Genomic DNA, 131,658 nt, shown 5'->3' on the forward strand with positions numbered 1-131,658 from the left:
AAATCAAGTCAGCAATAGTAGGAGTCTAACCAATTTCCAAACAGTTGTTGTCATACCTAGTTGTCTCTGTAATACGTCTCTGATCCAGGTGCCTGACTTTTGCATCATGTTGCCATCAGTGAGTTGGGAAGGAGTTGTTTGGATCAACAGGATGAGAGACAGGCCGTAGGCAAGCTGAGGTGTGCCCATCCCTTCCCCAATGAGCATGGCCAAATTCTATAGGGAAGATAAATCTTTCCCTTCCTTTATATCTTCTTTGAAAGAGTGGGCGGGAGGGGGAATTGTCCATAGAGTAGTTGGAAGAAAAGTATTAACCCTTGCACCTTTAAACTGTTGCAGATCATGCAAGACAGGGCTCCTCCACAGCAGGCTTAGACGCTCAATACATAAATCATAATGGCTTTGATGAGATCTGTATGCAGGACAGGCTTTCCAAGAGCCTGTTAACCTTTCCTCTAGATCACTGTGAGAGCCTTTCAACCAAGAAACAATTGATAGCAATGCTTGAACATGGCAAACATCCACTGCAATGTCCTTGCCAAGAAAAAGATTGAGCCAGCCTGACAATGTGCAAAACCCAAGCGGTCACCTGGAGCGCCAGCAAATTTAATGGTATCCCATCGGAGAGATGCTGTCTAGGGTATGGTCAGATAAGAGGGAGCATGAAGAGCAAGAGGCTCAGGAGGGACGCTCCCTAAATGATCAGGCTGTAAAGGTATTAGCTTCCTTGGCCATGTTTTCTGTGTGATCCACCTCAGTGATTGCTAGCCTATGACACACATGACAAAAGTAACATGCTACAATATTTTGGATGACATGCCAGTGTTCACCAACACATGGCAGCCACATTCTCACATGATTTTTGGGGTTGCAAGAATGGGGTTTGTTTCTTACAGGCTCTCCCGAGGTTGCGCAAGAGGACCATGCTATTGTACTTCCTCCAAAAATGAGTTTCTTTTACATTTGCCTCACATGTATTTCATTTTTGTAATTATGTGATATTTCTTTATATAAAACATAGCACCACATATGGTTATGTATTTTTTTTAAAAAATGAATATGTAAAGCATTGTTTCTCTTTTGTTCACGGGGTGGAGTATGTGACATGCCAGCAGCATCAGGTTAAATATTTTCTGAATATTTGACATGCTGAGGCCAAAAGGCTCGCCATCACTGGTTTATCTGGTAATGCTGACATCAGCAATATCCTGAAGGCACACTAAAAGAAGTAATGTCTTTTGTAATGTTACACCAATTTGAAGTTATACACAGTCCTCCATGTCTTCACCAGATATTCCAGTTGCCGTTCAGGTGTTGTGTTTTGCTTGTGGCAATGAAACATCTTTGCCCAATCCTGCCCACAAACTGTGGGTTTTTCACATGTTGGAACTCTTGAGTTTTTGTCAAACATATTCCATTCTGAAACAGTTAAATTAGTTAAAAAAAAAACCCTGAATCCTTGAATGGAAATTCCTGGAGCTAATTATGCCCAGACCTGCTGTGGTGAAATGCCTTTGACAGGAGTTAAGGTATTTGTGGAAGAAAGAAAGGCTACTCCATAAATTATGCATATATGGAACATGCTGAACTAACTGTCTTGGCCCTGGCTTCAGAGGTACAGCTTTTGTGAGATGTCCTGAAAGAGAGACTCCCTTTCCTGATAAACAGATGGATCTAGACCTTCCTCTTCAGCAAACTTGACAATATACCAATGATTTTTGCTTCTGTTTGGAAAGCATTGTTACACTTCCTGGCGTGCACATGATGGGGAATTCAACTGAAGGACCAATGATGGGCAGCACGTGGTTTGGGAGGAAAATGTATCCAGCTGTTAAATAAGTTGCAGAGCAGTTGTTATGTTCCTTGACTCTTTGTACAGTTATAATACCATTGAAAAATATAACTTTCAGATGCCTTCGATTCCAACTCCTATCAACCCAATTTAGCATGGCATTGCTGATCACCGAGAGATGCCATGTGGCAATACTTTGCACTATAGGTCCCTGGCAGTAGTAATCTCTATAGATGCCACAAATCTTTATGCACAGACAAAAAGCAAAAATAGCTTCCATCCATTTTGAATATATATTACAGTCCATGTTTCATTCCACAGATATTTAGACCATTTTGGACAAAATATAGCACATCCCCTATCCTTTCATTAGGTTATAGGAATTAGCTGAATTAGGTGTGTGATAGCTTTTTGGAAACCTTATTTAAAAGGAGGGTTCTAGATTTCAGTGTTATATATCCTGAATCTCTCTTCTACTCCTGGACTTCAATTCTTTTCTATTAACTGATCCTCATAATTGAAAGAATAACAGTATACGATATATCTATATCGTTTGTAAAAAACGTGAATGTATTATTTGAAAGAGGGTTTGTATAAATGTCATTGTTTTCCATTTCAATGTGACTTTGTCATTTGGTTTAGGCAGAATTAACACTATAATAAACACTTTCTCTGTAAAGTGGCAGGTCTCTTCCAAATACTATTCAAAATGCATTCCTAGACAATATTTTCCTTTTTAGCTTCCTCCCAATATCTTCTCCCAAAGATTTTTCCCCCTTTAACTTCCAGTCACTTCCCATTTTTTGTTCCATGGTTGAAGCTGGTTGGCTTTTAGTGTTGTCTGGTTGTATAAAGTCTGTGTTCTCTCACCATTAACATAAAAAAACAGGATCTGGGAAGAAAAATTCAAGATAGAATAGAGACTGTCTAGAGCCTCTCTAGATTTAGGTGTTGAATAAATTTTATAAGTAGAATAAAATGTATTCAGAGCTATAAGGTTTTGTTTAATGAGAAGTACATTGTATATAGAATGTTTCAAATAAATAAGCAAATGCTATCCTCTTCACCTCTGATATACACCCTTTTAGAATCTGATATACCATTTAGGCAGCTGAATAGGAGTATACCAGTGAGTCCCACTGTGATCCATTTCATTCATTCATGACATTTCTCAAAACCTGTGCCTTAGAGTTTATGTTTTGGGCAGATATATGCATGCTGAATATTTTTGCTCTTTTTGAGGCTAGAGCAATTGGAACTGTGTACTCTTATCTCAAGCCCTGAGTGCAGCTTAATAGAAACAACCTGTTGTGGGCACTGCCTAACATCATATACAAATTTACATATTAATTCTTTCATCTTTAGATCATTAAGGGCAATATACATATTCTTTCAGCTCTCTGATAAGTGATTTGGAGCAATGTATCAGATACAGTGTCTCTGAGTTTGCAGACTCCACACTGCATAGTGAATAGGATGAAACAGACAAATGGTTCTTCTTTCTTCAAGTGATGGCTGCAAAAATAAAATACTTTGTTGCTCTTTTTATATATTCTGAATGTCCTTAATAGTCCACATTGGAAAAATCACTAACAGACTCCATATCCACAACAAAATAATCAAGACATGGAGTTCACATTGGAAAAAATCACTAATGGTTTCCATATCCACATCGTAATAATCAGCCATGGAATTCAGATCAGAAAAATCATTAATGGACTCCACCTCAGAAAAAGCACTAATGATTGGCTGATTAATATGTTGTGGATATAGAGTCCATCAGTGATTTTTATGATTTGGCTCCATGGCTGATTCAACAGAAGTGGCGTCCATTTTTGATATCTCAGATCATATCCAGAAGAGCAAGGAATAGCTTGCAGGGGCACTGGAGGCCAACATGGTATGCAGAAAGCTTTGCACCTATGCCTTGATATGAACAACTGTCTCTTGTAGGATTCTAGGGAAGTTAAAGGGGCTTCCAGGATCAGCAGCCTGGAAGATGTGGATTTCACTAATTATGATGTTTCGATTGTAGAGTCCATTAGTGTTGTTTCTGATGTGGACTCCATGCCTGATTCAACAGATCTGTCAGACCAGACTAAGAAGAGCGAGGAACAATCTGCAGAGGCATTGCAAGCTGACATCTCTTCCAGTCTATGGGTAAAGAAAGACAAGCTGTTTTTTTATTGGGGAGGGATGGAGGCCCTAAATTCAATTCTTCTAACCTGAAAGTACTGAGCTACAATACTCAGGGATGCTGGAGTGAGATGATGCTTGTCACTTGGTGAAGTAACACAAGCTTAATATATGTAATACACTTAATATATGGAGTCTCCTCTGCTCAGATGCCTGTCTTGGATTGGGGCCTCCTACAGCATGGGGATGCTCCCTTCTTGCCCTCAGTCCTTCTCCCTAAAAAGATGGTGGGCAGTAGTGGATGGTCAACTTGATTGTGAAGAATTCTTGCAGCATTTGGAAGATAAAACCATCTAGATCTAAATGAAGTAATCTGTGATAGTAAGTTAAGTGATCTGATCTGAACTGAATTGAATACTTTATTTGGTCAAGTGTGATTAGACACACAACGAATTTGTCTCTGGTGCAGAAGCGCTCAGTGACAGAGAGAATAATAATATAAAGAGAGGAAGTAAAGAAAATAAAAAGGATAAATAGTAATACTATAGCCATACTATATGGGTTAATATATATACATCTCATACAGAACAGTGAGAATTAAGTATTCAGCAGAATGACAGCATGAGGGGAAAAACTGTCCCAGTGGCATACAATGCCCTATAGTGCCATCCCGAGGGAAGGAGTTGAAACAGTTTATCTCCAGGATGTGAGGGTGTCTGCGGATATCTTCTCAGCTCTCCTTCTGATCCACACAATATATACAGTTCTTCTGTGGAAGGCATGGTGATTGTAGTTATTCTTTCTGCAGGGTTGATTATCCATTGGAGTCTGTACTTGTCCTATTTGGCCGTTGTACCAAACCAGACAGTTTATAGTAGTACAAATAACAGACCTAGTAATTTCTCTGTAGAACAGTATCAGCAGCTCTTGGGGCAGCCTAAACTTTCTGAGCTGATGCAGGAGGAAGATTTCTTCTTGTACCTTTTTAATGATGGTTCTAATCTCTCTGTTTCAAGTCCTGGGAGATTATACAACCCCAAAACTCTATTGTTGAAGGATTTTAAGGAGGTCAATAGAACTCTCTGTGGTGTCGGCTCACCACTTCCCAGATCCCTGTCCCTCATGGCTAGTTAAGGCTTTTCATGAGGTGACAGGAGATTGGATATGAGCAGCAATTAAGGTGGGGGGTCTGTTTCTCTCTTCTGTGCCTCTTGCTCAAGAAGCCTTTAGTCTGATTTCTATTATTTATTTTTAGAGAAGGTTGTAGGAAGAGTTCTGATGCCAAAATGCTAGTAGTTAAGGCCCTACATGGCTCTAGATCTAGTAAATCACAGGACCACATTTTCCTGTATTTTTATAACTGTCAATCAGATTAATAGGACCAACATCCTCCAGATCCTATTTAACTGAGAAAATCACCTGAGAGATATTAAGAGCATTCTCAACTGCTACCCTGATGATTTGGAACCACCTCCCTATGGAGATTGGGTCTAATCTCCTGAATTTCAGGAAAGCAATGAAAACCCGACTATTTCACTTAGCTCAGGACAAAAGCACGTTGTGACTATTGGGGTGAACTAGCAGGTACATGACTGTATAATTTGTTCTTGTTATATTCTTGTTTTGGTGAGCTGTTGGGATTTTTGATATTTTTAGAGTTGGTATTACTTTTTGAAGATTTTCTCTTTTTATGATTTATCTTATTGTTTTCTGCTCAGAACATTCAATTTCTGCCATGCAACAAAGAGTAGATGAATAGTGATGGTATCTTTCAGTGTTCTTGGAGATATCCTACCGTATAGCATGCCCAGAGGGGGAAAGAGAGACATGATCACAATTAAAAGGCAGATACTGAAGCTAGAGGTGTTCTATGGCATTTGTGCTCAATTCTGCTATGAGCTGAAATTCTCCACTTGCTAAAGAGCTGACCCACCATTGTCTGTGACTTAGCAGTGGTTGTTATTGGCCAATGGCTGCTGTACCTTCAAGAGCTTCTCCTTGGCGCCTTTGATGTTGTTTGGGCTTCTTTTACATTCTGAATCTGCTGCCCCCATAGCTGCTAGCGTTCCTGAGATGCCGAGGTAAAGGTCAGCAAAGGAATAAGAGGAATTTGGGTTAGGCGAGCCATCGTCTGGTTGTCTGCTTAGCCCTGTGGTGTATGGAACATCTCTCCTTGAGCCTTAGTGAGGCTGGGAGGGCTTGTATGTGGCATGATAGAGCCAATAAATCATCATCAGGCTGACACAATAAGGATCTCTGCTGTCTGCATTTGGTCTCTCCAAACAGTACATTCCTTTCACTTGGCATTGCACATACCACAATAGGACCCAATGGAGGCTTAGCAGGAATGGAAACAGTCTGGAGGATCATAAGAACGGAAGTAAGGTGGATTTTTATGGCTAGGCCAAGGGACCCCAATCTTTTGGGCCAATGGGTTCATTCGGAATTTTGAAAATATGTTATGGATGTTCCATAAAATGTCTGCTATTGTGCGTGTTGCCAATTGTATCAACATATTTATCATGAGATCCTACCCTTTTATCCTTTCAAAATGCTTCCTACCAGTACAGTTCACATTTGTTTTTCTTTAGAGAAAATGACAGATGGGTACACTTTATAACAAAGCATTCAGGTTGAAACCATTATCATTCACACACCCCCGGCCCCCGCAAAGATTCCTCTTGGGTCTGTATGAGATCCAGATGTAATTTTGGATATATAGGTTGTGCTTGAGGATGGTACTTTACTGTACTTGCTTTACAGCATGTTAGCTTCCCTTCATAATTTTTTTAATTAATATAAAATAGGAAGGGCTGAAAACCTGTTAGCTGTCAGGAAATGTGGCCTTTTGGGATCCAGAGGTTTAGTCTGGTGTGAATGGAAAGACAGATTCCACCATCTCTTGTGGAAAACAAAGGATAACCTCAACTTGATTGGAAAATCAGGATCAAGAAGACAGTTTTCAAAACTATCTAAAAATCCTGGCTTTTCTCAGACTTTTGCTAAAGACACATTGAGAGTCATTCTCAATAGTAGTTTGAATGACAGCCCCTCACCTTATTGAGCATCCTATTCAATGTGCAGGCTATGTTCTAGATTATATGTTTTTGTACAGGCTGTATGTGAGGTCTAGCAAACCTTCATGCTATCTTATAAGGACTGAATATGATTTAGAGACTCCCCACCTATCCCATGCCACAATCTTCAGAGATTTCACATCACATGTACACAGTGCTTTTTTTGTAAAAGAAAAAGGTGCCGGAACTCACACATGTCATACAAACCGCCTTGCCTACCCTACAAGGTTCCATCCAAAAAAGGTGCCGGAACTCCGTTCTGAGCGTTCTATGAGAAAAAAAGTCCTGCATGTACACAAAAAATGACAGTCAAGCTATCAAACAGATTTTTATGTTCTTGGAAGCAGGTAGGTCCTTGAAGATCCTTGAAATGTAGCATAGCAGTTTGTGCTGGACCTAGATTTTTCTTATATTCCCATTTAATGTCCATATTCAGAGGATGAACACAGAGGGATTATATTGTTTAGTTCTTGCCACTCTGTTGTTTTGGGAGGTGGGTTGATTAAATGGGAACGAGGGAGACTATTTCCCCAGGTTTAGAGCCAGACATTTGAATTAAATATTGCCTTTATATTTTGGGTTATAAATTCCATTACCTTGGGCAGTAGTTGACTGTGCTGGTTGAAGTTTAGAGTGGACAGTCTACAGCTTCCAGAGTGGACCTGACTGTTTTAAAGCACTCTGTGTTAAAAAAGGAGTTGTGATAAACAGCTACTTGCCCAAGCAACATCTCACTGATTTGCAATTGTGTGTGTGTGTGTGTGTGTGTGTGTGTGTGTGTTTATGCATAAAAAAATCAAACCTATTTCCAGCAGAGGCCTTCTTGGAAACCTATAAATAGAGTATGAAGGAATGCTTAAAAGAAGGAAAGCCTTTTGTTTTTAAAAATGAAAAATTCTTTTCCATTGTATGTGCTTGGCCTCTTCTAGTTTCTGTGTACAACGTATCCTGGTTTTATTTCCATTCATCCAATCCTCATTTTCAAACTTAAAAGTAAGAAGCTTGCTACTTTCAGAAGAATGAGTTGCATTAAATAGATTTGCAAGAAAAGTTCCTCTTTCTTGCTTCTTCCTGGCACTTGGCTACAAGGAGGCAGCTGTTTCTAAGTATTGGTGTGAACCCAGAAATATTGTATATGCTTCTTAAAGACAGTGGCTTGCTTTTTACTGTCCTTTTCTTGCCTTAAGGTCAAGGGAACTTTGCAGACAAGGATGTCTGAAGATGCTTTCACCATATGATATCCTGCTGTGCTGATAGTCCATACGACCACAATTGAGCTCAAAATTTCACTTGCTAAGTTTTGTCCCATTTTACAACCTTTCTTGCCATAGTTATTAAGTGAATGAATAGTTGTAAGTTGAGGACTAAATGAATGATTGTAAGCCAAGGACTACCTGTAAATTGTAAGGCTGTTTTCCCACAGGTATCAGCTAAAAGCAAGGCATTCTTTAAGTGCTCCCATCTTCTGAAGTTCAGTGAATGGTTGTTGTAGAAACAAAGGTGCTGATCAAAGCATTCAAATTCAGCAGAAGATTTTAACTGATATTTTCCTTTATAGTTATAGTATGTTATAACATAAAACATATTATAACATAGTATTTCCCTTTATATTTATCCAGTGCCAAATGCAAATCATGTTGTTTTCTGCATCCTCTTAAAATATTGATTTGGGGAGTTATTCTGAATTCCAGAAAGAGTGGCTGAGGGGCAGGTAGATGGTTTTTTCAGCATTCATGAGTAGGGCCTGGCACAAAAGATTTATTGCTCAGCCTCACAATTAGGGTCAATATGCTTGGGAATCAGAAGGTATGACTGAGCCTCTACAGTGATTTTGTTGAATTGGTATTGGTGAGTTTGCTTTTACCTTGATTATGATTTACATGTGTTGAATTGATATGAATGAATGAATGAATGAATGAATTGCTCTTAAGGAGCATGCAATATTTTATAAATTGCTTTTATGAATTTGAGAAGCTCTTAGTTTCATCACTGAAAACTGTGTGGCATAGTATATGTCATCTGCCTATAAATCCAGGTAGTTATAGTGTGTAGTGGGAAACTAGAACAAGCAACGTTACTTAATAACTCGCCATCATTATTGTCCAGTTAAGAGTTCACTATGCATAGAGCCTCACATTCCTTTTCACTGCTGTTGCAGGTCTTATTTATTTGACATTTAGATTTTTCTAACAATATAAACTGCACTTTATACAAAAAAAAGCTTGATTCATGTGCTCTGAGTACTAAGACCCACAAAAAAAGAGACCCACTTTAAAAAGTCATAGTGACGTTCAGCTTAAATTTGGAAAGAATCTTTGCAGGGTTGGTCTATTCCAGTTGTTTCTTTTGTCCTAGAAAATGCTAAGATGACTGCATGCAAGTTAATTCTATTGACTTCAGTACAGAAGGAAAGTTAGTACAAATTCTGTCTCTGAAAGACCATGAAAACTGCTCTATTTGCAGGCACGGTGACCCACTGGCTGGCACTCATCCCTAAGCCTGAAGCAACTAGAAACTTTTGTCTTTGTGCAGGTATTATCCCAAGCCAGTTATTTTTAGCCTGGACATCTATAAAGTTGTTCTACTGCCAGCGGAGACCGCAGTAGGTACCGGCACGTAAGGAACAATGTCAGGAATGCTACTGTTGTTCCAGGCTGGGAGATAGTGATTTCCTAACATAAATTAAACTTGGGACACTTGATGCTCCTGAAGTGATGATGGATGAAGACATGATATTAAAATGGCAGGAAACCATTTTAGAGAAATCACCACTGCTGTTTATATGAAAGGAAGAAAAAACACAGCTGAAAAATGGCATCAGGTTAATTTGGGAAGCTGTTAACTTCTGTGATTCTCCTTAGGCCCATTGTGCATAGACACAGAGCAGCAATCGGCAGGAATCAAAATAATTGCTCTTAAGCAGTAAGCTGTACCAACTGCCAAATAATGCTGTAGAAGTGTAATTTTAGAGGTACAGAATTTCTTAAGTAGCAGCATTTTAAAGGGTATTTTTGGGAAAGCCAAAATGCCCTACATCTTTTGTGCCCTATGCTTCTGCAAACCAAGTTACTGCTATTAACAGTTTAAGGGGTCATGAAAAGGATGAAAAAAACAAATGCTTGCTGGCTTGATGTGGCAATTTATTCTATAATTATTGGTTAAATTAAATAATACTTCTTACTCTTATAATATGCTATTTAGTACAGCACATACTATTCTAGTATTTCTCCAACTTCGTGTCCTCTGGCTATGCTGGGTACATATAAATGGAATGCTAGGATGAATTGCTCTAAGAATGGGACTTAGGTCTACAACCTTCCTACTGATCGTTTTTCATTGCTAAAGCATTCGAGAGGCCAGGGACTGATATTTGTGACTGGACTAAAGGGCAGAATAGCAATATGGTAGCAGCACCAGGAAGTGCACAGTTGTCTCTAATTGCTTTTGGTAAAGGTTTCCACAAAACTGGGAGAAGCAGGTGGTCCCTTATAACCTGTGAGAGCCCTCTTTGTGGGCCTGAATCTCCCCAGAGTGGATAGGCTCAGAATTTTCAGCCCTTTTTTGGATTTGCTAGGCAAAATGGGTCAATAACATTCTTCAGGGGTTTGAGATGTGGATTGCCATCTTTTTGAACTCCCCAAAATGATTCTATCCCCATCTACTTTGGGGATGTGACCATGACTATGGCACAAGACCATTGCACATCAGTGGAAGTTGGGGGGGGGGGGTTCCCATTCAGCAGAACTGTCATTCTTTCCTCCTTCAAGAGCATACACATAAGCTGAAATGTTTAGCACAAAACCTTTTAAACACATATATCACAATAGGCCAATCATCCTAGAAACCATTATCTTAGATTGCAGCCAATAATCATGCAAGACAGAGCCATCGAAATGGTGGCAAAAGTGTGACTTTCTGACATAAATAGATGTCCAGGCAGTTGCTTTGCTGAGGCAATTCCCTACAAAAGAAGTGCCTCCAGTTAAGTATTTGCCTAGAGAACTGGTCTTTACAGAAAGGAAAAAGACATCTTTGAATCCAAATATATGCAGAGAGGGTTCAGTTTAGCCTTTCATCTTCACTCCTCCCAGCTCTGATTAAATAAGCACTTATGTGCAGATGAGCCTCACATCTTCAGATCTGGATAGGCTGCAGGATATAGAGGGCTGCATGTACACGGGATATGCACAGACTACATTTCATTTCATTTCATTTATTATATTTGTATACCGCCCTTCTCCCGAAGGACTCAGGGCGGTGAACAGGGCACATAAAAAATACAGAATACAAAAATTAAAAAAGAATTAAATAAGAGCCCGAGCTAAAAACAGTAGAATAATAAAAATCCCCAATAAAAACCCCAGCACATTCCCCATCAGGCCAGGCCGGCTTGCTCAAATAGGTAGGTCTTCAGACCGCGTCGGAAGGAGCGAAGGTCAGGTGCCATCCAGAGCTCAACCGGCAGCTGATTCCATAAAGCCGGGGCGCCCACAGAGAAGGCCCTCCCCCTGGGGGCCACCAGCCGACATTCTCTGACCGGTGGCACCCTGAGGAGGCCCTCTCTGTGGGAACGCACAGGGAGGAGGGAAGTTGACGCCGGCAGCAGGTGATCCCCGAGGTACTCCGGACCCATGCCATGTAGGGCCTTGAAAACCATTACCAAAACCTTGAACCTCACCCGGAAGACAACTGGTAGCCAATGCAGCTCGCGGATTGCAACTGCTCCATGGGACGTGGGAGAGCCAGCAAATACCGATACCGATACCGCCTCCCAGCCTAGCAATCCATACATTTATGCCCATGTCCATTTGACCTTCAACACATAGTCATGCAGAATGATTCCATCTTAACTGCATTCATATTCATTACACTTGAAAAGTGCAGTCTAGAAGGGCGCAGAGAAATAATTCTACTAGGCCGAGTGAAGTGGAAAAAGCATTTTGAGATGCCTCTACAAATTATTTTCCCTCATCTCAAATCTACTAATTAAGATTTTTTTTATTTTTATGCTTACTTTCTTCCAAAAGGAATAAAATTATTATGATCTAAGGAATTATAAATTCATTTAAACTATAAAACTAGAATATATGTGTGCAATCTGCAGCACTTATTCTCATCTGCTCTAGTCTTTGAAATTTAAGCTGTTTTTTCTGCTGCAGACTGAAAACAATCATGCAGGAGGAAACCGATCACAGCAGGGTGTGTTATGTGCAAAGTCCTGTCTCCAGTTGCTTGAGTATATAATTTTAGACCCTGCCAAAAATATCAAATGGAAAAGTATGTTTTTAACCTACTGACTTTCTCTCCAATCACTTGCTTTTAGAAGAGGCAAGGAGATCAGCAGAGGAGATTCTTAAGGCTCATCCATGCCAATATCATACAGCGCCCCCCACAAGCTAACCTTTAACTACAACTTGGCATTCAATGGCTCAGTGCTGCTTTCTGCACACAGTTCAATGTGTGGTAATTTCAAGGCAAAGAATAGTGGGTTCTCATTTCTCCTCCATCTTGCATCCCCATGAATTGCACTCTCGAAACCCAGAGAGGGCTGGCTCAACAAGAGCTGAGGCTAATACTTAAAAGAATATTTTTGAAAGGTTCTAGCTGTAATAATGTTAAGTAGTTATTGTTCCTATGGCTAGAAGACTATTTCTTGATAATCGTAGAGTATGAATGAGGACACAGACTCTCTGTCCTGCACCTTCACTCTTCTGAGCAGCTTTTAAGGTTGACTCAGCCTTCCATCCTTCCCAGGTAGGTAAAATGAGGACCCAGATTGTTGGGGGCAATTAAGCTGACTTTGTAATAATGCCGCTTGGGGGTGTGTGTGTGAAAGCCCTAATAAGCAGGCATATACATAGAATGAAGGCTACTGCTAAGATTGTAAGCCGCCCCGAGTCTTCGGAGAAGGGCGGGATATAAATGGAATTAAAAAAAAATAATAAAAAATTAATTTCCACGATTGCACCCTGCATGCTGCTAACCCGAAACCAGTCCTTCCTCTCTCCCTTTTCACTACAAGAGAATAACTTTAGGCACCTTAGAATAAATTATTGGACCTAGAGCTGAGGACAGAAAGACGAATTCTCCTTCTGTTCCATGGTGGCCTACACTAGATGCAATCTAATACATCATTCCTGTTTCCACCAAAAGTTCAATGGAAACGCACAAAACTGCAATGGCAACAGAAAACAGCCCAGGAAAATTGCCTGAGATTATTTAGCAGCTTCTATCTTGAATAACTGCAAGTTAGTCAAGCCCCTTCATGTGTCTGCCTTCTTCCGAACTGCCTGTTCCCATTTTTCAGATTGGAAGTTGTCTTCTGTTTTCCAGGAAAATCACTACAGGTAGTCCTACGTTCACAACTGAGACCAAAATTTAAGTTGCTAAGTGAAACATTTGTTAAGTGAGTTTGCCCCATTTTACAACTTTTATTGTCCCAGTTGTTAAGTGAATCATTGCATTTTTTTAAAGTTAGTAACATGGTTGTTAAGTGACTCTAGCTTCCACATTTACTTTGCTTGCCAGAAGGTCACAAATGACCCCAGGACACTTCAACCGTCATAAATATGAGCCAGTTGCCAAGCTTCTGAATTTTGATCATGTGACCATGGGGATGCTGCAACAGTCATAAGTGTGAAAAACAGTCATAAGTCTCCTTTTCCAGTGCCGTTGTAATTTTGAACCGTCACTAAATGAACTGTTGTAAGTTGAGGACTACCTGTACTGTAATGCTGAGACATCTTGGACTGGCTTCAGCCTTCCTTAGCAATGGGGTTCCTACCAGCTGGAAGCTTCTTTGTGAGGAAATATCCTCAGCAAGCTTTAAGTGATTGATTTCATCCCATACCAACCAAGTTCTGTGGTGAACAATGAGTAGGGTGTGCAGGACACAGATTGTAATTGCTAGGTTTTCCAGAAAAAGAATAAATACGGGGAACAGAGTATAAAAGATATCCAGGTTTATTTCCAAAAATGGCAGTGTCTGGTTAACTCTCTCCCTACATCTCATACAGAAAAATCCCACCTTCCATATCCTGTAACAGGTTATGCCATACTCTTCCCCCACATCTACCACTCCCAATTTCAAGACGACTTCCAGGTGAAATCAGAGCAGTGGCTTTTCCCTTTCCCCAGAAGGTCAGATGCCAATCCCATGGTTTCAGCTTCCAGCTTTCAGCCACCAGAGCCAATGGGTAACCACGAGAAGCTCAAAGCCAGCTGGCAAGTACCCAAAGGCCGCCTGAGCCTGGCCCTGTTCATTCCTTAAGGAAGAAGTGCATCTTGTCATTGATGTTCTTGCGCTCAGGGTTGAGGCGCTTAAGAATTTGTGCCAGTACATTGACTGTCTGTTCACTGCTTAGTCCAGTCTTCTTGGTTTGGAATTTCTTTAGGAGGTCCTTAGTGGTCATGGGCTTGCGAGTGAGATATCGGCGCACAGCGTCTTCCGTCAGCTGTACATCACTGCAAAAAGGAAGCAGGTTAAATGGACCAATCCAGACACCAGCTATAGTTCTAATTTTGAAAAGAAATTCACAGAAGGTTTATCACTTACTTTGGGGAGTCAACACCTTATTGAGCAAAGAGCTATATATGGCAATTTGTGCATAGTTCCAAGTCAACCAAATATGAGTTGCAGATACAGGTAGGCACCAGGTTAGGAAAACCTATTCTAAACCTTATCAAATACTTTCATGTGGCTTTATGCTAAATGTTGCACAAAGAAACCAAACAAATTACCATTTAAATATTATTGGTGTTTCATATACCTGATATCAGTAATCTAGGTTTAAGTAGTCTTTTGATGGTGGTGGCAAAGTACCAATAGGCCACATTGTGAAACACTGGAAAAACTAATGTACATCTTTGTTTAGAATGACAGTATTTAAAAAGGTGAGAAATTGCACTGGCTTTACACAAATTATAAAAATATTTCAGATAATGGTTATTTTCACTGTCCATTTTGAATACATAGTGGAAAGAGGAAACTTGAGAGTTTACAAGATTGATGCTATATGGAACAAAACTGTGACTGAATCTAGATGTTCTGCTTCAGATATCCATGAAGCCTCCTCCCAGAAGGTAACAAGGAAAACAGGTCGTGAAGAGGATATGTAGCATCCCAGACAATCCTGCAGACCCTGCTCAAGCAACGCTTATGTGCTAAGTCGTGGATGGAAGGAACTGCCAATAATCTTTTCAGCCATCCTCACCACTCTCTGCACAGCCTTCCTCTCTGAAACAGTGATGCTTCCAAACCACTGTAATGCAATATGACAGGATGCTCTCAATTGTCCCTCTGTAGAAAGTGATAAGGACAGAGGAAGGAAGAGGTACTTTTCTCATGTGACACAGAAAATGCAGGCCCTGCTATGCCTACTTCACCAGTGTCTCAGTATTGAGCAACCAATCCAGCCTATTCATTTCTCACCAAACTGAACATAATTAGGTCTGGTTACACTTGGATGGAAGACTATGGAATGCCAGAGCTCTAGACAAGACTGAGAAATTGGAAAAAGATCCTGAATGGAGGCAGTAGCACATCATTCAGTACCACTGCTAGTATTTTATTTCATTTTTTCCCCTTAAAAATGTTATTGGATTTTTTTTTAAAAGAAAGTTTATTTCTGAATTTGACATGTCTGCTCACGCTTTTAATATTTAAAATATGAATATTTTCACCACTGATATTATTTCATTTAGGAAACATTAATAGGTAATTGATGATCAGATGCCACACGTTTTGATATAAAGCAGGTAGTTCAGTATCAAAGAAATGGACAAAACTGGGATTTTGTTTTATTTCCTGCAATGAATATTGGAGGATTTGTTGTACCAAGAATTTTTGGGAAAGTTTACACATCAGTTTATCTTTCCTGTTTCAATATGGCAGGAAATCATACTGTTAATTTTCAGCAATCATGTAAAAACGAATCTTTAGAAGTTATAGTGAAAAGAACTCCAGGGAAACAGGACTTCCAATTTGCCGAGACGGCCGCGGTAGCCCTTCCGTTTGATCCGGCGCAGCCCTCCAAACCGGTGAACAGAAGACCGGTCATAGAAATATGGCTCGTCACTAGGCTGCAGACAGCTGAAGTCACACTTACCATCAGGCAACTTTAAAGCAGTGCGGAAGAGACTGGGTGAGATCTACCTCTCTTAAATCCTAACTACCTTTTTTACCTGCATAAGCTGCTTAAGTACTTTCCCCCCTGTGGAGAGGGGAGGGAGATTTTACCCTTCCCTCTAAAAAACAGCGGCAACTGACTATCCAGGGGAATTTAAAAATGTTGCAAGAATAACTTGATCCTAATTGGAATTTTACTTCTTAAAGTTTGTGGACTAAAAGACTTTAAATATAGGGGCGACATCTTGTGGCTAAAGCTGATATTACAACCTGTTATGGTGTAAAAGAGACTTGGCTGACAGCCTAGATAAACAGATAAGACTTACAATCTTGAGATATCAGCTGTGAAACCCAGCTGTATTCCATACTTACAGATTTTTTTTTACATTCTTTGATTGCAAAGCTTTTAACCCAATACATTACTAAGAGAATATGGAGGAAGATCAGGAACAGATTATTTTTATGTTGAAAGCAATTTACCAAACTATTCTTAAAGCTACTGATGAAATAAGAGGTTGCAGAAAGAAATGGGATGTCAGCCCAGATACATGAACTTAAATTTTGATTACAACTGAAAAATCAACTATACAGAATATAAAGGAAAAAGTGGACCAATTAAATACTATGGCAGAGGATTCAACTGATCAACAAATACAATCAATGGAAAACCCAGAAAAGGGACTGACAATATGGAAAAGGGAAAAGATTTTTTACATAAATCAGAAGAAACCTGAGGATAAAGAAGAACAACAAATTGAAGAGAAGATAAACAGTTTAAGACAACTATATCAAGATGGAAAAATAGAGACAATTTGTTAGTCCTCTCAAAATAATGGCGATTGGATGGTTTTTTCCTATGTCAAACAACATACATAACAACACAGGGAGATCTGTTTGACTCAAAAACATAGTCGTGGAAGACGATTTGGCAGAGAAAGAAAGCTAGAATAAGACTGAAAAAAAACCTGGAGGTTTGACTTACTAGTGAGAATTAAAATAGAATATTCTCAAACAGATGTGTACTTTGAATATTAGAAATTGTTATGAGCTGAGTTAAAGGATACTCTGGTCATTTAAGACTGGGAAATATAAACAATAGTTAAATTTGAATATTGAATATAAAGGCAATTAAAATATATATAAACTAAAAATTTATTGATGAATGTAACAAATATGTTTTTATTTAGTGGTAACAACAAAAATTACTAGTTTAAATATGAGATAGTAGAGATTGAGAGAAAAAAGAGGAAGTATTAAATGTTGAAATAAGATTTGGTTATTAAATTTAAGATATTTGGAAATTACTAGAAAATAAGAATATTATATTGTAGTATTAACCAGCTGATGTAAGATCTTGGGATGAATTGTGATAAAGGAAATTTGGGGTTATTTAAAACTTGGAAACTATAAATATTAAACATTAAGTTTAAATATTAGTGGGAAACTAAAAATTGGGAAAAATTTATCAGGACATTGTCTGAAAAGATTGAATATTAAAATGATTAAGATATGTACAAACTAAAAATTGTTGATAAATATAAGACAGTTATTTGTATTAAATTGATATAAGAATTGTACTAATTTAAACATGAGACAATAAATACTAAGGGGAAAAGAGAGGAAATATTTAATGTAATCGTTTGTGATCAATACTAAAGAAATTTGTATGTTATTGAATTGTGAACTAACCCAGCTGCTACGTTGCTTTTCAAATTTTTAAACGTAAAACTGGAAAATCAATAACAAAAATTTAAAAAAGGATTCCAGGGAAACAGACTAGTCATGGTGCTGGAAAGTAGATGGGGGTCCAACCAAATTTGTGCCTTGTCTATGTCAGCCACTAAGCTAGGATTCAAACAGGATTTCTCTTTGCTTTTCTTAGACTTCATCCTAGTGTGAATTATTTGGCTTGAGCAAAGCACTATGTATAACCCCTACCATTTATGAATCATGTTTTAAAACAATGCATACTTTTAAATCATCAAATAGTATTATAAGCTAGATTTAAATACTTACTATAAATGCCTAACTTACATTTAATGATGCTTAGGTGTTCAAAGCCCTTTTTAACATTTCATACACATGGGTGCATATATTTATTTTTTTTCTTTTGTTGTTGTTATTCTAACCCAATCCACCAGATAGTAGCCTTGCTTCCTATTTCTGCTCCCTAGTAGCTATTCATATACTTACCCACTACTGGGTGTTGATTTCCCTGACTGTGGCTGTGGGGTAGATTTCCCAGATGTGGTGGCAGCCTGGGCTCCAGCATCCATTTTTAACCTCTTAGCTGCTGGGAGTTCACTGGACCCTGCCTGTCGCTTCCCTGTCCAAGGCAAACAAAGTCAGTAAAGTTCAGAGCTACAACTCAGAAGCACCTTCTGGTCCTCTCTCTCCTGGCAAACCATCCCAAGGTACCTGGCCCATGCAAGGGCACGTGGGAGAGAGTTGCTGTAGAAGGAACAAACCACCTGGATTCTTCTGCTAGCTTTAATTCAGTCGCAAGATATGACTCAGTTCAATGCCAGAGCTCTTGAAAACTCATTCCCGTAGAAGTAATTTTGCAGCCAGAGACAAATTTGTTTTCCTGCTCCAGTATCTGAACCTTTGCAGAATTAAGATTTTAGTTCAATTAGCCATGCTCTGAAAGTCATTCTGTAGAAATGCTTCAAACCTCACACAAGTGAAGCACCTTGTGATATTCAATAAAGTAAAAAAGCTTCCGCACAAATAAAAAATGGCTGGCAATGTTGTCAGAGTTATGTTAATTTAAATCTCTTTAATAAGAGGTTTAATTTTTTAAAAAACCACTCTTTTCAGGCTTACATCAAACCGCAAACAAATCCAGACTATTTTCATGTGTAGCACAAAGGTGTTATATTGACAAGAATTCCAAAGCACATCTTCCAAATCATTTTCAGGAAATGCACTATTTCCATCACTGGTGGAAGAGTGGCTAGATGAAATACAAAGAATGACAAAACTAAAAGCCACAGAAAAAAGAGGCAGATAGCTAAGCAGTCTTAGAGACTTTACTGAACACTAGCGCTTGGTTGAAGTAGATGGCCTGCACATTTTCAAATTGTATCTCTGCAGGCAAGCATTTGAAATACTTGCTTTGAAAAGGAATCCTTCACCATGGCTTCCCCGAAATATGCTGAGTTTAGAAGGTATAGACACCAGCAAAGAGACAGGTAAGGTGAAATTCCTACATCAGCCTTACCTTGTTCCAGCTTGTTGGCTGCAGCCCGCAGCATGGATGAGGTGCTGCCGGCATCTACCAAGGGGGTCCCTGGGCGGCTGTTCCCTTGTGAGCTGCTGGCTGAGCCCTTACGCTCCTTCTTGGGAGGGGTCTTCTTTTTCTGTGAAGGTGTCAGGAGCATGGGCTCAGTTATCCTCCATTGTTCTACCCAGATGTTCCTGAGCCTGAGCCTCATGCTGTGCTAAAAAGCCTCCTGAGTAGACAGAACGTCAGCAAGGACTGCTCTGTGAGGAGCAAAATGAAGTTGATGCTGGAAGAAGCACTTCACCTCAGACAAGGAAGGAAGCAGCAGCAAAATAGCCAAACTTGTGCTATGGAATCCAGAGGGCCAATTCATGTTTGTGAAATAGCTACTACTAGGACACTTTTTTAAAAAAAACTTCAAAGTCAAAAATATAAGCCAGACATTTTTTTTTATAGGGGAGTTGTTTCTATCCATTAATTTGCAAAGCTATCAAGCAAACCAGGCAAATGAATGGAAGTCTAGAGCTGGGGCAATAATTTGTAGAGTTACCATCTATTCAGTGAAGATAGGGTATGTGCTAGTTCACAATATGCAAATATAGTTGCCCATCCAGCTGAGCTGCAGTGGTAGAAACAGAGAGAGGACTTTCACTTTGGCCTTGACAAAAGCACTGTCCTAACTGCAAGCATCCTGGAAGTATTTTGGGGTTCACAAACCAAGTAAGAGAATCAGAGATGGGATGGGATGGGTTCCTGGAGATGCCAGGAACAGCAGGTAGCCTTCCTGCAGGAGGCACGTTCAATGCTAGCTACCCCCTGTTCTCTGGGCAAAAGAAACGGCCTCTGGAATTACCGTCATGAAGAGAGCTGAAGACGCTTCACTGTCAATGTCACTATCCTCCGATGTCTCCGATTCGTCACTGCTATCTGCAAAGCACAGTCAAGAAATCAGTGGGAGCTTTCTCTCCTATCCTCAAGGCCACCAGCCACATTGACTTGAGAGTGCTGAGCTGCTATTGGCTCATCACGCCTGTCTCAAGAAACGTTCACAGCTGCTGCAAAACTGCACTGCTCCAAAATATTCCAACTTTTCCCCAAGCTCACTGTTCTGAACCAGCCAACTACCGGCCTTGTAATAAGGCAAACCCCTGTTCAAACAGTAGAGACTGAAGAGGGTCTGAGGCTGCAAAGCGTCTGCCAAGATTTATTACTCAATTAACAGAACAAGAAACAAAAACACTGGAACTTGAATCCTCAAGCGGAAGGGTTGCTTTCAGCAACCAGCCCTTCCCCAAACACTCCTTTTATTTAGAGTTCAGGGCGTGGCCTCCCTCTGCCTCCTCCCGAGGAGACCCGCAGCCTTTCTCTGCTTGGTCCTGCTCGACTGCCTCCTGCGTCGGGCGTCCTTGAACAGGGCCAGCTGTGGGTCATCATCCTCCGCACTATCGGGCTCACGCAGCTGAGAAGAGGGCCCCGGCTGGGAGCTCTGCCAAGCCTCCAAGCCATCATCAGCCAGTTCGTCTCCCTCCTCCCCCTCATCTGAGTCATCCGATACATCTGCGCTGGCTGCCGGACCCACAGGCTGGCCCTGAGTCACAACACTCACAAGACCAGAGAAACCACGCGGCTGCTCCCATCCCAATGCAAATGCTGCTAAGGTTTATTTCAGTGGCCCTGTGCAGTAAAATAGCTGAAATTCCGCAAGAGGAAAAACAGAATTTGGCAGCCGACATAAAATCAGGCCATTTTAAAAACTCATTGCTATAATTTGCTCTACTTTGCAAGCCAGCTTCTTTTTCTTGTCAAAGCATAAGGCTTTTGGGAAGCTGAACTATATGCTCCATAAAGTGGGCTTTGATTTCTATCAAGCCACACCACAAACAACTGCATTTTCACTTTCCCAAGATTGATTTATACCTCCCTTTCCTGAGCTTCTATCCCATCCAGCTTCAGGCTGCATCACCTTTCTTTTTCTTTTTGTCCTGTGGAGTGGGGACCTTCTTCTCCTCCTCCTCCTCTTCTTTCTCCTCTGCAGGCTTTTCCTCCTCACTCTCTTCGCTGCTCTCGCTTGCTTCATCTATGCCTGAAAAACAATGTGGCTTAGATCGTGGAGGAATCAGACTTTCCTTGACTTCAGCTTTTCACTGAACTTGAGCACATGTCCCCATTGGTTTCATTAGTACGTGTGGCCTCTTTTGGCAAGAGTAGCTCTCAACCGCATCTCTGGCCAACATTCCCTCTTGTTTAAGCCTAATGGGGATGCTGCTACTGCCCTGAGATTTTCTAGGTTTGTGTAATTTAATGCATAGAAGTGGAGATCTAAGGATCTTTAAATAAAGGACCGTGGGCAGCTTTTATTCAATCCTCAAGCTCTTTTCTGGGAAAAAATGTGAATCATCGGCTAATCTAATATGTATAACAGGCACATATGCAAACTGCACAGTAACTATAAAGAGCTAACAAGTCAAGATATAAGAATGCGCCCACAGAATGATTACCAAGACAAAATGCCTTGGAAATAGTGACCATGTCATTAATTTTGCTCATTTCTATAACTGCTGCTGGTCTGATTCAGCCACGTACCTTTCGGGATGTCTTCTTTGGTGATTTTGGGCTTGCCGACCGCCTCCTCTGCTGAGCTGCTGTAAAATGACAGAAAAAACCCCCCAATTCTGAGCAAAGTAATACACTCTATAAATTTGCAGTGGGGAACACAATCTATTCCCTGAAAAAGACTATGAATTAGCAGCGTACCCAATAAGGTATCCTTCAGACAGATGGGACTACCAACACAGCAACAGCAGATGTTGAAGGAGCAGCAGCTAAGCCAGGTGAAGAATAACCATGCAATTGGGCAGTAATTGTTGTCCCTCTTAGTGGCATGTACCTTGATCCATCAGACATGTAGTCCACTTCCTGGCCCTCAAAATCTCCATCATCACTATCTTCAAAGGCTTCGTCATCTGATCCTTTCTTCTTTTTCTTTTTTTTGGTGGGTGGCGCTTTCTTCTTGGGTTTGGCAGGCTTTTCACCTATGGAAGGATGCCCACGTGATCTATTTATTTTCTTATGAAGAATATCTCAAAGCCAAAATCTATAGATCATTTTGCCCAAGAGGAAAACAGCAGCAAACACAAACTGCAAGCTATTGTGGAGAGATGCGTCAAAAATGGGTTTTAAAATGAAAAGAACTGCAGAACTTCACGTGACAAAAGATAAGCCTATCTTTAAGCAAACTAGGACTCTCTCCTCCTCCTGGATCTCAGCAGCAATTGGGTCTGGGCCTCTTCTCAGTCCTTTTTGGCTGTCTTGACTATGAATTCTGGGAAAGGATCCACTCATCTGGAGGGCTGTTTTCAATCCCAACCTCCCCCCCCCCCACATGCCGTACCATCAGTGTCACTGAACTCGCTGTCATCTGAACTCATCTCCAGTTCATCCTCCAGGTCATGGATTTTTAGATCGCTGCCTTTCTTTTTGCCTTTCTTCTCTTTCTCCTCCTCTTCTTCCTCACCCTGGTCCTTTAGCCGCCGTTGCTGCATGATGCTGAAGTGGTTTAGGACTTTGTTTCTCCTGCAGATGAGGAGGGTCAACCAGACGGCCTGTTAAAATCTACTCGGGAGAGAAGAACTACTTGCAAAAAGCTCTTGCAAAAAAACCTGTTTGAAGCTTTTTAAACACTCAGGCTAGTTAGAGGGCAGACTGAGTGTGAGGGAACTGGTTTTGTTTTGGCTTTTAAAGAATTAATAAAATTGTGGTACAGGATGAAAAAATGAAACTGACAGCCTCAAATACCTTGATATTACTCTGTGCCATAGAAGAAGGATCTCTAGTAGCAGTTATTCTTTTTAAAATTTATTAATCAAGTGTGTACACTTCCCATCTCACTAGTTAAGTGACTCTGATTTACAAATATAAACCATAAACTCTATACAAAAGTATCCTGTGTAGCCTTGGTTTTGGAGTATAACAATTTGTTTTAAAGTAGCCCTTCTCTACATGCTACTCTCCAGATATTCTGAAAATGCAACTCCCAGCATCCCAGCATTCTAGGGGTGATTGTCTAAAGGCCAGGCAACAGAGAACTGCATTGGAAAGAGCCGGTGTTGCCTAACAGCTAAAAGCAAAAGCTCTGATTTAAATTTACCTGCCATAATCACTTAAGCACTTAACTTTAAGTACGGTTTCTCACTTCACAGAATTCCTTGCTAGAACAAGAAGGCCTATTTTACAGGTGGGAATCAGGTTGAGGAAGGCTGTACTAGCCTTGCAGGCCTTTCTGGGATTAGTTCCTGATGGAGCAAGGGCAGGAATATCATCTTTCAACTCTCACCTTTCCCATTCCTCCTCAGCTTCTTCTGCAGTCAAGGTGCGATGCTTGGCCATAGGGGTAAAATTATACCAATTGTTGACTGGGAAGGCTTCAAAAGCGCCATCTGGACACTGAGTAAAGATGTAATAGGATGTGTTTTCAGTCACACCACCCTTTTTCACTCCTTTGAACCTGAGTGAAAAAAAATCCACACAAGGTAACTTCAGGATTTAAAGCTGAAACAATATGAGAAGGCCGGCAAGAGGGGCAGACAATTGTTTTGTACAGACAACTTCCATCCTCCCCGAGTAATCTTTTTTGTTCCCTACTTACAATCTGGAGTGGTCCTAACCATTTTCCCAGGAAGAAGAAGTAGGGAAAAAATTAGCCCACATTCTAAAGCCAAGGCCAAGACTAGTAACATTAACCACTCACTTGCGCCCAGCCTTGCCATTGACTTTCAAAATCCAAGGCTGATCCTCAAGTTTGAATTCCTTCAGGACAATGCCATATTTCTTGCGCCTGGCTTCCTCACGCAGCTTGCGGTTGAACTCACTGCCAGCTCCAGTTTCTGGCATCTCTTCTTCCTGGTAGATCTTCTTATTGCTGAGATCTCGCTCCATCTTTGCCTGAAGAAGATCAGGAAGTAAAGGGACAAGGAAAGTACCATTCCTTCAAAGAAAATGGAAAGATGAAGCTGTTCCTCAGCACACAGCTTTTTCCCATGATGTGTGGATTTTCAAAAACTAGTTCCCGAACAACTGGGGGGAGAGAAGATGTCAAGATCTAAACGGAAGCTGGCTTGTACGGCTGAGCCGGAACTAGTGCGGCTGAATGTGGGAGAGCTGGGGGCGGGTGGGCCGATTACATGTTCTATGACCTGAAGTTAAACTGTCACACAGGTATATATGTAGGTTCTTCCCACCTTTAGCCCTTACTCTGATGATGTCAACAGGAGGTTGACGAAAGCTCAATGATTAAAAGGCTCTTTTGTATCCCAGGATTCAGTAGCTTTATTGGTTTTCTAAATGTTTACACCTGGGATTCAATTATTTAAAATGATTAATGATTATATATATATATATATATATATATATATATATATATATATATATATATATATATATATATATGGATCCTTGGTTTTTCGGGTTTTTCCCTGCATAGAAATAAAGGTGTAGGCGCAACGTTTCGACGGAATCCCATCCGTCATCATCAGGCTGGTGGCTTTAGCTTCCTTCTTCTGGGAGAAGCATGTGGCTCCCAGAAGAAGGAAGCTAAAGCCACCAGCCTGATGATGACGGATGGGATTCCGTCGAAACATTGTGCCTACACCTTTAGTTCTACGCGGGGAAAAACCCGAAAAACCAAGGATCCACATACAGGCACCTGCGAAAACCTCAGAAAAAATATGGGACGTGGTGGCTCAGTGGGTTAGGACGCTGAGCTTGTTGATCAGAAGGTCAGCAGTTTGGCGGGTCGAATCCCGAGTGCCGCGTAGCAGAGTGAGCACCTGTTACTCGTCCCAGCTTCTGCCAACCTAGCAGTTCGAAAGCACGTAAAAATGCAAGTAGAAAAATAGGGACTACTACAGTGGGAAGGTAACAGCGTTCTGTGCGCCTTTGGCGTCTAGTCATGACGGCCACATGACCACGGAGATGTCCTCGGACAAGCGCTGGCTCTTCGGCTTTGAAACGGAGATGAGCACCGGCCCCTAGAGTCGGAAACGACTAGCACGCATGTGCGGGGGAACCTTTACCTTTACATAGATAGATAGATAGATAGATAGATAGATAGATAGATAGATAGATAGATAGATATACATGTGTGTGTGTGTGTGTGTGTGTGTGTGTGTGTGATGTATGTGCAACAGGAATCTCCATAGCTATGAAGGCCAAAGACTTATCCTGATGAGATGTTTGCTAACGAATCTAACACGTTTTTGCCTGCTGCTCCAATTTAAGACTTATATGGCTTTCAAAGATCTTCTTTCACCCCCATCACAATCTGTAATCTTGATTACAGCAAAGATTCCTAAACGCACACGTAACAACTGCATAATGTAGCAGCACCAGACAGGCCTCTGTAATTCTTCCACAGTAGACGTGCCAAACTCAGAAAATAATATTTGCAAATAAAACTTTTTTTGTTTTGTTTCGGTTTAGTCAGTGCGGTTTTCTTGGCAAGATTTTCAGAAGTGGTTTTCCTGTGCCTTCTTCCTAGGGTTAAAAGATCACCCAGCTTGCTTTGTGCCCTAGGCAGGATCAGAACTCTCTCTCTCTCTCTTCTGGTTTTTAGCAAGATGTCTTAACCCAGTGCTTCCCAAACTCTTTATTCCATTACCCGAAACTGGGTATTGCAAAGTTCTTTTGCCTCTTACCAGAGTCCTTATTTAAATGTCTCTGATGTGACTGCATGTCATTACCCAAAGAAAAACCATTTTTTACCTAATTTTGGGTCATTTGCCCAGGTTTGGGAAGCACTGCCTTAACCACTACACCAAACTGGCTCTCAAGATCAAATAACAGATTGTCAAGCAATCTATTACTTGCAAGAATTAAATATATAAAGCCCTCAACTTGTCATTTAAAATTATTAAAATAATCACAAGAGGGGAGAGCCACTACTGAAAGAGCGTCTTCTCTGGTATAGAGTCTGATCTTTTCAACCAGCAAAGTTTCTGAGGCTGCAAGCCATGCAGAAGCATTTTTTTTAATTTAATCCCATTTATATCCCGCCCTTCTCCAAAGACTCAGGGCGGCTTACAATTTAAGCACAAATCAATGTGCTTAGCAATAGCCTTCATTCTATGTATATGCCTGCTTATTAGGGCTTTCCCCCCCCCCAAAGTGGCATTATTACAAAGTCAGCTTATTGCCCCCAACAATCTGGGTCCTCATTTTACCTACCTCGGAAGGATGGAAGGCTGAGTCAACCTTGAGCCTGGTGGGACTCGAACCTGCACTAATTGCAGGCAGCTGGTATTACTTAGGGAGGCATTAGCCCACTGCTCCACCAAGGCTCCTTGCATGACGTAACACCGGCAAAGACAGGTAATCAGGTAATCATGACCAAAATCTTAATGCTGGATTTGTAGCATGCAAGATACAGTTTCTTACTGTAAAAACTTCAGGCAGGATCCTACCTGGTGCCAGGTGGCAAAGTTGACCTTGTCGGCAGCATTGAATGCCATAATATTGTATTTCTTGGAGGTGCTTCTGTGGAAGCAGAAGAGGAAAATGAATGTTAGATTAAGATTGGCAGCATCCAAATGCAAGTCCCTCATTCAGCCACATGAGCTCACTTGGTGACTTTGGGCCAATAATGATCTCTTAGCCCAGCCCATCTAACAAAACTGTTATGGGGACAGAACCGTAGAAGGAAATGCTACATAATTTTCTCTGACCTCTTGAAGGAAAGAAACTAAAAAAAACCCTAATAGCAGATCTTTCAGTTTAGACACAGAGTACAGAACTGATGTGTTTCCTCCAACAGGCTATAGCGGTAAATAATGGGCTAAGACTTAAATCAATAGACAATAAGACTATCAAGAGCTATGGTTAGTTTTGATAGTCATATATTATCTCTGATAATCTATGGGAGATCTCTCGCTGTTGCATTTATGTCTTCCCAAAGGCATCCGGCTTATCATACAGGGCAAATATGGATTAATTAAACTTTGGTCTTACCCAACCCAACATTTCTTAGCAGCCCAACTGTAACATATAAAAGCCACTGGATCTGGCCTTTGCAGGGGGTTCACCACATATAAGATACTTATCTATGTTCTACTCTAAAAAGCTGCTTTGGGCAGAGATTCGTCTGGTGGTCTTTGTACTGAGCAGGTGATGGTCGATCTCCCAGAAGCTAAGCAGAGCTGGCCCTGATTAGTACTTGAGAATTATATACCTCTTGGCTAGAGGGGGGAGTCAAAACACAATCCAGAAGTCAGCAGCAAACTATGTCTAACACTGCCAAGTAAACTGCGTGATCTCAGTTGCTCCTGTCTCAGCTATGGCCTTGGTCCCCCTGGCAGGAGCTGGCTGACCGGCCCCTTCCTGTGTTATTTGCAGTAGAGACATACTACACCCTATTTCCACTGTACAGAATCCTCTGGCCAGCCAGAGGTGCAGCTGAGCTGATAGCTGGGACAGAGCGACTCTGGTTTGCATCTGCTCTACATCAGAAGGGGAAGATATGTGAAGTAAATAACTTTCCTACCAGCCATGGTTCCAGACTATGGTTAAGACTTAGCACTTGTACTTGAGTCTGGAGGGGTTTTAGTATGTCAAATAAATGTGTCACAGGACATCCTATAGTGAGGGAGAGCCTTGTCCAGTCATAATGATCAACGGACTGCTGAGGACATATTGTTACTGCATGCCACGTATTGAAGCTACAGACTTTTTAGTACAGGTGCACCTTACACAATTGAGCACAAAATTTCTGTTGCTAAGCGAGACAGTTAAGTAAGTTTTGCCCCATTTTACTTCTCTTGACACAACTCTTAAGTGAATCATTGCAGTTGTTAACAGTTGCTGAGTGAATCTGGCTTTCCCATTGACTGCTTGCCACAAAAGATGATCACACGACCCTGGGATACTGCATTCATCATGAGTCAGTTGGCAAGCACCTGTATTTTGCTCACATAAGCAGGAGGTTGCTGCAACAATTGTAAGTGTGAAAAAAACGGTCATAAGTTACTTTGTTCAGTAGCACTGTAACTTTGAAAGGTTACTAAATGAACTGTTGTAAGTTGAGGACTACCTATACCTATACCTAAAGCACCAAAGGGCAAGACAAGAAACAATGGTTGGAAACTGATCAAAGAGAGAAGCAACCTGGAATTAAGGAGAAACTTCCTAACAGTGGGGACAATTAACCGGTGGAACAGCTCGCCTCCAGAAATCGTGGGCGCTCCATCACTGGAGATTTTTAAGAAGAGACTAGACATTCACCTGTCTGAGATGGTACAGGTTCTCCTGCTTGAGCAGGGGGCTGGACTACAAGACTTCCAAGGCTCTATTCCTATTCCTATTTCCACTCCCATTCCATTCCTAATTCTAATACTATTATTCTATTCTATTGCAAGACAAAATATAAAAGACCATCAAAGACTCCGAGTCACAAATGTGTTACAAAATAATGTTGCAGACTGGCTAAAAAGCCGTAACAGAGAAAGCCTCTCAGAACTAATAATATGGCTTGTCAATGTTGTGTTTCTGTGACCGCAGCATACAAGTCACAGCTGCTAGCTAAAATGTCAGAGGAAACCTCTTAGTACACCTGTATGCCCCTCACTGCCACACATGAGTTTCAGAGCCATCCCTTTATCAGAAGCTGTTCTATGATGCAGGCCTTCCGGTTCATTTAACTGCTCCACATTGCAGAACCCTCTTCTGTCCTGACATTTCATCACCCCAATCCCTCACCATTTCAGAGCTGCAAGTAGTGCTGTTCGTTCAGATTTGCTTAATTAATTGGCTGGTGAGACCAATACGTTTATATCTGGAATGGCAAAAGTAGCAAGCAATTCTTCCATTACTTATTTAATATTAAGTTGTATCTGATTGGATTACAAGAAAGTATTAAAATTATTTTTTTAAAAAAGTTAAAAGAATGGAAATGGGATGAGATGCTGAGAGAGAGAAAAAAAGCGTACTCACTTGGGAACCCGGACGACATATTCAGTTACTCCCTGGTTGCTGGTCCCCTAGAAAAGAGAAAGGAAAGAAACTACATAAATACAAGAGGAAGCAGATAAAGTGGCTGGCTAAGTTACCTCAGTGCATGTCAGTAGGGCTGATACATGGGTATTAAAGGCAGAGTGTTTAGCATTCTGAGTATAAGATTGATTATTTAACCAATATATTCTGTCCTATAGAAAGTAAACAGCATCTTCAGTGCATGGAAGATCCTGATTCAAAAATAATATAAAGTCCAAGGATTAAGACAAAGTATATTCCCATCCCAAAAACAAGCCCATCAATGACTAAGACTGACCTGATGGTGGGTTTTGACAATCTCAGAAATGCATGGAAAGAAAAACAAGAGTTCTGCCAAGGAAGGTCTGGGGCCCACCCCATAGACAATAGATTTGGATTCATCATGAAATACTTATTTATTTGTATCCATTTATTATTATTTACAAATAACTCAAAGTGGAGAATATATCTAACACATCTTCCTCCTCCTATTTTCTCCACATTAACAATGTAAGAAAATGAAGGCTGGCATCAAATCAAGAAATCAAAACAACCCCTTTTACACACACAGGAAGAAAGAAAAAGAAAAAAAAGATTTTTCTTTTCTTTCAGCACCCAGCCTATGTTTATCTATAATAAAACAATAAATAAAAAAATAAAAAAACAAATAACAGGAATGACACAGACAGCTGCTTCTTACCTTGAGTTACCTGCCAAAATATATCAGATAGGTGGGTAAAAGATTTGCTCAGTTTCCCTGTCCTAATGTCCTCCAGATGCTTTGAGCAATGATCCCCATAATTTCTCAATAAAATGGTCAAATGCTGAGGATCATGGGCACTGCAGTAAAACACCTGAGGACAACTGGCTGTGGAAGGCTAAAGCCAGATGAAGTGCCAAGTGGGATTTTGGACAGTGGCATTCTAATTATGAGTGGCCTATGTGGCTTCTCAAATAGCCTCAAATGTAGTTTAGCCATATCTGACTCTTGAAAATAACTCACCAAGGAAGTCATTTCTGATGTTTGAACTGGTAAATCAACCACGTTTCTGCAATGGCAGATTCTATAGAAGAAAAGGGAGGCACAGTCAATTTCATAAAAGCCTGGGAGAACAAGTTAGCTGCAGTATGAGGGAATGCCCAAAATGCCAAGTGAGCAAGAAAAGCAAAGGGATGCATTAGCTGAGAGCCCCTTTAAATAGAGGCCGACTGCGTTCACGCACAAAAAAGCTCTGAAAGAGAAGCAAAGCAGCACAGAGCTTCTAATTTTTTTCTTTTTTTCTCTCAAAGGCTACATATCGCAGATGGCCGGTGATCATGTGTAGGAAGTTTCTTGCACTGGAAGATAACATCTCTATTTTTCTTTTCAAGGAACATTTTGTTAGGAAGCAGATAACTTAAAATAAGTTATAGTATACGAACCAAACCCAGCTCTGGGACACCCCTTCCTCTCCTTTCTGGCTAAGATCTTTCCTCCTGAGAGGAGCTGGGAACTAGGATGCCAAAACCCAGCTGGCAATTGGAGGAAGGTGAGCAAGAGAAGCCGTGGAGACCTCCGAGCCGGGACGCCTAAGCCCCAGCTATGCCGGCTCGATGCCGGAGCGGCTAGAGACAGAAAGCGGGCATTGGAAGGATGATGGGATCCATCCCGGAGGGGAAAAAAGACATCCGGGATTCAGAATATCTCGCTCGATCGGCAAGGTGATGGCAGCCGAGGACAGGATCGGCCGGGTTGCTTTTCCCGGCGGCTCCCTTCCCTTCTCCGCGGCTCCCTCGTTCTCACCTAAAGTGTCAGCCAGATCCTCGAATTCGCATGCGCAAATCCTGGCGGCGGCTGAAAAGGAAGTAGACGTTGTGGTTGTTAATAAACTTCCGGCATCGCATCGAGGTTACGGTACTACCCTGCCTGTGAGCAGCTCATCAGGCTCGCTGAGAGTTAATTTTCGCTTTGATGTTGGTCTGCGGAGACCCACTGTTAGAGCGACAGTCAACGAAGCTAGCCAAGGGAGGGCCTACCGAGGTCTGACACGCCAGGGAGCAAGCAGACCCGTGGCGGGCAGGGAGAACGCAAGGATTAGTAAAGGCGTCTCTTTCCCGTCCTTTGCGAAAGAAACGTGCCGGGTAGGCGCGTCAGTCCCTTTAAGGGCGGTCAGAAAGGCGAGGACGCGGAAACACAAGGGGCGGGGCTACAAGGCTCAGGTTTCTCCAGGTGAAGCCCGAGCCTATTGCAGGTAGTACCTGGACCGGAAGCTGGAGTCGGCGCTGCGCTGCCCAGCCTGATTTACGGAAGGACTAGACTGCATTGTTGTTATGCAGGGGTCTTCAAACTTGGCCCTTTTATGACTTGTGGACTTCAATTCCCAGAATTCCTCAGCCAGCAAAGCTGGCTGAGGAATTCTGGGAGTTGAAGTCCACAAGTCATAAAAGGGCCAAGTTTGAAGACCCCTGTTGTTATGTGTCCGGCAAGTTGAGCCAGAAATGCAGAAAATGTATTCCTTTGGATTTCCTGGACCCCTCCAGTCATATTCAGCTTTCTGAATACTTGGCCAGAACAATGCGAGAAAATGGTTCTGGCCCGGTTGGGAAGAAAGTTTGGCTTGCAAAGCGACTCCTTAGAACTGGCGGCTCAGGAAAGATCAGATCCGATTAAAGAAAAAGTGGGAAATGGCAGAGCCTTCTCTCTGGAAGGGAGGTTGATTGGGAATCCCTATACTTCCCGGGCAGAAAGAAGTCAGAGATACTGCGCAAAAGGAACCTTGGCAGTCTTAAATCGCTATAGTTATAAAGATGAGCTTGTTGCAAGATGGTATTTGGTGGGAGAATGTAAACATAAGGGTTAGAGTCACAAGAAATGCCGTTTGAGTCTTCGCAGCTTTCTAAGAAAACTTTCATGTCAGATTGATATTAAACAGCCTCCCCAGGAATGCAATCTGGGTTTAAGGGGCTTCAAGTCAATGTTGATTTCAGTCTTCGCAGTTAGCAGTGGTTTGATCTTGCCGTCTTCCTAGGCTGAGAGTGATTGTCCCAAGGTCGCCCAGCTTGGCTTTATGCCCAAGGCATAACTCACGGTCTCCTTTCCAAGCCTGGTGTAAGAGGAAGGGCCTCTTAAATAAATACCACTTGGGGTGGCATTCAGTCCTTGCTTCTAACACTATTTCTTTTAACGTGGTCTTTTTTTTGTACCGTGTTTTGGCTAATAAAGCCTAGTTGAGATTTTATATAATCGTTTTCAGATCAGCCACGTAGCTCATGTACGGTTCGCTTTAGCCCATTCTACGTAAACGCTCCTTCGGATTTATTTCTGCTTCCACTCTGCTCTTGTTCCCTGGGGGTTTGCAGCTTAACCTGAAGTTGCAGCTTTCCGCTTTCAAAGGAATATCTCTTTGGTTTCCAGCTATTGCCGGAGTATGAGCGGAAGCGCCTGCTCTTTTCAGCGGAAGTTGCGGGGTGGGTCTTATGAACTCTGAGTTAGCGTGCGGTGGGGAGATGGGAAAGGAGAGAAAAACTTACTGTATTTAAAATGGCGTTGTAATTTCATGCTTTGCAATAGGAATTCATGAATAACGGCTCCTTTTCAAAGGAGCATAGGAGGTGAACAGACATGTTTAGACTCCACTGAATGTAATCTATTCAGTGCCAGTAGAGAATTGAACTCTGGGCTTACATTTTAACTATTACACCATACAGGTTTCTAGATATGTCTCCTAATCAGTTACAGACATATACAAAATAGTTCATATATAAGAACTGGTGGGACCAGAAAATAGACAAAAGTAATAGAAAGTGAAGCTAAAGTGCTCTGTGATTTCAAACAGTCAAGCACACACATAACATCTCGGATTTAACTGTTGAAGGCAAAAAAAAAGTAGTTGGGTCGAATCCTGAGTGCCATGTAACTGAGCGCCTGTTACTCGTCCCAGCTTCTGCCAACCTAGTAGTTCAAAATCACATAAAAATGCAAGTAGAAAAATAGGGACCACTACGGTGGGAAGGTAACAGCGTTCCGTGTGCCTTTGGCATCTAGTCATGTCAGCCACATGACCACGGAGACGTCCTCGGACAAGTGCTGGCTCTTCGGCTTTGAAACGGAGATGAGCACCGGCCCCTAGAGTCGGAAATGACTAGCACGCATGTGCGGGGGAACCTTTACCTTTACCTTACTACCTGGGGACAGCAGGTAGTGCAGGAACTGGAGAAAAGCACAAAATAACAAAGACCTGCAAATAGAAATTGAATGACTCTCTACTTGACATCATTTATTTGTTGAGAGAGTTGAGCAGAGTAGAGAGAAGCACTTCTTTCTGTACACAGTTTAGACTAGTTGCAACAGATTACCAACCATGAAAGCAACATGCCCCTCCCAGTTTTGCTTGATCCAGGTTTGGTGAGTCTTGACATCAGATGTCTGTGACATCAGAAAGAGATCCCAGGGGAGTCACATGTCAGCTAAGCTGAAATGGCCAAATTAGTTTTGTACCTCAGTTTGCAGTCTGCTGGACCAGTGCCTGAAGATCTTGGGATGAGTCTTCAGAATGGGGATTTGCCAGGGCAGCCTTCCAAAATCAACTAAACCCTTGAAGCATGAACTAAAAGGTACTCAGTTTCTTCCCTTCTACATAGGCTGTAATATTTATAGTAGTATACCAGCAAGCTTCTAGTCATCAGGCTTCTTTTGATTCTGTTTCCTAAGCTCTAGGATGGGGAGGGTTATTAGCTTGAAACTTTCCCCAACACCCAATACACAAGGAATTTCTATAAACTTAAGCAGAATAAATATGCAAATTCTAGTTCATTCAGTAGGGCTTGATAAAGAACATTTTCCAGGGAATCATGCACTACAAAGGGGAAGTTGGCCTGTTTCCCATTTGGCTCTTCTTCTGCCTACCACTTGCTGCTGCCTCTCCAGCATGGGTTCTTTGGCAAACTTCTCATTTACATGCTCTAGTTTACAAACCAAAGTAACTGCCCATATGTCATTTCTGATTCAAAATAAAATGGCATGGTGGAGTGCAACGGTATATTTAAGGAGAGGGCTGGATCCGAATTTCTCTGACTGGATTCAATCCAGATTTGTTAGAGAAGGACTCGGATCATTCCCGGCCATTATCACAAAGGCTGTTTTGGAACAGGACAGGTGAACAAAGAAAATATAAAAGCCTGCAAACTAACAGCAGCAATTCTCCCCTTCCTTGGAGCTTTTAGATCAACTTTATGGTCAACTTCTTGAAATGACACCAGAGTATGCATATATTCAGACTCTTCAGAATTCTTCATTGTCAGAAAGCTTCTGAAATGTAGAACAGAGGAGGAAGCAACAGAGTCCTAAAATTAAGACGTAGATACTCCACTCTTGAGATTTGGAGTTGAAATTTAAGTCCTAATATAAGACCGGTAGACTGAACACACTTGTCAGTGGTTAGTTAAGATTTCTCTTAGCATTCAGGTAAAGGAAAACTGCTATATCTTGCTCAGGACCATCAGTGGTAGAACACATGGCTTGCACAACCAGTATCAGCGCTTAACTCTCAAAACCTTGAAGAACTGCTATTGTGGGAATATAAATTACTGGATGAGAGTGACTGACAGATTACCTTACTCTAAGGTAGCTTTATGTGCAAAAAGACATTCTGCTGGACTAGCAGTATCTTAATTGTATTCAAAATCTGTAAGACCTTTCTTTCTGGGTAAGCTGCTAGGGGTCTCACTTTGCAAAGTGCAATTGTTGTTCAGTAGAAACTGCCTGAGCAGTGCATCCTTCCATGACTGTCTTTTCTTTTGCTGCAGAAAAGTTGAAAGACTCTATCATCATCTTTATGATAGGAGGTCCTGGCTCCGGTAAAGACGTGCAGAGCATTCGGCTAGCTAGCAAATACGACTTCTCCCATGTGGCTATTGGAGAACTGCTGCGGGAAGAGGCCAGCAGGAGTACTAGCAAGGGCAAAGCCATTAGGGAGATCCTGCTGAAAGGGGCTCTGGTGCCCTCGGTAAGGCCCTACGACAGTACGTCTATTCCGGGCAGAATCCATTTTTTATTAAGAACATTTTAAAAACCTGGACTAGATGTAGGTTGTGCTTTCTTTCTACTGAAGTGAATACAAATTACTCATTACTAAATTAAGGGCTATTGATTTTCATGAGACTAATACAGCATGGATTCAGTCCACTGTGTATGTTGCATTTTAAAAACCAGTATTTTCAAGGAAGAAAAGGATTTCTGTAATAACAACTGACAGCATGATTATAATTACATAAGCAATTTTTCTGAACTAATATTCAGTTCATCCCTTTCATTCTCATCCTGAAGATGGAAATGTGTTTGATGTCTCCAGTGAATCTACCCATGTCTGGTAATTTCACTGTCAGTTAATATGCCATTGAGATTTTATGGAGATTCTCATTTCATGGTTATCCCAAAGGTACTTTTTTTCTTTTCTTTTCAGAAGGGCAATTGGATTTTGTTTTTCCTTGAAGACATTTCGCTTCTCACCCAAACTTCTTCAGTTCTATTATTGCCATTGAGTTTACTTCTATTTGGATGTTAACTGAGATTATTTAGAACCATTTACCATCCAACATGTCAGATTTTGAGTTAGATATAACCTCTAAAATTCAGAAGTCTGCATATTCTGTGGTAGAATTTTGGTTAGTGAAGGATGGCTGATTATCCTTTTATTTTTTTGAGATCTGTTCAGCAATAGTTGTCAATAAATTTCTTTGCAGCCACCTGCTATCTTTTCTTAGTTAAGATACTAGGTGGGTCTCCTTCAGTTTTGTTAGTAAATGGAAGCATTTAACATTCCAGTCTTATGTAAAGACCATGACTGAGACAATGCTGTCACAAATCAGCAAATGGGTTATAATGGCAGAGGGTTTTTTAAGGCTTCTTTTTAACTGTGGAAAACCACACTGTATGTGCAGTTTGAAGAATGGCAGAGCATTGTGCTGTGATTGGGTAACTTTTCACTAGATTTAAGAGGTGCAAACTTTGGAGAAATACTACAAAAAGAGACATGAGCCCAGCATTGCTCATTCTTGCTGTAATAATCACTGAACTGTAAGATGCAAGACACGACACAATCATGATGTATTTGAGATCTCATTGACTTCAGTCAAAAATCAAAACGGATTTTAAGACGTAGACAGTTCCATCCCCTGCAGCTGTTTAGAAAGACCATATGCAAGTGGAACTTCTAGAATCAGAAATACATGGTTGGATAGAAAGCCATTGTGGAACAATACTGGAAATAGCTTATGGATTTCTTGGAAAGATTTGGCTGCTTACAATGGGAGTATTGCTGAAAATAAATTTCAAACAAACTTTGTTTTTTCCTTGTTATAATTTTACAAAAAGGCTAACTAGAGATTTATAAGCCAGTTCTATGGGGGTTTTTTGGGATGTGTGTGTCATGTATGTAGGCACCCTGTAAGATGACGTGTTTCTGTGATTCTTTATAACCACTTTGATTCTGCTTTCCTAGGTCTACACTGGAAGGAAATTAATATGAACATTGCCATTTTTCAGGCAATAGCCTTTAGAGGCAACGACAGACCTTTCTCGGAATTTATTTTTAATCTTCCCCTTTGCTGATTCTCAAAGTCTAAGAAAGGTGAACTCTGTTTACCATTTTGAATAAAAGGGCTGAACTTTTTTTCCTGACTTGCTACCATAAGATTTTGGATGTCAAGATAGTGGGTTAAACAGCCATCCCTATCCTGAAAGGAAGACGGAGCAATACAATTTGCAAAATCTTTTTGAGATTCATTGCACTTTTTTCTTTAGGGCTACATCTTAGAACTGCTGACAGACAGGATGTTAAAAGCTGAAAATTTCAAAGGATTCTTTATTGAAGGCTTCCCCCGAGAAATCAATCAAGCCAGGCTGTTTGAGGAAGTTGTAAGTATCATCTCTGTGTGTGTGTGTGTGTGCATGAAAGGATGGCTGTTTACAGCAGATGCAGGCAACCTGTAGCCTTTCCAGTGTTCAGACTTCAGTCTGCATCATTCCTCACTGTCGGTCATGTTTGTAGACTGAGAAACTGTCACTATCTTGCCTATACGCGGCCTCATGAGATGGGTACTCTCCGTAGGATGTCATGAATTGGAACAGGAGTCACTGAATGAGAATATGGAAGTAAATACTGGTAATATATTGGTTGGCTCAGCCTAGGACTGTTCTGTTCTAACTCTAGGAAAGAACTTGAAATGGCTAGTTTAGACCAAGTCTATATTAGATATTAATGAAAAAGCTAAGGGTGAACCGACCAACTTGTGCCATTCCCATTGCAGGTGGGACGTTTGCCCAACATTGTTATAGTGTTCGACTGTTCTACAGAGACTATGATCCAGCGGCTGATGATCAGAAGCCAGTTGGGCCAAAGAGTGAATGACCATGAGAGAATTATCCGGCAGCGGCTTGAGACTCACTACACACTGTGTGACCCTGTCCTCACTTACTACCTGCAGAAAAGCATACTCCGGAATGTAGGTCTCTTATACTTTGTCCTCTCTCCCCCCCCCCCCCCCCGGGCAAAGAAAGCCTAGCTGCTTGGGATAAGACTATGCTCAGTTTGATTCTGTTTGGGACTAAAGCAACACTTTCTAACAAAGATGCTCTCTCTTTCCCATTAAGCCAGTGATAAATATAAATGATATATAATGATAGTGGTAAAAGGGGGGGAGGAGTATGTGACATAATTAAAATACAAATAGTAGAAAGTATATTAGGAAAATGTTTTAACATGTTGCTATCATATAGATTTACTCTTACACTCACACTAAGGCACACAAATCTGTATTTGGTTTGGGTAAAGCTCACAAAATATTCCCTCCCACACACATACACATCAGAAATTAGAGAGAACATTACTTAGGGGAAACTTAAATATGCTGCAGTGGGGATATTGTATTAGAAGCATTACCTAATTTACTCTTCCTAATATTGTGTATATAGAATATTAAGAAACTTGTAGTATTGCAGATATTTATCTTGTATTTTGGCTCCGTCTATTCACCAGGAGGCATTTCACAAGAATCCTAAATGTTCGAAGCACATACTATTTGTTTAACATGTTGCTTTTGAGCCAGTAAAAGAAAAGCTCTATATAGAATTCTTAAAAGTATGAAAAGAGTATTTATTTTTTCCCTTGGAATAGCTAAAATAATCTATCCAGTCTCATATTGCTCTGTCTTGAGAGCATAGCATTCCACATGAATATATCCCAATATCAGTTAATTTCATTATTTCTTAAACAAAAATTATCATACTATACCCTAAAAGGATATTTTAGCATAAAATGAAATATGGAAAAATGAATTGATATTGCAGGTTAACTAGCTTTTACAATTTTCATTTTATGTTTTTATTCCTCTCAAAGTCACCCAACAGCATTGACAGAAAATAGCTTCACAATAAAGTGCATAAAACATTTCTTCACTGAAACCAACATTTTGCATAGTAAATTAACTGTCATAAGATGAAAAAAAAACCCATTTAGGTGTTGTTGTTGTTGTTGTTTTAATTTGGCTATAACATCTCTGGGTGATCTCAGTGTTCGGAGGAACATATTCGTCAGTATCCCATAATGGTGAGAAGGTGTTTAATGGATTATTTCCATACTTCCCAGCAGCATCTGAATAGATAGTAGTAGTTTATTCAAGAAGAAAATTTTACTGTATTTAGGCTTCTTTAGACATCCCCACAACTGTAACTCCATGAGTTAAGGCAACCTTGTTTCTAAAGAGCTTAAAGAGGCTAGATAGTTCTAAAAGAGGTATCTAAGAGTCCATCACTATTTTTGTATTTGCAGATCCTTGGGGAGGAACCCCCAGAAGTAGTCTTTGCCAAGTGCTGCAGTGTTGTTGATGATGTGATAAAAACAGCTACCTCTGTGGTATAGCTATTTAGTGCTACAGAAAAATAAAAGATTTTAAGCTCTGGTCTATTAGCATGCCTTCCTCAGGAACCGCCCCCCCCCTTTTTTTAAAAAAGATCTATCTTGATTCAGAACTGCATCAAAATTCCATAAGACATTCTGGGAATTACTAAGCCATAAGGATTTTCAGCTGGTGATGATACATATCAGGAACATGGATATAACTATAATTGGGCACTTTTCCAACTCAGCACTTCTGAACTCTTGATATATACTTTTCACAGATCTGAATCACAAATGAGTATCAGCAGGAGGTATAGTGACATTTTAAAAACAACTGCATATTTACCCATCACTTTCCATTAAGTTATGACTATAGATAAGTCTTTGATTAATAACTATTCAGTTAACAATGGTTCAAAATTATGAGTCTCAGAAGTGATTTATAACCTGTCCTAAAAGTTATGACTGCCACACCACCCCAAAGTCACCTGATCGCAAATCAGGCACTTAGCAACTGGCTCATTTTTACCTGTTGCAACATCGTGCGGCCATGCGATTGCAAGTTGTGACCTTCCCAGAGAGTTTCTGATAGGTTTCCAGCAAACAACCTCAACTGGGGAAATCAGATTTGCTTAAAGATAGCAGTAAAAATAATTGGTAAAATCAAGTCTAGTCACATGATTCACTTAATGACTGCACCTCTTATTGACTGAAATTCTGGGCCCAATTCTGCTTGTAAGCTGGGGACTACCTGTATTGCCCATGTCAATAGATTTGTGAATGCCTTGCATTAGAGGACGCTTCATATTTCCTTCCCTTTTAATTCAAAATAAAAAGTATCTTGTAGGCCTCAGTCCTTAGTTGTATATACAGTCCTTGGTCTGTTTTTAAAATCTCTCTGTAATACCAGCTCAGACTCAAAGTAATTTATCCCAGCCTGTCACAACAGGGGTGGAGATGGGAGGCAGTGAAGGGAGACCAAATGCTGAAGAAAATTATTCTTTAGTGGAAAAGAGTACCCTCATGTATATTTCCAAATATCTTCTCAGATCCTGCAAAGCATTTTAGACCAAATTATCCAAATAGATTTAATGATCAATAATCTGCTAGGGGGTTCCAGCCATTGGGGCAAGAAGCTGGAAAATTCACTTTTATGATGCACCATTCCCATATGCTGATACCTAAGAATGAAGCTGTTTCAGAACTGTACATACATTGAATTTCAAGATAATCACAAGCCAAATCACAATTCAACCTATGGAACCTCATTAAGAAATCAGCCTGCCCCTGCTCACATCAAATATCTGTTCCCACTGCCCTGGCGACATTCAAACCTTCTGGGACCTGTTTTTGGAAACATACACATTTGCATCAGAGACTTTAAAACAAAAAAGCATTTTATTCAACAAAAATGCACAAATGCCTGCTCAAACTATAAAAACACAGGAAGCTCTTAATTCATGACCATTACCAGGCTTTTACAACAGCTATATCGTGAACAAACATCAGCTTCAAAAAACCCTATAGACAGAGAGAGAAAGACACCACCCAGCAGACACAGGGGGATGTTTTGTTATCATTTATTTGTGAAGTTAAAAACGAGCGGTAAAAAGTAAAAATTTGAGCATATAATTGTTTGTTCCAATTTCCTCTTGAACAGACAAAAACACGATCAGTCCCAGCAGTGGAGAAAATGGAAGGGCAGGGATGGGGTTGTCTGAAACACCAACACCTTTGTCCGAGGAATGTTCCAACTCTAACTAAAAAGCAGAGTGACTTTTCCTTGTAAAGTTTATTTTTAAAACAAAACAGAAAAGAAAAAGAAGTGTTACCCTGAAAAAACTGAGGTGCGTGTCAGGCAGGATGGGGTCTGGTGGAGGCGGTTTTAGTCGGCTATCTTCTACGGCTGCTGGCTCAACGTTAGGTCTGGAGATCTGGATTTATTTTAAGAGAGATGTGAAGGCGGCACGGCCAAGATTCCCAGAAGAAACCCAGCAATCAGAGCAACAGGCCAGTTCCCTTCCCACCCTGCCACTTCCTGCAGTGGCAGTAGCAGCCACCACCTCTCTCTCCAAAACAAAAGGTTCTCGGAGATGGGGAGGGTCACATTCAGCTCACTGAGCCTGTGGAAAGGAGAAAACACGAAGGAGTCTGTCACTGACAAAGGAAATAAAGCAAGGCATTTGTCCCATAGTTTCAGGTAGGGAACCTCATTTACTAAAGCTCAGAGCACCCTTGAACATTATTTTAATACAACATAATACAGTAATGCAAGAGTACAATAAATACAAACAGTAGACAATAAAACAGGCGATATATGCTTAATATTCGTCCAATTCTGTCTTTTTTCTAGCTCATCATTTGGTCTCATCCCAAATGTCACCACCATTCCATTTAGCAACCAGCTCAATAGCATGGGAACAAAATGAGACTGGTGTCCGATAGAATTTCCTGTTTATCAACCATCCAGTTTATTTTAGGGCAGGGGTCTTCAAACTTGGCCCTTTTATGACTTGTGGACTTCAATTCCCAGAATTCCTCACCCAGCGTGCATGGCTGAGGAATTCTGGGAGTTGAAGTCCACAAGTCATAAAAGGGCCAAGTTTGAAGGCCCCTGTTTTAGGGAGTCTGTGGAATGCTTCAGTTCTCTTGTATTTTATAGAGCCTTTTTTCCCTGGCCAATCAATGAGACAACAGCATCTCTCGTCCTGAAGAAATGCTGTGCAGAAAATGAGTAAGAAAAGGCTTTACAGTTTTGCTCATCTGCCAATGACTTTCATAGAACATGAAATAACAGTCGGAAGGGACCTTGGAGGTCTTCAAATCCAACCCCGTTTGAGTAGGAGACCCTATATCATTCCAGACAAATGGTTGTCCAATCTCTTCTTGAAAACCTTCAGTAATGGAGAACCCATAGCTTCTGGTGGCAAGCCGTTCCACTGATTAATTTTTCTCACTGTCAGGAAATTGCTCTTTAATTCTAGATTGGATCCTCCATCTGTTATTTCTTGTTCTGCCCTCTGGTGCTTTGGAGAATAGGTCAGACTCCTCTGTGACAGTCCTTCAAGTACTGGGAGATGGCTATCATGTCAGCCTTAGTCCTTCTCTTTGTAGACTAGGTATACCTAGTTCCTACAACTCTTCCTCATAGCTTCCAGACTGATCTTTGTTGCACTTCTCTGCACTCTATTTCTAGTGTCTCGATATCTTTTTTGTACCATGGTGGCCAGAACTGGATGCAGTATCCAAGTGTGGTCTCAGAGCAGTACAAAGCGGCGTTATCACTTCACTTGATCTTAATACTATCCCTCTGCTAAGCTTGTAAGCCGCCCTGAGTCTTCGGAGAAGGGCGGGATATAAATGGAATTTAAAAAAAGAAGAATTGGCTTTTTTGGCAGCCAGTTGCAGCACACTGGTGGCTCGTACTTAAGCAGTTGTCCACTATGACACCTAGATTCCACTCACTGCTGTGAAACCAGAGACCACCTATTTTACGCCTGTGATTTTGGTTTTTTTTTGCCTAAGTGTAAGACTTTTTCTCATCATGGAATTGCATTTTGTTAGATAGGACCAATAAACGTAGTTTGAACTAACTTGAACAAAGTTCAAGTCTGTCAAGATTTTTCAGTAAGCCTCCTGGCTTGGTGTTTGCAAATTTGATGAGTTACCTTTCAAGCATTTTGTCTAACTCTAAATCATTTATGAAGATGTTGAAAGGTACTGGGCCTAAGACAGAACCACGGGGTACCCCACTGCAGGTTTCCCTCCATATCGATCTAGTTCCATTGAGGACTACATGTTGAGTGTGGTTGGTCAACCAGTTACAAGGCCATCTGGTGATGATGATGCCTATCCCACACTTTTCTATTTTACCAAGAAGTAAGACTATGGTCCACTTTTTTCAAATGCCTTACTGAATTCTAAGTAAACTACGACCTTAGTATTTCCATGATCCACTAATTTAGTCAAAGAATGCAATTAGATTTATCTGGCATGATCTGTTTGACAAACCCATGTTGGCTTTTAGTAATAGTTTTACTCGTTTCTAGGTCATCGCAGAACCATTGCTTGAAGAAAGGACCTTCAACTTGACTTTTTTGCTCATCTGCCAGTGACTTTCCTTACAGAATATGCTATTGCCACTAGACTAGCAATGGTCTGGTGCACCAGAAGCATATTCACAGAATTTAGTACTGGAGAAAAAAATAAGCATACCCGAAAGCTCCTGTTTTCTATTATGAAAATAGCGATCAAGTTTTCATGGTTGCAAAAATACATTTGTAAAACACTGATACTTTGAACAAGAGGAAGGCCAGGCTTCTTGGAAACTTTGTATCAATAGCCAGCAAGGACATACCAGTTTGATGTGCAATCTGTACAGACTACACTGGGGGGGGGAGGAGACAACTTACGGCTCTGATTTAACCAACATTATTGTATTTATTCATTAGATTTTTATCTCACTTTTATTACTCTATAAGTAACTCAAGGTGGTGAACATATATAATACACCTTCCTCCTCCTATTTTCCCTGTAAGAATAACCCTATGAAGTGGGTTGGGCTGAATGACTGACCCAAAGTCACACAGCCAGCTTTCATGCCTAACATGTGATTAGAAATCGCAATCTACTGGTTTCTAGCCTGGAGCCTTTGCCACTAGACCAGGGGTAGGCAACCTCGGCTCTTTTATGACTCATGGACTGACTCAGGAATTCTGGGAGTTGAAGTCCATGAGTCATAAAAGAGCCGAGGTTGCCTACCCCTGCGGACTAGACCAAACAGGCTCCTTCTCATTAATATCATCCAGGAGCAAATGTTAGAAATGATGCATAGGGTCACTCTTTTCCTGATGCACTGGCAACTGAGTCTTGATGGCAACAATGTTACATCCTACTATCTTGCTGGTGCTAATAGAAAACTGGGTGCCCTGTATCACAGATGAAGCAAGAGTGCCAACATACTAAGCTAAACCTAAAGGTATATGCATAGCAAACACCCAGATGGAGGAGACTACATCACAGGAATCAGCTGCTAGGCCAAGCTCTTTCTTCACTCACCTGCTGTCCCTGCTGTGTGGGGGGTGGCACTGGTCCGCCAGCACCAGGTGTCTGTCCATAATAGGCAGCTTGTTGTCTGTAGTATTCTGCCCACGCTGCACTGTAGTCTGGCTGAGGTCCTGGTGGTGCTGCTGGCCCTGCCCCGGTCGCTACTTGAGCTGCTTCCAAAAAGAAAAGAGTGTCTCTAGTCTATCCCGTCCATGCCTATTTGGACACTTGCGCGCCTGCCCGCCCGCACACCCCCCCCACCTTGATTCAGTGCAATTTACTCCTGTGTAAGAACGCACCGAGCAACAAAAAATGTTTGGCATTCCAAAGCCAATCCAACTTGCCTTAGAAAGCCTGTGGTATATTAACTCACCTTGCTTCTTATAATACTCCTCCCAGGCTTTTGTGTAGTCCTGCTGGGGAGGAGCTCCAGGCTGCTGGGGCTGCTGGCCTGTAGGACAACGAAGGACAAACTCAAAAAGACTTCCGACACACACCCCCAGAGGCAAATTCCCTCCAGGACTTTAAAAGGAGGGGTCTCAATTAGTGATGGCATTAGTTCCCAGCAGTCAGCCAAAACTTATAGGCGCAAGAATCAAACAGCAAAGGCTGAAGCCTTGAATGGTTTTGTTTTGTGATCAGCATGGCTTAGGTCCGGGATACTTGCAGGACCATCTGCTGCCGGGAACAAATTCCCATCGTCCAGTACGCTCACACAGAGAAGGCCTCCTCAGGGTACCGTCAGCTAGGCAATGTCGGCTGGCGACCCCCAGGGGGAGGGCCTTCTCTGTGGGAGCACCAACCCTATGGAATCAGCTCCCCCCTGAGCTTTGGATGGCCCAAAACCTCCAATTCTTTCGCCGCAGCCTCAAAACACACCTGTTCCACCAGGCTGACCTAGACTGACAGGCATTTTAATTAATTTATATTTAGTATTTTTAATTCATTTTAAAATTCTCTAATTTTTTATTGCACTGATGTTCTCAATTTTCATTTTATCTTGATTTATGTACTTATTATATGTTTTATTGTGAGCCGCCCTGAGTCCTTCAGGAGATAGGGCGGGATATAAATCCCATCAATAAATAAATAAATAAATAAAAATTTTTTAAAAATAATCCAAGAGAGCTATATTTTATCATACTTTTGGATCTATGGGAGTGATGCTCATAATTTATAAACTCATAAGCAGGAGTTTTGACATGCCGTCATCCACTGCCCAGCCAAAGACAAAAATATTGAGGAATCATCAGGCAAGACAGAATTATCATGAAAGATATTCCAACAGATATGGAATAAATAAAAAAGGAATATCTGGGAATAAAATCAATTATGATCAAGACGCCCAGTTATTAAGACCAAATTATTTCGCTTTGTTTCCTAATGTGTACCTTACCAAAACTTTGCCTGTTTGAAAACTGGGCAAAGTAAATTCAGTTCTTGCAGCTGAAACCCAAAGTACCCAATATCCAGAATATTGATAAAGAAAATGAAAAGGTTAACAGGTAGAGAAAAGACCTGAAGTGTTCTGGATCAAGTCATTACCTATAACCCTAGCAATCATTCCATTAATGCTCTTTTCCAGTAAAAGAGAAGAAGCACCTGTAGAGTTACCTAGTTTTTTGTAGTACTCCTCCCATGCTTTCGTGTAGTCTGACTGTCCGGTGGGGGGCGGCTGGGGGGGCTCTCCTTGCACCGGTGGTGCAGTGGGGGCTGGTGGTGCTCCTGGAACTGGGCCAGGAGGCTGCTGGTAGTAGTGCGAGTAATATGCTGCCCAGGCAGCATTGGGGTCTGCTGCTGCTGCTGCTGCTGCTTTATCTGGAATCAGATGACAGTCTGAATACAAGCCTGGCCATTTCTGAACTGTAGTTTGTAATCCACTCTGAGTAGAGTTCGTTTTAAAAAAAAAAGCCAGCAACAAATTTTAACAAAAACTTACTTGGATCATGAGGAGCTGGAGGTTGCCACTGTGGGTATGCATTTCCCCAGCCTTGAGGTGGATATTGAGGTGGTGGTGGTCCCCCAGGGCTGGAAGAAGGTAAGGGGGAAAAATTGGCATAATTGATCAAATATAAGGATGTACAATAGGGATTTCTAAGTAGCAAATGGCCCAAGAAGTTACTCTAGAGAAACAGCACTCCTGCTTGCAGAAACCAGAGAGCTCTCCCTCCTGCCCTATGTAATACAGGATTTCAAGCCAACTTCCCTTGCTGAACAGGGTGCTGGATCGTCATTCATCCAATTTGTTACTACTGATTAAAATAAATTGCCAGTGGCCAAGAGAGAGGCAGCCTGGCGTAGTGGTGAAGTGGCTAGGTAGAGAATGAGAGTTCTAGTCCTCCCTTGGGCATGAAAGCACCTTGAATTACACAAAATAAAGTTAAGATAGAAATCTAGCAATACATAAACATTAAAGATAATTAAGTTTCCAGAAGGAAACTGGGAAATTACTTTTTGAGAACTTTTAACTACAATAGCTATAATCAAGCTACCGACAATAGTCCATGACAACAAAGCCATCTGAAATGGCAGTTTGTTTTTATGTCTCCGTATCAATGGTTCTTTCTATTTCTCTCTAGAATAGTCATGGCCAGAACGGTTTGCTGGCACACTTAGCCAAAAGCCAAATCACTTTGTGAAAATTTTTGTACAGATACCAAGCACCAAAATTAGGATGCACAGTATAAACCATATGCTTCTTTCCCTTAACATCATTATCACATAACTCTTTGGATGCAATTTTTGTTTCTCCATTCACATAATCCTTGAAAAATCCTTCAAACAGGCTTTTCATGGAAGAAAATTTTGTCAAAAGGGGCTTCCTGTTCCAGTTCAGCACAGATACGTTTTTCCTAGGTTCTGATGTCAGCATCTTGACTGCAGCCAAGACTCCCCAAACAGAAGGAAGTTGTACTTACTGAGGGGGTGCACTGGGTGGTCCTTGACTGAACGGCCCAGGGTTGAAGGGTCCCATGGGTGCTGGTCCAGGAGGTCCACCGGGTCCAGGCCCTGGCCCAACTGGGCAGAGGGGACCCTAAGAAAGAAACATGTGATCTGTTAAGCCAGAACTACCGTATCAAACCAGGAGATTTCTTGTGTAACTAAAGGTGGGCAGTTACCTCAATCTTCTCCTCAATCAGTTGTTTGGCATGATCAATCTGTTGAGGTGAGCCACGAATAATGAACAATTTGAAATTGGGGTCTCCGTTGGGTGGTAGCTGCCGAGATATTTCTACAAAGGCTCCGGTCTGCTGATTTATGGCCTTTACATTTTCCCCACCTAAAAAACAAAGAAAAGGTAGCAACAAGATGCTTGATGCACACCTGCTTGGAGCGACTGAAGAAAACAGGAGATGCTCACCTCTGCCAATGACCAGACCACATTTGTGCGTAGGTATAGAAAAGGTCATCTCTCCTCCTGGAGGCCCCCAGTTGCCCTGTCCTCTGCCCCTACCTCTGCCTCCGGGAGGCATTCCTGAACCTGGAGGGCCTGGTGGGCCACTCTACAAGACAAGAATACAATTAACTTGGATGACATGGGAAAAACAGAATAAAATATTCCACCCGAGTTTCCAGAAGGGAGAGCTCTTACTATGCTGTCAAATGGTGCATTTAAGAATTACAGTAAAGGTGTTTTCCTGAATGAGATCACCGGAGTGCTCAAACTGCCTTGAAAGGCAGCTTGATATTTCTCCTGCAGTGTGTTCTGCAAAAAACTGGAAACGCTGTGAGTATTTCAGACATTTGAAAATATAGGAATTTGGAGTAAGTCCCTGCTCTCTCCCCTGGTCCCTACTGCTGTACTACTTAAATCTGAAAACTTTCTAGAAAACAAAACAATTGCAATTGGCAACACAATAATCACAACACTCAAAATGGCCAAACACCTGTCTTATTCTGAAAGCAGAGCAAAACCAACATGCTTTCTCTCAAAATCACCACCAAATCTATGGATGAATTTTGAGCTCAAAACAGTGGTTTTAAATCAGAATGCTTTGCATTATTTTGGCAATAATAAATTTCATCTTCTGATGCAATTTCAGTAATGATAACACTAAGTCCATTTGGGCTTCCATTTGAAAGAATGTAATTCTATTTATATTTGTACCAACAAAACTCCACCCACTTTTCAAGTAAGCCTCACTGACAGCAAGGTCCCGAAATTGATCCAAAATGTCAAATATTAATTTCCACTAAAGAAGTGCTGTTCCATCTTATTCTATGATGCACTGTTAGTTTGTGAGACAACAAAAGCTGCTTGGTATCAAATGAAAATGCAATGGGGCAGAAATTCCAAACCATAGAAAAATGAAAATCCTTGAAGGAATTATGTTTGAAAATCTGATGAGATATACCTTTCTCGGTGATATATGACAGAATTAAAATATAATGGAAAAACGGTTAATAACCAAGTTCAAATTAAATTCCAGAGGTTATCAAATGTACTACTGAATTTTGATTGTTTCTTCAGATGTTTTAGTATTTTTAGTCAAATGGGAGTGAAAAATGTCTTAAAATTGTTTTTTACTTAAACTTATAAAGACATCAATTTCATTGAGGTGACTTGTAGGTGGCATACAAAACTTAAAACCAAATCCCCTCAATACAAGTTATATACAAGTAATCCTCAACTTATGACAATTAAGTCCAAAATTTCTGTTGCTAAGTGAGACAGTTGATAATTGAGTTTTGCTCCATTTTATGAACTTTCTTGTCACGGTTGCTAAGTGAATCATTGCACTTGATAAGTTGGTAATAAAATTGTAAAATGAATCTGGCTTTCCCATTAACTTTGCTTGTCAAAAGATCACAAAAGATATGTCCCCTGGACGCTGCAACCATTATAAATATGATCCAGTTGTCCAAGTGTCCAAATTTTGATCACATAACGAAGATGCTGCAATGGTTGTTAAGTGTGGAAAATAGTCTTAAGTCACTTTTTTTCATTGCCATTATAAATTTGAATGGACACTAAACAAAAGGCTGTTAAGTCGAGGACTATCTGTATTTAACATATATTTTAAACAATATATGTTTTATATATATAAATGTAACAGTTTTATCTACAAAATCTACAAAAACCATAGTACAGTTGCTTAATTAATTCTTTGCGATTCTTCTTTCCAAGATTAGATCAGCACAACTACATGGCAATTCCAGCACTCTGATGGATGAGGTAAACTCCCAAGGAATGTTATACCCGAAGACTCTGGAGAAGGTCATTGATAATCCTGGCAGCATGTTCACATCTGTCAGGTGGGCCCATGATATGGGCAATTTTTTCAGGACCTGTCCCATCATCTGAAATGACAACCAAAACAAGTTGTACATTCAACTGGAGTTTAAAAATTAGGACCCTTATCTGTGAACGTGTGTGTGTGTGTGTGTGTGTGTGTGTGTGTGAAACTACAACTTGATAGACCCAGGTTTTTACATGGGAATTTGCCAGGTTTCAGTGACAACTTCCTGAAAAACCTGGATTGTGCCCAGTTTGAACAAATAATAAAATGTTCTGTAGATTTTCAGCTATCTAAAATGTCTCTTAGAGATTTTGCCTTAAATCACAGCTGAGAAAACTGCATTTCCCCCCCCCCCTCAATTTTCAGAAAAGAGCACTGGGAAAAATAATTTTACACAAATTGGAACAAGAACAAATTTGAATTAGCAACAATAATGATAACCAAGTAAGAATTTGTACTGAAGAAGCGTGGACAGAAAAGGCACACAAGCACAAGCCTGACATTTAACCCTGCAATTTGAAATACAGGCTCTGAAGGGTTTCTCACCTTGCTTGAACTGGATTCGAACCCCAGCATCATTCTGTATTTTCTTAATCATCTCTCCACTCCGCCCAATGACCACACCAACAGAATGCCGGGGGACTGGGACCTGAGCAAATGAATAAACACCTTATTTACTAGGTCTATATGTTGCTAAATCTTCTCAGATTTGTGGCAATTTATAACAATAACATTCAATTAAAAAAAATTTGTAATGTGTGTTTATACACATAGACTTTATTTTTTTAAAATTGACAATAAAATTCAATTTAAAAATTAAAGTATGTGTATATACGCACACAGTATACTATATATATAAAATGAACTATAATGATGCTTTTTATATATAAAAAAGCACACAGACCATTATCCGATTAAAGGTAATAAATGCAGCTGATGACCTATCAATCACCAAATGCCCTCAGGGAAAGCTCCATACCCACCAACTTCTGAAATGGAAGGACTGGTTTTACTTCCAAGGGAGCTGTTCCAAAGTATAGATACCATAATCAAAAAACCCCAGTAACTAAATGAAGTAAGATTGTTGCTTGGAAGAGGGATTAATGCCCCACTGAAACTTTTTTTTTCCATTACCCACAGCGAAGTATCAAAAATGTTCCTCACATCTATTCCTCCACCAAGCCTTGAACCATATTCATTCCGATCGCCAAAGCCTCCCTGGTCTCTCTCTCGTAAGATGTCCATTACCATTTCACAGGCTTGCTGCAAAGAAAAATTAGCATTAATTTTGGGATAATTTGAAACATACCACAGAATATTTCACCTAAAAAAATATTAGAATTTCCAATGAAGAAAGCCTTTCTCTGAGCAATTCCAGATCACTGGTAGAGTATAGCTGTAGATAACACTGGCAAAGAATATTTTTCAGTGATCTTATGAATTGAGAAACAAAGTTAACAGGAAGGAACAAAATGGAGGGCAAGGACAGAGGTTTAGGCTTGAACAAACCAGGGAGTTTTTAAAAGGCAAAGTAAGCTTTATGGAATAGGAGGGAGTTATAGGTTGGTGCAGACCAAGATTCAATCTCTGAACCCTCCACTGAAAAAGGAATGTTAGAATTTCCTCGGAACAAGGAGAAGAGATCCAGTCAAAGCCTTTAGTAAGTCACCATCAACAGGAAGAGAAATGAATTACAAATGCTACTTATCTGACCCAGAATAAAGCCATATTCATAAGAAGGGATTTAAGACAGCATTCAAATTCAGAGAGCAACTGAATGTATGAATGTAGTGTGAAAATTGCAATGGTCAAAGAAGAAGCAACTTGAACTTTAACTGAAAATTTAAATTTAAGAAGTTAAAACTGTAAATTTTAATTTAATTTTAACTCTCTGACTGGGCTTTTAGTCATGTTTTTATATTATTTTATGATGTTGTTTGTAAACCATAGTCACTCAGGCAAGATGTATGGTGTACATATTTGATAAATAAGTAAATAAACTTTTAAGAAGACAATTCATCATGTAATTCAGTAGAATTAGAATGAAAACAATGAGTAAATTAACCTAATATTGTAAAGCTATAGCTAAAGCACTAATTTTTTTTTACAATTCTGATACTGACTCTGGCTCTGCTACATGTGCCACCTATAAACTCAAGCTAATGTATTAATAAAGATGGAAGTTCTCTTTGGTTTATGGAGATTCTCAGTCATCCAGGTCATAGTTATCCCACGGATGCTTTTTCACAAGGCAACTGGACTTTCTTGTTTTTTTTGAAAGACGTTTCGCTTCTCATCCAAGAAGCTTCTTCAGCTTCTTGGATGAGAAGCGAAACGTCTTCAAAGAAAAACAAGAAAGTCCAGTTGCCTTGTGAAAAAACATCTTGGGATAGGTTCTCTTTGGCTTTTATCAGACTGCACTTTAAAAAAAGTTAAACTGTAAAAAAACAACTTCAATTCTTAGTAGCAATTGTGATGTATAGGAAGGAGGCTTATTTCAACTGCCAGCTGCAATATATAAAGGGTGCTTCTTGCTTCTGTTGCAAACAAATTGAACCATGGGGAAGCTCTGAAAAGAGGATTCTGCCTCTGATCATTGCTATGATAATGGAGATCCCTGACTTTTTAGACGGTGATCAGTAGAAAAAAAATCTGATTTGCTCTTGGAAGGCTGAAAACTGGAGGGCAAACTGTTCTCATTGCCGCTAATAAAATACATCTTAATGAAATGAAATTAAAACAAAATTTGTCATATCTTGAGAAAGCAAAATAAAAATATTTATGAACCAAAGACCTTCCCTCTTCACTGCACTTTCTAGCTAGAGAGCCATAGCTTACCATTATAATTGAACTAAATAATCATACTTTTCTAAATCAAATATAAATAGAAAATTCTAACTGGCAGTGTTGAATTGTAGTCTTTTAATCAAAAAGAATAGTGATACAGTGAACTACTGTAAATCCATCACTATAAAGGGAAAATTAAATTACTCTCAACCCCACCCAAAAGGATGGAATCAATAAGCAAGACAAAGAGTTGGCCTTACCTGCACTTTGTATGGGTCACCAATTATTCGAAGAGGCTTGTCTACATTTGTGTTTTGTGAACCGTCTTGAATTAGAATCATTTTCACTCCAGCCCGCTCCTACATTAACAAGAACAAGGAATCAAAAGAGTTGCACAGCTATCTAAAATTCCTGTAAGCTCTTCCTTATACTATGTAACTTCAACCAAGCCATCGGTAGAGGAGGAGGAAGAGGAGAAAATGATGTCAATGACGATATGGGGGACAGTAAGACTCAAATCTCACCTGTAACTGTTTAATGGTCTCTCCTCCTTTGCCAATCACCAGGCCTGCTTTCCCAGCTGGGATCATGATTTCCTGTACTGTACCATTCTGCCCATTGGCATTATCATGGAACTGACCGGGTGGCCCACCACGCCCTCGAGATACAATATCATCGAGCATCATCTTTGCCTTTCTACAAAAAGAAGAATCAACTCTGAATGATGGCAAGTTACAAGATTCTCGACATTTCCTCTCTGATGACAAAGACTTGAAATGAAATTCCCAGCAATACTTTCTAGCCTGAAAAATCTACAAATCAGCATGTTTCATGTTTGTTCCACAGCACCCTGCGCAATGGTTAATAGAATTTATTGCAATTGCAAACACAATCACTTTATTTTTTAAATCATTTTTATTTTTGAATTTACATATTGCATTTATTTCGGTTTTATCTCTGCTCCTTTAGCAAGTACAGATGTGCTGTAACTGTAATATTCAATGAAGATTTTAGTCCCATGCCAGCCTAGCAAAACATTTGTGTTAAGTAAAATGCTTCTCTATATGCAAGACCAAAGTCAGCAGCCACTTGGGCCTTTTAGTTATTGCATGTTATTGTTAGTTAGTGTCTTCATCCTGAAAGGCAACCATTTTAATTTAAAACACAGCATTTACAAAACAAATTCCTGAATTGTTAAAAAGCAAGAGGAACATAAAACTGGGTCAGTTCAAATAGAAGTTGGCATAACCCTCGCCTCCCCAAAAACAGCACGAAACAAAACAACTTTTGCAATAAAAGAGATGCCTCTGATCTTCCTGAAAATACTGACAAAGACGTAACAACTACTCACTGCACAGATTCTGGCGACCCAGTCAGAGAGACACTTCGTTCTGGTAGTCCTCCACTGTCTGTAAGGGAAAGAAAAGCCATCAGAAGGCTGTTGTCAACTTCTTTCCATATCAATACATTTTCCCGAAGAATTTGAGTCTTTCTTCAATCATGTATTATCAAAAGGAGCTAGGAGAGTTGGATAGGTCTATAAAACACAGCTTGCACTCTTTACAAAGAGGGCTCTGGATGTGCTTCACTAGTTTGGTGTTAAAAGGAAACAGCACTCAGACAGAAAATGTAGGATACTTAACAGCTGAAAAATCTACTGCATAATTACAGGCAGTTCACAGGTTACACAAGACCAGACTTCTGTGAATTTGATTGGCTGAAAGGAACAGAAGACATAGTGGTTCCCATGTTTATGTATGCATCAACATGACAGCCAACCTACATAAAAGTCAACTTGACAAGTGATCCAAGAACAGAACAGTATTTAAGGCTGTATTAAGTCAGTCCTCAATTTAAAAAAAAGGCTTTTTAGCTCTGCTGTGTAAGAATACTGCAAGTGTGCTTCCATTTTGACAATATTTTCCTCTATAGATTTATACAGCATGCTAAGCCATAATATAACTGATTTTGGTTTAGCAATGATGTGGAAACAGATATCATGGTTCATTAGCACAGTTTGTAAACCACGGCTTAAGACTTAGCATGTGTGAATATTCCAAATGGCTTAGGCCACCAACTATGAATGAGCAAGCCATAAATTAGCACACGGTAGTGCAATCTCTATGACTCCAAGATTCAAGTGATCCTTGAGAAATAAAAATAGGCTTACCACAATTAACCATGACCTCCAAAACCCAGCCATTCCCACATCTGAGATGGGCTCCTCCTATTTTGGAGACCTCAGTTCCTTTTTCCCCCAAATATTAAGTACAACTTTCTGCCATCCAAAAATGACCTGCTCCTTGGCAATATGTGAACATGTAATCTTCAGGACTACCAGAGTACCACTTATATTACTAACACTGGAATTCCCTCCTGTCTTCCAGCGAAGGATTGCCTAGCTTTCCAGCCTAGACGAGACTGGCAAATAGCAACACTTTCTCAATCTTTCAAACAAGGACGTTCCATAGCCCCTGGGCAGCCTCAGAATATTTTCTCTGTAGGCCCCTGAAACTGCACCAGTTATGCTTAGTGACAAACAGGTGTAATTTCCCACTTACCTGAAGTTCTCCCATGACACCAAGAAACCCACATTATCTAGCCCTAATGATTACATTTACTTCCTGATCCAAACTCATTTGATGAGTTCCATGGCTGAGTTCCAGTCAGAGATACTATTAGATCATTGCTCTACCCACTAACACTCTCTGACAGGCCAAAGGAAAAATACAACTGTGGCCTCAATCCAGTGAATGATCGCTCGCCATAGCCTCAAACTAACAACAGCTTTACTTGTTACATCTCTCCATCTTCAAAGGGACAAATGTATGCTCGTGTTACATTATGTTTAACCATATTGTGACTTACTTCTCTATGCAGTTTAGCAAAAATGACAAATGCTAAGAAACAAGCTTTTGAGATATCTTATAACTCAGATGAAAAGTATTGTATTTTCTCATGAAAATCAGAGACAAGATAGAATGACTACTTAATGTTACTACTTGAAACTTCAACAACAAACTAGATTAATAGTTGTTTCTTAGAAGCTATGCTGCTATTTATTAGAACCGTGCAATTCTTTGGATTTGATTCCCCAAAATTGCTTTTAAGTGGGAATAGTCAGGGAATGTGAACATTGCACCGTTTCTGCAATTTTTCAAAGCAACCATATCTTTTCTCAGAATCACACAGCAGCTGCATAATTCTGGGAAAAACCAGTGGTTTTAAATAGCAGCAGGCAGGGGGCGCTGTTTGTTTTTCTGGCCTTAAAAAAGCACTAAGAGCACTAACAACAGTTTTTTAAGAAAGACCAGCTAGAATTCAATTATCAGAAAACCCAATGGCATTTGCAAAAAGGCAAATTCCTGGAAGATAGATGGTCACAAGACTGAATAGGTGTCCTGTTTCAAATACCTAGAGTACTCCTTCATACTGCCAACAGGAGGAAACTCCATGGAGACTACATTTCTGAAAATGCACATAGAAGCTTATCCGCCATCCTAAAATCCATCAAGACCAGAGGTGGACATTATATTTCTGCAATACTCAAATTATTTAAAGCCAAAATGAATAGTGCAAATTTTTAATGGTACCCAGCTGGATCCCTTTCCAATTTCTTACCACTAGGATTTGCTCAATCCAAATTTCTAAGAATGATTCTTCGAATCATTGTCTCTAACATTATCCTGAGATTCGAGACAGGCCTCATGAAAGTGGAAGCTAGAGTGTGGGTAACCATACTCAAGTATTGGGTCAACCCTCCCCCCCAATGTCTCATTAACTATGAGGGATGACTTTCAGTCCACATGGGAAAAGATGGTGGCAATTAAAATCTCATCCTTGGCCTTCTCTCCAGGTTTTCTACTCCGCATGGGATATGATCAGGCTAAAGCACCCGTTAAACAACATGTAGCAACTGGATCTAGCCAGGCCTCCAACCTTTATTGTCTGTAAATCCAACAGGTACTCTGTCTCCCCTAGGACATACTTAACTAACCTTAAAGTCCTTAACCACCGAAGGGTGTTTATGAAACCATGCCCTCCCCTAAGCTGTCATGAAGACTGATACAGGAAGATTCTCTATCCGGAGACAATGCTTGTGACTCCACACAGAATCTACAGAAATATTTCCACTAGCCTCATCTCTCCATTTTTGCATCAAAATCCCTGCCTCATAGAACAATTCTCTATCTCCCAGCTGCTCTCAGATACTAACCTTGCCACAATATATAATGTTGCCAAATTCTGCATAGCAATGCTTAACATCTGCCACAACCTAGTCTTAATGAACATCTAGTTTTTCATTCTAGAATGCTCTGTATTGGGATAGATTTAGTTTGCCACACATTAGCCTTTATGCTCCCCTACACCCATCTAATGCTTCTTCCCCTCCTTTTAGATGTTTGCTCTTTAAATATTTTTATCCTTTGATGTACTTTCTATGCTTTTTAATTGACCCCTTTCTCCTTATGCTGTTTTTGACACTAAAATTTGATTTATTTGCATGATACTGCTGATTAATTATGTGTACATGACTGTACATGCCAGAGTTTTTGGAAACAAGTCTTCAGAAATTTACATCATCAGTGTTCATGACTGATTTGAAATGTTATTATCATGAACAAGACTTAGGGGAAACACTTTCTCTGTTCCTCTGCAGGTTTTTGCAGCTGCAAATCTTTTTTGACTGATTGGGAATGAGATACCAACAGAGCTAAAGGATGAGATTAATCTCTCTGCACTTGTGGCTCTATACCAGAAAGTGCTAACCAAATCCACCTCATACTCTGCTCTACAATTTCACGCCTACCTGGTGAGATCTGTACTTTGCATCCAGAGTCCTGCTGTATTTTGTTAATCTGCTCTCCACCTCTTCCTATGACTGTAAAGCAAGGAGAATAATGCTGAGAAAATCTTGAGATAAAAGTAGAAATCTTATCTTCTAGCAGGTAGGTTTAAATATAATACTTTTTTCATCCTTCCTCACAAGGAATAGGAAAAAGTTTTCGGACATATTGGAAAAGCAGAAACAGACAAACCCAGTGTAAATATATTTCTATTTTAATTAATTATATAACTTTTCCACTGTACAAACTGCATTAGCACAGTTAAACTTGACTGCGTTGTGTGCATGAAAAAGTAGTTGAATGGAGCATTATTTCAAGATTCCTTCAATTCACCATTTACAGAAGGAATAAAGAAGGATAAGTGCTTCTCCTAAATGCCCAATTCAAACAATAGGAATTGAAATGAAGGTCTCGGAGGCCATAGGAAAAAAAAGATAAATTACAATAACCCCAAAATACCTCAGCACCCATTCAAACAAACTCTAGCTTTCAGAGCGTGAATGCCAGGCCAATTTAAAGCTAGGGCACTGGAACGAATTACCTACTGGGAATCAATTCTCCCTTGCTTAGTTAAAACTCAACTTCAGGCAGTGTTTTGCAGCCACCATTCCTTCTGGCAAAAGGGAACTATAATCACTCACAGAAAGTTGATGAAGCCAAAGCCAAAGCCACAAGCAATCCAACAAGGAATTCTGAATACCTTTTGCACTCCTAGCCTGAGTGTCCAGAGTGAATCTGTACTGTTGATTGACAGCAAACCTCCCCCCCCCCATTCCTGCTATGATGGGAAATGCTTACGTGACATCTACCTCAAGTTCTCCTTAGAATCCAGCCCTCACCATTTAATGAATGTAAAACTTGCTGAGACTTTGTAGAACAGAATACCCACCCGGCATTGCTGGAGCAATCTTCCACATAGTTCTGAGCAGCATACAAAGAAACGCAAATGCCTGTCCTCTCTCAAAAAAACCCCACACAAATAGGGCTACAAAGAAACAAACCTGTCTGAGCCTTCCCTGTAGGAAGCTCAGCCAACTGGCATCGAGAAGCCAAAGCAGCACTGGTTAGTAAAGGTGAAGTAGCAGTCTTTCAACTATGGCAACAGCAGGTTTCTCTGCTCCCTGTCTAATACTCACTGAGTCCCACCATGCCATCAGGTACTCTGTACTCTTCAGTCACTGTAGACCTGCAAGGAAAACGGTCAGCAGCTTAAAGTAAGGAGTGGGAGAGTTATAGAAATGGATCTGGGGTTCACCAGCATCCATCAAGAAACAAAAAAAAGGAGAGCTTTCCTCCTCCCAAAAGAGCAGAAAGGAAGGTGGCTGAACAATTAAGCACCGCTTTGTGGAAATCAACATGTGCCGGTGCAAAATGCACCGGCACTGCCTGGCAGGACTCGTGAGCAACTAAGTGGCCCAGAGACCACTCCAGCAGCATTTGCAAACAAGGATCTTCAGACAAGTTTCAGAAACAAAAGCTATGAAACTGAAGCTACACAAAAACTTGTAATACTCTGTCATGGCCAAAGAGCACAACGCTTCACTGCCTAACAAGGCATCCATGTGCCTGGAATTCACGTCTCTCACTAATCTGGATGCTGATCTCCACCTAACAAAACAGCCTTCTCTCTTTAGGGCAGGGAAATGCTACCCACAATCTCAACCCTGAATATTGGTTTAACCATTCCAGCTCAAATACTGCTGAAGAAAGGGGGGGGGAAAAGGCCCATAACTAAGTTACCTTGAGGGAGGATGGATCGGTCCAAGCTGAGGTGGTGGAGGCATGGCTGAAAAGGAAAGGAAGAGTTTGATTATAAAGTCACATTCTAAAAAGAAAGATGTAAGTCAGGCATTGGAAACTCTCATATTTTAGAATATGACTTTGTAATTAATACAGACATTTACCTAACAATTAAAAGAAAATTCATTGTACTTACGTTCTGGCTGGGGAGCCATTTTTTTGCTTTCTGGCTGATCTATTAAAAAATAAAAACAAAGAAAAGAAAATGGATATAGATTAGGATAACCTCCTTTCTATTCTGCTATTCAAAATGAAGCTTCAAGATTGCAGCACAAGAAAATCTATTCTGGAGGCTGTAGCATTCACATGACTTATCAACCAGAGATAGGGAAATGGACAGAAATTAACCTCCATCAGTCTAAATGTTTCAGGAGATGCTTAAAAACCAAGTCCTTCATGTGATCTATTTCTTATGTCTGAGAAAACAGGCTAATGTATCATCAAGAATAAAGCATTCCTATGTAGGCTGTCATAAGGAGCCAACAAACCCACTTTGGCTGGTTGAAGCAGTGAGTCTTGGCTTTGAACATGTCCTTGCATCAGTTCCTCTGCACCTTTTCCATTTGGAATATCTATGTGTGGATGTGCAATGGTGCGATGATCGCCAAGTGTGAGAACAAGTTGTAAATGACTCTGAAGCTGCCATATCTTTGAACCATCATTAAAGAAGTGGTCTTAAGCTGAGGACTAGTTGTATTTGTCAAGCCACCCTATCTATTTTTATGAAATCTTTGCCTAAATCTGCTGCACAATTTATATGGACATCCCCAAATCCTTTAACTGTGTTTCTAGTGGTATGTGAGGCTGAGTAACTGTTTAAAGGAAGGGATCAAATTACAAGTGATCTTGCTTAATGACACTACTCCAGTGACCATTGATGGCAACAGCAAATGGTACTTACAACTGGTCTTTGTACTTAAGTTGATTGTGGTGTCCCCACAGTTGTGATTGCCATTTGCAGCTTTCTTTGATTGCTTTCTATAAGCAGAATCAATGGGAGAGCTGGCAGGAGGTTGCAAATGGCAATCACATGATGTTCTTGTTTAAGGACCCACAATGATTTCTTAATGGCAACCAGAAGTGCTGGTACTTCTGTTGCTAAGGGTATGGTCACCCAACTTCACGCTTTATGACTGCATCATTTAAAGAGAACAATTCTGGTCCCAATTACTGTTATTAAGTAAGGATTATGTTTATTTAAATTAGTAGCTACCCAACTGCAATAGACATTGCCCTTGACTTGGATCTACTCAGAGTAGACACACAGTACCTCCATCTTCTAGTTGTCTCTTCTGACCACCAAATCCAAAATCAGGTGTAGTGTTATTCACAGTTGTGGCTGAATCACCCCCAATTTTTGCTGCTATCTAAAAGTAAAATTGACAATATGATTACAACAGAATAAGCTGTAAGCCACAGAAAGAATTAAAAATAAAACTGTTAATACAAAAGTGTTTGAAACACAAGAAACTTCACGTAATTAAAAATATATCCCAAATCTATTTACTGAATAAAATACAAAGGGGCTTAAACAAATTAAGCTGAAAAAACCTGACACAGCAATTTAAGCTTTAAATTCTTACTGTAAAGTATGTTCTTTACATGGCCCTGCTAATACAGTTAGAAATTTAACTAGGCAGCAACATTTTACATATTGACTCGCATCAGACATTCTTACTTGCTAGGCCAGACCCCCTCTCAGTTTTTCCTCCTCCCCACTTATTTGACTCTGCAGCAAGGAAAATTTTCCTACAGACACCCTCTTACTTAGATCCATTCCTGCCCCCGATTTCCCCTTCCCTTCCCAATTTTGGTCAGTTGCAGCTGCTATCATCTTACTAGCTTTCACGTTGCTGCACAGAAACTAAAGAGGTCGAAAAGAAGGCAAGGTCCAGTCATTCTTGAAGAAAAGATCAGTAAATTTTACTGTATTGGCAGAGTGAATGGCCTGAGCCCATCCAACACTGCAGCCATATTTTTTGAAAGTGAAAAGTAGTAGTTTCTAAGGAAGGTATTAAAAGGACCCCCATGGTTGAGAATATTGTGGGGTTTTGTTGAGTTAGGCAACTGAAATTCAGAATGGCAGGAGAAAGATAATGAAAAAAACTAAGAATTTTTCAGATAGAAGGAAAAGGAATAGTGGAAATTCAGACTGTTCATAACAGTCTGAGGATGTAAGACTCTCAACACTTTTATAGCACAGTATGGCACTTTATTGTATACTGATATCAGAAACATCAGCATTTGGTTGGCCAATTATAGGAACAGAATGATTAAAATTAGGAAGATTCCTAGAGCAGATCTTGAGATGTTCCTGCTTTTTTCATGTTTTATTGAAGTAATTGGAATAAATATCAATAATGCCCACTATGGAAGTTTACTATATAGATTTCTGGCTCTCAGCTCTTCTGGGATGGGTACTTTATTTTATTTTTTATTTTTTTGCCAAAATGACTCCACTTGAAATAGATGAGAATCACTATGTTTTGCCAGCAAAGTGTCCAATTGTGTGTGATTTACAGAGATTGCCTTGTTCTTTCTAGGCTGTATTGACAGAGGTTATCTTTGATCTTTAAAGGCACTGAGATGTTAAAGACATTTTTTATTTATTACACTGATATTAGTAAATCTGAAATCATTCTTCTTTTATATATATCCCTATTATGGGTAAATTTTTTAAAAAATAATTCTAATTTTTAAACCGATACCTGATTCCAAAACTTGTTAAAGACATTTTGTAAAAATGGACAACTCAAATGTAGAATTATGAACATAACTGCTAATTGTATGTTCTACTAACTAACATAGGGATGGGAGATCCATGACTGACTTCTCAATAAGAACAATGAAAATCAACGAATAAAACTATCAAGGTGATAGAATATTAAGTGTCTCTGGTGGTTTGTCAACTAAGACATCATGAGAAAGAAATCCATGAAATATCCACAACCATCAACTGAACGGTAACCATACTAGTTCCAGTGACTTCATGAGTATATATAAGTGCTACAATTATTCTAATTTTAATCCTGAAAAATATTAAATAGCGCTCTGATATGGACCTCCTAAACCTAAACAATGAAATTCTAACTTTCTCTCAATATAAAATAATACATACTAAGATTGTAGGAGGAAAAATAATGCCTTACTATACATAATGTTAACAGAATCTTCTTCAGCAATTATTTAAATTAAATTTACTGCACATTATGGGGAATGAGCCTAGTTAGCAGCTCATAAAATTTCATAAAAGTATTCTTCTTGGTAGTATTATATAGTATTCTTCTATGCTAGATTTTGACACTTTAAACGCCAAATTTGAAAATGACTACTGGTACCATATTCCTGATTTGTTTCACTATAATCTTAAAAATAGTAGTAAGTGCAAAATAAAGACCAGACTAGATTGAATTGTTAACTAAGAAAGGCTATAGTAATGAAAAAAGTAAACTGAACAAAGGATACCTAGAGGGCAGAGTCTGAAATAAGGAAGTTTGCACGGTATTTAAAGGACAAAGAAGAAATAAGTTGCACTGATTTTCTACCTTAGCAGAATGAAACCTAGTAAGACATACACAGACAGAAAAGGAACAACTCGTAATAGGAATGCAAATTCCGAAAAATAATGAACAATTTCTTCTTCAAGAAAGGAATTACAAAAACCTAACCCTTATATTTCCTAAAGATTATCACACTGAGATAATTCTAGAATTATTGCAATGGCATATTCAAAACCAATGTCCAAATGTTTATGCATTAATTGAACACATTAGATTGGCATCTACAGATACTGAAAACATCTGTTATAAATGCCTAAGGGGTTCAGATTAGTTTTTTCATTGCCATGAGCAATACAGCACAACCAGCTAGTTTGCCATTAATTTCAATGTCTTCTTGAAAGTCAGCTAAATCAGGATATAATCGATATCTAGTTGCAGAGATTTCTAAAACACAAATCATTTCCTCTTTGCTAAAGAAAGTCCAACTTCAAATAATTAAAATGCTTTGTTTTATTCTGCACCTTACTTTTTTTTAAGGTGCTGGAAGACAGACATTCAAATGATTACATTTTGGTTTTGGTGATATCCAACCATAACCTTGTGGTGAGATGAGCAGCAAAGAAATTAAATAAATAAATGAAATAACTGATGAGTGACTCCATTTTTACTGTTCTATCTGGGCAAAGTTGTTTTTTTTTAAAAATGTTGCAATCTCATTAATTGTATTGTAATCCTGGAATAAAGTGCTTCTATCCTTTTTAAGAAAACAATGGCATACGGCATGATAGTGTATTTGATATAAAATGCCCACATTCCTAAGAAATGAGTACCTAAATAGCAATATTGTTCCAGTAACATTAAGAACAGGCTTTCCCCCCTACATTTTATTAAGTAATACACTGGTAGGCAAGCTAATTAATCTTCAACAGTTCTGAATGGTTCGTATCTCATTTACCTCAGAAGATAATTTATTCCACTTTTTTAAATTTATTGAAGAACTGTTACCCTCTTGTACAATATATTTTTTTCAGGATAGAATTTTTAAAGTTTGCAGATCAATTCAGAAGATCAACAGTTTGTTAAACAGTAACCAGTTGTCACTCACTTAAAGAAATTATTGGCCATCATTTTTCTATCTAAATGTAAAGTCATATAATTTATGTAAGCCCCTAAAGCAACAGTGACTGACATAGAACTTCACAGATGATCTCAAGCTATTTTTTCTCTCTCTGGCTAATATTTCTTCAATAGGCTATAAAGATCATGAGCTATCTCCACATATTCTGTATTTCCTGAATAACTAAGGCTCTCTGGTCAATACTATGGAAGCTCTATCCCAGTGTCTGGAGGCTGCTGGATCAGGATGGGATGAAATGGGCTCCGACGAAACATTAGCTAAACTAAGTGGATGTGGGCATTTGAAACTTCCTGGGACAAGAAGTGTGTTGCATTACCTAAGACAGACTCAATGTGTAATCTGGGTCCCCCTAGACTTCTTGAAGAGCAGATAGATGATAGCTATCAATAGGAAAGCCTTTGTACAGCTTCAGGTAGTATACCAGTTTCACACATTCCTGGACCAGGAAGCCCTGCTCACCCCAACTCATGCCTTTGTAACCTCTTGTTTAGACTACTGCAATATTTTCTACATGGGCTGCCCTTGAAGAGCATTCAGAAACTTCAAATGAGACAGAATGGACAGAACGATGCCAGATATACAGAAGATGTAATACTATTATGTGAACTGCATTGGTTACCAGTATGATTCCAAATGCAATTCAAGGTGCTGGTTGTCACCTTTAAAACCCTATATGGCTTGGGACTGGGTTACCTGAAGGACTTTTTTCCAAGAGTCTCTACCTGTCCAACCCAACGTAGCAGATTGGGGCATGCCGCGAATCTCCTCAGGCAGACTGTTGGATGGTGGGGACTAGAAGACAGGCCTTTTCTGCAATTGTCCCTGCTCTGTGGAATATCCCTCCCCCAGAAAATAGCCCCAACCCTGCTGGTCTTTCATAAGGCTTTAAAAACTTGGCTGTATACCTGAACCAGGGGCTCTGAATGTGCTATAAATCCTGTTTCTTGGCTTTACTGTTAACTGATTAAATACATACAGCAGCCAAGAAAATTATTTTGGATGTTTTTATACTTTTGGAATTGTAAGATGTACAAATTCATTGGTTGAGATGGTGGCTATAGAAATTGAATGAATGAACGATAAAATAATTCTTCAAATACTTCACAATGTCCCTCTCCTTTCTTCTTAGAACAAGCAGCATAGAAAACAGTTTAGTAACAATATTCTCTAGGACGGGAATTTTGATTCAAAAGCCATTGTACAGAAAGAGCCTCTTAATACAACAATAGAAGAAACCTCAGCATACAGGCATTTCAAGAATGAAACTGGTTTTAAATAAATCAGTTTCTATAAAATCATGTTCCTATTTTCCTTAAAACATCAGTTTTTTTCCTTTGCCTTAAAAAGCTAGTTGATCTATAGATGCACCAGAACAAGATAAAAACATGTGGAAGCTTAAGGTAAAAATATAAACTGATTTAGTTCCAGCTACATGTGGAAATTATCTTTTTCAATGTTCCACAAATAAGCTAAAATGTTTTGGGTAAATAAAATGAAAAACCAGCCAATCTTCCCAATGCAATAAACAAGACACAAAAAGTCAACAGAGTATTCCTGAGTGCGCTAGCTTTTCTACTTTCAAATGTGTGCTAAGAAAAAAAATAGTTCAATGATAGAAATGTACAAATAAAAGACTATTAGAAGCAATAATATATTATTTGTGAAAAATAGAAAATTAGAAGTCTTAACCAGTAGTTTGTATTGCATCCAAATTCAGCAAATTAAGATGTTGATTTGAGGCAGCTTTGCTGTACTTGGATGAAAAATCAGATGATTCAATTAAATTACAAGTTTCCAACTCCTATAGGGAGCAAAAAAGGCACAAATATTTGATTCATCAAGAATCTTCATATAATTTCTTATCTTCAATCCTGCATATATATTGGGTGTGCACTGAGACACTTCTCCACCTTCTTTCTTGAAGATAGGCTATGAAATTCAGAGTTAGAAAAATGAATTGTATAACTGTAATCTAGATTGCAGATAGACTCATATTTTATTGTTCTGTGCAAAAAGCACATGATGCAAAGACAAAATGGGCAAACGTGAAACTAAAACAGTTCTCCCTAATTTGCTCATTTTTTAAAAAAAATAAATCCAAATAATTTTTCAATTATTCTGCTTCCCAAATTGATAACATTGTCCAATGTCTTTCTAACGCACACATGGGATACATCAGGCAAACAAGTACTGTACTAAATTACAATTCCAGGGTACACAGTGGATATTTTTAAAGGGTGATCCAAAACATTAAAGTGAACTATGACATCGGGGTACGTTATGTTAAGAATGCTGTAAGGTATTAAAAATCAAACGGTATTGGTTCAATACCAAAAAGCAGTTTAAAATGTTGGTGTCTTCTGCCACATGAGTACTTATGGGTACTGCCCACATGTACCCCCCATTTAGCCTAGCAGACAGCCCAAGAACCACCCTTCATGTAATAAAGATCGGGAGGGGTTTGCAGACCACTGTATTAGCTTTCAATTGGCAAATAAAATAAAAATAAAAAAACTAAGACGGTTACCTCCTCGCTTTAAGCTGAGGGAAACACAAACCTTTTTACAAGCCTTCTCTATTCCTGTTTCCTGGCTTGGTTGCTCAGTCAGAACTGACCCACGTGCGCCGGGTTCCCACTTCCTTTAAAGCAGGGGTCTTCAAACTTGGCCCTTTTATGACTTGTGGACTTCAACTCCCAGAATTCCTCAGCCAGCAAAGCTGGCTGAGGAATTCTGGGACTTGAAGTCCACAAGTCAGAAAAGGGCCAAGTTTGAAGACCCCTGCTTTAAAGTAACCTTCCCTCAGGAAGAAACTAACTCCTCACCCGACGCTCTTTGCTTTCTGCCACTTCCCCCCCTTCCCCGCGGCGTGTTAAGTGGCACCGTCCAGAACTCTGTCACCTCAGAGGAGTCGACTACCTCAGCCTACGGCCCGCAGAGCGGCCGATCTCCAGCTTCCACACCGCACAAGGCCTTTCCCAGGGCAGCCGGGGAGGGATGCGGTGCTCCTTTGCCCTCAACTGCCCCCCTCCTCCTCCCCGGCCACCACGATCGGGCCTCCACTTCAGCTCCTCACCTGCCGGGCGCGCTGAACAGCATCGGCGAAAGCGTCCTTACGGATCCCGCCGGGTCCCGGACCCGCCGCTCCCCCAGCCTGTCCGGTTCCGACAGCGCCGCCACCTCCGGCTTGATTTGGAGGCCCGGCAGCTCCGGTTCCTCCACCCGCGCCCGGCGGCCCAGCGGAAGGTGGCGGAGGACCGCCGGTGCTATAGTCCGACATGGCGGCAGAGATGAACGCGGCGGCAACGAGGGCTCGACGCGGGAACCAGGCCGAACACTCTACCCCCCCCTTCACACGCCCGCCCGCACTGCACGCCGGGAGCACAGGAGGCGAAACTTCACGCCATTATCCCCGCCTCCTGCGAAAGCCAGTCACCCGCAAGATCGAGATGAGCGACAGGGAAGAAAACCTACCGAATATAAACAGAAGCAGGCGGATTGGACGCCCGATCTATCAGAAGCGACGAGAGGCGGGACCTACGGTTTGAGTGTCAGAAGGCTACTCGAATTGTAAAGAAGAAGGCGGCACTTTGCAGGAGCTATACCAATCGGAAATTGATAAGAGGTGGAACGAGTGGTCCACGATGAACCTATCGGAGTAGGACGATGGCTCAATCCCGAGTCTCCAATTGGAAAACCCGCGAATACGTCATCGCTATCAAATGGAGACAACCAATCGGCAGTTTCAGTCTATATTGCGGTTGGGGGGGGGGAATTCCGCTCGCCGACTGAAGGTTGAAGGACTGGATTGATGGAAAAGCTGACCGCTCCTGTTCGGCAACTCTTTACGTGCGTTTCGTCCTTTCAACAACTACAGCGAGGAAAACGCGCAGCCAATCACGACTGATCCAACCATCGAGGGAAGGCGGCAGAACGTACACTTCCGCTTGATTTTCCCGGAGGTCTAAATCCATTGGCGGAGAACTCAGCGAGGCATCTTGCGATTGGCATGCCGTTCGGCCAAAGGCATCACAGGAAGCGCCTTCCCGCCCCCTTCGAAAACTCAAGCAGGCAAGGAGAGGAGGCGGTTCTTAGGAGCGATGCCCGTAGACCGCGGAGGTTGCTGTTTGGGCTTCTTGGGAGGCAGCGAAGCTGAAAAGTCATGGCAGAGCGAAGGCCAGGGCTGCTCGTGGAAACTTTGGCGAACGAGTCTCTGTTCCCCCAGCCCTACTACTCCAAAAGGTACCTCGAGGAAAACGGCCTTTGGTCCAACTCCAGACTTACTTACCTTTGGCGAAAAGATCGAAAGGGTGCCGGTTACAGCCAGGCACGTAAAGTGCACGAAGTCACCGGGAATCGAGCTGACTTTGGGTAAAATGTCACTGCGTGTTTTTTTTTAGTTTTGCCAGCTTCGCTCATTTCTAGCTTCGCTCATTTCTCTCTGTACACGCAGTGGCATAAAATGCTGAGGTTGCATTTGCGCGCTCATTTGTGTCACATTTCGAGAGAGAATTGAATAGGTAGAGAGAGACTTAGAGGCTTTTGAAATGAATTAGAATATAGAGCTGGAAGAGACCTTGGAGATCTTCTAGTCCAGCCCCCGCTCAAGCAGGAGAACCTATACCAGGGGTAGGCAACCTCGGCTCTTTTATGACTCATGGACTTCAACTCCCAGAATTCCTGAGCCAGCTTGGCTGGCTCAGGAATTCTGGGAGTTGAAGTCCATGAGTCATAAAAGAGCCGAGGTTGCCTACCCCTGACCTATACCATCTCAGACAAGTGACTCTCCAGTCTTAAAAACCTCCAGTGATGACTCTAAATGATTAAGGCACCAGGCTAGAAAGCAGGTGAGATGGTATAGAAAAAATAGGAGGAAGGCATGTTATGATGTCTGCTGCCTTGAGTTAATTTATTTTAAAAAATAACTATTTTCACTTATTCGCCTTTGAAGTTTAGCTGTACTTCAAATTAGCATACTTATCCCATGTTATATATTGCTGAATGGGAAATTTGTGCGCTTTTAAGATTTTCCTCTAAGTAAAGCCATGTTTCTCAGGGTACAGGTAGGCCTCGATTCACAACCACATTTTTGTTGCTAAGCAAGACAGTTCTGTGAGTTGTGCCCCGTTTTGCAACTTTTTTGCCACAATTGTTCAGCAAAGCACTGCAGTTCGGTGAATTGTCTTGCTGTTAAGTAAATCTGGCTTCCCCCATTGACTTTGCTTGCCAGAAGCCAACTGGAAAAAGTTACAAATGGTGATCACATAACCTGGGATAGTGTAGCTGTCAGTTGCCGAGCACCTGAATTTTGATCATGTGACAATGAGGATGCTGCAATGGTCATAAGTTTAAAAATCAGTTATAAGTTATTTTTTTCACTCCCATTGTAACTTTAAACGGTGACTAAATTAATGGTTGTTAAGTTAAAGACAACCTGGACACAAGGCATAACCCTGTGTAACTTTGAGCTTCTCTAGATCGTAACTCAAAAGAATTTCTTCCCACAGAGATAGGAATAGAAATAGGTTTCTATGTTCTAGCATTTTTCTAAGCCACATAACATATAGCTGCATTGTATTAAGGGTACAGTGTTGGATATATATGATTTTGGATAGTACAAATGTAATTGTGGGGGGCAATTCTTTCATGATAATTATTTTTTGAGAATAATCAGATAATCGGTGATAATCTAGTACAGGCATGTCAAACTGCCAGTCTGCAGGCTGGATGCGTCACGCTGAAACCGCACCCACCCCATTGGCAGCAATGGGAAAAAAAGTCCCGATATGTTGCGCTATGTCACATGACGTTGTGAGTTTGACATGCCTGATCTAATATGATGTGAAAAGCCAACTAAATATAAAAACCCATTACTAATTGGTCATTGTCAAATGAGATCAGCATGTGTGCTTATAATTTTTGCCCCAATACGCATCATTTCATACTTGCTACTATATACCATTTTAATATACATTCACTTTCTGTGAGGACCCAGATTGTTGGGGGCAATTAAGCTGACTTTGTAATAATGCCGCTTGGGGGGGGTGTGAAAGCCCTAATAAGCAGGTACATACATAGAATGAAGGCTACTGCTAAGCTTGTAAGCCGCCCTGAGTCTTCAGAGAAGGGCGGGATATAAATGTAATAAAAATAAATAAATAAAATAAATAAATAAACATGTTTAATGTTCTTACCATTCTAAAATTACTGTGTCATTAGCAATGTTTTTCAGCATTCATTATATTCAAGATGGACAGTATTTAATATTTTATTGTTATGTATATGTAGGGGTGTGGGTCTATACATATGTTGTTTGTAGTATGTTTTAGGTGTGTGTCAAGTATGTGTTTCACTTTGAGAGCAGGCAACTAAATTTCATTTTTTATGTGTGGCGTTGTGCCCCCAGTTAAAAATGACAATAAAGATAAACTTATCTCAGTGCTTGCACCCCTAGTTAAAATACATTCATCCTAATGTAGATCTTTGAGGGCCAGTTCAGTATAGTGGTTAAGGCATTAGGCTAGTTATTTGAAGATCGTAAGTTCTAATTCTGCCTTTGGCACAAAAATCACCTGAGTGACCTTGGGCCAGTCACTCTCTTTTAGTCTAAGGGAGAAGGGAAAAACACTTCAAAAATCTTGGCAATAATACTGCAGCAACTAGTCCATGTGATCATCATGAGCCACAACAGACTCACTTGAAGGCACAAAAGCAAAATTGGACCTTTGATGCATCCTACTGTTTACATGCCATTAAATATGCAATCATTCGTACTATGCTTTCTGTTCTTCAACCAGTTTTCAATTTATAAAATAATTCCATGATCTTTATGTTTGCTCAAGTACCTTTGGTGAGAGACTTTATCAAAGATCTTTTTGAAAACTGAAAGTATATTGGTGGGCAACTGTCAACACTCTGAAAGATTAGAGTTAGTGACATTTTGTGTACTTCCGTTGACTCCTTTTCAGCAGGATATGATACTCTGCATGGTATTAACTTTCAATTGCCTTCTAAAACAGCAGTGGATGATTATGAGCTACATGAAGCCATTTTTCTGTGAATCCTGAAATCCTCGTGATTGCGTGCTCCCCTATTGAGTATATTTTATTTTTCCATTTTTCAAAATAATAGGTATGTTAAGCCTATGTTAGAAAACAGTGGCAAAATGAAGTATTATGGCTTTTTTGATGTTTTTATGTTACTTCTAAATTCATTCCCAGATACCATGCTAAGAAACAAAGTTTGGAAAATGTATTTTATTTTTCTCTTTGAAAATTTAACACAAAATGCATCAGGAGCAGCGGCAGTCATATAGAAATCTCTCACTGGAATTAGATTCAGGCAAGATATCTAGTTTCTCTGGGGAAAATTTAAATTGGAGGTCATCCAATTTATCAAATGAGCTTCCTTTTACTTAGTCCAATTGGCATCTCAAAAGGTGAGTAGATTTTCAGTCAGAAGTTCAAAACTGCTATTGAGGTATAGTACAACTTTTTTTAGCATTAAGAAGATAACCTCCTGGATCGAATGAAAAACGTTTGTTTAATTAAAGACCCTGTTTTCCTCATTGACCAACCAATCCCTCTGGAAAACCCTTACATAAGATAGGACCACAGTATCTTCCTTTTTTTCCCCCACCAAGCAAACAGTATTTATAAAGAAATTACATTTCTAACCTTAAAATCCTGACAAATATCATAAGTGAGATGTCATGGAAAGATCATCAATCATTTAAAGCCATGCAAGTTGGTTGCTGCTTCTACATTTCGGGTACAACTACTGGCAGGAAAGCATTTGAGGACACCTTATCAAGCCTCTTGCTTCCATTTCTGAATTCTCCAGATGTGTCCTTGCCCACATCTTAGAATATGTCACCTATGAGTATCTCATGCAAACCAGATATTCTCCTTTCTTTTGAATATACATGTAGCTGAAGAGGATGGGGAGATGAGACAATGGCAGCTTTGCTTTCTCTGTAATCTTCTTTCACATTCTCTACAAGACAACTGAGAACCTTCTTCCCTACAGCCAGCCGGAAGGGGGAACAAAATATAGCTATGTGGATATGTAGCAAAAAGAGCCACTGGTAGCAAAACAAGAAAGGTACAAAAGGCACTTCCAAGTTGGAACTTGACAATCCTGCCCCTTGTCCTTACTCTTTCCTGTAAAATGGATGCAGGAGCGGCCAGAGCTACCAGCCCAAGTATCCCAAAATAGTATTGTGACATGCCTATCCTACCTACCGAATCAATACTCCAAAGCAAATACAATTTTGGACTCGCCCACTTAAAATTAAAGTTTTATTTAGTTCATGTTAAAGGTAAAGGTAAAGGTTCCCCCGCACATGCGTGCTAGTCGTTTCCGACTCTAGGGGCCGGTGCTCATCTCCGTTTCAAAGCCGAAGAGCCAGCGCTTGTCCGAGGACGTATCCATGGTCATGTGGCCAGCATGACTAGACGCCAAAGGCGCATGGAACGCTGTTACCTTCCCACCGTAGTGGTCCCTATTTGTCTACTTGCATTTTTACGTGCTTTCGAACTGCTAGGTTGGCAGAAGCTGGGACGAGTAACAGGCGCTCAATCTGTTACGCAGCACTCGGGATTCGACCCGCCAAACTGCCGACCTTCTGATCGACAAGCTCAGCGTCCTAACCCACTGAGCCACCACGTCCCTATTAGTTCATGTTATTAATGCTAAATAAATGGGTGTCGGAGCCTACCCTTATTTTAATAAACTCATAAATGTACAGTATTTCCAATGAAAATTTCCAATGAAAACATTTCCCAGATGAAAGCAGCTTAGAAAGGACATGATCCTGTTGTGCAAGGCATTGCATCTTTCTCTGTTCTTCACCTTTCTTTCTTCCTGGAGAAATCTCCTTGTATCATCCTCAGCCTAGTGGCGGAATGGCTAGAATGCAGTATTGCAGGCTAATTCTGCCCACAGCCTCAAGGTTGACTCGGCCTTCCATCCTTCAGAGGTTGGTAAAATGAGGACTCAGATTGTTGGGGCCAATATGCTGACATTATAAACCACTCAGAGTGCTGTAAAGCCCTATGGGCTGGTATATAAGTTTATAGGTGCTGTTGCTATCCTGGTTTCTCACTCAGATATTTAATAACCAAGTAAGGTAGATCTTACGGAATGGCAAGCTCATATACATGATCAAAATTTACTCTCTTATAGGCAAATGGACTGTAGCAAATATCCCACTGAAAGCTCTACAGTGGGGCAAAATTCAGCATCCACTGTCCTTGACACCTCATTTGAAGGAGCGTTCCTTCCAAGAGGAACCAAAAATCCTGCCTTACTTGCAAGAAGTTCTTTCTACCTACTGAATGAGGTACTTTCCTCAAATGGAAGTGCCAATTCCCTATCTGATTTCCTCTTGCATGTAACTAAAACTAAGTAGCACTATAGTCTAACAAAAGCATAAACCCTTTCCCATTTTTGAGCATTCATTTCTTGCCGTGCCTTCCCCTCCCACCTGCATCAACCTACTTCTAGTACAGCTACAATCATGGCAGACACTCAGATGATAATTCTTTCAAGGATATGACTCAAATTCTGAAAGTCATAGGAGGTCTTTTATGAGTGATATTATGAACATTTAGTGTATCCACCATGGTAGCTTGCTTCAACATATTTTGCTGGAAATAAGAACCGTAATTAACATTTCCGGCGGACGTCAGATTGGAAAAGGCAACTACAGTTCTTAAAAAGTGACAGTGGAATAGGTCTGTTACCCTCCCATTATGGCTGTGATTCTCTCAAATGCAACTGGTTGGTGTGAGAGATTGCATAGAAGCAGGGGACAAGGATTTGGTTTATCTGAAAAGAGGCAACATGTCCAGATGTGAGAAATGTGGGAGATGATTTCCAAAGAGCCTCAACCCGAAGAGATTTCAAGATTCTGTATTCCCCCTCCCAGAACATGATATATTCCTGAAATCCATGTTGCTCTTGCTTACTTGGTTTTGCCAGTTACCGTGTTTCCCAAAAAATAAGGTGGCTTTTATTTTTGGGGGGGACCCAAAGACCCATTAGGTCTTATTTTGGGGGGATGTCTTACATACAGCAGGTGTTGAGCATGCGGGGAGGGGGGGGCAGGGCAACATTTGGTACAAACAGCGGAGCATGGTCGGCGCATGGGGTGGAGATGCAGAGCTTCGTAGCGTGGTGGTGATTGAGCCAACCTCGGAGTGTGGGGGAGGACCAACTAAAGGTATGAGAGAATTCAGGAGGGGAGGGCGCAGGTGCTCTTCCCGTGCCAGGCCAGCCCCTGCAGCCCTGGGGTGGCTGTGTTCGGCGGTGGTGGCAAGCTGATATTCCTCCGGGGAGAGCGGGGGAGGGGTGCCTTCCTGGCCCAGCCTGCCCGAGAGTTGAGCGGGGAAGCAGCAGCCCAGGGCCAAAGCACCGGCGGAGCCCCGGAGAGTCGGGGAGGATGCTGAAGCAAGCAGGCATCCTGCATGCAGCGCCGTGGCAGCTGCCCTTTCCCTGCCAGAGCCAGAATGCCGCCATGTTTCAGTTGATGCCGGCCTTCCGTCCAGTGGGCCTGGGCAGCTGCTGGAGAGAGAAGGGCCTGTTTCGGTGCCTGGTGCCCTTGGAGGGTTTGCCTTGCCACCTGCTTTCCATTTCTCTGCCACCGCGGAGCTGGAGAGCTTGTTGCACCACCGCTCAATGCTCTCACTTCCCCCAAGCATTTCCAGCTCCGTTGTATTTCTCCATCATGTTTCTCCACTGCCATGTGCAGGGAAACATATGTTTGTGGGACTAAAAAAATATATATGTTCAATTAGACCTTCCAACTTCACGAGATCTTTTTCTTTTGGTGAGAAGTTGGAAGGTCTGATTGAACTTTTTTTTTTTTAGTCCCACAAACTTCTTTTGTTTCCCTGCACATGGTGGCGGAGAAACACAACCGAGAAATGCAACAGAGCTGGCCTTGTCCAGCAGGATATCTAGATCAGGGCTTTTGAACCATTTCACCCATTGTACCACTTTTAGGATATGGCAACTTCCCAATACCACCAGTCGCCTAGCAAGGTGTCAAAAACTTGATGACCCCCCCCAAAAAAAGGAAAAAAGTGATGAAGTACAGCTAGTCCTCGACTTACAACAGTTCACTTAGTGACTGTTCAAAGTTACAATGGCACTGGAAAAAGTGCCCCCCAAGCCACAGCCGAGCAAGACACCTGCCTGCCCGCCCAGCAGCGCTCTTCCTCCTGTCTGAGGTTTTCATTGTTGTGAGCATTTCTGTTGAGGATTGGCAGAGGGGGTGGGGTGGGGGGTGTTTGGTTTTTATTCCCCCCCTCTGCTGGGTGGTTGCAGCAGGTCACTTCACACATGGTGACCATCATAAATATGAATCAGTTGCCAAGCATCTGAATGTAAATCACAAGACCCTGGAGATGCTGCAACATTCCAGCTGATGGGCGCTTCTTTTGGGCTCAGCAGACGCACCGGGATCAGCGCTGAGCTCCAGCTGAAGCCTGGCGCTGATCCTGGTGCTTCCGCTCAGCCCTGCAGCTCCAGCCATCTCTCGCTCAGGCTTGTGCGGTGCTGCCACCGGTTCAACTCATTCCCCTCCCTGGCTACCACTTTTCTAGGATGGTTGTGTACCACCTGCCAGGTACCAATGTACCACAGGTGGTACTTGTACCACTGGTTGAAAAGCCCTGATCTAGATGGGTAGCAGGTTACCCATTTGAAAGATGAAGTGGAACATTTCAGACCCTGGTAGAGGAAGAGTTTTGTGAGAAGAGGATCTGTGGACTGAATAGGTGTATAGCCTCCCCCCTGCCTTTTCCAACTTTTCAACAAAAAGGAAAAAATGAATGCCCAACTGCAATGTATTTCAGCTGGTCATAAATAAAAGAGGAGAGCAATACAAAGCAGAGCCTGAAGAAATCCTGAATGCATGGCTTCACGGACCTTAATTATGGCATTTCTTAAACAAAGCTGGTATAGCTAGTGCAAATATCTCAAAGTGAGTAGAAATATGTACATATTAGGGGATCTCATCAAAGTGCTTTGATGGTTACTACAAAATAGTAGCCCTTGTAATGTATTCCAACATTCTCTGCTCCCTCAGAATAGAAGGAAAGGGAATGGGGATAAAATGGGAGAGGCTTCAGTTCAGCCACAGAGGTCCAGGTAGAGACAGCAATCTAGCCTTATAAGTTAAAAACAGTCAATGTGCAAAATATACAGTTTCCATAGTACAGAGACAAGTAAAGTGGATCTGACTTAAAATGCAAATACCTGGGGCTCCAGCACCCCTATAGGTTTTAGGACGAGGTATGGAAGAGGGAAAAGTCAAAAGGAATTCATCATTGCAAATAGAAATCTAAATGAAGAGTGGGATCTATTGGCCAAAGTCCTCAAAAATTCAGATACTCCTTTTTCTGAATGTCTGCAGAAAAAAAATGGTGGACTCCAAGGAATAATCACAGATATTCTAGTGCCGTCAATGAATTGTCTCTGAATGTATTTCCTCCAGTATTGAAAACAGCTAACAGGAGTTAGAAGGGCTATTTATCAAAAGTCAACCCATTTCACTAGCAGTTGCATGAAATCTGGCAACACCTCCAGAGCAATCATTATCAACTTATCTGCTTTTCTGCTGGGTTATGATATGGCTGTTAATGTGTCATGGTTTTTATGTTTAGTTGTTGAGGGACAAGATGTATACGCAGGAGCAGCAGGTCTGTTTGATGAACCATCTCTGCAAATTCCAGAATGTGGGCAAGGAAAAAAAAATACCTCCAAGAGGTTACATGTTTCCCCCCCCACCAAGGCCTTTGCAGGATAAACTTGGTTGTTAGTGAGCAAGTTGGCTCTTGTTCATGGAGACGTTTGTACTTTTGACCAAGGTGGCCTGGACCCAATCATTCCAAACACTCTCTTAGCTCTCCATTTCACAGCAATTAGAGTAGGATATCCCCACCTTTGCTGCCCTTCCAAAACCTTTCTTGTGAGATAGGTCCCCTGTCCTTTGGCGACCCAGGGTCCTCCTTCATCTAGATGTTACTCCCAGAGCCTGCTTCATATTCTCATACACGACATAGCTGATGCTGACAGCAGGAATAACCTTCATGAAATTGGGGGCGATGCCACGGTAGAGGCCCAGGACCCCTTCTCGGGAAAGGATGTTTCTGAAGAGAGCCAGCATGGTTAGCTGTGGTGCACCTTCAATTGATGCTGTAGAGAGCCAATGAAAAAGAGAGGAAAGATTAGCAGGATGCCTGTCAAAACATACCTGATAAAGCTGGTGAAATTCAGAGAGTCTTGTTTGAACGGGGTCACCAGGTCTTACATGGCTTGAACTCAAACCCATGGGACAGACCCTAAGAGTTAGTGCAGAGGGAGAAGGACTGACAGATCAAGGCTGGAAGTATTGCATTCCAGAATTCGAACGGGACCTAAAGATAATCTGGAATTGAGGCAGAACCTAATAACTATGTCTAGATTCTCAAAGTGAATCCTCATTGTTTGTATAATAAATGATAAAACCTGAAACAACAGAGAAAACAACCTGCCTCCTACTTGACCTGGCCCCTCACGTTGAAAACGGATTCCTCCTTTTTCTTGGAGGAACAGACAACCATGGACATACAGGTCAAATTTGGAGACCTGTTAATTTTAAGATGAATAATGAGGCCCAGGATGAACATTTTGCTTACCTTTCTTATCCCGTTTTCCTTCTCAGTTTCTTTCCCACTAATCTCCCCTATGTCCACTCCTCTGATACTAAGATTTCATGCTTAATTATCTACCCTGTAACGGTTATCCCACCTGTAACGGCTGTCAACCTTCTCCATTGAGGATGCTCTTTTCTTACCTTGAGCCTGCATCCGGGTTCGCACCAGGGCTAGGGGATAACTAGCAATTTGGCCACAGGTGCTGGAGACAGTGCCACAGGCCAAGAGGACCAAAACTCCTGGGTCAGCAGTGTTCTTGCTGTACTTCTGTAACCAGGTGTTCTTCAGTGTCTTTGGTGAGAAATGTGAGAAAGGGGGTAAGGTAATCTGGACATCAAAAGCCAGGCAGAAATACATTGCAGAAAAGGGGGGGAAGCCACTGATAGGAGCCCTCTTTTACCTGTGAATAAGCGCTTTCCTAAGGACGAGCAGCTAATCCTCAAAAAGTGTCCCACTCGTGGCGCGTAAATGAGAATTTGTTTAGAAATCAGAGTAATGTGGAGGAATGCAAACAGCGGATGAAGGATTTTTTTGAAATTAATATGAATAAAGGTACTTCTATGGATATGGTGTGGGATGCTAGCAAGGCATACATGAGAGGTGTGTTGATATATATGAACAACAAACATAGACGTGCTGTGGAAGTTAGGAGGAAAGAACTGGAGAATGAAATAAAGGAAAAAGAAAAGGCTTTGATTTTGAATTCAGAGGATGTGAAGACTAAGGAGGCTATTAAATTGTTAAGAGGACAATTTGATAAATTAATGGCCGACCAAGTGGCAACCAATCTGCGGTTTGCCAGGCATAATACTTTTTGTAACGCTAATAAACCAGGTAGATGGTTAGCTTATAGATTGAGGAAAAAACAAAGGGCTTCTAATATAGACAAGATTGAGCATAAAGGAAGGGTTGTGTTTCAACAGGACTTTATTAAGGACGCTTTTGTGGATTTTTATTCTAAATTATATGCTAAGGAGAAAATTAATGAAAAAGACATTGATATATATTTGGAAAATGCTAGCATCCCGGTTCTTACGCAAGTACAAAAAGAAGGGATTAATCAACTGATTACAGAAGAAGAAATTTTTACAGCAATTAAGGAATTGAAGGTGGATAAAGCACCAGGTACGGATGGCTTGACTGCGGCCTATTACAAAAATTTACAATTAGAAATGATAAAACCGTTAAAGGAACTGTTCCAGACAATCCAGAGGGGGGGAAAGGTGCCACCGTCTTGGAGAACAGTTTTTATCTCTTTGATCCCGAAGGAAGACCAAGATGCTACTCAAGTTAAAAATTACAGACCGATATCGCTTTTAAATACAGATTACAAGATATTTGCTAAGGTGTTGGCTAATAGACTGATGAGGGTTCTGCAACAGGTGATTCATGGGGACCAAACGGGGTTTATTAGTGGTAGGCAAATGAAAAACAATGTGAGGCATATAGTTGATGTGTTAGAGTTTTTGGAAAGGAACAACCAGATCCCTGCGGCGCTAATTTTTCTAGATGCTGAAAAAGCTTTTGATCAATTGAATTGGAAATTTTTGTTGAAAGTTTTAGATAAAATGGATTTTGGGGAAAATTTTTTACAACCGATTAGGGCATTATATCAAAAACAAACTGCCCGAATTATAGTTAATAATAGCTTGACAGAAGTATGTAATATTGAGAAGGGCACAAGGCAAGGGTGTCCGTTATCGCCCTTGTTATTTGTGTTAACATTAGAGATATTATTGGTTAAAATTCGGAATTCGGAAAAAATTAAGGGGATTCAAATTGGAGATCAGGACTACAGATTGAGAGCATTCGCAGACGATCTGGTTGTTACAGTGACCCAGCCAGAGAACTCTGTTGTGGACCTGATGGAGATAACACAATATGGGAAGGTTTCTGGATTTAAGGTTAATGTACAAAAAACAAAAATTTTGGCCAAAAATATGACAACACCGCAAAAGGCCCTTTTAGAAGGATTAACTGGATTTGAGATTGTTAAAAGGGTTAAATATTTGGGGGTGATTTTGTCGCCCTCTAATACAAAGCTATATAAAAATAACTATGAAAAACTATGGGGGAAAATTCAAAAAGAATTGGAGAGTTGGGAAAAATTGCAATTGTCTTTGTTGGGACGGATTGCAGCAGTAAAAATGAATGTCCTGCCTAAATTTTTATTTTTATTTCAAATGATACCGATTCTTAAGAAAGATTCTAATTTGGAGGAATGGCAGCGAGGTATCAATAAATTTGTGTGGGCAGGGAAAAAACCACGAGTTAAACTTAAGATTATGCAGGATACTCGTGAGAGAGGAGGCCTTAAATTGCCCAATTTTAAATTATATTATGAAGCTGCTGCATTAGTAGGAATAAGTGACTGGATTAATTTGACACAAGGGAGGTTATTAAATCTTGAGGGCCACGATTTGTTATTTGGCTGGCATGCATATTTGTTGTATGATAAGAAGGTAGACAACGTGTTTAGGGTACATATTTTAAGACAGGCATTGTTGAGAGTTTGGAAGAAGTATAGACATAAGTTAAGTTGCAAGATACCATTGTGGGCAATTCCAAAACACGCAATAGAAAATATACATGCTGGCTTCAAACATGATCTGACTACGTACAAGGAGATTCTCAGTTTGGAAAGAAATGTTTGGTGTTTGAAATCATATAGCCTCTTGCGAGAAGAGAAGGTTGTTCAAAATTGGTTTCAATATACTCAGTTACGGGCCAGGTGGAAAGAAGACCAGAAAAATGGATTTACAATGACTGATGAAAATTTGATAAAGCAAATTAGGAATCAGGGACCAGCACATATCAAACGGATATATCTTGCGTTGATAGAGATTGACTCAGAAACAGAGCTTGTCAAGGATTGTATGATAAAATGGGCCCAAAATATTCAGGAAGTTATCACAATGGACACGTGGGAAAAGATTTGGGTGAGGAACGTAAAATTTACTCAAGCTCAAAATCTAAGAGAGAACTTTTATAAAATGTTTTATAGATGGCATTTAGATCCTAAAAAGCTTGCAAGTATGTATCCGAATTATCAGCCTAAATGTTGGAGGTGTGGTGATGAAGATGCAACATATTTTCACATATGGTGGACATGTAAGAAGGTTAAGGCTTTTTGGATAAAAGTTTGGTGGAATATGCAGAAGATTTTTAAACAGAGGATAAAGTTTTGTCCGCAACTTTTTTTGTTGGGAATAATTGTAGACGCTACAGTTGTGGACATTAAGTTGATGCTGAACTTAATTACGGCGGCAAGACTTTTGATAGGCCAATATTGGAAGAAAGAGGAACTGCCGTCCATAGAGGAGTGGACTTTAAAGGTCTCCGACCTGGCAGAGATGGCGAAGATTTCGGCCTATTTGAAAGATCATTCGCAAGAACGCTATATTATGGAATGGAGAAAATGGATTGATTTTATCCAGAACAAGTATAGGGTTAAGAAATTTTATGTAGCATTTGAATAAGTCTTCTTTCGTTTTTTTTTCTTATCTTAGTTTTTTTTATATATATATTCAATATTATTAAGGTTTGTTTTATCCTATATAAGCTAGAGAGTGATGGATTTTAGAGTTTATAGTTGTTAGTATATGATTGTTTATGATTGCTTTTTATATATATACCTTGTATTTAGCTCTGGGAAGTCGGGGGGGGGGAGGTAGGGAGGGGGGGAGGTAGGGAGGGGGGAGGGGGGAGGGGGAAGGGGGGATTTTTAAAGGTAAATTGTATTTTAAAACTTTTCAATAAAAAAAAAATAAAAAAAGTGTCCCAAAGGAAAGAGCATGTCAGCATAGCCTCTTCCTTGGATAGCTCCTTTATTCTTCGAACCCACGCCCAACCACTGACCTCATAAACTGCCAGGTCGATACCAGCATAGGGGATAATGCCCAACATATTTGGTAGGTAGCCCTTGTAAAAGGCAGGGATTCCTTCCTTCTGTAGGATCTTCCTGGCACAGTCTGCCACACCTGAATACTGGCCTGTCTTGCCAAGGGCCAGTCGTGTCTTCATAACCTAGGGGGAGAAAAAATAATGAACTAGATGTTAAACAAGAAAACGCTGTCTCTGTATCTGCATCTGTTTCTTCTAATTTTACACCTTCCTGCACTTAATTTCAAGAATCTTCTGCAAGTGATTAGTTCAGAAATGTAGCAAGCATTTTCTTTTTCCTGATGACTTATAAGATGTCAATTAAAAGAAGATTGGCCCAGACCATCTTGGTTATGATCCATCTCACGCTACTCTTGGTGAATGGGGCTCCCTACCTCTGCAAAAAAAGGAATGGCTTTTCCAAGATAAACAGCTATCAATTCAGTTGTCTCTACTTAAACTGACAGTGTTTTTCTATTATTTTATTTTGTCCCGCAGATCATGTACTTAAGAATTCCTAATTAGAAAAAAAATATTAATCTATCTGAAATTGGTTATACAAATTCTTTACCAAGCTAACATCTGAAATTGATAATGAATTGGAAGAAGATAAGGTTTAGGAATTAGGGTTGCCCATGTTAGACATTTTGAATTCCTGTGAAATGTGGAATAACTTAGTTCTGTTGGGGGTCATAATCTCCATAAAAGATCCATTTTTCAATCAGGAATACTTCAGGATACTGGATGCCTCTTACATGCTCAGGCTGTGGTGGTGACCAATAATTCCTTTTATCAACTTTAGGTGCTAACTTAGCCACTTCCAGGGGAAAAAAGGAATTGGAACACAGGCCCTAAACTCCTATATCAATTACTGCATCAGTTTGCTTGTGACAGTTATTTGGAAACTATAATTCACTTAACCTTATGGCACCCAGGTTAATTGCAGAACATATATAAAGATTTTATGAGTTTTGTTGATTGAACTTATATGTTTAAGCTACATTCAAGATGCCATTTTGATGATAGCATCTGGGTGTTGGAATCATGTCTAACACAATGGGCTTTTAAAATTTAATTTAATTTAATAAAATATGCAGTTTGTTATGTTTTGTGCTTTTACTTAAATGCTAGATATGATTTTATGTTAGCTTCTTTTACTGTTTCTATTTTATTGGTGCTTTACATTATTTGTGTTATTGGTATTGTAACTGTATCATGCCTTGAAAATCACGATGACCAAAAGCAGATTAAAAATAATCTAAATACATACAAAGGAGCAAAAATTGGGTTTTGGTCTGCTAATACTACTTCCTGGATAGCACTTAGCTTATATCCAGAATAAATTGGAAATGAAGACTCATTACATATATCTCTGGTATTGGTACTAAGATCACTCTGTGCCCCTCTCCTTCCCAAACACAGGGAACCAAGATAGAAAGCAGATGCCTTTTGAACTATTATGAATTCTGCCTGAGTTTTCTCATGAATGTAAGAATGTGCTGGGAAGAACAGCTCTGAGATACCCATTCTTGCAGTGCTCAACTTTCTCCTTACCGACATTACCTTTATGTAAACTACAAGTCCAATTCAAAAAAACTGGGCATACACCATTCATTTTATATCAAAAAGTTGTACTAAGACTAATGGGGAAGGTGCTAGAAAGGAATAGCACACATAAACCCCACACATTATCACGGTCATACCTGGAATGAACTGCATTTCTGATCCTCTACTAGCAGTTTTAAGAAGGAATCCACAGTTAGGTAAATGCCCTGTCCTCCCTTCCCTACCAATCTTTGAGTAACTCTCAGCACGAGATTAAAATTGCTATTTACTCTGAGTTGAAACTTGACTGGTTTATGTCATTACCTAAAGAGGCACATGCGCTATCAATACTATATATTAAAGTAAGCTGACTGAGTGCTCATTCATCCTAATAAATCATGGAAAAGTCATTTGGTAAAGTATGGTTGGGCACCATCCAGAACAGCATTATTAGTACCAGAGCAAAACTGCAGTTCTCATATCCTTTATTCAAATGAATCTACTTAGTGCCATCTGCTGAATAGGGTTCACATTTGCCTGAAGCTCTTAATTTATCTATTTTTCCTACTGCTATCATCACAATGGACCATATTTCCAATGATTTCACTCATTTCTTAAATCTAAGCAACGTTCTGTGCTCGTATGTGTGCACTCTTCTGATTCACAATAAGACATAAGGATTCTGGAGATGCTTTTGTAAACTGAAACTTGCAAAACCCTCCGTTATTGCTGAAAAGAAAGACTTCCTCACCAACTGCTAGAAAAGAACTTAAGAAAATTATTTAAGAAAGAAGACATTTTAGAAGACATCTAAAATTATTGGGGAACAAATTGGTAGTAAATTGGATATAATTGCAGAAATTCATATAACATTTCAATTTCAGTAAAACATGTTAAAAGAAATTCATAAAGGTTTGGGGAGTAATTTCATATGGGGCAACAGTCCTTGTTTCTGAAAACCCAGAGTGGAGATGTAAAGCAGAAAGCCCTCCTTCAGTTACCACGGAAGGAATCAGAAGACAACTCATCTGCTTATTCAGTCACCAAGATGGATAAAGAAGTTCAATGGGGTCCCCCATTTTTCCATAAGCAGCTGATCAGAAGAAAGATTAGCTTTTATGAGACACTTCCAAATCCAGTGTATGCAGTGCAAGAAATTTGGTACAAGGAAAGAGGAAAGCTGAGCATTTTGTGTAGCAAGCAACGCCAAATGCAAATATAAGGGAAAACTACTCTTTAATCAGCTGAAACCTAAACCTGGCCCTGTGGCGATGTTTGGCTTGAACACATCCCTGGAATTATTTGAGGAGTATACATTTTGATTAAAAAGTAGAGGGCATGGCCTTCGGACACTATAGTACCAAAGAGGAGAAATTTTACCTCCATGGGGTAGATTATGGTCTGTGCTGTGGCCCCAGCCAGTGAGCCAGCAACAAATCTCTCCTGTACCCTTAAACTTTCCTGTTGCCCACGAATTCCTCGCTTTATCTGCAAAGAAAAGCAATGGATTTAGACAAAGATAGACTGGAGACTCCTCTACTTTCATCTCAATTAACTGAGTAAGGGCAGCGTGCATAAGAAATTACTATATTTTATATCAGGAATGGTATGTTGCTGCACCGGGATATCAGTTTCTGTAGGGATTTCAATAATAAGCAATGAACCTCTTAACAGAATTACTCTTCACTATAACTTGGCTAGATCAGTTGCTTCATTTTGCTGAAATGTTGATATTTGGGTTGTAGGAGAAAACGTTGGAACTTATAGAATTTTTGTTATTGATTAGTCTGCTTCTCAATTTTTTTTCCAGGAGCTCAAGACAGCACCCACCAGACTTCCCTTCTCCTATTTTATTCTTAGAAGATACTGAACTTAATAATTTGTCTTGAAGCATCCAGTGAACTCCCGTAGCAGAATGCAGAGTTGAATCTGAGGACTCCCATTTCTAGTCAATCATCTAACTACTAATCTTTTGGCAACAGATTACCAAGGGAGAATGCCAAACAGAAAGCATGGAATTTGGCTCTGAAAAAATTTCTAGTCCTGCTGTAACAGTAAGCTTGTAATCTGGGGGGCCTTCTGGATTCACGATTCCTTTAAGAAGAGCATATAGAAGTCTGGTTAAGAACACCTTTGCTCACATTTGGCTGATGCTTTTCAAAAATAGGGGACGCTAGCAACAATCATCCTTTGCCTTGTTGTAAAGGATGGACTAGTACAATTTCTATTATGGAGCTGCAACATTTGCAAGTTATGGCTGGTACGAAATATGCCATCCCAACTGAGAAGGAATGTCATCCACTGTCATGTAACACTTTTACTTTGAGAGCTGCAGTGGTTGCAGCTCGCTTGTTGATATTAGTGTACACAGCTACAGACATCTTTCAAATCCATACCTGCTCGTAAGCCATGAACTTGATGGCAGATTCGGGTGCAATCTTGAGAACGTTGATGCCATTGCCCCGCCACAGCGAGCACAGGCCTCCCTCGTGAATCATGCCTTTCAGTCCACCAAGCACATTCATGGTGTTGTTCTTTGATGCATGGACCTGCAGATAAGGTGCAGACACAAAGATTAACCCTATATTATATGGGGAGGAAGCAGTGAAAATACTGTAGTGTTGGAGGGCTATTAAGAACCTTTTAAGACCTTTAAAAATGGTGTTGTGAAAGACATAACATGATGTAACTATAATCTTATTCACCAAATCTGTTAATGACAATAATGTTCAAGCTGAAAAAGGGGGAGGAGCTACACATTCATCTTCCAAATATTTAGAAAGTTGAAGAAGCCTCTGAATTATAATATATAAAGAGTACATTGGCTTTGTTTGCTGCAGTGATACTTGCAGATAAGCCTCTGCATTCAAGGGTGACAGGATGGAATGACATTTTGGGAGTATTATATGTGTTCATTTACAAAATCTCTTTATGAGATTGTACAACCATTTCTCTGAAAGGATATAGGGTTTCCTGCCTGAGCAGGGGGTTGGACTAGAACAAGGGTCCACAACCTGTGGGCTGTGGCCCAGTACCAGTCTGTGGCCCATTGGCCACTGGGCCGTGGGAATGGCTGGCGGGTGCACACACGCTAGCAGCCCTATTTGCCCATGCGTGCGGGCACTAGTGGTCCTGTTTGCACATGTATACACGTGCAAATTTGCCTGCTCCTCCCTTTCCCTCCGGGCCACCAAACTGGAAAGGTTTGGGACCTCTGGACTAGAAGACCTCCAAGATTCCTTCCAGCTCTGTTATTTTGTTAACATTCAAGCCTCTTATTGAGTCATACGCTTGTTCCCACCTATCTATCACTCAGCACACAATTCAAATGGAGAAGACTGCATTTTTTTCTCTATTAAAACCTTGCTTTGATTGGGAGGTAGGTAGGCAAGCTGCTAAGAGCCCAGTTGTGCGAACGAGAAGGCAGACAAGAAAAGTCATCCAGCACACACAAATGCTGTGTATTTTGTACAACTGCTCACTACACGTACAAAGATAATTTCCTAAGAAGCCCCCCCCTTTTGCATTTCTCTCCTTTCTCAACCCTGAATCTTTGTTAGTTCTTTGCCTGCATGAAAACTTTCAATCGATCCAATGGGGCAGTTCCAGTCCTAGAGACAGCACCAGCCATAGCTCCAGCTATGAGTTGTTTCCACCACATCCCAGTTTTCTTCTCTTTCTCAGAAAACTCATCAGGAACAGTGAGGCACTCCCCAATGTCAAGGACCTATCGAAATAAGGGAAAAATAATAATGGGTCAAGCACTTTATTTAGAAATACCATTAGGGGAAATATGCTAGAGTCAAAAGTAATGGGCAAATATTCTAATGGAACTCATCTTCAAATTTCACTGTATTGAATTCAAACAGTATTGATATTTTGGTTTGTTACATTGATCATCAAAATTCAAACAGTTAACGATGGACAAGTCAATATTAAAAGCTGGAATTGAAGATGAACCCAGGGGTCAGAATATGCTGGGGATCACTACTCTGTATAACTGCTCAAAAAGCAAGTTCTATTCCTATCTTCTATGGGACGCAGTGGCTCAGTGGGTTAGGACGCTGAGCTTGTCGATCAGAAGGTCGGCAGTTTGGCGGGTCGAATCCTGAGCACCGCGTAACAGTGAACGCCTGTTACTCGTCCCAGCTTCTGCCAACCTAGCAGTTCGAAAGCACGTAAAAATGCAAGTAGAAAAATAGGGACCACTACGGTGGGAAGGTAAAAGCGTTCCGTGCGCCTTTGGCGTCTAGTCATGCCGGCCACATGACCACAGAGACGTCCTCGGACAAGCGCTGGCTCTTCGGCTTTGAAACGGAGATGAGCACCGGCCCCTAGAGTCGGAAACGACTAGCACGCATGTGCGGGGAACCTTTACCTTTACCTTATTCCTATCTTCTAACGCTTTATTTCCTTAAACCCTTTAACCAAATTAAGTCACTAGAAATATATTCATCTTATCACATTCTGGCCTCTCCTTTTTTGCCCTGACACGCAAAGCTTTCCTACCACATGCTGCTGCTGGGCCTTCTTACACTCCTGTTTCCAAAGATTTCTGATTATGGAATTAACGAGGTCTGCATCCCAAGCTAAATCAGGGGTTGTAAATCGCAAATGAAGCTGTGCCTGATTAGCTGGTGGGCTGTTGAGAATCCTGCTCAAAGGCAACTGGAGGTTAGGATTGAAAGAACTGTGCTCAAGAACTCACATCACTGAATGAAAAATGAAAGTCAGGCCGGCACACATAAGACTATTTGGCAAAAAGCTATAAAAATGGCATGGATTATCATCATATTAAAGTAGTCATAAGCCTCAATGTATATCCTTATCTAAAAAAATTTTTTTTAAAGTAGTTAAAATATCTTGGTCTCTACCCATTGGTCCCCTCCGTTTGGGCATTAATCCTTAGAGGTTTCCTTAGTCATACTTTCTCCTTTTCTCAATATCACAAGTTTAAAGTCTTTTTCCTGCTCAAGGATAAAAAATGAAGTAATCCAAAAGAAGGAAAAACTTGAGACTGAATCATCGTGAGATTATAAATTGAATTGTCTAAATACAACACGCTCCCCTACCGTGGATCCTGCAAATTCAAAACATTGCCTTCCTAGACAAAATGTTCCTTTAAAAACACCAAACAGAGCATCTATGGCAAAACAAATTAGTTTAACATTACTTTTCACTTTAAAGGTCTTGGAAACGCACAGGTCCACAGGGAACAGAATGACACAGTGCAGCTGGGGTAGTAAATTGATTCAATACCGGCAACTTAAAGACCAGAAAAACCAGATTAAAATATCTTCTCAATCAGGAAGCTCTCACAGATGATCTGGGGCAAGAATAGATTTCCAGGATTATCCTGAGGATAAAATGTTATGATAAGCTCTTTGGAGGAAAGGTAGAATAAAAATACCTGTGTAACAAACCCATGAATTTATCCCAATCAACTGCAAAAATTACATAATTATGTAAAGAATTATATAAAGAAACTAGCTGCTTCAGTGTATCAGAAAGTGAAGAAGGTACAGAGATAGTTAGCCCCTTTGTTGTGTGTTGTTAAGGGTCCTGTTAAAGAGGAAAACAGACTCTCAAGTGCTGCTTTTTTCGGCCAACACCAGAAGCACAAATTCATTCTGCATGAAACCCAGTTTCCATAAACAGGCCTGCCAAAGCCCCTGTATTCCTGTTTTTATGATGAGCTACAAGACATAATCAAAAGGGCTCAGTGAGCCAAAGGGAGGGCAACAGAACTACAGCAGAAGCCTAAGGAATTTGGAGTGCAGAGCAAAAGGAATAAAATACTGCAGAAGGAAGCATTGCCTGACCTACCAGATCAAAGTCCCCCACAATGGACTCCAAGCCTTTGCAGTGTTGATGGTGAGCCTCCCACAGTTCTACCAGGGTCAGCAGCTTTCCATCACTATGGATCCCTGAGGCACTGGGTACCTTCCTGATAGAAAAGAGCTTTTCCATGATAGGCAAGATGAGAAGAAGGCAAGGAAGGGACGCAACCAAGCCCTCCGGCAATCTTCTAATGGGATTGAAGAGCTAAAAGTGGATGGGGAGGGACTTGAAAGAGTCAACCCTAACAGCATTTGTGGATTACAGCCACATGATAGGAAATGGACCTGCTCCAATCCAAGCAGAAAATCAGAAGCTGGGAAAGAAACAGGTTTTTGGGAAGTGGTGGACTTGAGATATTTCGATGCAGAAGAAAGCAAATGCAAGTGAAGCTTGGCTCCCACCGAATAGAATGTGGGGTATAATTCATCTGACATTTTCCTAACTTTAACATAAAATGTTACTCATTGAAATGGGGCTTCGCAGACCTTCCCATGGATTGCATACAGACTCCATACATCTCCCTAAGCCTGTCACCAAATATGGGGATGCCACTGGTAACATGAACTGTCTTTTGGTCTCCATTCCATTCCAATCAATGGATTCCTCATTATTTTCTCAGTACTATGGATAAGGATTGGAATTTCAACCATCTTCTATTCTAACACAAAACAAGAATACTTCTGCTGAGATCAGATGATCAGACATCCCAGTTTTTCCAAGACAATCCTGATTTAGAGTAAACTCCCTGTCCTAGTCATTGTATGCTGATTTTAATTTAAAATACATGATGGTTGGTAGCTTACATTTTTTCTAAGATCTGACTAGGCTGCATGCACTCCTGACTTCTACCTTGACACATCCTAGGAAACTTCTACTTTCTCTGTTCTCAGCACATCTGCTACAGCTGACTTTTTGTTTATATATAAACTTTAATCTGCCCTATTTCAATCGACTGATGAGATTAATACGGTGAGAAGATAGAGAACCTTGGATAGTAGCCAGCCCAGAGATAACTAATTTTCAGATCATCTTTTTCCTAGAGGATCCTGCAATGAAGCAATCCCTCACAGAGTCACATGTATTTGGAAACCCAGATCAAAGGCAAACATAATCTTTGAAATGGATACACGGAGTTTGGGCACATTGTAAAAAGTTTCCAGGCTCCATTACCAAGACCACAAAAATTGTGTAAGGCAAATAGCACTCATTCCAATGAGAAGGCCTACTGATCAAAACCAAAGATAAAATCAAGGCTAGCCACTCCCATACCAGGAGAATTCTACTGTGAAGGATCTATCCAAATATATTCAAGGCAAAGAATGGCATCTGCTACTTGAGTGAGACCATCAGATGGCTTTACTATTAAAGGATCTTTGTTCAATTCTCCAAAAGAAAAGAAAGAAGACATTCCAAGCATGTGGTCAGGAAAAATCCCAGCATTCCCTGAGAATTCCAGATGGAACAAAATTGATTGGCAGGTGATGGAAGAAAAAAAGCTGGTTTAAATAAAAGGCAATGTGCCAATCGGGCTTCAGGCCGGGCTACAGCACGGAGACGGCATTGGTCGCTCTGATGAATGATCTCTGGAGGGCCCGGGACAGGGGCCATTCCTCTGTCCTAGTCTTATTAGACCTTTCGGCGGCTTTCGATACCATCGACCATGGTATCTTGCTGCGGCGCCTCAGGGGATTGGGAGTGGGAGGCACGGTTCTGGGGTGGTTCTCCTTTCTCCTGGGACGCTCGCAGTCGGTGTTGGCAGGGGGACAGAGGTCGACTTCGAGGCCTCTCATATGTGGAGTCCCTCAGGGGTCGGTTCTCTCGCCTCTCCTGTTCAACATCTACATGAAACTGCTAGGTGAGATCATTGTGGTTTTGGAGTAGGGTACCATCAGTATGCTGATGACACCCAGCTTTTCATCTCAACTCCAAACAGCATCAGTGATGCCATCGACGTGATGTCCCGTTGCCTGGAAGCGGTTCGGGAATGGATGGGGAGGAACAGGCTTCAACTCAACCCGGACAAGACTGAATGGCTGTACATACCGGCATGCCAGGATACTCAGAGCATCCCATCCCTTAACATCGGGGGTGAGTTATTACCCCCTGTTGATAGGGCCCGCAACCTGGGTGTCCTCCTAGACTCACAGCTATCCTTGGAAGATCACATAGGAGCTGTGACCAGGGGGGCCTTCACTCGGGTTCGGGTGGTGCACCAACTACGACCTTATCTGGACCTGGATGCCTTGCGTACAGTCACCCATGCACTTGTGACCTCTCGCCTTGACTACTGCAACGCTCTCTACATGGGGCTGCCCTTGAAAGCCACTCGGAAGCTTCAGCTGGTGCAGAGTGCAGCTGCACGAACACTTTTGGGAGCCTCCCGATACTCCCATATCACACCTCTCCTTCGCGAGCTGCACTGGCTTCCGGTTGCCTTCCGAGTGAAATTCAAGGTGCTAACGATGACATACAAAGCCCTACATGGCATGGGTCCGGAATACCTACGGGAGCACCTACTGCCAACGTCAACACCGCTCCGTCCTGTGCGCTCCCACAGAGAGGGCCTCCTCAGAGTGCCACCGGTCAAAGAATGCCGGCTGGTGGCCCCCAGGGGGAGGGCATTCTCAGTGGGTGCGCCAACCCTCTGGAACAGCTTGCCTACCGATATCCGGATGGCCCCCGACCTTCGCACCTTCTGGCGCGACTTAAAAACTTACCTGTTCCAACAGGCCGGCCTGGCCTGACAGCTCTTGGGGTTCATTTGTTTTTACTATTGTTTAACTGTATACATACGTTGCTCTGTACACCGCCCCGAGTCCCTCGGGAGAAGGGCGGTATATAAAACAAATAAATAAATAAATAAAATAATCCCCACCACCCCAAATATAGGTGGTCCTCAACTTACAACCACAATTGAGCCCAAAATTTCTGTTGCTAAGTGAGAGGTTTGTTAAGTGAGTTTTGCCCCATTTTACAACCTTTCTTGCCACAGTTGTTAAATGAATCACTGCAGTTGATAGGTTAGTCACCTGGTTGTTAAATGAATCCAGTTTTCCCATTGACTTTGCTTGCCAGGTCACAAAAAATGATCACATGGCCCCGGGACACCGCAATGGTCATAAATATGAATCAGTTGCCAAACATCTGAATTTTGACCATGTGATTATGGAGACGCTGCAAGGGTTGTAACTGAGAAATGATCCTAAGTCACATTTTTCAGTGCTGTTGCAACTTTGAACAGTCACTAAATCAGCTGTTGTAAGTTGAGGACTACAGCATCTTAGGGTGGATTTTTTTTCCTCCTTTCCCTGTTTTCTAAATTCCATAAATGCATTCTTTGCTTAGGTCATAAAGATCCCTTTGAGGCAGCATTTTTCGAACTTGGCAACTTTTAAGATGTGTAGATTACCACTCCCAGAAATCTAGGAGTTGAAAGCCAGGCGTCTTAATGTTGCCAAGTTCGGGGAAAGATATCGCTTTAACACATTCAGCCCCCATGTGCTTACAGACTTCAATCCCAGCCAATACCTGCAATATTCAGGAAGGCAGGAAAGAAGTAAGCGTATATAAGATAAATTTCCAGGTTACTTGTTTCTTGACTGATTTGCCAAAATTGCACAGACTTTCTCTCTCTCTCTCTCTTTGTGTGTGTGTGTGTGTAAGAGAGAGGGGGGGGGGGAGACCATTTCCTTTGTAGGAAAAAAAATCACAGTTGGAAGAAATGTAATTGCTTTTAAATGGCAGAATTCAGCCACTCAGGTTTGTGAATAAATAAAAAACCCCAAATTAGAACGTATGCTTTAGCCAGGAGGCTTATGGTTTAAAGTCAGCTTTGAAACGGAGATTGTAAACTAAATGTTATTTTAGTGCAGGCTACATAATGCATCTATTAGCATCCAATGTGGCACCCATACCCTGCTTCAAATCAAAATGGACATTAATAATGCATTTTAAAATTTTGTGAGATGCCTACAATGCTACCATTGAACTACAGCAGTCAATCTACAATTTCTTTTAACAAAGAGGACCTATCTGGCCATAAGGAATAACAAAGACAAAAACTCTTGTAATTTTAAGTTTCTTGAAATTAGCGTCTTTCACCTGTTACATATAACGGAAATAATGATTATGACATGAAGACACAGGAAGGAACATAGAATAGAAAGGTTATTTTGCAATTCCAGAATTCTGTGTTCAAACATTTTTAAAAGGTGCAAGCATCTACACGTACAGCTTAACTGTGTTCAGAGGATTGATCAGGAGCAGGGTGGGAGGAAAAAGAGGCTGAGGTGGGTGGGTTAAATATGTATAAGTCAGAATACCTCCCATCATGTCTCGTCCAGCAGTGTGGATAGGATATGGCAGGATTCTTTGCAATGAAACACTGAAGAGGATCAAACTGTGGGGATGCTACCCTGTAGTTCCACCCATAACAAAAAACAGAGAAGCAGGAACATAATGCAAAAGAAAGCACTCATGTTTGGATAGTTCTCACTCAAATAATGTATGCTCTAAAGAATAATTTGTTCCCCCAAAGCCAACAAAGTATTATCATTTATTAAATGTATATGCCACTCGTCTCCCCAATAAGGCAACATCCCTGAGCCCTTCCTCCAGTTTTCCCTTAATAAGTGGCCTCATCTGAGGATCTCTACTTGATAAAGAGAATGCAAATTCTATTCATAAAACTCTCCCAATCTTTAAGAATCTTGATAATGAGTCCTCAAGATGATGTTGGCCTGCAGTCCATGGTAAGGAATGAGGGTAGTTGTAGTCCAATAACATCTGAAGGATCTCCCCTCCCCCCCCACCCCCAGAATGTGTGGAAGGAGAACAGCCTTATAGTCCCATTCAAGTCCTTGGTGCTCTTTATAGCCATTTTCTCCCCAGTGGAAATATAAGCCAGGGTCTTTAGGACACCCATGAAGCTTCCTTGAATCCCCTGATTTGAGACAGAGTTATTTCAGACCAAATATGTGGCAATAATTACAGTTGGCTGGCAATATTCAGTTCAGACTGGGGAAACATATAGCACACTAATGCAGTTGTTTAATGTAAGAAAGATGTAAGTGTTCTTTTCCCCAAAGCTACATCCATGCTGTATTCAGTATCTTTCCACACGTAGTCATCAGAGCGAAGAAATGTGACTTGCCTATGGGCTGTTCATCTACTGGGTCTGATTTCTTCTATTTCTGTAACTCCGGCTTGCCAATTTTCAAAACAGTGGAGTGGGATGGCATAATAGACAATAATCCCAGGCCTGCCTAGATGGGAAATATGGCTTACCATTGAGTGCTTCCAAAAGTGCACTATCTCTTCCATGTTCTCTAATGGATTGAGGATGAAGTGGTCTCGCCACTCATTCCAATCAATGGTCATAGTGCCATCTTTGTCGATGCTGCAAAACACAAGCCCACACAGTACTGAGGACAAGGAACTGTATTGGGTTTATTCTACCATTCTTTACTAAAACAAGCTTCGCTGTAGAAATAAGGGGGCAACCTAAAACAGAGAGGGTGCTTTGTTCAAATGATAGGATAGAATGCAGAAAAAAGAAAAAAGAAATTCCAGTGACTTTGCTGGAACTTAGCAGAATCAGATCCAGCTCTGAGGATGAGAACTATATAAAATGCTCAGAGAAGAAGTTTTTGGAAATCTAGTAATTGGTGACATAAACACTAGGGTTTTACAGGCCATTTTAACTTTCCATTCTTCTATGTCAGCACATAAGGAAATGAACGTGACAGTGCACAGATTCAGGGAAGGCACCGAGAGCTGGTAGGATAAACCAGAAGCCTCAGATCATCTCTGAGCGCTGTCCTCTCCTCCAACCTTTTAGTCCAGCTGGACAAAAGAAATGAATGCAACTGCTAGGTTTCATTCCAACACAGCAAAATGAGACATCTCTGAGCCACCTTTCAGGTATTGTAGGATAAGGAGATAGGAGGAGTGCAAAGCAAGAACAGTTTGGGTCTCACCTGTGCAAGATTTTCTCCGCTTGCTGGAGAGAGATGTAAACTCCCAGGCTGTGGAAAGTTTGCTGGATCTCAGAGACATCGATCTGGCCTGCAACATAAACACAAAGACAAGGACCATGGCTATCCATTTGGGGGATTAATCCAGGAAGCTGATGGGTCAGGAGAGGTGTAGAAAGGCTCCAGTAAGGTGAAGTGAGCTGTGCTCAAAATTTTCATGGGCCTGAGGGAGGGAGGGAGGGATCGAGGGAGAGAGAGAGAGAGAGGGAGAGAGAGAGTGTCAAAGGACTAGTGGGTTTGGAGGAGCTGGCAATGACAATGCCAGGTAGCATCTTGGAAGTTTTTTCATGGCTGTATATTGCAAGTGCATGGAAAGAGACTATAAAATCAGCCATCCCTGTCTTCCAGACCGCCAATATTTATGTGAATCTTCCCAGCTCGAAGATTCAACTGATGTGGAGTTAGAGCAAATTTTTAAAGAACTAGATTAGAGGACAAACAACCTCACAGGGCTCTGCAAAAGCCCCAAAGGGAGATTGCTGGTTGGATATTGGAGGGCTGTATTAGAAGAGAGAATGAATGAGAAGGAGAACACAGAGCAGTCAGTATAAATGAGTGCTGGGTGAAAGAGAAAGCATAGCTGAAAAATGGGCTCCTGCAACTAGAAGTCCACTGTAAAGAATGGTGTGGTTAACGTATGTCTCAATGTTATGCCCCAAAGGCATTAATCTGGTCCCAGCTTCAGGAAATGCTTTGCTAAAACTAGGAACACAAGCAAAGCGGTGTCAGGTCTGGGTGGGGTATTGGCCACAAACCTTTGAACAATCAACCAGTTTTTTCCCTCCCAGAAGGTTTGGAACAGAGAGTGGAAAAAAGAGTGATGCTAATTGGTTATACTGTTTCTTCTGTAGTGTTAATTTTAAACTTAGCACTAAGAGCACTTCATAAATCAAAATATTGATGAATTAATGCCTGCATGTATTCTTGGACAGGGCAAGGCTTTCTTCAACTAGACCTTAAAATACTAGAGGCAAAAATAGAAAGCTGGATGGTAATTTTGTTTTAAACAAATCACATTTTGTACCAGATAGCTGAGACTGATTAAGATGCCTAAGCAACATTCATTTGGAGAACTACAGTACAAGCCAAGAGTATAATGGCACCTGTCCTTATTCTTTTAATCCCTATGGTTTTCCCTTACAAATCTGTACAGTACTAAGAGTTTACAGGTCAGTGGTAAAAGGCTAGGAATGATATATAATCCACATATTACATAATGTGGTTTGTTGATTATAGCTTAGTATTCTGTTTGAATCTATCCGACCTGGTTTTTGGCCATATTTTTCATCTTAGTCATAAACGTAGCTGCTGGTGGACTTAGAATTTTCTTAATGTGCTATCCCAGCAGTTCTCAACCTTTTCTTCATCATGGATCCCCTTTAATACCTGTTGTGGCCATGGACCATCAAGACTTAACTCAATATTTAAATCATAACATTTCTTCAAGCCTTTGAGGACCCCCTGTGACAACACTGTGCCCCTCCAAGGCTCTGTGCTGGGCTGCAAGCTCTTTTAATCTAGTCAGCATAAGGAGGAAATAATGGAATTGGGAACAGAATCATTTGTATGGCAGCAGACAATCTGCAGGATTCCCACAGAACATCAATTTAGTCTTGACTGCCTAAGCAGCCTAGCTGATGCAACTCTTTACCTGGGAAGAGCGGAGAGCATTTGCATAGGAATTGGGAGGGAGAGTGCAGTCCAACAAACATCACAGAACTAAACTTTAGATGACCAAGAGTTGGCAAAACAGCAAGACTGTGTGGGAAAATAACTAGTGAGGGAAATCAGCCATTTTAATCACCTCCATTTTTCCATTTGAAATTTCTGAGTACTTCCATTCTTACAGGAAGACTGGCATGGTCCTGACTTACAGAATATTTTCCCATTTAGAGAGCTGAGACTTTTTTCCCATTTTTATTTAAACAAGCATAAAACTATACCAGCATGATGTCTGCCGACCCCATTACCAGTCCTTATTTTGCTTATCATTTTCTTGCCTGTGTTCCATCCAACATGGATTTAAGATGGAGGCTGAATAATATTGGAACTAAGGATGACTTAAAAGTCTATCTCACTCATGGGCTGCTGAGGAGGAAAAGAAAGAAACGTCATTGGGATCAGCCTGCCCATTCAAAAAAAAAAAAATGCTGCCAGGGCATGCCTGTACAGTAATTCATTCAGTCCAAGTGGGAAAAGGGTCAGAGACTGTGTACTTAGTATAACAGAGGAATAGCATAAACAGGTCAAACTCTCTTCTTGAATCACACAGCCTGCTAAGGTTTGAAGTAGGCTGTTTAGCTCTAGACTGACATGCTCTGTAAGCCCAGAAGTTATTATTTGTAGCCATTAATTGTGTGGCTTAGTGTGACATGCGAATCCACTCTGCATTTGCTTGCATTCATTGGGAAATGGCAGAAAAACTTCCCTTGGCCTTTACCCAGAGTAAAGAATCCTAGCAAATTAATCCCTAAAAGAGGTTGCTTGAACCAAACAAGCTGCTTGGGGTGCATGAGAACTGGGTGCTGACATATTTGCATAGCTCAAGAAAGGATGCTTTAATAGGATATTAGAAAAAAACCTCAACATTTCCATCAGGACAATTATATAAAAAGCAGTAAATGGCAAAACTGGAAAAAATGCTTTGTAGGAATGCAATTAGGTGTACTGCATAGTTTCAGTGCAGAGGGTTTTTATTACCCTAGAGATATCAGAATAAAAATAGGAATAGAACATTGGAAGCACAAGATGTGTTCAATGTGTTCAAAATAAGAAATTTCAACCAGGCTAAGACAAGATGCCATCAGCTATTCTTCTGAGTTCAGTGAGCAACTATAGGAGTAGTAGGTGGCTCTTTTCCATTTGTTCTAAGATCTGTAAATATCCTGCCTCACCCTTATTTCAAGACATCTTAAAATAAGAAAGCAATGTTCACAATGTTTGTGCCGAGTCTATTATAGCTTAAAGCTGTGGTGTGGAAAAGTCCTTAGACAGATTAACTATTTGTATCAGTTCTGCTAGCAGTTTCTCATAAGTGGGTAGTAATTATGCTGGATTCAGCCTGAAGGATCTCTTTCTCTCTCCTTCTCCCTCTCTCCCTCCTTATGGGTTACTGATAATACCATAACCTTGGTGGCAGATGATCTCATCCCAGTAGATATTAAAATGTCCTTCAGGACTTCACAAAACAGGGGGCAAAAATGGGATCTCTCCTCTCCAATCACTATTGATTGGTATAGACCCTGGAGAAAGGAGGAGAACCAGCACAATACAATGCTGCCATTCCCAATCCCTGGGGCCAATGCAAAGTATACCATGTTAGATGTACTGAAGGTCAAGAAGAACAGGAATGGATGCACCATCCACACCCCACCCCTGCCAGAGAAATCTAAAAGCATAACCAATGCCATTTCCGTTCCATACCCTAGCTTAAAACCTGACATAAAGGGGTCTAGATAATCTGCTTCATCCAGGGTCTTCTGAAGCTGCTTTGTGACCATCTTCTCAAACATCTTGGGAGGTTAGATGCTGAGAGAAAATTGTCCTCTATGGTGGGATTCAGTGATGGTTTCTAAAGGAGGGGACGAATCAATCCTTCCTTAAGGATTCTAGTTTTTGTACTGTATACTCTTATCAAGACCCGCTCAACATTGTGCACATGCGCGCACACATGCACACAAACACAAGTTCCTAAGAATATAAACAGCATCTTACTGGATTTAGCCCCAGCCTAGCCCATCTAGTCCAGCAATCTGTTCTTACAGTAGTCAACTAACAGCACATGGAATCAAGGCTCTGTCTTAGGCCCAATACTCTTCAATATCTTCATCAATGACTTAGATGAGGGAATAGGAGAACTCATCAAATTTGCAGATGACACTAAGCGGGCAGGAGTATCCAACACCCCAGAAGACAAACTCAGGATCCCAAAAGATCTTGACAGACATGAACAAGCAGGGAGTTGGACTAGAAGACCTCCAAGATCCCTTCCAGTTTGATTGAATATATGGGCTGTAGATGTTCAAGTGTTTGCTCATAATCTTACCATCAATGTTGAGTCTTCCGAGTTTTTAATTTAAATGATAGAAGTTATTTTAGAATTTGCATGTATGTTAGGACTACACTTTGTTTTGGATTCAGTTGGGAAGAAGTGCTTCAGAACACAGTCAGAACACAAACACAGTGCCTTCTTGCTTGTTCTTGGGCCACCTTTGAGGAAACTTCCAGCTGTTCTAATAAACTGCAGATGGGCGGTGTTTGCACTCCTCCATATTCTAAAATGTCAAATTGATTCCAAACCACTGCGCAGCCCTAATCTCTCTCCTTCTCTCAATTAGCATATTCTAATTTAAGCAAACGATCATGATTCATGTTAGTTTTTTCCCCCAGCGGTGTAAAAATGGCCACCCATATGAATTTAGAACACTGATTCAGTCCTGCAGATCCCCTATTTCTTGATTTATAAACTCTGTCTACTCCAACCAAGGTTCAGGGCAGATAATAATCTCAGTCTTGGTTCCTAATGTTATTAAATATAATGTAATTATAATTAAACATAATTAAAATAAATTGTAATTAATTTAAACTCATTGGTTAATTAATCTACCAATGAAGTTGCAGAGGTCTCAAATATTTTTCTACTAGGAAGGATATTATTTTTTAATGTGCTCATATATGGACTATAAGAAATCATAGGAGAAGAAGTATTCCTCCTATGTATTGAAGAAATGGCATATCTATTGTCATCTGCATATATGCACTTTTATTGAAAATGGTATTTTTTTTAAAAAAAACTAGTTTATTTATTTATTTATTTTATTTTTGGGACTTATATGCCGCCCTATCTCCCGAAGGACTCAGGGCGGCTAACAACAATAAAAAACAACAATACAAAAATTAAAAAAGAAATAGCCCCAAAATAAATTAACTACACAGTTAAAAAATTAAAAATTAAAACATATTTAAAAACCCATAATCAATCCAGGTCAGCCTGATGGAAGAAAAACATTTTGAGGTCGCGGCGAAAGGACCGGAGGTCCAGGGCCATCCGAAGCTCAAGGGGGAGTTGGTTCCAAAGGGCTGGTGCTCCCACAGAGAAGGCCCACCCCCTGGGGGTCGCCAGCCGACATTGTCTGGCCGATGGCACCCTGAGGAGGCCCTCTCTGTGTGAGCGCACTGGGCGATGGGAAGTTGTCCCCGGTAGCAGACGGTCCTGCAAATATCCCGGGCCTAAGCCATGTAGGGCTTTAAAGGTAAGTACCAGCACCTTAAATCTTAAATAGTTGCCTAATGATATTAAATAGACAAAAATAGTTAATGTCATCTTCAAAGTAGTTCATCACTTAAATGCTACTAACTTAATTAAAATATCTGATTTAGTCTGAAAGTTGCTTAGATTCAGCCTGTGTAGAATATCCACAAAGTTTTGCACAGTTAAGTTCTAGCAAACCTCCACAAGGTCAATCCTGCATTAAATCTCACTGCAGTAGTTTATCTTGGAAATAATGAAAAGTGGAATGATGGTTGCTAAGTCTACGTTTAAAACCAGTGGGATTATTTTGTTTGCGTGCTTTATTATGTTTTAAAAGCAAGCAATACCACAAATCCCTAGGTATTTTTGCAACAAGACTGTAGTTAAGAAAGATGCTTTCTTTGGCATTTTTCAACCCACAGTTGCTCCCACACAAATACATAGCTCTCTTAACAGGATAAAGAAAAGGGTGAGAACATTGCCTCTTTCTCTTTATGCTAATACAAGGAAAAATTCAGAAGTGCCGGGATCAGTGCCGAGCTCCAGCTGGAGCCTGGCGCTGATCCTGGCGCTTCCACTGAGCCCTGACAGCCCTGAAGAATGCTGATCCTGGCACTTCTGCTGAGCCCTGACAGCCCTGCAGCTCTAGCCATCTCTCGCTCAGGCTTGTGTGGTGCTGCCACCAGTTCAGCTCATTTCCCTCCTCTGCTACCACTTTTCTAGGATGGTTTCACACCACCTGCCAGGTGCCAATGTACCACAGGTGGTACCCGTACCACTGGCTGAAAAGCCCTGGACTAGAGAAGCTGGCTATAGTGGGCTTCTCACTAAACGGAAGGAGCTTTAGGACCAGGGAGATAGGATGTGTAGCAACGTTACAAAGAAGAACAAGCATTAGTTGAGAGGGAGGGGTCAGAATAGAATATGCATATTTTTCTATTAATTGCACTAGGTGCATGATGCAGGAGACCTGGATGAAACCTCTGCCTTCACTCCCAATTTGGGGCCTAATTCAGCAAGCTGCTTCTCCCAAGCATTCCTTAACAATCTGCATATTTAATTATCAGTTTTAAATCTCCAGTGCTAAAAACTCTTAAAGAAGGTCGATAAAGAAACTTTTTTAAATTTCTCCCCTGCTCTTCCCCTTACTTTACTTTGATGCCAAGAAAAACCACACCTGCTTAATGTTTGCTAATCAAGCAGCAGTTTAAAGACACGGCAGAAAGACCTGGAAATAAGGCTGAGCGCATTAAATGAAAACATGAAAGGACCCGAAGGTCCCTTCGTTTAGTGAGAAGCCCACTATAGCCAGCTTCTCTAGTCAACAAGTCTGTCCTATGAAAGCTAAAAAATACAGATGGGCAATTTTCTCACATTCTCAAAAATATACTAAGCTCATTAAATGAAAGTGCTGAAAATAAAATTGCAAGCTAAATGAGAAGACCCTTATGTAACAGGAAGCTACATAATCCCCAGGATTGTCCGACAAGGATTTCAAAAAGGGATTCAAATCTACACTGCATAAAAGCAATATAAAAAGAATGTGTCATGGAGCCTTGACTTCATCCTTTAGCAACAGATGCTTTTGGCACAGCCTTTAACAATCTGGTTCAGGCCATTCTGGCTACAAATTCCAATTTGAAAGCAGCTGAAGAAGCTAATCTGGACAATTTCAAACTCAAGCTTTCCTTTTTCTTGTTCTCATTAGTCATTTTCATAGGCCAGTTAAAAAAGTTATCTGATCGTTTCAGACTTTTTTTTATTATTCCATTTCAGAAGTTGCCATAAAACCACAGTTTGTGGCATCCTCATCTACCTCACTGTTGGTTCATTCTTTCCAAGTATTCTTTCTTCAAAGGGAAAGGCCAAAGTGAAATTTGATTAGTTGTTTGTTAAGTTCACTTCCATGTCTCCTTTAAAGAGAAAAATGCAACTCTTGCATAATAATAACTGCATATCTCTATCCAGCTCAGAAACATCTTCAAATCCAAAAATAAATGAATAGGATGTATTCGTGTAACCACACTGTCAGATCCTACCAATGTTAACTTAGCGGTAAGTGCTGCTGTGTTCAATGGATTTATCTCTGCTTTGTATGTTTGGACTTTTGCTTGGCAAAACACAAAATAGTTCTGTAACAAGAAAGGCCATACAGAAAGGAAACGTTTTTCAACTATGCATTTTAAACATTTGGGCTTGTCTCTTCCCCAGCTTAGGGTTTGTTTTTTTTGGGGGGCGGGAGGGGGGATAAAAATGACAGATATGGAACCCATGAGGTATATATATATGAAGGATGAGTCCATCAACATATTTTATACCATAAAAGCTTTGGTTAGAAATATCCACTATTTCCAGGCATGAATCAGAGAGAAATGAGCAAGAGATGTGAGAGTAACATCCTGTCCTTTCATATCTACAGAGCCTTGGTGGAGCAGTGGGCTAATGCCTCCTTAAGTAACCCCAGCTGCCTGCAATTAGTGCAGGTTTGAGTCCCACCAGGCTCAAGGTTGACTCAGCCTTCCATCCTTCCGAGGTAGGTAAAATGAGGACCCAGATTGTTGGGGGAAATTAAGCTGACTTTGTAATAATGCCGCTTGGGGGGGGCGAAAGCCCTAATAAGCAGGCATATACATAGAATGAAGGCTATTGCTAAGCACATTGGTTTGTGCTTAAATTGTAAGCCGCCCTGAGTCTTCGGAGAAGGGCGGGATATAAATGGGATTAAAATAAATAAATAAAAATAAATAAATAAAACTAAATACAACATATATTCAGCTAGGTAATGCTTAGTTTTGCCCTTAAATCTGGATCGATCATCTCAGATTGCCCTATTGCATCCAACTAGACCAGAAGGCAGCACCAGCTAAAATCTGGCATGTAAGCTGCTTGTGTCTTCTTCTTCTATGAAAGAGAAGATGAGCCAGCTGAAAGAATCTGCAATTGTCAGGTATAAGTTGGAAGAACTGTAACAGCAGCAGTAGTAATAATAATAATATACGTAAGGCCTTCTACTGCTAGAAGCTATAAGAAGCCTTGTCTGTACTGTATCATAGAACCGCTTAGGAGAAATTAATCAGGCATCCTTTTTTTTTTAAGGAAGTAGAACAGAGCAGATACTTCTGGGCTCTTGGAACTCAACCCAGGAAAAGAACAGAACAGAGAACTAAAAGAACAGAAACTATGAGGTGCCTATTATGCCCTGGATCTCTATTTTCATAATTGGGCATCAAATATTAACTAAGTCCCAAACAGATGAGGCTAGAGGTGCATCAGAGAACAAGAAATCAGGATATATTGTTATCAGGGCAGACGTAGAAAGGTATTATTTTTGGGCAAATGTGACATGGGAAGAATTGTAAGAAGTGCGTTAAGGTGTTCATGAATTTAGCAAATCACAATATGAGGTTACTATGCTAGCCTGTAGCTTGCCTTAACTGTGATTTGTTGAATAAGCCACAATGGCTAGATTCATAACAGGCTAAACCAACATCAGGCAACCTAGATTCCGGCTTTAAATACTTGTGATCTGCAAGTCCGAAACGAAGGGGTCTTTTTTAGTTAGGTCTTCCTCAAAGAATACAGAATGTATATGAAATATTCCTTGCTACTGTATGTTAAAGGACATTTTAAAAAGACAGGTGCCAATGGCTTTATTAATAGGTCTGTTATAGGAAAGAAAAATGAAGAAAATAGCATAATTATAAACCTATAAGACCCAGCCAAAAAGTAAGCCCTAGCTTGATTTTAGGGGGTGGGCCTAATATAAGCCCTACTCCAAAAATAAGCCCTAGTTTTGGGATGAGGCACACGCCTAAAAATCAAGCTAGGATGGGTGTGTGTGTGAAGCTGCTCCATGCACCCCGCACCCCCTTACCTTACTGGTAGGACTGCTGCAGCCAGGCCTCCCATGCCCCAACACTTGTCAAGCCGTGTGGCTCATCACACCAGTGCTGCCGTTCCTGGCAGGAGGTTGGACATTGCTGCTGCTCGCAGCAAGACACTGCATGGTGCTTTGCGCCATTTCTGCTGCTCATGGCAAGAAGCTGCATGGCGCTTCAGCCCATTTCATCTGCTCACAGCAGGATGCCGCGTGGTGCTGTGCGCCGTTTCTGCTCCTCCCGGCAGGACACCGCGTGGTGCTTTGCGCCGTTTCTGCTGCTGGCAGAAATGGCCAAAGAGCCACAAGGCGTCCTGCCACAAGCAGCAGAAACAGCCCAAAGCCCTGTGCAGCTTCTTGCTGCAAGCAGCAGAAATGGCCCAAAGAGCCATGCAGCGTCCTGCTGCAAGTAGCAGAAACGGCCCAAAGCACCATGCAGCATCCTGCAGTGAGGAGTGGAAACGGCACAACGCGCCAAATGGCATCTTGCCACAAGTGGCAGCAAGCAGCTGCAGAAGAAGTCAAGCAGTAGCACGACAGGTGTCGGGGTGTGGGAGGCCTGGTTGTGGTGGTCCTATGGTAAGACCTAAGGCCGGGTCTTTATTTGGGGGCAATATGGCAGCAACACATGTCCCTAAGCTGGAGAAGAGTCTAAAGAAATGCTGACTCCACTTTAGGCTCAGACAGAATGGAAGTCATATTAACTTTTGGGGGAGTTTCATACCATCATTGTTGCGATCCAGGCTGTGAAACATCAGCAACAACTTCCGTTCACGCTCCTGAAGGTACTGAGCAAACTCCTCAAAGTTGAGTTCTCCATCATGATCTGTGTCACTCTCCCGTAAGATATCCTGCAAAAAGTGGAAGCTAAGTGAGTTTTAGAAAGAAGTTGGAGAACTGCAATTCATCAAAGTCAATGTTACCATTTCAAAACATCTTGGATACTATAGGACGAAGGTAAATAACTAAGTGACTGTTTTAATGCACATTTTCCCACTACAGTGGCCCAGTACTATAATGCAGGGCTTTTCAACTGGTGATATGCATGCCACCTGTGGCACATTGGCACCTGGCAGGTGGTACACGACCATCCTAGAAAACTGGTAGCAGGGGAGGGGAATGAGCTGAACTGGCGGCAGTACTGCATAAGCCTAAGCGAGAGACGGCTGGAGTTGCAGGGCTGTCAGGGCTCAGCAGAAGCATCAGGATCAGCACCGCTTTCCAGCTGATCGGTGCTTCTTTGGGGCTGTCAGGGCTCAGCGGAAGCGCCAGAATCAGTGCTGCTTTCCAGGTGATCAGCACTCCTTCGGGGTTATCAGGGCTCAGTGGAAGCACCAGGCTCCAGCTGGAGCTTGGCACAGATCCCGGCATGTCTGCTGAACCCAGAAGAAGCACCAATCACCTGGAAAGCAGCACTGATCCCAGCGTGTCTGCTGAGCCCAGAAGAAGTGCCTATCAGCTGGAAAGTGGCACTGATCCCGCTGTGTCTGCTGAGCCCAGAACAAACGCCGATCACCTGGAAAGCAACACTGATCTTGGCGCATCTGCTGAGCCCAGAAGAAGCGCCGATCAGCTGGAATGTTGCAACATCCCCAGGGTCTTGTGACTTACATTCAGATGCTTGGCAACTGATTCATATTTATGACGGTCACAGTGTCCCAGGGTCATGTGAAATAACCAAAACCTTCTGCAACCATCCAGCAGACCGGCGGGGGGGGGGAATAAAAACCAAACACCCCCCACCCCACCCCCACTGCCAATCCTCAACAGAAATGCTCACAAAAATGAAAACCTCGAACAGGAGGAAGAGTGCCACCGGGCAGGCAGGCAGGTGTCTTGCTCAGCTGTGGCTGGGGTGGGGGAAAGGGGGCTATAAAAGAAGGGAAGAGAAGAGAAGATAGAAGAGGAGAGAAGACAGAATATAAAAGGGGGAGGAGAGGATATAAAGGGGGGGGAGAGAAAACAGGATATAAAGGGGGGAGAGAAATTTGTTAAATGAGTTTTGCCCGATTTTATGACTTTTCTTGCCACAATTGTTAAGTGAATCACTGAAGTTGTTAAACTAGTAACATGGGTGTTAAGTGAATCTGGTTTCCCCACTGAATTTGCTTTCAGAAGGTTGCAAAAGGTGATCACATGACCCTGAGACACTGACCATCATAAATATGAATCAGTTGCCAAGCATCCAAATGTAAATCACGTGACCCCGGGGATGCTGCAACGGTCATAAGTGTGAAAAATGGTCACAAGTCACTTTTTTCAGTGCCATTGTAACTTTGAACAGTAACTAAGCAAACTGTTGTAAGTCAGGGACTACCTGTACTTTATCACTTTTTTCCATTTTTTCTTTTGGTCATCAAGTTTTTGACACCTTGCTAGGTGACTGGTGGTACTCGAATATTGCCATATCCTAAAAGTGGTACAATGGGTGAAAAGGTTGAAAAGCCCTGCTATAATGGACTACAATTCTTGTGTTTCATGGCCAATGCAGGAAAACAGGAAAGTCTAACATATCTGGAGAACACAAGTTGATTTAATGGATTACACAATCCACTTCTCTTATTGCAACAGATATGCATACCTTACTCTGTACAAGAGTTGCCAGGGTGATATTTTGAGTGTGAGTATCATCTGTCTACATCTATCATATCTTTTGATTTGTAGTGGAGGTACATGCCTACATTTCACTGTAAGAATATGTTTATATTCCTGAAAGAAAATGTTCAAATTCCAAAAGTTCACAGACCAAACATCCTACAGTGAATTATTACGTCCTTCACATATGACACTTATGGTAAGTCTTATGTTTCAAATTCCACTTGTAGTACCTAATTATAGTCCTTACTGTTGACCTGCATAGGAAATAATGTATCTATATTTAGCAAATGAAGAGGTGAGATGGAGAAAGAACAATTTCCTTAATGCTGCCAAGTGATTTCACAGCAAAGGTGACACTTGCCCTAGGAATTTCCTGATTCACAGCTTTGTCTTTTAGGCAGTGCTTGTGATGACGTGCATGTAAAAGATATTCAGGAGAAGGTCAGGCTAAAATTTTTCTTCTTGACACCATTGCTTTTTTCTAAGGAGACACAATCCCGCTTTGTACAGCTGCAGTCAGAAATTGTACAGTCCAAACACATGGAGATGCGTCTTTCTCTTTCTCGTATGGGAGGTCACAGAGGTTGATGGGGAGGCCTGCAACAGGAAGAGAATATCCTGGGAATGAAGATCTGGCTGCGAGGCGGCCATCTTTGCTCACCAGCTAGTTAGTATAACTTTGCTTGTCACCCTAATTTGCAAAGTGTTTATCCATCTTTGCTATTCTATCTCCAAGAGGCTTAAGTGTAACCTGAGCTGCAAAGTCTTTTAGCTGGCCAGACTTGAGGCTACATGCGGGTCTGCTAAGCCAGACAACAAGGATTACTTCTGCTGTGGTGAGTCTGAAGACAGAAGAGGTGACATGAAGTAATTTCTAGTTTCAGGCAGCTCAAAATGTTGCAAAATATGTTGTACTTTCGCCACAGCTTTATTCATGAAGACAGTACCTTTGTGAATATAAACCCCTGGATAAGGGGGAGCCAGATATTGTTATTGTTTTTTTTTTTAAAAAAACCCTCTGCCTTTCCAAGGATTTCTCATAACCTAAGGATAAATGTATAGATGGGAATAAAGATGGAATTAACAATACCTCCTTGCCAAGTTGTTAAAATGCAATACCCATAGTCCTTGACTTATGATGGGTCACTTAGTGACCATTTGAAGTTAAGGGGACTTACGACCTGGATCCAAAATTACGACAGCATTTCCAGTTTTCAGCGAAACCACACCATAGCAAACAATGGATTCATTTAACAACCGCATTTGTACTTATGATCCCCACGTTTCTACTTGACTGTCACAAAAAATGTAAAATTGTTTTGTGACTAACAATTTATGATTGTAATGGGCAGGCTTCATTACATTTGTAACTCAAGGACTACTAATAGTATTTTTTTTAACTCATCAAATTAAGAAAACACAATTTTTCTAATCTACAGCTCTTGCTGCAGAATAGAATAGCTTCCATAAATTGTTTTTTCAACAGGGTTGCCAGGTTATATGACTGTAACAACCTTGACTCCTACTTGGGTATGAGATGACAGAGCAATCATCATATTCATAATTGCCAGGACAGTTCAGGTGACATAATCTAAACAAAAGAACCAAGAATTAAGAATTAATATGTAGAAATTGGGTACCAAGAGGATTTTGTTTCTCTCACTAAATTCCAGCCCAGTAAATATTTAATACATTCATACAATGCATGTTTACTGAATACCATGAGGGGAGGGAAGCATCTATCATTTATTGTTTGCAGATAGTTTTCCTGTAATAATTGCAACATCCTGGAAGCGCTGATGTGAATTCTTGCTTACATATTCCTGATATTCTATCCTTTATTATTCATTCAATAGCAGCCACTAAAAGACACTTTCTCTTTTTATTTATTTATTTATTTATTTATTTATTTATTTATTTATTTATTTATATTACATTTATATCCCGCCCTTCTCCGAAGACTCAGGGCGGCTTACAAGCTTTAATATTCCATGCCTCGCCTTTTCAGCAACTCAAGTTTCCTCCCCCACCAACCCTATTCAATTCAATCACCATTTTCTAAATATAAACTGTTGGCATGATGGCATTTCTGTCTTATTCGGCTAAATCATTGTTTGGTCTCTCTCCATACCAGTAATATCTATGATTCACAAAGTTGGAGTTCTTAAGAAAGCCAGACAGTTGCTCAGAGGGGTCAAGATCTGTTTTCAAAGAGAAATCCAAAGACGGTTACATGTGCTCCAAAGGAAATGGGCATGTCTACTTTACTCCATTTTGTAAATAAAGCAAACAATCCAGAGTCTTTACTTGCAATTATTTTGTTTTGAACAGCAGGGTGATGTTCTCACACACTTCCAGGGCACTCACATGACCAGTCTGAGCAGGAAAAGGAGCCAGACAAACCAAAGGAATGTAAACATAGAAGTATGAAAATAGCCCAATGCCACATGGTTTAAACAAGCTGTGAAATGCTCTAATGACTAAACAGCTCGCAAGTTGAGTGCCTGATTTCCACTAGGGATACCCAATTTCTGAATGGATTCTCTTTCTCTGATGCCCATGGTCTAGCATACATTAAATTACTTGGCTGAGCAGATTTTTGATGAATGAGAATAAGTTTGAGATTATATCTTACCTCACACTAAGCCATTTTGGTTTAGTTAGCATACAAACCATAGCTTACAAATCCCCAAACTTGCACAAAGATGTCTTTCCTGCAGTTACTGAACCATACTGAACCAAACCTGCCAGTGGCACAAGTGGATTTGAGATCAAACAGTAACTCACTGGCACAGTAACCAAATGCCATTAGTCAAAGTGATGTCCCACTCCACTAAAATTTGAGACTATGAAAAAACGGGATGCTGAGTTAATGTTATCTGTCCTTTCCCCAATAAAAGGTAAAGGTTCCCCCGCACATGCCTGCTAGTCGTTTCCAACTCTAGGGGGCGGTGCTCATCTCCGTTTCAAAGCCAAAGAGCCAGTGCTTGTCCGAGGACATCTCCGTGGTCATGTGGCCAGCATGACTAGACGCCAAAGGCGCACGGAACGCTGTTACCTTCCCACCGCAGTGGTCCCTATTTTCCTACTTGCATTTTTACGTGCTTTCGAACTGCTAGGTTGGCAGAAGCTGGGACGAGTAACAGGCACTCACTCTGTTATGCGGCACTCGGGGTTCGACCCGTCAAACTGCTGAACTTCTGATTGACAAGCTCAGCGTCCTAACCCACTGAGCCACCGCGTCCCCAATAGGTCTATTCAATTTTGTTTCATATGCCAAGCCTTGGCAACAAGGTGCATTTAAAATTCATTTTGGTCAAAAGACCCATATAGACACCAGAGTGTGCTATCGCTGAAGGAAGGGGGAACCTGAATTGTTTGAAGGACATAAAGCTATAACGAACCCTGCGAGGTGATTGTGCAGAAAGCGCCTCCTGGGTTTTCTTTTTTTTTTTTTTTTTTTTTGCTGTGGAGAGTTTTACAAATATACCGTTTTGTAATTCTTTTGTTTAAAATGAGAAAAATATAGAAGTTGTGTTAAGAATGTTGGCTTTAAAATGAGAAAAAAGCAACTATGGTGATCCCAACAGTATAAAAGGGCAAATGAAAGAGGAAACAGTAGCTCCAGGAACAGCTAACTGTAACTCCCAGAAGAGCTATCTCAGATGAGATTTCTCACCAATAGCTGTTCCCAGGGGTTTAGAGCAGTGTTCCTCAGGGGTCTGTGAAATCAAAATTACTTGCCACGTATTGGAAATATTTGCAAGAATTTAAAACAATCTCGCTTTTCTCATTTTTGTTAAAAAATACAAGGATTTTTCATAAAAATATTTTACATGTTAATATTTAACACTGTTATTTTTACATTACTCAATAAACATTCTACGAATGTATCAATTTTAATTTTTAATATAGTAAATACAGTATCACCCATGCAAACAAATCCACCGCAATTTTTAAAAGTGGGTAGGTGTCCTGAAGGAAAATATTAAACAATACTGATCTAGAAGTTAGGAAGGTTGTACTAAATAGACTCCAGAAGATGGTAGAGGACAGGAAGACCTGGAGGAACGTTGTCCAAGAGGGCGCAATGGGTCGGACACGACTTCGCAACTAACAACAAAATGCCTCCACCTCTTCTCTTGGTGCTTCCAATGCAGAAGAATTAAATCAGAATGTAGTTTTTGGATATGAAATGAGTCTTAATAGTTAATTTGACTTGTAAACTAAGCCAATATGTAAGTGCACTGACAGCAAAATGCATCCAAGAACTGTATGCTGAAAGGTACATCTTGGCAGGCAGATAGACACAATTTTGCACAAAATGTTTCAAAGCAAACAAGCTGAGATCCAGGAAAAGTCTGGTCTGTCCTGAATATCCCTTAGTTATCTGAATGCATGTTAAGAATAATCATCACACATCCCTTGCCCTTTCTAGCAGATTAAATTCCCTTTCTACATTATTATCAAGTCATCAAGGATACAATGCTTAATAAGGACAAAGCTTTAACAAAATCCTCTATCCCATGGGCCCATATTTTGGAAAACTACATAGATGTGTATGTAAATATGCCAGAAACTAAGTTTAAATAGATTTTTAAGGTTATAATCCTACATACATTTACTTCACAATAAATCCCACTGAGTTTAATTGAACTAGCATCCGAACTGACCTGTTAATTTGCAGACACAGACATCCTTAATACTATTTTGTAAATTCTATTGAGAAAACTACAGAATCTTTCACATCAGGTGATAGCTGCATTTTTGAGTCCAGAATCCATGCAATGTTCCATTTTAAAAAGGAAAAATGTTTCTGCTTTTAGATTTCCCCCCTCAATTTTATGAACTGACTTTCTTTTACTTCAGATAATTTACTAAATCTAGGCACTGACCAGTTTAGCATATTTAGTTAGGACTTTTCTTTTTAAAGATGGTAGTTTCCTTGGCAACCCACTTTAGTTTGGTTTTAACATTGGATTCAAAATAAAGACTATGAACTGTCCAACAGCAATCTAGCTTCATTCTGTGGAATGCCATCTTGTTGTCTCTTACTAGTGTCAGGACTGAGACTAGTTAAAAAAAATCAACCTGTATTTGTAATCATTCTCATTTGTGAATCAACAAGGTATCTAATAAGCAGAACTAGGGGAAAAAACTTAAGGAGAAAAACTGTGGCTTGATTTATACCAGAGGTCTTCAAACTCGGCCCTTTTATGACTCATGGACTTCAACTCCCAGAATTCCTCAGCCAGGCACGCTAGCTGAGGAATTCTGGGAATTGAAGTCCATGAGTCATAAAAGGGCCGAGTTTGAAGACCCCTGATTTATACCATATGGTTTATTACCATATTATTAGTTTGGTAGCCATAACACTGGACTGGACACGGAACCACTGATTGGTTCAAAATTGGGAAAGGAGTCCGGCAAGGCTGTATACTGTCACCCTGCCTGTTTAACTTATATGCAGAGCATATCATGAGAAAGGCAGGGCTAGATGAATCAAAAGTTGGAATTAAGATTGCCGGGAGAAATATCAACAACCTAAGATATGCAGATGATACCACTCTAATGGCAGAAAGTGAAGAGGAACTAAAGAGCCTCTTGTTGTGAGTGAAGGAGAGTGCAAAAGTTGAGTTGAAACTAAACATTAAGAAAACCAAGATCATGGCATCCGGCCCTCTCAATTCCTGGCAAATAGATGGGTAAGACATGGAGGTAGTGACATTTTATTTTCCTGGGCTCCAAGATCACCGCAGATGCGGACTGCAGCCAAGAAATTAAAAGACGCTTGCTCCTGGGGAGGAAAGCCATGGCAAATCTAGACAGCACACTAAAAAGCAGAGACATCACTCTGCCAACGAAAGTGCATATAGTCAAGGCTATGGTCTTCCCAGTTGCAATGTATGGCTGTGAAAGTTGGACCATAAAAAAGGCTGAGCGCCAAAGAATTGAAGCCTTTGAACTATGGTGCTGGAGAAGACTCCTGCGGGTCCCTTGGACTGCAAAGCGATCAAACCGGTCAGTCCTCGAGGAGATCAACCTTGACTGCTTTTTAGGTCAGATCCTAAAGTTGAAACTCAAATACTTTGGCCACCTAATGAGAAGGAAGGACTCACTGGAGAAGAGCCTAATGCTGGGAAAGGTTGAGGGCAAGAGAAGAAGGGGATGACAGAGAATGAAGAAGGGGAAGACAGAGAATGAGGTGGCTGGATGCAGTCACTGAAGCAGTAGGCGTGAGCCTAAATGGACTCCAGAAGATGGTAGAGGACAGGAAGCCCTGGAGGAACGTTGTCTATGGGGTTCCGATGGGTTGGACACGACTTCGCAACTAACGACAACAAGCCATAACACACTAAACCATAATTTATTATTTAAAATCCTAATAGCTGCATTCTGGTACCATGTTAAACCCAACCTAAAAAAACCCCCTATTATGTGAATCAAGTTATGTTCTGTAAATCACATCATATGGTTAAACAGCATAATAAACAGCCCCTGACTTCCGGTTTGACATCGCGGCGGAATGGGCACAGGAAGACAGGGCTCCATCTTCTGTGTTCGATTTTGCCCCACCGGGGACCTTATTAAGGGTCAAAAGTCACCCTGAAGAGGCAACAATGGAGGGGACCCTCGCTGATTGCAGGAGGGTGGTGGCCCTTCCATTTGATCCAAGGAAGCCCTCCAAACCAGCGGGGGAAAGACTGGCTACATTCATGTGGTCTGTCAGAAGCTTCTGATAACCGAAGAAAATAAGCACTAACGAGCAACTTTTGAACAATGTGGATGAAACTGGGTGAGACCTTATCCTCTATGACTTTTTCCTGGGGAAAAACCATCCAAAGCAAAGAATCTTCCCTAATGAGAGAGGGAAGGGGAATTTCCACGCCATTCCTTCAGGAGAAGAAAAGCAGAGAATTAAAATGCTTAGGAGAAAACAGTGAAAATTACAAGATTAATTTGGAATTAATATACATATATAACTCTGAAATTTAGGAAATAAAAATGCTTCTGAGACTTTTTTTAAGAGACTTCAAAAGCTTTAATATAAGTTTGGATATAAAAAGCTGGAAAACGGCATCAATGACATTTAGTGGCGAACTACAGCACTACAATTTATTATGCTTAAAGGAAACTTGGCTGGAAGCCCAGACTTAGATAAAACTTTTATTGTTTTCAGAAACTTTCACTTTTGAAGACTGCACCTGGGAAAAGGGCTGCTTATCTGTATGGCAGAGACAATATTCTGAAACTGGCCTGCCTGGAGTATGAATATAAATATCAACTGACTTTGAGAGCTCTGTTTTGGAGCTATTTACCTGCAGAAGAAACATGCATTATGGACTGAGATGATGGAACACCTTGGTTTATAAACATTTGATTGATGAACAATTTTTACTTGCTCCTTTCTTTCTGGACAGAAAGGGTATGTGTCTCACTGGACAGAAAAATCTGAATTCTACCTATATTTGCTGAGGGGAGACTTAAGGATGGACTGATGGGCTGGCTGGATAATTTGGAGTTTAAATAACAATTGACTGAAACTTTTTAAAGCCCTAAATAGACTGGACTATAAAGACCACATACAAAAATAAAATGGATGCTCCGTACTTAGCTTCAAATGGTAAAAAACCATCTTTAAAACCTGTCCCTAAAGTCTCCAGCCTGATAGACCAACAAGAAAATATTGATGAATCTCAGAAAGAAATTATTTCTATGTTAAAATTAATATAAGAGACAATTGCCTTAGCTCATGATGAAACTAAAAATAACACAAAGGAGATAAAAGAACATTTTTTTTTTAATTTAAACTCACAAACTCAGAAAATGACTACAAAGAATGAACTAGCAACCCAAAAAAATAGAAGAAAATTAGAGGAAGCAGATCCAAAGATGGAGGACCTAAAAGAAGGAATCAACAGACTCAGACAAAGGAAGAATTGGAAGATGTAGCGATAATATCGGAAGTGCAAAAGATATTTTACCTGTCAAGTTTTCAGAATGTATTTGAGGATAAGGAAAAAGAGTCGACTGAATGGAAGATAGAGCTGTTAGGAGAACTGCTGGGAATTGGAGAAGGAGGGAGGTTGTTTAATGAATATCAATGGGCTTGTTCCTCCAAAAATATTTTAATCAAATTGTCTTTCTTATTCCAAACAATATAGACAAAAATAGAAGAACTAAATAATAATAATTACAATAATAATAATAATAATAATAAGTAGTAGTAGTAGTAGTAATAGTAGTAGTAGTAGTAGCAGTAGTTGGAAGGGACCTTGTAGGTCATCTAGTCCAACCCCCTGCTCAGGCAGGAAACCCTATACCATTTCGGACAAATGTCTGTCCAGTCTCTTCTTAAAAGCTTCCAGTGTTGGAGCATTCACTGCTTCTGGAGGCAGGTTGTTCCACTGGTTAATTGTTCTAACTGTCAGGAAGTTTCTCCTTAGTTTTAGGTTGCTTCTCTCCTTGATTAGTTTCCATCCGTTAATGATTCAAATGCACTGACTTGAAAAGTTAGTTGGCAGAGGAAGAAAGCTAGAGTAAGACCGAAGAAAATAGAGGTTTTGACCTGTAGATGGAATATATCATTAATTAGAAGTTTGAATTTGGCTGAGAATAGATAATTTTTAGAAATAGAAGTATTATTATAACTAGAAAGATAGGATTAATAATTAGAATATTATATTTTGATATGAGAAGGGAAATATGAAAATGTTAGAGTGTTTGACTAAGGGAACCCTTTGATTACCCAAATATAACCTATTATGAGAAAATTTAAGCGATAGAGACATTTTGAACTCTGATGGGATAATAAAAATAAAAAAAACAGAAAAACAGGATAATGATTGAACAAATGGATATTAAGTGCAAATGCAATTAAGATACGTTTTGGTTAGAAAACATACTCTAAAGTTATATTACTGATATTAGAAAAATGTAACAAAGATGTTGATATTCAACTGTATATGTATTAACAATAAGAATTGTATTTGCCTAGTGTGGGAAAATACGTACTACCGGAAGAAGAGAAGAAGCATTGTAATATTGGACCTAGATTGAAGTTAATATGTACCACTGAATTACTAATGGACCTAGACAACACACTGTTTATTAAGTACTTATGATTGTAAAACTAGAAAATTAATAAACTTTTATAAAAAATAAATAAACAGCCCCCGAAGCATATTCAACGAACCACTATCAAAATAAGTAAATCTACCCAATGATCAAGCAACCTCATTACAGGCCTACTGTGGATCAGCCAAAGAACTTGTGTCAGCAGCACTTTGTACAAGTTCAGAGGCAAACCTTTGAAACTGTCCTGAGTGAAAATAACCACTGTGGAAAGGCAAAGATCTCAGAATACATGCCCCTTGCCAAAGAGTTCAGTTGCAAGAAACAGCCTTTTTTATTTCTTAGTCCCACAGCTCTAAATATTAAGGGAATAATGATAACAATTACCTATAATCACCACTAGTCTGGTGAGTGGATACTTCCTTTAGAAGAGCCTTTCCCTTGTCTTCTAGATTGGGCTATGACTTTCAGCATGTGCTCGCAGAGGATTTTCATTACTGTCCTCAGCAGCCAGAAAAATCATCCAGGGAATATGATTACTGTGCAAATTTGCATTTATTTTAAGTGAGCAATGCTATTTGGATTTTGTTGCTACTGGCCCCACTGCTTACCTTTTTCCTCTAGGTCTACACAGCTGCCAAATGAGGCAAACTTCAGTGGTATGGCTGAAATGGACTCTAATCCACAGCAATTTATACTATTAATATCACTACAGTATTTAAGTGTCACAATTCACCTTGTTGGCTTTGGAGCAATATTGCTGTTGCTGTACAGGTTTCCTGAGGACAGCCCAGTTCTAAGAAGCCTGGTTAAAGGGAACAGCAGCTGAATGCCAGTGTCTTTGCTTCTAACTCTGAGCATGTGGAATTGGTTGGGTTACCTTAAGGCAGGCATTTTACAGCATAGACCCTTCATTGCTGCAAGAATGTGCTTCTCAGGACTGGCCTGAGGGCCCAAATAAAAACTCTGCAATACATCAATTGCAATGACTTGCCTATGCCCTAACCTAACATGTGTTTCTCAGAGTGAGGGGAATGAAAGAAAGGACTTCTACATAGGACTTGGATTAGATTTTTATCACCCGGGTGAGAAGCTGAAGCCATCTAAATTCCCACTTCTAAAGCGTGACGAAAACCCTCTCCTTCGGCGCCGGCCTCCAGAGAGAGCTGCCTCTTATAAGACGGACCTTACCACACAGCGGGCCTAAAAGCCAAGCACAGGGGTCTTCAAACTTGGCCCTTTTATGACTTGTGGACTTCAACTCCCAGAATTCCTCAGCCAGCTTTGCTGGCTGAGGAATTCTGGGAGTTGAAGTCCACAAGTCATAAAAGGGCCAAGTTTGAAGACCCCTGGCCAAGCACCTGACCCTTCTATCATTCAGCTTTTAGCTACTCTACTTGCCTCTCCCGATTATGGAGAGGGGGGGAGGGTTACCGAGGGCTTTTCTGGCCCCAGGCTGACTCACAAACGAACCTTCTGATTACTGTATGCAGGGATCCGGCGCGTGCGAAGGGATTCTATGGGTTTCCTTTCGGAAGGCTGGGCGCCCTAGATGAGGTCCTTCCCCAGCACCCACGCGTGGAATCAGACCCCCGCAGAGCCAGCTCCCCGCAGGCTCTTTTTATAGCCAGGCGCCGCTTTTGCAGCTTCAAGGAAACTGAAAAGGGAGGTAGGGAAGCCGAGCTGAGGGGCGGTTTGGGGGAGCTGGGTGGCGGTGGTGGCGGCGTGGGGGGAGTCCCTGCAGAGCCATTCTGCAGATGTCGTACGGATGAAACCCGGGGCGCCTAGAAGCTGGCTCGAGTAATCCCACCCCGATGCCAAGTCCCATCTGTGCCGCCTCTTAGCTTAGCAGCAAGACTACTTATCTATCCACCGCCGAACGGTGTTCAGTCCAGCCTTGCTTTCCTCCACTGACCTGCTCGGCTTGGGGGCTGGCCTCCATGCCCATTCGCGCCAGGCCCTCGCGAAGCTCGTTGATGTCCACTCGCCCATCCTTGTTGGTGTCTAGCTGCTCGAAGAGGCCGGCCCAGCGCTGGTGCCGCTCGGGATCGCGGAAGCCCTCTTGGAGGGACACCTGCTGCGGGGGCCCAGAGCCTTCGCGGGGCTCTAGCATGGCACTTGCTCTCCCCACTAGACCCCCGCGAAGGGCGGCGTCAAAGGCAGCAGGGCGGACCACTTCTTGCCCCGCAGCCTGGGCCGGGCTCCATAACGTCGTTGCCCCCTGCACGCTCGCTCGCTCTCTCTCTCTCAGTCTCGCTTTGCAAAATCGGTTCCACCCTCCCGTACAAGGGCATTTAACAATGCGTTGGTTGACGTCGCCTCCCACAGCCGCTTCCTCCTCCCCTTAAAATAATAATTAAAAAAAAAGCTCTCCGCAGTGTTAGCACAGCGTTATTCCTCTTTGAGAAGGAAGGCGGCTCGTAGAAGATCGCGGGATCGAAACAACGCTCGGACATCCACGGCTCAGTTCAATTTTAAGAGGAAGAGCAATGCAATGAGCTTTACTGGCTGAGAAATGTAGCAGGAAGTCTTTTCCGGTTTGAATTTCGCCGCCACGCCGAAGAGGAGGAAAAAAAATGCCTTCACCCCGCCCATCCGATATCCACTATATCCACTATGGGCCGTATCTGAAGAGCACCATTTGAAGTTCCTAGAATGCGATATTTCAGAAAAATCCAAGCTACTAGAAAGATAACAACAGTGTTCCTGTGATGATTCCAGCTCACTGTTTATATGGGTTTTAACTGTTACCAAAACATTATCTGATTCTACATTTACCCATTTTGTATATATTCCATCATCATGGTGGCATTTATTTATTAAAAATGTTCAGTAGATTTTTCATCCTGCCTTTATTACTTTTAGGCTGAGAGAGTATTCTGGATCGAAAGCTCATCGTGCTTATTCTGGATCGAAGCTGTTGTACTTTAATTAATCTCTTGTAAGACTTCTATGGTCTATGTAAGCAGATATAATTAACCTTAACAGGTCTCTCTAGATAGTTTGAACTCGTAGAAACACCTTTTATATAGAAATACCTTTATTGCAATTCAGATGATGTTGTACAGCATTTCCAAGATATTCCCGAGGTGTCTCCAAGGTTAGAAGATGATAATGCTCCCAGGGTCTACATATTGGGACCCCATGTTTTCTGCTAATGAAGCATGGCTCTCTAGGGACAAAGGAGGAGGAAGTCCATCCCAGAAAAGGGAGGGGAAAGGAAATACGTCATAGGGTAGGAGGGTCTGACTGCCCACATTGTCATTTCTCCACACAGTCACGTGGTGGCAGCACAGTGGTAGTGATTTAATTCCTTGTTAAGACACTTGCACTGGTCTGTTTAAGTGAATTTAGTCACAATTTAACAGCCCTTTCCAGACAGTGAACTCGTAAAGTACCTGGTTCATCTGAAATACCTTTATTTTGCATGTAGAAGAAGATTACAGCAGAGAAGGTGTGGTCAGGTGAAGTCTGGACGGTACTTTAAGGTCAAAAGACAGTAACAGGATTATTGTCCGCATGGCTTGTGTTCAGACGTTACAATGGAGGATGGAACACAAGGGAACAAGGAGAAGGGGGAAGTCCAACCCAGAAGGGGTGGATCCTAGTACAGCATCATGAGCAGGATAGGAAATACATCACAAAGGGAAAAGGTACTGGCAGACCCAATTAGCATATTATAATTTCCCAAAACAGCCACGTGGTGGCAGCACAGAGAGAGTGGCTGGCGCAAGGTCGCCTAGCCAGCTTTCATGCCTAAGGCAGGACTAGAACTTACAATCTCCTGGTTTCTGGGCCAGCCCTTAGAGTGTCAAACTCACAATGTCACATGACATGTCATGACGTATTGTGACTTTTTTCCCATTGCCGGCAATGGGGTGGGCGTGGTTTTGGCATGACACATCCGGCTCACGGGCGAGTAGTTTGACACCCCTCATCTTAAACAATTAAACCCATTTCAATAAAAATAATACAGTACAACTAGGTCTCAATTAGAACAGATAATGAATTGCATTAAGTGTTTGCATTATTCACATTTGCACTATTTGAAGTTTTCTTGATATCTAAAATGTGGCAATTGGTTCCAGGTTGACAGATATAGGCAATGAATGTTTTAAGCATAAATTGTGATAAATTCATTAATAAAATCTTTAGTAAGCAATAGGAGGAATATATTTATAATTTAAATTTATTGTTAACAAAATCAAAGTAGCTATAGAAAGCAAATTAAAAAAAACATTGTACCATTGACATCATCTCCTACTTCAGGGTTGCTATGTTATTCAACCACATCAAATTTTTACTCTAATGTAATAATGAGCCTCTTCCCTTTTTTTTACACTTGTGCCGTAGTGTTTCTATCATGCTTTGGTCCATTTTGCATATCCAAAGATAAACAAATGCAGACTGAAGTAGCAGGATCTAAAAACCCCATTGGTAATCAGGAAACATTAAACGAGCCCTGATATCATTCTGTAATTTGTACTAAATCAAATATTGTTTTATCTGAACTCCCATTAATAACCTAGTTGTATCATAATGTGGCCTAGCATAAAATAAAACCCCCAAAGTACCTGACAGCTAGTAACATTTCTTTAACTTGCTGCTCTCCCACTGTGTTGGACTTCCATTTCCACAATTCCTAGCTAGGAAGACTTCAACAAATTTGTTAGTAATAAAATGTAGAGGTGAGCTTCCTTTCAGTGCTTTTACATTTCTTCATTTGAAATATCTCCCGATTGCTTTTTGATACAGAAACTTCTAAGATGAATCGTGACAACCATTTACATCATACCCTAATAAAGGTGTTTTCAAACTTTTTCAAGCTATGAAACCAGTTTTGGAACCCCTCATCAAGAGGCAAAGCTGTAATGATAGAAATGTTGGTGAATGTTTGTCTTTGCTCTTAGTTTCCCACAGAACCCAGCAAGTTCTCGTAGAATCGTAGGGTTCCATAGAACAAAGTTTGATACACTCTGCTGTAATATACACAAAAATGAAAACAAATAGTAAACAAAACAAACTAGAGCAGCGATATAAGACAATGGGGAAAGAGGGGGACAGGGAGAATAAGTAAGGATGCAACCAGTGCTTTTTTTGTAAAAGAAAAAGGTGCCGGAACTCACACATGTCATACAACCTGCCTTGCCTACCCTACAAGGTTCCATCCAAAAAAGGTGCCGGAACTCCGTTCTGAGCGTTCTATGACAAAAAAAGCCCTGGATGCAACTGAATAACCATGAATGGTCTTAGCATCCTATAAAATCACCATTAATGTAAAATGAGACCAGTTATGGGTCAAAATTTCTTAATTTAAAGAAGAATTGTGCCCTGTCCCACCTTTTAGCTTCTTAAACATACACTCGTCTCAGGTAGAGAAGAATGAGATGAGGTATAGGAAAAAATATCTAAGGTGTTTTAGTTATTGTTGGAAATGTAAAAAACATGCATGGTAGAGTTGTGAAAAAGCAAAAGAATAAATAAAAATGGAAACAAATATGTATGATGATTCAAAGAATTTTGAAGATTAATATTGAGATGAAGCCAGAACGCTTTTTATTGGGACTTCTACACCTTTTTTCTTCTTCTTTTCTTTATATACTTCTATATATTTTTTTTGCTGAATAAAACTTTAAAAAATGGGTTGTTGGTTTTTTTTAAAAAAAGAGAGGTGTCAGTGGAGGCAACACTTCAGGAATCTTTTCCCACACTGTATAAGGCTCTGCAGATAATAAGTACAACACCTTCAATTGTCCCAAAGATGCTTCCCCCCCCCCAAAAAAAAAGGCAACTGGACTTTCTTTGTATTTCCTTGAAGATGTTTCACTTTTCTTCCAAGAAGCTTCTTCAGTTTAGTTCACTTCTTCAGAACTCAAGAAGCTTCTCGAATGAAAAGTGAAATGTCTTCAAGGAAATACAAAATCCAGTTGCCTTTTGAAAAAAAAGGCACCTTTGGGACAATCATGACTTGGATGACTGAGACAAACGTTCACAGCAATAACAATAACCTGGATGACACCTTCAATTATGTCTGGGAACCTTCTGTTGATAAGTAAGAATGATGAATAAAGGTACTGTATGTTAATGATGTGGGAAATAAATGATGAAAATAAACACTGAAGCATCTGAATGCTTTTGAGGATAGCCCATTGAAGAGCTTCTTGCAGTAATTTAGTTTTCCTAGCTTGACACTTTCCAAGTGTCTTGGAAGGCTGGCTGGAATTGCAACCCAAATAGATCTTATAGCAGGAGGCCGCATTAGTCCAACCTGGCATTTATCATATCTGCATTAGGTGTGCAGGAAAGAGGGTAGTTGCAATTCTGTTTGCTTGGATTCAGTTAAATTTCCAATACATTTGTTTCATTGATCATGAATAAGGTTGGCAAGTTGGGATTTTCCACATCAGTCACCCCTAAGCCATTGAATCCAGTTCTACATATAGCTCTCTACATAGTTTAAATCCATTGAAAAAATAAAGGTCCATCTTGTTCTATGGTGGCTGACTCATACTGTACTGGATAAGATGAAGCAGCTATTTATCTTAGAATTTCATGAATGGTAATGACACTACTGTAATAGCAATAATAATTTAACAGTGGATTATTTTATGCCTTTATCATTTTTATAAATAACTAATCAGGGAATGTACCTAATACTCTTTCCTCCTCCTATTTTCTCCACAACGACAATCCTGTGAGGTGAGTTGGACTGAGAGGGAGTGATCGGCCCAAGGTTATCCAGCCAGCTTTCATGCCTACGGCGGAAATAGAACTCGTAGTCAGCCCCTTAATTTGTAGATCAAACTGATTTCCGTTATTGCATTTTAGGTAGAAAGGCAGGACAAGTTAAGAATTTTCTATATCCTTCTGAATTTTTAATTTTGATTTTTATTCTTGAATATTTTAATTTGTTCTTAACTGTTTTGATCTGTCCTTTTATTCGTAAGTTTATTTGATTTTATTATGCTGTTGCAAACTGCCCAGAGTCACTTAAGTAAGATGGGCAATGTAGATAATAATAATAATAATAATAATAATAATAATAATAATAATAATAATAATAATAATAATAATAATAATAATAATAATAATAATATCTTTTTCTTTCCATCTAGTAGTTCTTTGGATTTTTGCAACCTAGTTATGCTAAGCCTATTTTACTGCTCAGGAAAAAGGTACTAGATGCAATTACCCAGCCCATGAGAGCTGCTTCCCTTCTTCCTTGCACACTGAATTAACTGCTTCCCACTCATCAGTAATTACATGTAAATGCTTCCACCAATCAGCTGCACACACATTTTCATACTTCCTTTCTTACCCCCTGCCCGTAGCTGTCTAAATTAGAGCGTCATAAGCAATTTCACATTTAATTTCTGCTGTGGTACATACCTTGCCTCCAGATCCTTCAATCGTGAATGGGCTATTTGTTCCTTTTTCCTCCTGTTTGGTAGGGTAATTTGTTTGCGATGCAGAATTTGTTAATCATGCATGCTCGCACCTTCCCGACCACTTTGCTGTGCATGTAGAACTGAAATGTAAACCCATGCATTGCCCATGAAGCCTGCCTGATTCTGGATTGGAGCTGTCCTGTTTTGCTTTCCCGCCCAAGCCACCTACAGACAAAGCACAGAATTGCTGTTAACTCTGCAACTGCTGAAGGAAAAGGCAGAGCCCACCTCACCGCCACCCTCTCTATCCAAATGCTTGTTTTTCAACTAACTGACTGTGTTTCTGTCCTTGTGGCAGCCTGGCTGAGAGGGGATCTGGCATTGAACGCCCACAACTTTAGAAGATCCAAGAAAGGATTGAGTTGTTGTGTTTTTTTTTAAAAAAAGAAAAAGAAAAAAAAGAGTTGGGTGGATAGGGTTTACTCATACAGAATAGAAATGTCACTTTTTCTCATGCCTTTCTGATGATAAATAAACTATCAACTATTTCTATAAGAATATAAATAATATCAGATGTATTATCCTTAATGGATCATGGAGGCTATTTTTCATGAATTAAATACAATGTTGCAAGAATGGTCTGGCAGCTTCAGTTTTGCTCCTAGTTCTCAGGACTGACTCTAATCTCTAGACTGTTATTTTCATAGCTTTACCTGTGCCACAAAACATAAGGGAGGAAAGAGAGCTACTTCATCCTTAGGCTGAAAGTTCTTATAGTTGCAAAAGTGGCCAGGGATTGGTAGGGATTATGATTTCCGAGAGGTTTCTGATCCAGAAGTGGCAAATGGGTGACCTAAAAAACATCTCTACTCATGGGTTAATTTTTTTTTTGACCCTTCCAATCTCTAGTTAGCTGGAATCTGTCTAGTCCTGAAGTGGGCTTGCAAATAGGGATGGTTTACAGCCAATTGTATTTGAACAGATTTTGAACAGTTACCTAGCAGGGATGGTTACACATCTCACAACTTTGAAGAGCATGGTTGAGGCCATTTGAGAGTTCGACAGTTTGCCAATTGCTGGCTGTGAATTCTGCAGTTCCAAAATCATTCTTTTTACTCTGTGGCTCCAAGTTGATTGCTTCTCTCCTGTAGGTAAGCTGTAAAAAGTATGTTTTTCCTGCTAATTTAATCCACCACCCTTCTTTTCTTACCAGTACTACCTTCCTATTGTTGATCCCAGGAACTGGAACTCTGCAATATAGCACAGTATCTTAATAGATCAAGAAACTGATCTATGAGAAACTGAATCCAGGCCAGATACAGATCCCACTTTTCCAAAAAGCCATGATATCGCAGGAATTTGTCTTATACTTCAAAATATGCTTCCCCACAGCGACTAATGTGTCAAATAAAGGTCTTTTCCTCCTTTTGCATGACCTGGATATGCTACAGTTCAATTCATTATGTGCTCTTGGGTAGCATGAAAAAGATTTATCGTGCACCTTGATGTTTTTTTCCTTTTATATTTAATGGGCTTTTCTTTTTGAGAAACTGGTATTTGTAGGGGGAGGAGGGATGCCTTCAATAAAGGCATAATGAATGTTTTCTTTTTATCTTCTTCTCATATCTAATAACTTCATGTATTTTATTAATTTTTCACATTTTTGAACCAACTTGTTCAGAGAAAGTGGCAATGCTATTTTTAAAGCTGCAAAAGGAGCATGCTTCACTGAATTCATCAATGAACTCATAATGTTATATCATAATCTTTTTCTCTAAATAAAACATATCTCATAAATGCATTATAACAATTCCATAAACACACATAATAACGTGATATTTCAACAATCAAATATCTTTAATAAAACATCCTCTACTAAAATATAAAATAAAATTTATATCTGTTAAACTGACAATATTTCAATAGTTGTAACAAATTTAATCACCAAATCCCAGAATCAAATTTTTTTTATCTTTATTGACCGAAGAGTCCAAAAGTGGTCTCCACTTTCCTATATCTTCCGTAAGTCAGTAATAGCGACCTCAACTTACTGCTCTTCAAATAGAATGAAATTCTGATCCAGAACTCCAAAGGTTAGCTGGGAAAAATTGAGATCCAATTGAAAGTCTAAGGATGGGAGAAAACTGCTCTGAAAAATAGAATGCCTGGAATGGTAACCACCAAAGCTGAACTAGATAATTCATGTGAAATGCTTTGAATTTTTGAAAGTACTATTCATCCATGCTTTGTTTAGTGACCAAGTTCTGTTCCAATGACCAGGTTGTTAAGCAAAATGCACACTTAGTGAATAAGTGACAGAGAGAGAAAGAGAGATGCTACAAAGACCACTGGATGCTGTCATCTTAATCAGTTAAAATTCTCTCTGTGCCAGCCTTACTTTAATGCCAACAAGTGTTGTTGTCAGGTGCGTGTAATTTGGTTGGAAGTGCACGCATTGGTTGGAAAATGATTTTTTATTACCTTTTATTTCTGTTATATTTGTGAATTGCCACAAACCAAGGTAGCCACTAAATGAGAAGTGGATATACAGTTACAATCTTTTTCGCACCAATGATAGTAATTGATGACTAGGTAGAGACATCTGTTTTCTACTCTTCCAATATCAGCTTATGTTCTTTTTTTCTGAGTTTGCTGTTTTCACCACAAGTCCTGTCAAATAGTTCACAACTGACTCATGAATGTTCTTACTGTTGCTGATCTTGAAATACTAAAAAACACAACATGAACCAATCTCTTTGCCACAAGGCAGAGCAGGCCAGGTTGTTCACCAGAGCACCAGAGGGAAGGACGAGAAACAGTGATTGGAACTGATCAAAGAGAGAAGCAACCTGGAATTAAGGAGAAACTTCCTGACAGTGAGGACAATCAACCAGTGGAACAGCTTACCCCCAGAAATCGTGGGCATTCCATCGCTGGAGATTTTCCAAAAGAGACTGGACAATCACCTGTCTGAGATGGTATAGGTTCTCCTGCTTGAGCAGGGGGCTGGACTAGAAGACCACCAAGGTCCTTCCATTATTCTATTCTATTCTATTCTATTCTATTCTATTCTATTCTATTCTATTCTATTCTATTCTATTCTATTCTATTCTATTCTATTCTATTCTATTCTATTCTATTCTATTCTATTCTATTCTATTCTATTCCATTCCATTCCATTCCATTCCATTCCATTCCATTCGATTCTTTGGCCAAGAAGGGATCCTACAAAGGAGTCCACGAACAGTGCCCCACTTTTTAATAAATGTCATGCCCTATGAAGACGATGAGCAGTCAAGCAGCAAAGGTCTTCTCCCCAGTGTTCAGTTAAAATGAGCTGTGAGAGGTACAGTGGTATGGCAGAAGGAGGGGGTGGGTGTCCAGGGCCTGGAAGAAAGCATTCCACCAATGGGAGGCTAATGCTACCCCTAACGCTGCAAAGCTCCACTGCTTCAGCTGTAGAACCCACCCACTGAGCATGTTTCCTGCAGACCCAGAGATGAACTGGAACTAATAGGCTTAGCTGCCCTAGGGAGATGACCTGTAGCCAATCTGTGGGGTGTGTGTGTGCTTTCTCTTAAATGGAAAAGTAGACATTCTGTTCAATTTGAAGCATTAACTTTCTATTCTCCTTCCACTTGGATAAAGAAGCAGGAGTTTCCAGCCACTCAGTTGAGCTTCCACTTTTTTTTCAGTTTGAAATGAATTTTATGCCTTGTCATTTGGATGACAACTTGCAGTCAATCTGTTTACAACCCAATCTGATGAGTAAATCCAGTGTACATTGGAATGCAACCTTAGGGCCAATTCTAGAAAGGTTTCCACAATAACTTCCTCCTACGAAGTCAGCATAATTTGGGCACCTAAATGCCCACAATTAATCATGGCATGACTTTTTTCATATAAAGATAGCTCCTTCATAGGTTGTTTGGTACCACCGGTCACATCATTAGTTTCATGAGTATATCTCTGTAGGAGAAGAGACATCTTAGTAACAACAACAACAACAACAAAGTTGGAAGGGACCTTGGAGGTCATCTAGTCCAACCCCTTGCTCAGGCAGGAAACCCTATACCATTTCAGACAAATGGCTGTCAAGTCTCTTCTTAAAAACTTCCAATATTAGAACATTCACAGCTTCTGGAGGCAGGTTGTTCCACTGGTTAATTGTTCTAACTGTCAGGAAGTTTCTCCTTAGTTCTGGGTTGCTTCTCTCCTTGATTAGTTTCCATCCGTTTCTTCTTGTCCTGCCTTCAGATGCTCTGGTAGAATAGCTTGACCTGTTCTTTGTGGCAGCCTCTGAGATATTGGAATACTGCTATCATGTCAGCCCTCACCCTTTCTTCATTTATCTAGACATTCCCAATTTCAGCAACTGTTCCTTATATGTTTTAGCCTCCAGTGCCCTAATCATCTTTGTTGCTCTTCTCTGTACTCTTTCTAGAGTCTCAACATCTTTTTTACACCATGGTGACCATCTTCTTAGACCAGTCTTTCATAATCTACAGTACATCCTCCAGAGGACCGCAATTCCTGCAGGTTCAGGTCAGCATGGCCAGAGACTGCATGGGCTGGGGATTTTGAGAATTAGGAGAGCATTAGCCAGGTAGGAAAAAGATTAGAATGTAGGGGCTTGCTCTATAGATCAGGGGGTCTTCAAACTTGGCCCTTTTATGACTTGTGGACTTCAACTCCCAGAATTCCTCAGCCAGCGTGCCTTTGCATTCCTAGAGACTGCTCCTAGCCAAGTTAGGGACTTTAAGCATTTAGTGTCAGTAAATTGGGTTTAGGATTAAAAAACTAAATTTTGCTGTGTTTCCAGATGAAAACACACATTAAAGAATTATGACAATTCAACTCAATGTTTCCTAAGGCTCTTCCTCCTGATTCAGTACATAATTTGTTTCAGATCCTGAATCAGATTTGAAACAAATGCAAATGGTTTCTTTTTCCTTGGAGGCATCTTTTCTCTTCAAATAATACATGACACCTTTAATCCTGCAGCAATACTTTGGAATTAATGATTGCAAATTAAATGTTTAAAGTTCCTTTACAATAGTATTTTACAGACTGAAAATGAGAAGCAGCACAGCCTATCCATCTTCCCATACCATTATCCTATTCATGTATTTTGGGCAGGATTGAACTATATCCCCAGGGCCTAGAAAAGCAAATCCTTACAGTGCATACCAAGCTGTAGACTTCTTAATCTTTAGAATTTTAGTTTTAGGCAGCATTTTAAAAATGCCAAGCTCTAATAAAAACTGTTATTCATTTTTATTACATTATCTTAGCATAACATGTTATACAATTTGCTCTATCCCACACACCCTCCTACAAAATTGATGGAAGTTGTACTTGGAGTATTAATTTATTTTTCGGATGTGATGTACTAAAGGAAGAGAGTCACCGTATGCCTAATTACACCCACTGTAGTTTAATTTTGGTACTAGCCTAATACAACCTTTGGTCACATGTACTGCTGAAAAGTGGACCCCATACGTTTTGGTTGAAATAATGTGGAAACAAAGGAAATAGGTTTTTAAATTAAGAGCAAGAGCCTGTCTCCATGAATAATACATTCTAGACAGCTTTGGGTGACCTTTTATTATGGGCAAAAAAATAAGGCTTCAGATTAAGTTATGGAATGTATATATTTGCAGTTTTGCCAGTGAATGCTAATAAAACAATTTGAAATTAAAATACTACAGAGTTTTGAAGTGGTTGTAGCAGTGTGCTAATGGGCCATTTAATGACAGCCCATCTTTAGCCTGTGAATAACCACAAGCCTACTTAATTGGGGCAAATGAGTGAAAACTGATTTCTCATTATCGTATCTGATCCTAAGTTTTAAATTTTATTTTTCCTCATTACTGAATGATATTTTAAAATCAACCATTCATGACTGAGCAGGTATCTTAATTTCAAATCACACTAAATTATCATGTATAAGAAGCTTTCAGGGATTCCTTTGTGGCTGCATGTTGATGCTAGAGAATGCAGCTCAAGGAAAGGGCAGCCATCTCTATAGCCCAGATTGCTTTACAAAGTGGTTATTTATTACTACTATAAGCTCTGTCATCATATCTCCTGAGACTGCAGAGCCCCAATGAGACCAAGCAACATCAAGAATTCTTTCATGTCCTTTTCTTCAAATCCCTTATTTCCATAGTCAAACAAGTGAGTTCTACATCCAAAAGAAAAATGGAGAATGCAGAAAATAGGAATGGCAGGGAGGAAGCATTTCAAGATTTGGATACATTTAAATAGTAGATTTTAAAGTGCCCTTCCTTGACCCTGGTGCCTTTTGGGGATGCTGACGAGCAATTCCCATAGTTATCCAAGGGAAATAGCTGAGGCTGAAAACAAGTTAAGGAACGTTCCTTGATACTCACTATGTTCCAAATTCTGTAAAATCTCAAGAAACCATCTAGTTTGCTAGATCATCATCATCATTGTAATTGACAGCCACTGTGTAAGCGTGTTTGAGCATGTCTGATAGTGTGGAATTTGGCCTCAGCCATTCCTGGGAGTTGCAACAAGCAATTCTTTCTTGGGAGTTTACTTCTTGTTCCTGGTGTCCCTTTTGGACTCTAATTCCACATACATTTGTCTTCCACAAACCTGTGTGACACTCTTACCATCTCCTAAATTTAAGTTTTTGTTTTCCTTTTTTTTATAAAACTCAAAGTGGCAGCAATAACTAATTCTCTTGCCTCCCCACAACCACCCTGCAAGGTGGATCAAGCTGAGAGAGAGGAACTAGCCCAAACTCACTATTATTATTCCCTTTTCCATCTGAAATATTTTATTTACTTACTACAGTTCTTTTACTTTTAAATGGTTTAATACATTTTATGTTAAATACTAAATTGCCCCAAGCGTCTACGAGGGAGATGATTTGATGTAGTGATTAAAGACCTCAAGTAAGAAACTTCTAGTCCCACCTAAGGCACAAAGCCACTAGTCACTCTTTCTCAGCCATAGAAAGCAGGTAGTAGCAAACTACTTTTCAAAACCTTACCAAGAAAACTGCAGGGATTTACCAGGCAGTTGCCAGAAGTCAGACAGAACAGAATAGCAGAGTTGGAAGGGACCTTGGAGGTCATCTAGTCCAACCCCCTGCTCAGAGTTTGAAGGGAACTTGGAGGTCATCTAGTCCAACCCCCTGATCAGGCAGGAAACCCTATACCATTTCAGACAAATGGCTGACCAGTCTCTTCTTAAAAACTCCCAGTGTTGGAGCATTCACCACCTCTGGAGGCAGGTTGTTCCACTGATTAATTGTTCTAACTATCAGGAAGTTTCTCCTTAGTTCTAGGTTGCTTCTCTCCTTGACTAGTTTCCATCCATTGCTTCTTGTCCTGCTTTCAGGTCCTTTGGAGAATAGCTTGACTCCCTCTTCTTTGTGGCAGCCCCTGAGATATTGGAACACTGCTATCATGTCACCCCTCATCCTTCTCTTCGTTAAACTAGACATACTCAATTCCAGCAGTTCTTCATATGTTTTAGCCTCCGGTCCCCTGATCATCTTTGTTGCTCTTCTCTGCACTCTTTCTAGAGCAGGGATGTTAAACTGGCCGCCTGCGGGCCAGATGCATCATGCGCAGGCCACACCCGCCCCGGCTCCGCAAAGGCAAAAAAACGTCATGATACATCACAATACATTACGTGACACGATCGAGTTTGACACTTGTGTTCTGGAGGCTCAATATCTTTTTTACATCGTGGTGACCAAAACCGGATGCAGTATTCCAAGTGTGGCCTTACCAAGGCATTGTAAAGTGGTATTAACGCTTCACATGATCTTGATTCTATCCCTCTCTTAATGCAGGCTAGCGCTGTATTGGCTTTTTTGGCAGTTGCAGCACACTGCTGGCTCATATTTAAGTGATTGTGCAAGATCCCTCTCACAGTTAACTGCTATTGAGCGAGGTACCACCTATACTGTACCTGTGCATTTAGTATTTCTTGCCTAAATGTAGAACCTTACTTTTTTCACCACTGAATTTCATTTTGTTAGATAACACCAAACACACACACACACACACACACACTGTGGGTGCATTCAGTTAACGCTTTCCTTTGCTCAGTGAAGATGCAGAATGCTTCCACAAGGGGGAGAAATTCCATAGGTGAGCAACATGAGCCAGTGACAGATTAAGATAAAGGCGTCTTCCAAGTCAACCCTGACAACAAAAGAGAAGTGGTTTCGGCAAGTGCCATTGCATTCTGGGATTTTTGTTCATTCAGCATTAGCCTACAGCAGTCCTTGTATGGTTTAATGGTCTTCTATTAAAATGCTAATCAGACCTGCCTTGTACTATGTTAAAGCGTCAGATTAAGTTTGTTTTGTTTGATTTCCCTCCGTTCTGTGACATTTACTCTTAGGAAAGGGCGCCAAGGACAGCAGCGAGGAAAGAGAAGCCAAGTGACAATTGTGATTATTTCGATGTGATACTCCAGGCTGGCACTTAGATTGCGGTCTCCTCGGGGCACATCTCCATCCTTCGATTTACTGTCCCGCGAAGTAACGTGCTTAACAATATTAGGCGGAAGCCAACTGCGTCGAATGGGCGACAAAGCAAACTCGGAATTAAGGCAGGCATCAGAGAGGGAGAAAGGCAGACGCGCTCTGGAAGAAGCCGGGAAAAGAGCCTTGGTGGAGCAGTGGGCTAGTGCCTCCTTAAGTAACACCAGCTGCCTGCAATTAGTGCAGGTTCGCATCCCACCAGGCTCAAGGTTGACTCAGCCTTCCAGCCTTCCCAGGTAGGTAAAATGAGGACCTAGATTGTTGGGGGCAATAAACTGACTTTGTAATAATGCCGCTTGGGGGTGTGTGTGAAAGCCCTAATA

At 40.7% G+C, this 131,658-nt stretch overlaps 4 protein-coding genes across 10 annotated transcripts; 1 reads left to right on the top strand and 3 right to left on the bottom strand.

Annotated features, from left to right (window-relative positions):
* Window positions 1-13,952: 13,952 nt before the first annotated feature.
* On the bottom strand, window positions 13,953-31,189 carry GTF2F1 (general transcription factor IIF subunit 1). 3 transcript variants are annotated; one of them, XM_083352809.1, is made up of 14 exons: window positions 31,159-31,189; window positions 30,379-30,439; window positions 29,337-29,383; window positions 26,816-26,888; window positions 24,106-24,299; window positions 23,692-23,862; window positions 22,750-22,931; window positions 22,246-22,390; window positions 21,942-22,000; window positions 21,322-21,441; window positions 20,212-20,285; window positions 19,356-19,494; window positions 18,326-18,458; window positions 13,953-14,469 (listed from the first exon to the last, which is right to left on the bottom strand). In XM_083352809.1, exons 2-14 carry the CDS (start codon window positions 30,388-30,390, stop codon window positions 14,265-14,267), a joined length of 1,554 nt encoding a protein of 517 aa, XP_083208935.1. In that variant the 5' UTR covers window positions 30,391-30,439; window positions 31,159-31,189; the 3' UTR covers window positions 13,953-14,264. The 3 variants fall into 3 exon arrangements, with proteins under 3 accessions (XP_083208935.1, XP_083208936.1, XP_083208937.1); XM_083352810.1 differs by lacking the exon at window positions 31,159-31,189 and adding an exon at window positions 15,219-15,304 and having other exon boundaries at window positions 30,379-30,416; XM_083352811.1 differs by lacking the exons at window positions 13,953-14,469; window positions 18,326-18,458; window positions 31,159-31,189 and adding an exon at window positions 18,973-19,088 and having other exon boundaries at window positions 30,379-30,415.
* Window positions 31,190-31,625: 436 nt separating this feature from the next.
* On the top strand, window positions 31,626-40,470 carry LOC310634437 (adenylate kinase isoenzyme 1-like). 2 transcript variants are annotated; one of them, XM_083352821.1, is made up of 7 exons: window positions 31,654-31,678; window positions 31,822-31,864; window positions 33,858-33,968; window positions 35,160-35,359; window positions 37,156-37,269; window positions 37,662-37,856; window positions 39,182-40,470. In XM_083352821.1, the coding sequence occupies exons 3-7, from the start codon at window positions 33,908-33,910 to the stop codon at window positions 39,269-39,271; spliced, it is 660 nt and encodes a 219-aa protein (XP_083208947.1). In that variant the 5' UTR covers window positions 31,654-31,678; window positions 31,822-31,864; window positions 33,858-33,907; the 3' UTR covers window positions 39,272-40,470. The 2 variants fall into 2 exon arrangements, with proteins under 2 accessions (XP_083208948.1, XP_083208947.1); XM_083352822.1 differs by lacking the exon at window positions 33,858-33,968 and having other exon boundaries at window positions 31,626-31,678.
* A 156-nt stretch (window positions 40,471-40,626) lies between these two features.
* On the bottom strand, window positions 40,627-66,963 carry KHSRP (KH-type splicing regulatory protein). 4 transcript variants are annotated; one of them, XM_083352804.1, is made up of 20 exons: window positions 66,684-66,963; window positions 60,241-60,337; window positions 59,107-59,145; window positions 58,911-58,956; window positions 58,307-58,356; window positions 57,134-57,205; window positions 53,675-53,732; window positions 52,848-53,019; window positions 52,584-52,682; window positions 50,701-50,799; window positions 50,083-50,185; window positions 49,497-49,597; window positions 47,658-47,799; window positions 47,416-47,576; window positions 47,215-47,330; window positions 46,236-46,324; window positions 45,911-46,114; window positions 44,670-44,747; window positions 44,309-44,466; window positions 40,627-41,373 (listed from the first exon to the last, which is right to left on the bottom strand). In XM_083352804.1, the coding sequence occupies exons 1-20, from the start codon at window positions 66,885-66,887 to the stop codon at window positions 41,365-41,367; spliced, it is 2,097 nt and encodes a 698-aa protein (XP_083208930.1). In that variant the 5' UTR covers window positions 66,888-66,963; the 3' UTR covers window positions 40,627-41,364. The 4 variants fall into 4 exon arrangements, with proteins under 4 accessions (XP_083208930.1, XP_083208928.1, XP_083208929.1 ...); XM_083352802.1 differs by having other exon boundaries at window positions 47,416-47,799; XM_083352803.1 differs by lacking the exon at window positions 57,134-57,205 and having other exon boundaries at window positions 47,416-47,799.
* Window positions 66,964-75,145: 8,182 nt separating this feature from the next.
* On the bottom strand, window positions 75,146-117,618 carry LOC310634429 (mitochondrial adenyl nucleotide antiporter SLC25A23-like). Its single transcript, XM_083352812.1, has 10 exons — window positions 117,330-117,618; window positions 104,466-104,592; window positions 94,557-94,644; window positions 93,865-93,976; window positions 86,306-86,464; window positions 85,134-85,286; window positions 84,118-84,225; window positions 81,169-81,336; window positions 77,451-77,601; window positions 75,146-76,810 (listed from the first exon to the last, which is right to left on the bottom strand). The coding sequence occupies exons 1-10, from the start codon at window positions 117,525-117,527 to the stop codon at window positions 76,626-76,628; spliced, it is 1,449 nt and encodes a 482-aa protein (XP_083208938.1). The 5' UTR covers window positions 117,528-117,618; the 3' UTR covers window positions 75,146-76,625.
* Between the last annotated feature and the right edge of the window lie 14,040 nt (window positions 117,619-131,658).

Source organism: Vipera ursinii (assembly GCF_947247035.1).
Source record: "Vipera ursinii genome assembly, chromosome: 2".
Taxonomy (NCBI): domain Eukaryota; kingdom Metazoa; phylum Chordata; class Lepidosauria; order Squamata; family Viperidae; genus Vipera; species Vipera ursinii.

Excerpts from the sequence above, each read along its gene's own strand:
- GTF2F1 (XM_083352809.1), bottom strand. Across the intron at positions 22,001-22,245 it reads TACATGTCTGATGGATCAAG|CAGCTCAGCAGAGGAGGCGG; the intron begins GTACATGCCACT and ends GTCATTTTACAG. Across the intron at positions 18,459-19,355 it reads AGCCAACAAGCTGGAACAAG|GGAAGCGACAGGCAGGGTCC; the intron begins GTAAGGCTGATG and ends TGCCTTGGACAG.
- LOC310634437 (XM_083352821.1), top strand. The coding sequence starts at position 33,908 with ATGGGGATTTGCCAGGGCAGCCTTCCAAAATCAACTAAACCCTTGAAG. Across the intron at positions 33,969-35,159 it reads CTTGAAGCATGAACTAAAAG|AAAAGTTGAAAGACTCTATC; the intron begins GTACTCAGTTTC and ends CTTTTGCTGCAG. Across the intron at positions 35,360-37,155 it reads AAGGGGCTCTGGTGCCCTCG|GGCTACATCTTAGAACTGCT; the intron begins GTAAGGCCCTAC and ends TTTTTTCTTTAG.
- KHSRP (XM_083352802.1), bottom strand. The coding sequence starts at position 66,887 with ATGTCGGACTATAGCACCGGCGGTCCTCCGCCACCTTCCGCTGGGCCG. Across the intron at positions 60,338-66,683 it reads CTGTTCAGCGCGCCCGGCAG|ATAGCAGCAAAAATTGGGGG; the intron begins GTGAGGAGCTGA and ends TTTTACTTTTAG. Across the intron at positions 58,357-58,910 it reads CCGATCCATCCTCCCTCAAG|GTCTACAGTGACTGAAGAGT; the intron begins GTAACTTAGTTA and ends TTTTCCTTGCAG.
- LOC310634429 (XM_083352812.1), bottom strand. The coding sequence starts at position 117,527 with ATGCTAGAGCCCCGCGAAGGCTCTGGGCCCCCGCAGCAGGTGTCCCTC. Across the intron at positions 86,465-93,864 it reads ACTTTTGGAAGCACTCAATG|GTCCTTGACATTGGGGAGTG; the intron begins GTAAGCCATATT and ends TTATTTCGATAG. Across the intron at positions 81,337-84,117 it reads CCATAATCTACCCCATGGAG|GTTATGAAGACACGACTGGC; the intron begins GTAAAATTTCTC and ends TTCTCCCCCTAG.